Genomic DNA, 144,179 nt, shown 5'->3' with positions numbered 1-144,179 from the left:
CCAGGGGCACCCTGTTCGTGGCCACATTTTCCTAGGTTCTAGAACCAAAGATGAACAATGGCAGCCAAACAGGCTTTCCTTGGGAGTCCGTGACATACAACTGCTTCCCTCCTTTGCTGTTGTAAGAGAGCAGCTGGCATGTCCTGGTGAGGCTCTGACAGTGAACGATAGCCCAAGGACAAGGCACCAGCTGAAAGCCAGCTTGGCTGCAAATTAGAGTCTAATGGCAGAGTGGCTTCTGCTGTGAAGTGATTTGCATCAGAGCCCACCGACAATGCACGTTCTGTGGGGCAGGAATTGTAAGGGAAGGAGACCAGAAATACTGCATTTCTAATGAGTTAGAAGAGAAGCAGGGGAGAGAGGAGACTTCATGTTTTTAGGTCATGCTGCATAGAATAGTTCACACCTAAGAAATTTGACATTTAACCTTCTGTAGATTGGCATCAAATTCTCTTCCACATACTTGCTAGTTAGCCCTCTTTATGTCCTCCCAAGTACTTTGCTCATAACTGTTACAGAACTAGGTAAAGGCAGTGCTTAGACATATTTCATTAAGATATATTTATAATGTTTACGTATGTTTTCTCAGACATCAAGGCATCGTGGTTTTCTCGTCAACACTCCAGCCTTCTAAAAATCCTGAGCATATGTAAAATGAAACCTTTGAAACTGTGAGAAGTGTTCAAATGAAGAACTCTGATAATGTGAACCTTATGCAAGAACTCTGATCATGCGAAATCTCAGAGGAGAGATGCAATATAAGCTAAATTAAATTCTGCAATACTGGAGATAGGAAATGCTGAAGAAGGCAAACAGTTGGAAAGGGAAGAAGAGAGATTCATTGTAGGATTCGTCAAATAATTCCATCAACAGGGAGGAATATAACTTCAGAACGTGTGTCACAACTGTCAGTGAGATGCTACATTATGTTAGTTATAATGCAAGTATATCAAATAAACAATACCGTTTTGTTAACGTAAGCATGAAGATCTGCTGGAATGCTGCATAGACACATGGAAAATTCTGGTGCTGATACCACCTGTTTGTTTCTTCCATCGGCTGATGAGTTTCATGGGGGTAGAGACTACAACTGATTCCCTTTGTGACTCCAGTGTTTAACTTAACACTTGCCATTGAGAAGTTACTGGATCAGTGCTTGTAAAAGAGCAAAGAAAAGCATATCTGGTCTTACAATTCTTTGCAATCAGCCTGATCCGATCCATAGGTCTGTTTTCCACTTCTGCCTATGCCTGCCTCCTGCCCTACAAAGCATTGCTTCTGTTCTTTGCCTTCTGCGGACTGCTCTGTTCTCATCCATGCTTCAGCACTGCTTTAAAGCCACACACTGCAGGAGGTCTCATCTGCCTGCTATTGAGTCCTGATTTCCTTCTCTTCATTGTTAGAACTCGCAATGTTCATTTTTGATTATTGCACTTCAGTGAGATTCACTTCCCTGCCTAGACTGAAGGCTCTTTGGCAAGAGACACCATGCTCGAAGAAGATAAACTGCTGCGCACCCCGCATTGCTGAGTGCATGTTGGTCCCTTGATAGGTGGGTATGGTGCTGTGCAGCAGGGATCGTGGCTGGGAAGGAGAAGACATGTAGGGTCTGAGAGCATGACAGGAGGTGAGGATTTGGGGCAGTTTCACCACTTCTAGGGAGTCCATGTTCATGGAGAGTTGATAAAGCAAGCAATGGGGCATCTGAATCTTGTGACCTGGGTGGGGATCAGCCATTCATTTCCAGTTTCATTGGTTATAATATCAGGACCAAAATATTGAAATTAGGTGGATTTGTTTCATGTGGTTATAACCTTTAACTTTTCTTCCTCTGTAGGGCACTAGTTATTAGCAAGAAAGTAAAATAGTACTGCTATTTAAAGATTTAGTCAGTTTCCTATGGTTGCAAAAATTCATTTTCACTATCTTAGCACTTTCAACAGAGAATTTAAAATAAAATTTAAAAATCGTCCCATTTATTGAGTTGACAGAATTCTCAGTATGTGAATACACATGACAAAAATTTTGATCTGTGGATTGGACTCACTTTCTGGCCATTTTCTGTAGTTTTCCCAAAGAATTTAGATTACAAGTCTACAGATTAGTGTTCACGCAGAGGAATTATTCCTATCCTTGTTTGTAAAAATAAAAAATGGTACAAACACTTGCTGTCTGAATTCTAACTTTTCTGTCTAGTGAGCTCTGCTTTGGAAGATGGCAGAATATTTTTCAGTAGTTAAACCATGATAAAGCACTCTTCAGCCTCATTTTCCATAAAATCATCTAACAGTCTATCAGAAGAATAAAGAAAGGCAAGAATCAAGATCTATCCGTGTCTGATAAGATTGTCCTGTGTGGTAAGGGCTTACTAATAGCTTTATTATTAAGCCATGTAAGCAAAAGAAAGCACCACGGCACCGAGACCATTCGGATGGATCTGCTTTCTGCATGTAACTAAACCAGTGTGCAGAAACAAGTAATTAAAAGGACACAAAGCCTGTAATCAATTGCACACCGGTTATCTTTGATTGCTCTTGCAAAGGACAAATTACACACAAGCCTCTTGCAAGCCTGAAGAAAAAGAAGTTCTATTATCTTCTTTTTGAAATCATTTCTCGGCAAAGACAAGGGCATCCCTATTCCAGATCTCTTGGTTTAATTAAAAGGACACAAACATCAGATGATGTTGCAGCATATCGAATGTTTCCCCGTCAGTGCAATGAAGTGAAAGCAGAGCGGGGGTGGGGAGAGGGGGCACTACAGAGGGGGTTTCTTGGAGGAATTCCTTTTCCATAATGACTGGCCTTTTTCACTCTGACCACCTGTTTTCTCATGGTGAAAAGCCCCATTGCTGGTATCCTGGCATAGCTTTGCATGTCTTTGTGCTTGAGGGACATTCAATCTTGCATCTGATACACGCTGATCTGTGACACTTCCTAACAAATGAGGCTTTGTTCAAACAAAGAGACTCCCTGAAAGGAACTGTAAACTCGGAGCTTGATATCCTGTAGGAAAGGCGGGCTATGGCTGAGCTGGCACAGGGAATTCCCTCTGCAGTGCAGCAGCACGGAGGGAGGTCACACCCCGTGCACACACATGCTCTTCCCATCTTCCCAGACTGCCTCTCATCTCTGCTTCTCTTCACACAGCCCTGGAGCACAATCCAGCCCCTGCCTGGCCGCAAGGCTACCCATCTCCATCACCGGCTGCAGCCGACTCCTAAGAATCATGGCAGTCACTCGTGTTGTGTCTTCATTTCACAAAGTGCTCTCGCAGTCATCAAGCCATTTCATGCAATAATGCCCAGACCAAATGTGAGCCCATTCAACAGAACTATTGTGTGAACACTGGTGCCAACTCTGTTTTTTTCCTCATATCTTCCTTCTGTGTCTTCTGTCTCCATTTCTCTTTTCTTTTCTCCCTAACTAACAATCTTGAATTTTGTGTTCCCCAATCTAAATTCATCCATCTTTTCAGCACATTGTATCCCCTACTACTTATATTGTGGGGTGGCCCCTGGCTAGAGTTTTTGAAACTCTTGGAAGTATCAGGAAGTGTCATGGCATCAGGTGCTTGATGGGCTTGATGGGAATAGGAGTATTTGCTATGGTAATTTTATTATAATGATATTTTAATGACCTACAGGTCATTGCAGGGACATAGCCTGCAGTCATATTGGATAATTCTAGGTGATACTGGTTCTAAGTTGTAACATGATGGACATTGTGATTTCTGCCACACAGATGGGGGATGCATCGGTGGGGCATGGAAAGGGGGTTGAAGTGGTGCACAGAGAGTGGATCTGGGTGATGTGCAGAAGGAGAGGGTAATTTGAGCAGTGCTGCCTGGGCTGCTAGAGCAGCCAGCCAGAAGGCCAATCCTCAGCCCCTCCCTGATGTTGTTTACATCTTTTAGATGTAGGCTGTGGAGTAGAAAATGTGTAATGAGCTGCTGCATGTGGACTGTGATTTGGAAAAAGTGGCAGAGAAGGAACCGGCTCAGGAAGACACTACTTGCTCTTTCAAGGTGTGACTTAGAATCCTTTAAGAATGTAAGCATGCTTAGGAAGAAAATCGTTATTAAAAATATTTATTTTATTCATTTGAAACACAGAGTTACAGAAACAGAGGAAGAGACAGAAGAGAGTCAGGAGCCCGGAGCTTCATATGGGTCTCCCAAGCCCAAGCACTGCCACACACATGGGGGACCCGAATGGAATTCCAGGCTCCTGACTGCAGCCTGGACCCGGCCAGGCCATTGCAGCCATCTGGGGCAAGAACCAGCAGATGGAAGATTCTCTCTCTGTCTCTGTCTCTCTCTGTCACCTTGCCTTCCAAATAAAAAAAATGAATCTTTAAAAATTTGTTTCGGCTCAGCTGGGAGTGGTTTTGGTCACTGCCATCCTCTGCTTCCCTTGGGCAGAGATGATTGGTGCTTCCCTTTGGCTGCCGCACTATTCCACTTCAAAGCCAGCAGCAGTTTGTGGCACTTTGTAGGCTGGGCTGTTTGTTGATGTATCTCTCTCCCCTGCTAAGCTGTGAGCCACAGGACAAGGGTAGTGTATCTGCTATTGGTTGTTCTATATTTCTAGTGTTTCCTGGCTTGTACTAATTTCCCTGCAGCAGTATCTTGAGTAAATAAATGTTGTTGGCCAAACACTGACACAGTTGGGATGGAGAAAACAAGAAACTGAGGCATGGCAGGGAAAACTGACCTCCCTGAGGGCCATAACTTATTCCTTGGCTTCAAGCTGTCATTTAGCTTTCTGCCTCTCACTTGAACAGTGTTTGCTTCAGAAGTTATCTTGGATCCAGTGTCTCAGTTTTCTGGACTAGCATTTTTTTTTTTTTTTGACAGACAGAGTGGACAGTGAGAGAGAGAGACAGAGAGAAAGGTCTTCCTTTGCCGTTGGTTCACCCTCCAATGGCCGCAGTGGCCGGCGCACCGCGCTGATCTGATGGCAGGAGCCAGGTACTTCTCCTGGTCTCCCATGGGGTGCAGGGCCCAAGCACTTGGGCCATCCTCCACTGCACTCCCTGGCCACAGCAGGGAGCTAGCCTGGAAGAGGGGCAACCGGGACAGAATCCGGTGCCCTGACCGGCACTAGAACCTGGTGTGCCGGTGCCGCAAGGCGGATGATTAGCCTAGTGAGCCGCGGCGTCGGCGACTAGCATCTTTTTTACAAAGCCTGCTGAATTACAGGGAATGTACATAATCTTTAAAAAATTCTATCTTTGATTATCCAGTAGACCTATGAACCGATATACAGACTTTGGGACTCAACAGGGCCCTGAGATTACAGAAATGTAAATTTGTCCAGTGGAACATTTTAACTGGAAGGAGGTGAGTACTGCCCTGCAGAAAGCTGAGTGGCTGCCCAGACTTTCAATCTCACTTTTCAATTCACTTGCTCAGTCACTTAGATCATGACAACTTTTCTGAAGCTAGATTTCTCTAGTTATGAATCTGAATATTAACACTAGCATGCCTCAATGGGATTTTATGAGGATTAACTAAATGTGATTGTAAAACATTTGGGAACATGGAAGACTGGATAAAATAATTCATATTTATACTTTTGAGACTGAGTGGATTTCCAAGTGTAATGGTATGAGGAAGTTGCAAATAGGCTATATTTTAAAAGGGGAGGATTCAGACTTATGTTGTTTTACTTCTGACTCTTTTCCTTACAGCTGGTAAAATGTAACAGAAAACTGATAAATTGAAGTCTTGTAGCACACTGGTATTTATTTAAAGACAACCTCCAAGACAAACAGGGGTCGGCAGTCAAAGGGTAGAGTAGCTGTGCATGGGTTACCCTTATATCCAGTTTGACTTTTGCCACATAAAATGTAGGAAAGGGTCATAGAGGCAACAGGGACAAAACACCAATGGCTGTTGTCATCTCAGTTATTTAATCAAAGGTAACCAATAGTTGGATCTGCAAGTGATGATTACATAAGCCACTTTTGTCATTGCTGTTATCTAAAGCAAGTGTCAAAGGAATTGACTGTAGGAAGAGCAATGGGTGCAACCAATGGACACATGAATAACCTGTTGAATGCCAGAAACAACTTCAAAAGAGGTGTTTAAGGATTACACCAAGGAATCACAAAGTTGGCTTATCATCCCAGGGGAGTAGAAATCATAAATTTAATGTGAATCTACTAAGTATGATTGTGTTTGAAGTAATAGGTAAGATGCACATGGTGCTGCCTTTTCATTAGATGGGTTCTTTGTTCTGTGCTATTGCATTTGATGTTCCCAAAATCCCCCACTAAGGAGATAGGAGAGGTGGTAATTACAAATGTGCAGATGTGGAGAGTGAGGCACTGCCACATACGTGACCCAAGCAGGCAACCTTGTGGTTTGGCATCAATAGAGCCCTATGTTCTGATCAAGAATGTTAGATTTTCCAAGCTTGTTTATCGTGGGTGAAAGGGGGATTTTTCTTTTAATGAGCTGAGCAGTGGGAACAATTTCCCTGGCACTTTGAAGAAGAAATATTGATTTTTCCTTCATACTGTGTTTCAGTTTCCGTTCCTCTTTTCCATTCTTACTGTCAGCCTCTAAGGTCAAACCTCATTACTTAACTTACTAGGGCAGTAGTTCTCAATCTTGGTGTGCAATAAAATCTCTCCAGGAGCTTTGAAAAACACTGCCGTCTAGAATGGAACCTCAGGATTCTGCTGTAATTGGTCTGGGATGTGCCTGGATGTTGAGATATTGACAGTGCCCCTGGTGATTCCGAAGTGTGAGCGAGGAATAGAACAATGACATCCAGTTCACCTATCCCTGGTCCACGTTGTAGCACATTCATTGAGGTCTAACTTAATAACCATTATGTCATTGACTCCCCCTTCAGCTTCCTGAATGGACATCTGTCCTCCATTCTTTCTCTTATTTTCTATTCTTAGCATAGATTTCATCTTATCAAGTTTGGAAAAAGAAGTGAGATAGATGGGAAATGTAGCAAAAACCAAGTGCTAGATGAGTATTTCCCCTACAGTGCTCTAATCACTTTACTCACTCAAAGATTAAAAAAGTTTCTGTATTGTTAAATTCCAAAACTCTTTGACTTAGCACAGAATAGTCTTTTAAAATGTCATCTAACCTCTATAGATTTGCCTACTGTTTTGTGCTCTGTCCCTTACTCATTTGAACTGCTTGCTCTCCTCTGGGACATGATTCATGACTCACACTGCTCTCTCCCTCTGTGCCTTTGCTTTTACTTCTCTTTTTGAGAGCCAGAAACGAAGAGAGATGGAGAGAGAGAGAGAGAGAGAGAGAGATTCCACTCATTAGTTCACTGTCCAAATGCTGGCAGTAGCTGGAGCTGGGTCCAGGGCTCAGGCTGGAGCTGGGAGCCCAGAATTCAATACAGGTCTCCCATGTGGGTGGCAGGAACCTAACCACTTAAACCAACACCTTCTGCCTCCCTGGTCTGCATTGGCCAGAAGCTGGAGTCAGGAACCTGAGCCAGGACTCCAACTTAGATATTCCAGTGTGGGGTTGGGTGTCGCTCCCCCTCTTCGTGGAGGAACGACACAGGACCCTGCGCTGTTCTTTCGTCTGCTCGGCCCTCCCCGGGTTTGCTGCTGGTTCTTCCCGGGTTGGCTACTATCCCTTCCACCTCCGTGGAAGGGCGGTTCCCCCTGGCCGCTTTCCCCACTTCCGCAGGGGAGCGGCACACCGCCGGCCGGTTCTCTGGGGGGCTGCACAGGTGTTCCTCCAGCTAGATGTTCCCCTTAGATGTTCCCCATAGATGTTCCCGGTGCATGCCGTCTCTCTCCTCCTTTATAGTCCTCCTCCGCCAATCCTAACTCGGCTGCCCACACGCCGAGTACGCTGCTCTCCTCCAATCAGGAGCAAGTCCTACAGTTTATTAGCTGAACTGGAGGCAGCTGTGCGGAAGCTGTTTACTTCTCTCCCAGCGCCATATTGTGGGAGAGCAGATGCATAGAATAAGTCTTAATTCCAGTAACTCAGTCTAGTCCGGGCTGCTCCCCACAGTTGGGGTATGTTCACCACTAAGTCAATGCCTTATCCCCCTTGATTTAATTCTTCCCCTACTAAGAATGCCTTGAGCCATCTTCAACTACTTAAATATAAACCATTCCTAATATGCCAAACAATATGTCACTCTTTAATGAAGCGTTTCATTTTTGATGAAAATAGGTACAATTCTTCCTTTATTTCACACCCCTAACACTCTTGCCTCTATATTGCATGCCTTACTCTTCAACTACTTAAACATTTTATTGCACTCCCTTCCTTTCTCCCACTTTATTGAAAGCTCCTGAAGGACTAACAGAATTCTGATAAAGGCTGATTAGAGCTAGATACCCTTGGTTCAAGTCCTGGGTTCTATGGGTACACTTTGTGGCATAACATGTTAAGATGTGGCTTGGGATATCTTCATGCCATATTGAAGTGCTTCTGATTGAGTCTCACTTCTGCTTCCATTCCAGCTTCTTATACTTTGCCTAGGATGCAGCAGATGATAACTTGAGTTCCTACCATTTTTGTGAGAGACCTAGATTGATTTCTGGGTCCTTGGCTATTGTAGTCATTTTGGGAATGAACCAGTAGATGTTTCTCTCTCTCTGTCTGTGCATGTGTGTGTGTGTGCTTTTATGTTTCTAACTCTGTCTTTGTACCTTTCAAATAAATAAAAATAAATACATTTTAGAATTTTTTATTTTTATTTATTTTTTTATTTGACAGGTAGAGTTATAGACAGTGAGAGAGAGACAGAGAGAAAGGTCTTCCTTCTGTTGGTTCACTCCCCTAATGGTTGCTACGGCCAGTGCTGCACCGATCCGAAGCCCAGAGCTGGGTGCTTCCTCCTGGTCTCCCATGCAAGTGTACAGGGACCCAAGTACTTGGGCCATCCTCCACTGCCCTCCTGGACCACAGCAGAGAGCTGGACTGGAAGAGGAGCAACCTGGACTAGTACTCGGCACCCCAACAGTGACTAGAACCTGGGGTGCTGGTGCTGCAGGTGGAGGATTAGCCAAGTGAGCCATGGCGCCGGCCAATAAATACATTTTAAAAAATCCTTGTTCTGTATCTACTAGATGTGTGAAAATTTGTAAATTATTGTTCTGAGTTTTTTTCTTAACTTTGTTTTAAAAATATTTATTTATTTGAAAATCAGAGTTACAGAGAGAGAGAGAGATTCTATTCACTGGTTCACTCCCCAGATGGCCACAATGGCCAGGGCTAAGCCAGGCTGAAGCCAGGAGCCAGGAGCTTCATCAGGGTCTCCCACATGGGTGACAATAACTCAAACACTTGGGCCATCTTCTGCTGCTTTTCCCTGGGTCATTAGTAGGGAGCTGAATAGGAAGTAGAGAGCAAGGACACAAACTGGTGCCCATATGGAATGCCAGTGTCACAGGCGGCAGATTCACTGGCTATGTTACAAAGCCAGTCTCTGTTTTCTTATCTTTTAAAGGGGAAATAATACCACCTTGTTCAAAGTGCTGTAGGGAAATTGAATGAGTTATTATATAGACTGTACTCAGATGAGTACCATGCACACAATGAGTACCCTGCAAATGTTAGCTATTCTTATTACCCTGATGTATCTTACCAGAGACTAGGGTAATATCTGTATATTCTAAGTACGTAAAATATTTTCCAGATGTACTAAATTCTTTGGCACTTGGAAAGATCCCAAATACCTAAACTGCAAGTCTATAAATATTTGATAGCTTATAATCGCAAGTCTTTTTTTTTTTTAACAGCTACTTGAAGGAGCATGTGGGCCAAAGTGACCTGATATTTTCTTTGAAAAACAGAAAACATAATTTCTGACAGGTTGGTATCTTGAGTTGAAAATTGTTAGTCCCATAGTTAGTGCTAAAGATTCATCTCTGTGGAATGCCAAACCTGTCAGTCACAGTGATTTATTGCATGCTCAGTTCTATAGACATTTAAAAAAAATTGGCCAAATATCCAGAAGACATTGAAATTCTTTAACTTAAAACAGGTAAATGCAAATAAATGAAACATGGCAAATTACATATTCTGAAAGAAAACCATCTCAATGCAGATTTCATTTAATAATATACATTTTAAGGATCTCTGGCGATAAGACTATAAATATCACTGTGTGTTTTAACCAATAAATATTTTAACACCACCACATCTTAAACTCAATGCATTTATATCTTGGATGTTATGAAACTGAATGGACCTTTTGTTTATCAAGACTGAAGAAAAGGAATGAATAAAATGATCAAGTCTATAATGGTAGGTGTGACTGAATAGGCAGTTACTGGGGTTTCCCCTCCTACGTGGACTTTTCATGTGTTTGAAGTGACTTTTTTGGAATTAATAATTAATCTTTTCAAGGTGTTCTTTTTGCAGGTGGCGAGGGCAGTCAATGTTAAAGGGAAAAAGATAAGAATAGAGGACAAGCATTGCCTGACCAAGGCAGAGTGTTTACAAGGGAATAAAATACTCCATAGATTCCATTGCTTGCTTCTTGCTTGCCCCTAGAATGCAAAAAGGGTCTTTGTCTCAAGCCATCTTCCAGGAAACCTTGCCCAGGTGTTAGTTCTGGAGATGGTGTTGATACAAATGAGGTAGAATAGTGAATATCGAAGTATTGGTTCACAACTACAAAGAGAAAGAGAAAGAGAGAGAGAAAGAGAGAAAGAGAGAGAGAGAAAGAGAGAGAGAGAAAGAGAGAGAGAGAAGTTTGAAACAAAGGAGATTTTTCAGAATAGTGCGAAGATAGTTCTTCTAAGAGTCACATGTTAAAAATGGCACTTAGGATTTTGTTATATGTTTTGGGTTTTTATATTTTTTGCTTGCTACTGACTGCCCAAATTCCATTTGCTCAAGTTACTTGTGCATGGTATTATGCTCAGGTCCATGAATCCAGCATTTGTACAGCTGAATGAGGTATGTTTCTTTATCAAACCCTCTTATGGAGCTCAATCTGTGCTAGGTATAGTGCTCTAAGTTCTACATGTAATTCCATGCAGTCCTCAGAATAAGCCCACAAGACAGGTACTATTATTATTATTCCCATTTTGTGAATGAGGAATTGAGCCCCAGAAAGGTGAAATACCTAGCTGAAGGCCGCAGAGCAGGATCCTGATCTGAGTTCAGGCTTTCTGATTCCAGAGACCCGGCACACCACCAGGTTCTGCTACTTCTCAGGGAAAGGCACAGCGTCAGATGGCAATCAGAGCACGCTCTCTCTCCCTGCACTTCAGCATTCTGCCTTTGTTATGTAACTCTAAGCAATGGTCCCCTTCCCCTTTGGGGCTAGTAGGAGACAATGGTGGTAACCTGGCACAGGAGGAAAGGAATCAATCCACAAAGGGCAGCAAAGGAACACCAGGAATTTGAATTGACTGCAAAGTTAGGGCAAAGCCTCCAAGTGTTTTGGCCCTGGGCCTGCATTTATCTACTGGTGGAGTGAGGAGCTGGTGCCTTAGGGAAAGGCATCCGGTGTGTTCAGGTGCAAGTTGATGGAAAAATAGCAAAGGTACAACATGTAGAAGAGTGAGCATGAAAGGCCACTGAGTTACAACAGGGAATGGTTTTCTAACTGTTGAATACCTCTGTGTCTCCTACCCTTCTTCGAAACAGTAAGAATGGCTTCAAGTTATTCTGCAGAAGTCACCTGTTTGGCGGCTTCAATTCAACCCAATTCCATGACTCACTGACTTTATGAATTTGGTTCAAGGGTTAAATTTCTCTCAATTGCGGTTTTCCCACTGGTGAGATGGGGTTAACCCTGGTACCACTGCAGGTTATTGTGACAATTACATATGACAATCTATATGTACTCAATTTGGTTCCCAGCAAGTGAGCACTCAATAATATTTTTTGTCTTTTTCTCTCCCTCATAACATTTGATGAATCACAAATGTTTATTATTTCCCCTAGTAATGTGCTAGGATATACAAATATAAACAAAAATGGAATCCTTGCCTTTGGAGAACTTAAAAGATGGGCATGAACCAGACACAATAACCCACAAGTGCCACTATTTTGTGATAATATGTATTATGTTTGTAGAGATCAACAAGCAAACCATAAATATTACAACAGTTTCTAATCAGTTTCTCTAAGCAAAAGACATACTTTTAAAGAGACTTAATTAACATGATTAGATGTATTAATTAGGCATCTTCTATAGCTATAAATATTAATTAAGATGTGTTAATTAATGGAATGTTGTTGGTCAAAGAATAACCATTTTCAGTTGGAAGAAGAATATGTTCTGGAGACACAGTTTACAGTATGGTGACTATAGTTAATAATAGTAATGTATTGTATAGTTGAAATTTGCTGAGAACAGATGATAAACTTAGTCTTATCCCACACATGAAAAATGTAATAATGTGACATGATGTGTTTGTTAATTAGCTTGATTGTGGTTATCATCTCACAATGCACACCAAAATCAAAACATTACATTGTATGTATACCTTACATATATGCAATGTTTGTTTATTTATTTATGAGGCAGAGGGAGAGGGAGAGGGAGAGGGAGAGAGAGAGAGAGAAAGAAGAGAGGAAGCACACAAGAGAGCTCCAGTCTGCTAATTCACTCCCCAGATTCCTGCAAAGCCCAGAGCTGAGCTGTTGCTGGGCCATGGCCAAAGTGGAGGCCAGGTGCTGGGAATGTAATATAGGATGTAATATGTGGATGATAAGAACCTGTTTACTTGAGCCATCTCTGCTGCATCCCAGGGTATGAATTTGCAGGAAGCTGGAGTCAGCAGCAGAGCTGGATATCAGATCCAGGCATTCTAATATGGAACATGGACATCTTAAATGTTGGGAATAAATGCTTAGCATATATTTGCATTTATATATAATTTGCTATTATGCTTCAATAAAGCTGGGGAGAAACACATTAACTGTTTCCTGCCCTGTTTTTCTCTGATGTTTCTGGCAGCTTGATGATTGTTGTCAACAGGGGATTTTGCACCTGCCACCTGTGCGTTAGGTACTTGCATAGGATGAGCACAGATAGAGTTTTTTCAAGAGACCAGCAAAAACTTTCTTCTGGATTTTTCCCAGTAGGAATCAAACATCTGTTACAAAGGGAAGTAGGGTTTACACAGTTTCCTTATTAATGTAACAGGTCAATATTAAGGTTTGTAAGAACTAAATCATGATTCTTAAGGTAGCATGTCACAAAGTTGCTTTGGATTGTACACTTTTCAAAAAATCTTTAGTTTTTTTATACTCCTATATTACGTGCTTCATGAGAAGATGAGACAAATTAAATATTTAAAATTAATGCCAAAAATCCAGTATGGTCTATATTTTGTGGCTTCATGCCCATCGTTTGGCTAAACTCTAATTTTAGCTATAGGTACAGGGCACAGAATTGTGCAATCTTAGCTCTGGGTGGAGAGCATGCTGCATTAGGCTTCCTGTTGGATCCTACCGTTTTCTCCCAAAGGTCCTTTCCTGCGGCTCCTGCTCAGCTCATGGATAAGTGCAATCCAGGAACATATTAGGGGTCAGTAGTCCAGAGGAGCAGGAGGGTGTCCATCCTTCTGATGGACAATTATGGAACATATTCTTCATGTTTCTTGGAGGTGTGGTTGAATTGAGCTTTCAACATTCCTAGTGCATTTTCATATGGGTTTTCCTTTCCTTCTTTTTCGATCTGCTGCTCTTCCACTCCTGTTTTTGGAGTTGCCCCTAAGTAGATAACCTGCATTCAGTTTTTTTTTTTTTTTTTGTCTGAAGCTTTCCATTGAAAGAACCCATGCAAAGCATACAATCTCAACCCCTCAGTGACTGTATAGTCACGAATTAGTTACATAGACCAGTTAAAGGAAATGGACAAATTGAAAGATGAGTGTTTCACTCAGTACATGAGCCTGGAAGAGGAGGTCATCAATGGAACCTTCAGATAGACCGATTAGTATCACAGAGATACGCCTGGTGGCAAACCTCTGTCACACAGAGGCTCAGTGTAGAGCATTGCACCTTCTAGGGAAAAACTCTTCAAGAGAACCTGTTGTTTTTCAAGACATTCAGGGGCCACATCTTTGTTTAAGAACAGAAATACTGCTTTAAACCCATGAGAGGAAAAATTTAAACTTCTATGTTTCTTCCCAATAAACAGTCTTAAGTCATAACTGAAGTCATGTTGAAAGGATTTAAAGACAAATGGGGCACTTTCACTTAGTTCAAATCAATAAGACCGACATAATGGCCCCATTCTTCTTTGGCTGGTTTATGACAGCTGCTTGTGTTAGAATGTCAATGAAAGCCTGCGACAGCAATATAAAAGCTATTGTATTGATTGTGACATAAGCTTTGAACTGATTAGAAGAAAAGTACACAGTGCAAAGTATCATTCTTATTATTTTATAATCATTATAAAAAGGCCACAGTGATTATCACTAGCAAAGGTGTTTATACCATGGTGCACAAAGCTGGTGAGTATATAACCCAAACGGATGCAAATGACAGAAGTTAAAGGTACAGCAAATACACCTGCTGTGGATAAGAGAATAGTAAAATGTCAGGCTCTGTTCTGAAAAATGGTTTATATATTTTCACATTCCCTAATTTGAAGTTCTAAGTGAACATGCTTATATTTCAGTTCTATGTTAATGTTGGCGAGCTAAAAGTCTTCATTTTAGATACATTGGCTGACTTACCTGTTTCAGCAGCAGGGAAATGTCAGTCCTGAGGTGTATAATATTTTCTAGAATACCTGTGAATCTATGGAAGCCCCTTGCCAACTCTGAGAAGCAGCTGCCTTAGAGATGGAGATCAGTCCTTTTAGGATTCCAAGTTTGTGGGAATGTCATCAGAGCAAATTGAAGAGACCCTGGATTATTTGCTGTTGCAGAACTTTACTGGCATAGAAACAGAAATTGGTTTCAGTAAAATGAGGATGAGGCCCCTTGGAGTAAAGTAGCTGATGAGATCTTCCCCAAACGTTACAGGAAAATCTGGTCAGTGTCACGAAGCTATCATTCCTGTTAATAGTTGTTGGAGAACCACGCTTGTTCTCCATATTTGGTAGCTATTGGAGGATTTGTCTGAGTGTTGTTTATGAAATGGGGATGTCTGGGGGAGTGAAGTTGACAGAAAATTGCTATGTGACAAATGATCGGAGAACTGTTAATCGCTGCAGTTCTGTTCCTCTCAGATGTCTCTGCTGCAAACAGATGGCATTCCGTGCAGCATGCCTCTGAAATGGGCATGTCTTGTAGGATACGACAGGCATTGCACGTTAATATTTCCCATCCTCCAATCCTCTGGGCACTACAGAAGGATTGCACATCTTTGCCACGTTAAAGTTAGACAAACGTCACACACTCTGACCAAGAAAATGAGGGTGAAGTTATTGGTGTCAACCCGGAGCTACAGCCCTGAAGAACATTGTGAGACATCCTCTGGTCTCATCCCCATTTTGCTAACACCTGAAGGCTCTTGTGAGACCGTAGCTACACAGGATTGCAGAGCCCTTGTCCTTCGGAGTCCCTGGGTGACTCCTATCAGCTCAGCTTCCCTGTTGATGCATTTGGGACAAACATATGAGGAATCTACTTCTGATATGTTAAAAGGCTGAAAGATTGGTATATCCTGTTACTGCATATAAGCCAGCCTATCCTGACTTATACATAGAATTTGTTATTAAAAGCGCTATTTGTATGAATCAAGCACCTAGGATTGGAAATAGCTATGCTACATTGAGAATATATTTTTCGATTACTGTGTAATATTTAGCCAATGTGACTCAACCTTTCTTAAATCTAGCTTGTATGTAACTCCCATACGTATGGCAAAACAATATCCCAGGAAAGAATAAAACTAAATCTGTGTCTGTTTCAGTATTGGGGTAAAGTAAACACTCAGGAAATGTTTTGAACTGAGTTGCCTTATGAGAGGAAGCAAGTGAGGAAAGAGGTTTAGGGCCACACGATACCTTGTAACAGGGGGAAAGGACTTGACAGGGAAAGGCAGAACAGTGATGAGATAAAGCACAAGTGGGATGCAGGCATTCAACACAGGCAGAATGTGGGCAGGTCCAGGACAGACAAAGCTGGCATGAAGTGACTGAACCAGCCCAGAGCTTGAGGAAATATAAAGCAGACTGTGTAGGTGTCAAAAGGGTTTTAAGAACGAGGGCTGTGTTTCTACAATATCAAAAGTTTGAAGAAGTTTGACGATGAGTTTGATTTTTCTATCAAACCTTGTGTTGAGTGTTGCGTAGATAGAGTGATTTTGTGTTATTCTCTCAAAAGAGTTGTGTGTCATATCACACACAGGTTATCTCACATAAGTTAGTATGTTCAGTATTTAGTATTTTTTTATTTTTTGACAGGCAGAGTGGACAGTGAGAGAGAGAGACAGAGAGAAAGGTCTTCCTTTTGCCATTGGTTCACCTTCTAATGGCCGCCACGGCAGGTGCGCTGCGGCCGGCGCACCGCGCTGATCTGATGGCAGGAGCCAGGTGCTTCTCCTGGTCTCCCATGGGGTGCAGGGCCCAAGCACTTGGGCCATCCTCCACTGCACTCCCTGGCCACAGCAGAGAGCTGGCCTGGAAGAGGGGCAACCAGGACAGAATCCGGCGCCCCGACCGGAACTAGAACCTGGTATGCTGGCGCCGCAAGGCGGAGGATTAGCCTAGTGAGCCGCGGCACCGGCTAGTATTATTTTTATGGTTAGCAAAGCTTGTTTTATCAACATCATCGACTTTGATAGAATCCCTATTTTAGTAGTTTTGGAACTTTTGTATTTCTCTTTTGCTACTTACAGTTTTCTAATATTTGTATTCCTAGCAAGTTGATGCTCCCTGAAGGTAGGGATGGTTTTAATCTGTCCTGTGGAATTTCCAGTTCCTAACATAAGATCCAGTGCACGGCAGATCCTAACTATTTTTTGAATAATTTATGACTCTGTGCATGAAGTTTCTTAGCTCCCATCCGACGTGGCACTACGTCATCTGTCTGGCTTTGTTCCCATTAAGCTCCACCACACACCACACACACTTGAGCCATGCAAGTCTCCATATAAGCTTTATCCCATCTTTGTTCTTTGACTGAATCTCTTTCTTCCATGTGCCACATCTCTTTACCTAAGACTACTTGCTAGCATTCATCGCTGAGCACTTTATATATGGTATCCAATTTCCTAAAGCAAAGCAAAAATAAAGCCAGAGGTAGGTACTGCAATAATTATTAACACAATTTGCAGATGATGAAACCTTAGAATGCACAGAAATTTATGCTAGCCATCATCTTTCTCTTCTGAGCTCCACAGCTCCCCATCACACAGCTGCTAATGTCTGCCTCATTACAGAACCGTTGCTCTTAACCACCACTTCCAACCCCTTTTGTTCATCCTTGGAGCCTCAGCTTAAACACCACTTCCTCCATAAAGCTCCCTTTTATTACATTGCTCTCCACCAGTCTCTCCTTTGTTCAAACACCTGTTACACGTAAAGTCAGCACCACACTGCTCCCCCTTCGTTGTTCTGTGTGTAGCTCATGTGTTTCAATCCCTTCTGCATTATTAGATCTTAAAGTCTTGAATAGGAATTGAGCACTATTTATATTGTTTTATCCCATTAGACCTAACCCAGAAAAAGTGATCAAGGAAAACCTCCTAGGTAGTGAACTGATAAAGAATAAAGTATTGCCAGACTAGTATCATTTACCCCTGAATTCTCTTGTAGTGAACTTTCTTCCATGCTAGTCTCTGAGAAACAAAGATTTAGCAATTTCTTTTGCCACCCTTCATTAAAAATAATAATAGGAAGAAGAGTTTAGTTTAGTTTATGCCCTGTACTCAGAAACTTACAAAGTCCATCTTCAGGTTTGCAATTGTTAGATATGTTTGGGATAAAAAAAGATGAGGCTCAAACTGCTATTTCCAGTCATTAATAATGTTTACGGACAAAGGAATCATCTGACAACTTGTGACTGATGCAACCGAGAAGCCGGAGGTTGAGATGTTTATTTTTACACATTGGGAAGGAGAAAGCAAGTATCAGCCCCCACATTGGACACCTCTGATGACCTCCGTGGTCTTGCACTGTATCACATGCACATAATGCCCCTCTCAGGCCCCCATGGATTTCCGCAGAGGCGCAGAAGAAAGCCCCAGGCCAGAGTGACGAGCGTTAACTGCATCCAAGTCTTAATAACCGAGTTCAACCACATAAACAACTCTGAACAAGTGAAGAAGTGCCAAACTTGTCCTTGTGAGTTTCCTTGTAAATGAAAAAGAAGCCGGAACAATTATGCATTCAGATAGTGGAAAGCTAATGAAATTGAAACTGATTTAAGTAAATGATTCATGATTCCCGAACACCTAAAACTACTACAAAATTAAGTTCAGCTTGTGCAAACAAGAGAAACAACATAAATGAAGCCCTTCTTGAGGCTTGATAGTCCTTAAATGTATTATAAAATATTCCACAATGTCAACTTAAATCATGAATTTAAATTTAGATCAAGTCGGAAGCAAGCAACACTTTACCTGAAAGCTCTTTGGCAATCTATACAAAGCTAACTCACTATTTAAGTTCAGTTCCAATGTAAAAAATATGCACCATAACTGCTGATGCTTTTGGCTGATGCCCCAAATAATTTACAAATTGAGTGACAGGATAATCTTATGTATAGGCATGTTTTCAGTGGGAAACAGAAAGCATTCTTTATCCTAAATTGGCTTCAAAATAGAGACTTGAGGACCACAGGGTTTGTCTGGAGGACATAGAAAATGGAAATTGCTAAACCAGGCCAGATGCGTGGTCCAGTTTGGACAGGGTTAGCTTGCTGACAGCACTCTGAAGTTCATCCCATGGGACAACACCACAGGCTCTCTTTTTGGCAATTTCTGGTTATTCATTAACTTGCCTAGATTGTTTGGAGATCATTCAATTACCATCACTATCTCCAGAGTATAAATTGTATAGGTACAACATAGGAGGATCTCAAAAGTTTGAGGAAAAAAATGGAATGAGAATATAAACTTGTTTGGGTTCAAGAAATTTTTGAAATGCATGCGTAGTTTTTTCATAATATGCATTTTCCATGGGCTTTTTGAAGACCTCTTGTTCTTGTCATCTCTTATCATTTTTTTTTTTTTTCACTCACAAGATATCAGCATGGGATGCCTACTTACCATGAAGGATTCCTCTATGAGATCTGTCTCTAGTTTTGCCTTTACATTAACCCTTCTGTCCTTTGTTTTGTCTCTCTGACCCCCTGTTGATACTCAGATAATGTGCAGCCAAGGTTACTTGTGTATATTTATCTACACTCAATATAAATGTATAGCTCTCAGTCACATCAACTCTCAGGCTAAAAGTTCTTTTTTTTTTTTTTTTTTTGGACAGGCAGAGTTAGACAGTGAGAGAGAGAGAGACAGAGAGACAGAGAGAGACAGAGAGAAAGGTCTTCCTTTTTCCATTGGTTCACCCCCCAAGTGGCCGCTACAGCCGGCGTGCTGTGCAATCTGAAGCCAGGAGCCAGGTGCTTCCTCCTGGCTAAAAGTTCTTAATATCATCACCTTTTACCCATTGAATAATCTCCATGACGTTTGATTTTTCTAGTGTTCTTCTCAAATGCAGATTTCCTCAAGTTGTGTCTTAACACTGCAGTGCAGTTACGGTCCCCTGGGAAGCAAAAGTGCAGATAAGCTTAAAGTTCAAGACTGACTAGGGGGTGTGCTTATGAAGGATCAAAAGCAAGAGGGAGCAAAGAAGGCCAGGAGTACCTTAGATCATGATGTGGGTCTGACACTCATGGATGGAGAGAGGGAGGAGAGAGGACACCGTAGACACAGCTTCCTGTTGCAATGCAGCCAGGGAAAAGAAGCACTTAGCTTGGTTTATGAGCAAGGGGCACCCATTAAAGGAGCTGCCCTTAAGAGAAGCACGGCCCAGCTCTACCACTCCCACCTTTGCTTGGTGTCTGGCTGTCTGGTATCTAGGAAAGCACAGCCTTGGTGTGAATGCTGTCATGGATTCTAAATGTGCAGCAGCTGGAGGCTGAAACTGAACATGCTCCCAGAATGGCTTTCGCTATCCTCCCACTGTGTGCACAGAATCACTTCTCTATTCTTGGAGATCAACTTCCCAAAATTCTGTGGACTCCTCCTGAGGGTTAAGCTAGAAGAGGGAGGTTACTGGCGTGAACCATAGTTCTGTCACTGCATTCAGTCTTGGGTGGACAATTCCTATTCATTCTCTCCTAGTACTATTCATGTAAACACTCCTCACCCATAGCTGCTTTTAACAGTTTTTGTAGCTCTTTGGGGGTATGATCCAGATCTTCCTTCCTGAAGAATCAGACCTTTTCTGAGCCAGGTTTTTTGCATGTGTCTACTCACAAGGTATAAAGAAGCATCAAGAGATGCACAAATGGGTCACCTGAGTTCTCCATATGGCTCTTTGCTTCCATCATGTCAGAGCAACATCACATCCTGCTAATTATCAGGATCAATTACCCTCGTGTTGCATGGGGTTCCATGACTGCATCTGGCAGATGGACAGCACCTGGACAGTGGTGCTGGCTGAGGATCTGTGGGCAAGAAAACAAACCTACACCTGGAAAAGCATTTTTCTCTGTGGGAGTAGACTATCAATCCTCCTAGGATGAAAGAGACCCAAGTAGTCCAATTGCCCCCAAGTGACTGCTGGGTCCCCCGGGAGGGACAGTGCCTTCCTGAATACTGAATACTGATGGCAGGGTGGATGTTCAAAGATGGTATGAAGCCTGCATGGTCTCCAGTGCTGCCGCCTTCAAGGATTGGTTCATATGTTCATCATGCCATTTCTGGGTGGCTGGTGACTGAAGGTAGCCAGGGCCAACTGACTAAGTTATTTTGCCCACTTGGTGCATCTTCCACCATGGATGCTTTCTAGTAGGTGCAAATGTGTGATACAGAAACCTTTATACTTAATGCCTATTCCTGCATGTTCATGCACTTGACCCTACCAGAGACCTCCTTGCTTCACATCATCCAGTTTTTTTCTTCCAGTTCACTGAGCAGCTGAACAGGCAGGCCATTGGCAGCTCCCTAGAAATATATCAGTTCTGACATCGATACGGATATGTAATGTTCTTCTTTCAGGCCACTTCTCCTTCTGTACAAAGTGTATCTGAACGACTTGCAGCCTCATCGATTAAGAACATTTTGTTTGCTCCACTGTTTTTCAAGACCAACCCAAACATAGTAGCTGTCATTTTGAGATTGACACCCACATATCAAGCTGACCTATCCATAATCCAAGAATGGGCTTTTCCCTTGCTCTTCAGCTGTTGACCTAGCACCCTCATATGGCATATCAGTGAGAAGTGGAGGTGCTTTTGCAACTCTGGTATCTGGGAGAGGAGTCTTGGCTCCCTCCCTGTTCAAGCAGCTTGCTCATGCTCTTGCTCTCTGCTCCTGCTTATCTTTCTTGCCAGTAATCCATTGTTTCTTATGATGGGCCACTGCTGGGCTTGTTCAACTTTGCAACTTGGCAGTCTTACAGAGCATAGCTTCAATGGGCATTGCTGAATGCAGGGTCCCTCAGTGTCCCAAGGTCAGACCTGAACCAAAGCCTAGTACATGACAGAAGCTATTTCTCGGAAGATCTGTCATTCTCCACTGAATATCTCATGGACTTTCTCCAGAAAACCAGGGTGCTGCATTGTGATTCTCTTGCAGGGGTTTCCTATAAAATCCATTTTTATTTACTCCTTGCAGTTTCTGTACCATTGGGCCTGCTTGGATAATGTGGTCTGAGCACCAAGGTGGCTTGCCTTGCAGCCTGCACCTGCTGCAGAGTCTTTTCCTGCTTGGGGCCCCACTCAAGTCTGGCACTCTTCCAGATTATCCATTATGTGGGACAGAGAAGTATTGCTAAGTGAGGAATGTGTTCCCTCCAGAGCCAAAAGCGGATCATCAGGCTTTATGCTTCCTTATTTGTAGCTGAGGATGCCAAGTGCAGCAATTTGTATTTTACTTTAGAGTGGACATCTCTGCAACCCTAGTGACTGGATCCCTGGAAACATTGCCAAAGTGTCAGGTCCCTGAATTTGTAAAGGATTTATCTCCCACATCCTTGAGTCCCACTGTCTTACCAAAGCCCCCAGAACTCTACTGTCTTTTACTTATCCCGCCTTAAAAGCATGAAGTCATGGACGAATGTAACTTTCTGTGGGACATCCAGACAGCTCGTATCTGCTGTGTGATACTATGACAGAGGGTGGGAGAGTGAACATAGCCTGAAGGTAAAGCTGCACATGACCATTTTTGTTCATTTTGAGTAAATGCAACTGTGTGTGATTGTTTTTATGATGGAAAGAGGACTTACCTATCTCCTCCAGCAGTGAAACCATGTTTGGTCTGGCAGGTGTGATCACGGCTTCTGCTACCCTACAGCCCTTCCCCTGATCTATCTAATTTCTACAAGAGCCAAACTGATGAGTTGCACAAAGATATGATGGAGATTGTTCTATTAAAGCATTGAGATTTAGGGATGGTTGCAATCTCCACTATCTTGGCTGAGAAGTGTGAGTTTTCACTCACCCTTCCCGTCAAGTGCCTACCCTAGTTAGCCAAGGACTCTGATTTTGAATCCTGGCTGTACACTCAGGGAAATGACTACTTGGTGGGGTCCCAGTGATCCCATTGTAAGTTAGATCTTGTCAAAGATTTCATTTATAGTCTATACACCTCTTTAATAAGGATAGTACAGTGATTGTTTTGATCTCTTGGTATTGGTAAATTCAAGATGTTGTATCTCATAGTCCCCAAATATTGGCTGATAACTTTTTCTCCAGTGCACAGTCATCCAAAGAAATGGCTGTAGGTTCCTCTGCGGAATAACTAGGTGCAAAAGGAGTGATGACTTTTTTTTTTTATCAATCTTCTGCTCCTTCATTGTTGCTAGACATCAAGCGTACCCTCCAGCTGTGAGCCCATCTATTCCTTAGGATGGGAGAGGCATTAACCATCTTCACAAATTCCTGTAGTTTAACTTCCTCACTGGGCACTCTCATATCTATGGACCATGGCTTCTGGCAGGGAAATGCTGGCCTCTGTTGCCCCCTTGGCTATTCATTAGTGAGCCAGGCTCAGAGTGGCTGCCTCCACTGATGTCAGCCCTGGTTTGCAGAGGAGATCACAACTAACGGCTTAGTGAGTCTGGCACTGCTCTCACCAGTGCATTCCTGGCAGCCTTGTCAATGCTGGGTCTTCTGGGGCTCTGCCCTCAGCTGGATGTTCACTCGTGTCTTCCATGTCACTTCAGGCATTTGAGGACCTTTTAAATATAACATCTCCATGCAACTTTCATGCAACTCAGGCATTGTGTCTTCTTTCAACACGTGCCTCTGCTTTCTCGAAGCTTACAAGATTCCCACTCACAATGATTTTGCCCTATTTCTGCAGGTTCTTGCCCAAAGATTAAACACTTATCATAAGGAAATGCCTTCTAGGGAAGGATTGAGAGACTGCTACTATTTTTGTAGTATTAATTATGTGCAGGCTGTCCTGACCCAGCACCCTCAACATCCAGTCCCAGGAGGCATCTTTTGCTCCTGCTGACCCATGCTTTTCAGAGTATTGCCAAGCCTTTGGTGTGTGATGTCTTCTTGCATTGTTTGGCCCCACATATCCTGGGCTGGCTTATGCTTGGATTTCCTCCTCAGGTTCAGGCAGGCAGGAAGAGGGGGCAGTGAGGGCAGATCCCAAAGGCATGTTTGTCTCTTGAGGAGGGTGGACTCTGCAGTGTCTCTTCCAGAGGAGTAGTGCCATCTCTTAATGGGGACAATGAACACAGGTCACCTCTGCAAGCTCTGTGTTGAACTTAGGGCCATCTACCTAGCTCTTCCTACCCTTTATCTCAGTATTAAATTCTCTCAACTGAAGCTCTGATGTTGGCGTAACAGACATGCCCTGACTGAGCAAGCAGATGATTCTGGAGCTACAGACCCCTAACTCTTGGGCTACATGCTCATTCCTCTGCAATGTCTGCACAAGATGAGGGCCTCGCTTCCTCACTTGGCATTTAACTCTTGATTAACTGTCTTACGTTTTCATTATGCCTCTGCAGGTTGTTAGCACAACCTAGTGATAAGCAGTCAATTCTGCTGCCCCTTACATGAAGTTTTTTTTATTTTTCACGATTGATTTTCCTTGAATCATTGTGTAAGCAAAAAAAAAAAAAAAAAATCAACACTGGTCTTCTCCACCAAGCTGTTTTTTTCATGTAACCAGCAGTAATATTTGTAGTAATTGGGCTCCCTCCTTATACCAGAGACTTTCTGTCTCCTTCTAGCTAGGTAGTAAGGGATCTCCCTGCTCCACAAATCTCATTTTGCCACATTTTTTCAGATAACATGTGGTCTCAATAGTATTAGCTTGAGTCTTCTGAGAAGACACCTAAATGAACTTAGATGACTAAGATATTTATTGGTGGCAATATCCAGAAATGGAGACCCCCCCCCCCCCGACCCTGAGTGTAATGTTTGCCTGATACTTGTAAGGGGGAATAAGAAAGGAAGGGATGGGCTGGAAGAATCCAGAGATTGCAGAGTAGTTTTAAGATGGCTTAGGGCAGGTTATAGATAACACCAGAGAGAAGATGGTGCATTAAAGATGTCCTTCTCTGGAACCAATGGTATGCTCTGTCATTGACCATGAGCAGCCTGGTCTACCATCACCTCAGCACAGGTGCTGCAGTGGGTTCCCTGGAGCAATACAGGCGGCTGTCTGCAGAGGCACCCCTCACCACTGGACCTCTCTTCAAGGCAGAGTGCACAGCTCACTCTATAGCTGCTGCAGTTGTGTTTCTGGTGTGGATGCACCATCATTTTCTATAACAGGAAAATAATAATTACTCAATTTTTCCCTTCACATGCTAAAATTGCCCAATTGAAAATAATATTTGGTTGACTTTTAAAGCCATGGCAACCTAATGTAAACAGTTTCTGCCCATTGTAGGTTCTTTTTATCTTGGTCAGAATTGTGAGCTCAGAACTCTTTGTTTTGTTCTTATAGTTTGAATTATTTATTTCTAGATGCATTGCCTTCTTTTCACCCAATTTTGTTTTCTACTCATTGTTCTGGCTTACATGATCTTTTCACAGCATGTCCCTAAAGTTAGAGTTTGTATAATGGGGAACACATTTGTACTTGGTGAAAACTAAAAGTTTTGGCAAATGTGAGATGCCTTCAAATAGCTCATGGAAAATGTATATTTTGAACAAACTATGCCTGGACTTCAACTTTTTTCACCAAAATAAACCTTTTTTTAAAATTTATGTATTTGAAGAGTGTCACAGAAAGAAGGAGAGAGAATGGGAGAGAGGGAGGGAGGGAGGGAGAGAGAGAGAAAAAAGAGACATCTATTTGCCAACCACAGCCACGACTGGGCCAGACTGAAGTCAGGAGCTATGAACTTACTCAGAATCTCCCACATTAGTGACTGGGATCCAAATACTTCAGTATTCACCTGGTGCTCCCCAGTATATGCATTTGTAGGAAGCTGGAATTGGGAATAGAGCCAGGACTTGAACCCAGGTACTTGGATATGGGCATCTCAAGCACTGTCTTAACTGCTCGGCCAAACCCCCAGCCCAATGGTGGGGTTTTCCATGTACAAAGTCAATGGTTTTAGGAGCCAGTTTTAAAAGTGAACACTTGCTTGCTGTCTCTGACTTAGCTGTATTCAATGGAGATGAGTGAAAAGGCAGCAACACCTGATTACTTGTGAAGCAGTCCAACTGCCTTTGATGAGGTTTTGCTTGACATTTGTTGATGAACATTGAGAAAACTGATCAATGAAGTCCTGGTCATCATTATAAGCAAAGCAATACAAGTGTTCTTTTGCAGTATAATCTGCGGCACGAGGCAACTTCCCAACATACTCCAGATTGCTGTGGGTGCCGGAAATGTAATCAATAACTAGAGGTACCCTGTGCAAGCTCCTTTCCTTAATGATAGGAAATTTCATCAGCTTGATGAATTTTACTTGACCATGTAATATCTATTTGTATTCAAGCCATGACTATGACTTGGCTTCCCTATTACGTGTCTGCAATATATAAATGTTTGAAAAGATCTCTTTTCTATTCCCTCTACTACCTCTTAGGCAGGAAAGAGTTTTGTAAAAAGCAAGGAATTTGTTCTGGTTTCTATGTTTTGATCCTTAGATCATATTAGTTTCTGTTTGTCCACGTGTTCCATCATGCAGAGATTCACCCATCCATGTGTTCCCTCCATGGCAGCTGCTCATACAGAGTCTGAATTTCTCAGCTGCCCTATGGTACCCTGATGGAGCCTTGTGTCTGTTCCCTGCTAATGGAATGGCACAGAGATGCTGTGTGTCACCCTCCTTACTGCTTGCTGGATGTGAAAAGTGATAAAGCTCCTGAGGTGGCACATTCCCAACAGACTGGAACCTGGGTCTCTGACTTACATGTAGAGGAAAGCTTCCTGAACCTCAAGAATCACTGCTTTGGATGAGAGGGAAGTGAATCATTCATTAGACCTGAAAGCCCAGAGTTTATTTGTCATAGTGACTATTATTACCCTAATTAACAAGATTTTTTGGCAAGAAAAGACTCAAAGTGTAATTTTAGGAGATACCATTGCATTTTTCCTGGGCTTAGAAATATCTCTGAGTATGAGGAAGCAGAAGGGTTTATGATGCTCTAAGGAGGTAGCCCTGGTATCCCATATGGGCATCAATATAAGTCCTGGCTGTTCCACTTCCAATCCAGCTCTCTACTAATTGACTGGTTAAGCAATGAAAGACGGCCTAAGTATTTGGGTCCCTGTCACCCACATGGGAGACCTGTAAGAAGCTCCTGCCTCCTGACTTTGGCCTGGCCCAGCTCTGGCCATTGCAGCTGTCTTGGGGGTGAACCAGCAGATGGAAGATCTCTCTCTCTCTCTCTCTCTGTCTCTCCTTCTCTTTCCGTAACTCTGCCTTCCCAATAAATAAAATAATTTTTAAAAAAGGAAGAGATTTCACATTTTGAAAAAAAGATGAAATTTTATGTAAAAATATAAGATTAGAATCCTTTTGAGTAGAGGTAACTTTTTGTAATGAAATGTAAGACTATTGTAGATCATTGAACCAAAATAAAGATTTGGGTAAGCTGCAAAATTAAGTAAAGCTATAATTCCAGAAAGTTTACTAAATAGGACGTATATTGGTGGAATATAGCCTCAAGAGAAGGGAAGTGTTCTGAATAAGATCAATAAATTATATTGGAAAACAATGTTTAGGGACTGGTTTTGTGTCACAGGGTGTTAAGCTGCCATCTGCGATGCGGGTTTCAAATCCCTGCCATTCCACTTCTGATCCAGCGCCCTGTTAATGTGCCTAGAAAAGCAGTGGAGGATGGCCGAAGTACTCGAGCCCCTGCCACCCATGTAGGAGACCTGGCTGGAGTTCCAGGCTCTTGGCTTTGGCCTGGTACAGCCTAGCCATTCTGGTCATTTTGGGGGAGTGAACAGTGGATGGAAGATCTTTTTCTCTGTGTCACTCTGACAGTCAAATAAGTAAAGTAAATCCTTTAAAAAAAAAAAAGAATGGATGTTTAGGAGATTCATGATTGAGCAGGAACACATTCAGAAAGGAGCAGAGAGCCCTTAAATCTGCATCTTAAATATAGAAGGGTAGACGCGTAGTTGTGTCCACTTTCATTGCCTGTATTTGGTAGAGGTTTGCTAAAAACAAAGCTTCAGAAAGCCATAGGAGAGGTAAGCAATACTTTTCTCTTGGCACCTTAAATGCCATAAAACATGCTATAAAACACATTCACATACCTTATCTCAGGTATTTCTTCTGATGTCCCTGAGAGTTAGAAGTGTTGGATATTATTATCAAAATGATAGAGATGAAGAACTGAGGTTCAGAAAACATCAGCAAGTCTCTACCCAAAGGGCTTCCCAGCAACAGCGGCAATGATGGTGTCTGAACCCAAAGCTAGAGCCTCCCAAATCAATCCCTTCCTCCCCTTTTAAAAATTACCTTTCTAACTGATTTCATGATGAACATGCTGGTCTCACCCAAATATGAAGCATCACTTGAGAAAACTCATGGAGTGATGCAGAGGAGTTCTACTTTTTGCTTTGATGGTGCTGACGTATCTGTGGACTCTTTTTTCTATGTTCATGAACCTCAAGACACAATTAACACGAACTGTGACAAAGGTAGTACAGATGCACCAGAGAGATGTGTCAGAAGTTCTCTCTTACTGGATGGGCTGCAGGCGTCAGAGGTCTTCAGAATGGGTGGGCATTTGGCATGGCAGGTAGGCTGCTGGTAAGTACAATCACATACCATTTTGGAATACTGGGGTTTGATGCCTGACTCCAGCTTCCTGGTAGTGCAAACCCTGGGATACAGCAGTGATGGCCCACATGACTTGATTCCTGCCTTTCACAAGAGATTTAGATTCCTGGCTGCTTGCCCCGGCCCTGGCCATTGTAGGCATTTGGGGAGTGAACCAACTGATGGGAGCTCCTTCTGTCTCTCAAGTTAAAAAATATTAAAAGTCTTTAAAGGAAATTTATTTGGTAACTGTGTTCTCAACTTTATGCTTTAATACTTATTTGGAGTAATGTCTTTCTAGGAAATACTATAATAACTTTCCCATTAAAAATGATTTACAGATTTTAAAACATTTATTCTACATTTTCTCCTAACAACCTGAATGTCTACTTTGAGTCATACAGAGTTGTTAATGGAGCTGAGTGAGGATTCATTGAGAGGTCTGGATCAGTGAGTAGATGTGATGTGAACACGGAGTCAAGTGCTTGGACACACTTTATTTCAGAGAAGGACATACATTGACCTGAAGATCACAGCAAATACAGCAAAAACTCATGGAGAGCCAATCATAACTTCACAACCATGTCATCACCAAAACATTTGTGTGGATGATAGGAAAGTAGACAGAAGCTGCTGGAGTTCTGAATTTTCTACAATTCTCTGAGATCCTTCAGTTTTTCCTCTCTTCATGTCATTCTCTCTCTCTCTCTCTCTCTCTCTCTCTCTCTCTCTCTCTCTCTTTCTCACCCCCTCTATTCTGAAGCCTAACCTCATTTGAGGCATGCAGTTATAGTTTCAATATCATAATGTCACAATTAGACTGCTTGGGATCAAATCTGAGTACATACTACTTGTGTCACCATCTATCAATAATTTTTTTTGTCTTCATCTTGCCTAAAAATGGTATTCAACTTAAAATGTTGTAAGGATTTGGATGAATTTATCTACATTAAGTGCTCCGTGTCTGGCATGTGAAAATACTCTTCTTTGAAATAGGAGTTTTCTTTTAAGCTGCCACAAATGACCACTCACCTAGTGTTTGAAAGCAACACCCACTTAACCTCTCCCAGTTCCCTAGAGCAGGCAGAAATTAAGGTGTTGTCAGACTCAGCTCTTACTCCGAAGCTCTGGGGAGCATCTGATTCTAGTTGATTCAGGTGATCAGCAAAATTCAGTTCCTGTGGTTGTAGGACTGCAGTCCTTGCATTTTGAACACAGCTTGTTCAGTCTGTCTTGTGCTTTGACTTCTTCAGACTTTGTCCCATATCTCTGGCTGTTTGCCTTCTTTGCTTTTAAGGGCTCTTGTGGTTTTAAGGTCCACTGATTAGCAACAATAACCACAACTACAAAGTCTCCTTTTCCATGTAATGTAACATTCGCAGGCATAATGTTAAGGGACAAAGGTTATGAGAATCAAAATATTTGTTCATTATGATGATTCATATTATTATTATTTAAATGAGTGAGTGACTAGCATGGTTGGGAGATAGCATGTTCTTGACAATGGGTTTTCAATGAATTGGAAACTTTTCATTAAAGAGTCAAACTTGGATGATAAAGGAGTGAATGCCCTAATGAAAACTCAAATTCTGAAATCTCATCTGTGTGAGCATTACTCTGTTACCTCTAAATGTCAACATGAATCATCAATGTATTTTTTAAAATGTGTTTGCCTTACCATACACATAAATTAGATTCTGCTGTAGCTTGAAAACAGAGCTTCAAAGGATCTGAGGAAGGAAATAAAAATAAAATAAATTATAATGTTTAACTTCTTCTGCAATGAGCTAACTGTATTCCTTTAGGTTTGTGGACTTACAATCATCTTGTGAATTTAGATATTTGAATACACTGGGCAAGGTAAATCCTCCCTAGCGTCTTCCTATGGCCAAGTATCTCACTGTGCAGATAGTGAATTGTGCAAGTGCACTGGTGTAGGGGTTACCTACATTGTGTTCTGGAAGTGGAGTCTGTATACACACACATGTATGTATATGCACATGCACATGTATACCCACTCACAACTGATTTACATAATGAATTAATAATGATTTTTAACTTTTCCTCCAATATGAACTTTTTGTTTTAGTGTATAATCAGCATATTAGAGCCAGTGCAATGTCAGCTAACTTTAAACAGAGACATGGCAGGCGGAAAGAAATGGGCAGAGACAGGTGATGAGGATGTACTGACACTTGCGACGTTCTTTTTGTCTTGTTCTCTTGTCCTAGCCCTGTCGTTTTCCCATCTATTTTTAGGTCTAACTGACCAAAAATCTCTTTTTTAAAATTCATCTTTACTCATGCAGACACTGATCTTCTCCCCTTCCCTTTCATTAACCAGATTCCATCCCAATGCAGCCTTGGCTTAACATCCTGGAATAGGGTGTTTCCTGCTTCCTAAGGACAAGATGACATTTATATCTCTAAGGGTTCCCCTATGCAAATGCCAAATATCAGGAGCGACTATGAGTCACTGTGAAATTTCCTAAACCTCCTTTTAGCTATAGTTAATAATTTACAGATAGAAGGGTCCATGCTGGATTATGATCAAATCCTTCACAAGAGAAGATGAGGGGACTTGGCCTTTCATTATTTAGCATCCATTTTGGCATAGTTGTCATGCCCAAAATGTTTTTCACATCTGTGTGACTGTTCCTTTTTAAAGACAAGATCCAGTATTCATTAATCTCTCAAACCCCAGTTGGCCCTCAGAAGCAGCTGAATGCTTTCTTTGAGTAGTGCAGAAAATATAATCTCAAAATAAATCACAAGAAGTGTAAGGTAATGGTTTCTAGTTCTAGGAAATGCATGAGTTCCTGGTATGCTTAGGGAGTTAAATTTAATGCGGTGAAATATTTTATGTGGCTTTGCATTATCTCTCACCTAAATCTGTCATGCAAACAGCAGACAAAAGTTGAGGATCTCAGCAACAATGGGCAGGTTAGATTTAGGAAGGAATGAATTGCTGTCCATTTGTATGATGTATCGACCCAAAGCAGATTTTTAGATTCCCTGTTGTTTAGACATGCATAATCCATGGTGGTAAACATATTTAAAAAAAAAAGACTTCAAAATTGCTTTTGGAAAATGAGAATGACATTCACTTGACACAGAGGGTGGTTAATTTCTATAAGTGAACCACACTGAGAAAAATAAGTGCTTTCATTTGGGTCACATTTATTATCATATCTGCACCTTTGATTAGGTGGTCAAAATAAATGGATCACCTGTGTTGTAAGCAAAAAGATTATGCACACAGGTATGAAAAAAACAGCTGCTGACAGTTTTCAAGAAAAATGGAATATACTGAACTGAATCTAACCAGAATGCTAATACAGAAACAGAACACAGAAGTGGTTAAGTAAGAGAAATTTTATTTTGGGTTAAACCTAAATATGGTTGAAGCTGTGACGAATGACAGATGACACTACCATACTCCTTTTATAGATATTATTTATGTAGTGTATTTAGACTGCATAGCTTTTGATATCAATTTAAAAATATTTATTTATTTAGTTGTAAGTTGAGAGGAAAAATGAGGGGGGGAGAGAGAGAGAGATGGAGAAAGACAGAAAGAGCTCCCATTGGCTGGTCCACTCTCCCAAATGCCCACTATAGCCGGAACTGGGCTAGACCAGACCCAAGAGTTGGGAACTTAATCTAGGTCTCCCTGTGAGTGATGGGAGACCGAATGCTTGAGCTGTCACCACTAGTTGCCAAGGTATGTGTTGGTAGGACACTGGAATCAGGAGTGAGAGCCAGGAATTGAACACAAGCACTCTGATATGGGACATGGGTATCTCAACTGATGTCTTAACTGCTAGCCAATGTCCACCCCATGATATGTACATTATTAATTTAAATGGAAATGAAGGATTTAAATAAGCTATAGAATTCCAGATTGTATTATGGCAGCTATTAGTGAAAATAAACTCCAACTAGAAGCTCAGAAATGTATTTTAAATTTAACATGGATTTTCATGACAATAGGATTTCTTCCAACAACATTTAATTTGGAGAAAATATATTTAATTTTTTGTTGAAAACGTGCAATAAAACTTTATTAACTTCATAAAAATTCAAAGGCAATTTTTAAGGAAGATTTTTAGGAGGATAATACTGACTGACTTAAAAATTTTGATTTTGGCCAGCACTGCGGCTCATTTGGCCTGTGGCACCGGCACCCTGGGTTCTAGTCCCGGTTGGGGTGCTGGATCCTGTCCCAGTTGCTCCTCTTCCAGTCCAGCTCTCTGCTGTGGTCCAGGAAGGCAGTGGAAGATGGTCCAAGCGCTTGGGCGCCTGCACCCACATGGGAGACCAGGAGGAAGCACCTGGCTCCTGGCTTTGGATTGGCACAGCATGCTGGCCGTAGTGGCCATTTGGGGAGTGAACCAAGGGAAAAGGAAGACCTTTCTCTCTGTCTCTCTCTTTCTATCTAACTCTGCCTGTCAAAAAAATTTTTTTTGATTTTGAGCTGTTAATTTTTGAAAAAAATTGAGAGAATGCAAATCAAAATCTTTTATGTTTATACATAATTCAACATTTAGCTTTTTATTCCTTGAGAAAATATTTCTTATATTTGATAGACATTAATATTACATTTAATATAGCATGTTCAGAAACAGGTCATTCTAATTATGCTGAAGCAAAATTTTTGTGATCTTGTAGCAGAGGGATTTGGAATTAGTCTAAAAGTGATGAAGAAACTTAAGAAAGCATATAATGCCTCAAAGAAAGGGCTAAGAAGTATTATTTTCAAATGTGTAAGAAGTCTTTAGAAAGTTCATAGAAAATGTGTATTATGAAAAAATTATGTGTAGATTTCTATTTTTTACACCAAAATAAATGTATCTTTTAATTCCATTTCCATGAACTTTTTGAAGTACTCTCTTATTATCATACTCAAGGACGGGTAGAATTTATGAATAATTTATGAGTAATATTATGTAGTTACATAATAGGATGAAAAATTCCATGCTTATTGTCACACACTCTCATGATGCATTGTAAATAGCTCCTTTTATTTTTTTATTTTTTATTTTCTGACAGGCAGAGAGAGAGAGAGACAGAGAGGAAGGTCTTCCTTTTGCCGTTGGTTCACCCTCCAATGGCCGCCGCGGCCAGTGCGCCGCGGCCAGCGCGCTGCAGCCAGCGTGCTGCGGCCAGCGCACCGCGCTGATCCAATGGCAGGAGCCAGTTACTTATCCTGGTCTCCCATGGGGTGCAGGGCCCAAGCACTTGGGCCATCCTCCACTGCACTCCCTGGCCACAGCAGAGGGCTGGCCTGGAAGAGGGGCAACGGGGACAGAATCCGGCGCCCCTTCCAGGACTGGAACCCGGTGTGCTGGCGCCGCAAGGTGGAGGATTAGCCTAGTGAGTCGCAGCGCCTGCCAAATAGCTCCTTTTAAGTTCATGGTTACCTTGGATGCACATTTTTAGTCTCAAGAGCATGCTAATGATTCTATATCTATTTGAAAGAATAATAAGATAAAACAAATAAGATAAAATAATAAGATCAAAATGGAACTGACTTGAAAACAGTTAAAAATTTAAAGAGTGCCTTTGATTTTTAAAGAGAAGATCAGCACAGCAAAGATCCAAAATAATAGACCTCAGGAAGCCAAGTCTGATAGCTTGTATTCCTTGTTGGTATGGTTCAACTATTTTGCAAATGTTCCTTAATTCTTAGATTTTTGACTAAGCTGATGTGGACTTTCTGGGCTGAATGATGCTCTCTCATTTTTATCTCATGTCGGTCTTATTTCTCTCTCTCTCTCTCTTTCTTCATTTTATCAAAGGTGTAGGTATCTGTCCACAAGAAGTCAAAAAGTTTTACAAAGGTTATTGTACAAAATCTGCAGCTCCTTCCGAGTCTTCCCAGAGGAAATCACTTCTAGGAGATTATTTTGACACTTATTTGCCTGTGGCTAAATAATGCACTCATGAGGCTACTTACCACTTCTTCAGTGTCAAGCATCATCTCTTAACCTCCCATTTAAAAAATGTGCATTTCACTCCCCTCTTTGCCCCCTGCACCTTTAGCAAATAGGCTCTTCCTCCCCTCTGATCAACCCTTCCTCTGAAGTTTATGATGATTCTGATTAGATCAACATTCCATGTTTATGTACTCTTGCGATCATGTAAACCTTTGTCACATCTAACATTGTGTAATAAAGTGCATTACTTTCTCTGTCTGGCACAACTTTTAAACTTTCTCCAATGTGAGAAATTGTCTGGTTTTGTTTGGTTTCCTATGCACATACCACCTTTAACACAAATTCTTTTGCATTAAGTGTTCTGTCAGTTTAACATTCTGGGAGAAGTATTTTCTGCAACCCTCTGACCTGCTCTGACCGAGTCTGGGTGACTGAACTCCACTCCACTCAGCTTCATTCTGGGCTCTTTCTAAACCCAGCGCCCTGGGGATTCAAGTTTTGTTTTTTGTTTTTTGTTTTTTGTTTTTTTTTTTTCCTGTGCTCCTTCACCTCTCCTGTGCATTTAGTGGATCACATTCTTCACAAACCCATCGAGAAAGGATGGATGGGGACAAGACTTACTGGGCTTATCCTTGTGTGCAAATGTCTTTACCTTTATTCTATTATATTGATAGTTTGTCTTGATAAAGAACTCATTTCCATGAGAAATCTCAAGGCACTTTTCTATTGATTTTCAATGTTTCCAGTTCCCAAAGTTGCTCTGAGTAAAGTCTGAAGACTATCTGATTCTTGTACCTTTTTAAGTGAGCTTCTTGTTCTCTCTCTGGAATCTTGCTGAATCTCTTCAGTTCCAAAGTGTTGCCACGGTGTGCTTTCATACAGGCCCACATGGATCCATTATACTGGCATTTAATAGATCTTCCAATGTGGAAATTTATGCTCCCTCAATTTTAAAAAACTGTCTTTAAAATATTTTACTGACAGTTTTCTTTCCTCCTTTTTCAATTTTCCATTTATGGAAATTTTGGAATAGTGGAACACTATTATTTTTAACATTGATCTCCTGGATGGACCTTTCCTTTCTTTTCTTTTTTTTTTTTTCATTTAAGTCTATTGCTGTTATTCTTGTTGTTTTCTGTTTTATCATGTGAAATCAATGTTTTCTTGCCTCTGATGATTGACATCTACTAGGGTTTTTATTTCTGTAAATTGTCATGTTTCTAATTTAAAACAATTTCTTTAAATCTGTGTTTGTCAGCTGTCTAGTTCAAGTGCATTATGCCATTCCAATCAAACCACCTATAAGTCGTTGCTATCCTAATACCATTTTTTCAGTGGGAGAGATGTTTTAGCCTTCCATCATATTTTTAATATCTAAGAATCCTTCTGGTTCTTTGAATGTTCCTTTTAATCTAGCATTCTGGACTCCTTTTCCACTGCTGCAGTATTTTTTAATGCCCCAGTGGATATTAAGATACAGTTTTTAAAGTTGTCCCCCCTTTGCACAGTCTGTTTCCCCCATGTTTTTTTCCCTTCTCTTCCTGTTTCAAGCTTTCTCTGCTATCTGGTAATTCTGACGACTCCACAAATTGGTTGGGAGCTTTGTGTGACAGATGTGGATCTTGTGGTCTGTGAGCATCACAGTAGGATGATGCAGCTGAGCCTTTAGTTTGTTTGTTTGTTTGTTTGTTTGTTTTTTAAGATTTATTTATTTAACATTTGAAAGGCAGAGTTACAGAGAGGCAGAGGCAGAGAGAGAGGGCCTCTATCTGCTGGTTCACTCTCCAGATGGCCGCAACGGCCAGAGCTGCACAGATCCGAAGCCAAGAACTAGGAGCTTCCTCCAGGTCTCCCACGTGAGTACAGGGACACAAAGCACTTGGGCCATCTTCTACTGCTTTCCCAGGCCATAGTAGAGAGCTGGATCGAAATTGGAGCAGCCGGTTCTCAAACTGGCATGCATTTGGGATGCTGGCACCGCAGGCTAAGGCTTTACCCGCTATGCTTTACCCGCTATGCCCACTAGCACCAGCCCCTGAGCCTTTAGTTTTGTGACCCTCAGATATGGGGTCTTGAGGGGCTTCCAATAAGTGAGGTTTCTGTCCTCTGCCCAGAAGGTAAAGATCTAGCTGCTATTTTTTCTGGAAGACAATTAGAGAAAGTGAGTTAGACATCTCAGTTATCAGTGCATGCACTTAACACCCATCTTTTCACCAAGTTACCTCTGCCCTTGAGGCTACAAGGTGTCCCCCAGTGCAAAGTCCTCCCTGTTTCATTCCTTCATGAGAGCATACCTCTGGGGCTTGCAATAATGGGAGAAGAGCTGTCATTTGATTGCCTAAATCTGGGAAGGGAGTCTAGGGATTTGATTGCTTCTTAAAGTACTCCTTATTTTAGCTCTTTCCTTCCACTCACACTTATGATGGGATCTGATGCTACCATCTGGGTAGCCTTTTGGGGATTCTGTGTTATAAATCTAATGAGTTTTCTGCTTTCCTTATTGCTAGTAGAAGATTTGGTTTACTGGTGTCTGTGAAGTCCTTTGCCAGTTGACCATCTGCTTTCCAGCTTCTAATTTTACATTGCTGTTTCTTCTTTCATTCTCCCCATGTTTGTGGATTTCTGCCTTGGGTGGGAACTTAATTTACTTATTTAATTTAATCTTAGTGAAGTTTTGGGAGTGAACAAAATTAGACCTATGTGTGCAGTCTGCAGCTGATTGTATTTTCCAAGGATAATCACAATCATGTCTCTTATTTCATCATCTTTTTAATATGAATTTTTATTTACTTATTTTTATTTGAAAGGCAGAGAGAGAGATGTTCCATCTCTACTGGTTCACTCTCCAAATACTTGCTTACAAATGTTGGGGATGAGCCAAGCTGAAACCGGAAATTGGGAACTCAATCTGGGATTCTCATGTGGGTGTCAAGGACCCAAGCACCTGCTGCTGCCTCTCAGGGTGAGCATAGCAAGAAGATGAAAGTGGACCTTGATCCCACACCTGGGCACTTCAGTGGGATGTGGGCCTGCTAGGTAGCATCTCAACTGCTGCATCAAATGCCTTACCCATGTGCTATTCTTTCAGTGTGATGTTTACACTGTTGATGCAGTATCCTATCTTCCCTTCTCTTGAATCCTGATAGATTTTGAAGTGGTAACTTTTGGTTTCTGAGGCTGGACCATAAAAGGCTATAGAGTGGCCAGAGCCACGGCTCATTTGGCTAATCTTCCGCCTGCGGCACCAGCACATCATGTTCTAGTCCTGGTTGGGGTGCCAGATTCTGTCCCGGTTGCCCCTCTTCCAGGCCAGCTCTCTGCTGTGGCCAGGGAGTGCAGTGGAGGATGGCCCAAGTGCTTGGGCCCTGCACCCCATGGGAGAGCAGGATAAGTACCTGGCTGATGCCTTTGGATCAGCATGGTGCGCTGGCCGTAGCGGCCATTAGGGGGTGAACCAACAGAAAAGGAAAACCTTTCTCTCTGTCTCTCTCTCTCTCACTGTCCACTCTGTCAAAAAATAAATGTGCTTAATTTGTAAAAAAAAAAAAAATGGCTATAGAGCTTCTGTCAGTTTCCAAGGGACACTTACCCTAGAATCTGGCTGTTGTAATGTGGTAATAGTGAGCTGTGGTGGAAGAGAGAGATGGAGGATTGCTGTTTGTGGCGTGAGTCACTACGTCCCGTCCATTCCAGCCCTTGATGCACTGAATGCTGAGATGGTATGGGGGCTTGTTCCTGTTATAGCACGTTAACCATGGAACTACAGAACTGACTTGCACATATTCACTTAAAGGCCATTTCCGTAAGACACTCTGGTGTTTGCATCTTACTTTGATGGGAAAAACAAAGTACAAATACACATCAATATTGAACAGTATACTCAAGAATAATCAATTTGGAAGCAAGGCAAAGTCCTAAAATAAAATCCTAGGTTTGCTTCTAATATCTTTAGAACTTCTGAGATATCTTAATACCTGAAATATTTTTTCATATTTTTGGAGAGTCCTTGTTTATTGGCCTCTGGTAACCAACTTGTCTTGGCAGGAATTTTTATCCATATTCTCCCTATATGGCAGACTATTTATAACTTCTCCCCATGGAATTGCTGATTTTTCAATATAAATTATTCTGTAGGCTGGGGATCCTGAGGGAATGTGTGATTTCTTTTACATATGAAACAAATCTGAACATCCATATTCGCTTTGGATAAATAATCTTCAGTGCTTTGTAGAGGACATGCACCATGTCATTCTGGGTCTCATTGTCATTCCCAAACCACCCAAGTGCTCTCACAGATTGCCAGTCCCCAACATTAGCAATTAAAGCAAAAATTCCATACTGGCACCAGCCCCTGGCAGGAAACTCGACAATGACATGCTTCCTTCTCCACCCAGAAGGGCTCTGAGACTTTGGGTAAGTTATATAAGTCCTTGAGTTACTGTGAGATTCAAGTTTCAAAGTTCTATCTATCTTCTGTGCCGGGACTACTTTTCAGTGACTCACAAGTCTGGCACTGTTGTATTGGGTTAATAAAGCAGGTCAGGGATTGGTTCGACCTTTAGAATTATCATCAAGGTGAAAGACTTTTTGGGTCAACATTTAATTAAATTCAGAAACTTTAATAAAATACAAAGCATATATGAATTGAAGAGAGGCCTTGGCTAAAATAATCTTTCCATTAGTCTTTAGTGAAGATTTTTCTGTTATTCTAGGGAGAGTAACACTAGAATAGAGTTATTCTAGAATAGAGTTATTCTAGAGTGAGTATCACTCGCTTTGTGAGTGTCTGAGTCACCTGTAGAACTTGGTAAAACACAGATTATGGAAACCTAGCCCCAGATTTCCTGATTCAGTTCATCTGGGGAGAAGCCTAAGAATTTGCCCTTGTGATAGTTTCCCTGGGTGACACTGCTGCTTCTAGCATGGGGACCACACTTTGAGAACCAATCCATCAGGAAACCCTGACGGAGAGAAGCACTCATTGATAAATAAGCAGTAATAGCATTTCTTTTGAAGTTTTGGTGCTTGCAATAGCAGCAAAGTCTTCCTTATTTTGTTTATGATTTTTTCTGTTGTGTTTTTGGTTCCTGGAGTGCACAGCTGGGCTCGTAGTGTCATCTGCCATTGTGTGGTTGAACATACCCTCATCTTGCAAAAAGAAGAGGTGCAGTAATTCAGACAGTGACTTGTGTATGGTAATGCATCCTAATGATGCCTAAGTTGACTTTCCTGGAGTTATCAAACTGAATGCCTTATGTCATTGGGTATTAGATATGTTCTGGAGTAGTTGACATTTTTAAAGAGAAAAAACATGAACTAAATATGAATATTGGCCCATGAATCTGAGTGTATCATTTAAATACTCCTAGGTCTGTGTGTGAGTCCCCCATCTCTGGGGATGTCAGGAAATTCAATCTCAGTCATTTCTGAGTCCCGCCTACATTCAGACTGGCACTCATCTTCTTGGACACTGGTCATCATTCCCAACTTCTATGCCTAGTGCACAGCTACAGCTCCATTGCTCTGCTACCCACTTGGATTAGTAACTTTGTTAGTGAAACAAATATTTACTGAGTGCTTATTACATGTCAGACAAGGATTAGCTTTGAAAAATTGCATTTTGGGGGCATTGTGGTGCAGTGGTTAAAGCCATTGTTTGGGATTCCCTTACCCCTTATTGGAATGCCCAGCTCGAATCTTGACTCCCCTATTCCTAATCAAATTCCTGCTAATGCTCACCCTCAGAGGCAGCAGGTGATAGCTCGAGGACCCAGGCGGGAGACCTGGATTGAATTTTAGGTTTCTGATTTTGACCTGACCCAGTCACACTATTATAGATATTTGGGGAGTGAATCAGCAGATGGAAGATATTGTCTGTCTGTCTCTACATTTCAGCCTTCCAAATAAATAAATAAATAAAGTTTTTAATTGAAAAAATCTGCTTTTAGAAAAAATTGCATTTTATTATGTAATATTTGATAGATACAAAAGAGCATATAAAAGAGAGCTTCAGTTCATGATGATTTGGTATTCTGGAAAAACTATGCCTATATTTTTGCATCAAAATAAATATTTTAAATTCTATTTTCCCACAAACTTTTTGAATTACTCTCATATATGTACTATGAAGTGTAATAAAATGAATGTTTATGAATAGTTCCCTTGTTAAGAGTTGAGACTTAGTACTATTGAATCTGTGTGTCTCTTTTCATTAATCCACTTGCTTTCACCATTCACCCTGAATTTTTTGTCATTTCCTTGTTTTATAAAAACAGATTTATCACCTGTGTTGTTGTATGATGTGTTATTTATTTTTTGCATAGTTGTATAATTTCCCTGTGTGTGAATATATCAAAATGTATTTGTGGGGCCCGATGCTGTGGCATAGCGGGTAAAGCCACTGTCTGCAGTGCCAGCATCCCATATGGGTGCAGATTGGAGTCCCAGCTGCTCCACTTCTGATCCAGATCTCTGCAATGGCCTGGGAAAACAATGGAAGATGGCTCAAGTTCTATGTACCTTCTTTGGAAACCCACAATAAAATTACAGTAGCATTGTCTAAGAAGTTCTGTCAAAAGAAAATGTTTGATTTTACAGAACTCAGTGTTTCTCATCTTTTTTGACCACAGAATTCTTTCTGTTCATTTCATCCATTAATATCTCTTGGAGCTCATATGCTTTGGATAAATTTTGAAAACATTGCTATATTGTCTCAACACTATGTATGCTTATTTGTTGTGTTTTTTAAATATTTATTTTTTTTGAAAGTCAGAATAACAGAGAGACAGGGAGAGACAGAGAACGATCTTCGATTTGTTGATTCACACCCCAAAAGAATGCAATGTCCAGGGCTAGGCCAGGCCAAAGCCAGGAGCCAGGAGCTTCTTTCCAATATCCCACGTAGGTGCAGGAGGCCAATGACCGTGTTCTGCAGCCTTCCCAGGCCATTAGCAGGGAGATGGATTGGAGGTAGAGCAGCCAGGGCTTGAAGTGGTGCCCACATGGGATGCCGGCACTGCAGACAGCAGCTTGACCCACTAAGCCACAGCACCGGCCTATTTGTTGTGTCCTTAATACATAATCTACATCCAAGAATAGTGGAGATCTGCAGACAGCACTAGTAAATTGCAGAGGAAATAGAAATTCTTACTTAAAATCAGGAATCCTTTCTTGATATATGATAACTGTGGTTGGCTGCCATTCACTGCTTTTTCTGAGCTCCTGCTACACTATCTGTAGCAGGATGAGCATCTCTAATCTCACTGACATGAAGGAAAGCAGTGTAGGAATGATTTTTGTCTGATGCACTTGTTAGATTTAAAAGTAAAATTTGCTTGGTGGCCCCAGCTGGCCTGTGAGTCTACCATGTCAGAGGCTGGGGTGCATCCCTCACCCTTTTACACACACGCAAGTCTGTCTTCCTGGTTCCATGAAGACCTCAGGCATTCCAGAAAAATCGAAATTGTGCTGCTGTTACTGGCATAGAAAGTAAGTATTTTGTGATTTGCTATACTCCATTCAAATTTTTTTTCTTTTTTCTTTATTTTCTAAATAATGACAGAGAGAGAAAGAGGGGGAGAGAGGAAGAGAGGGAGAGAGGGAGAGAGAGAGAGAGAGAGAGAGAGAAAGAGAGAGAGAAGCTTCTGTCTAATGGTTCATTTCTCATAGCCAAAGCCAGAAACTGAGAACTGAATCCATGTCCCCCACATGGATGACAGGGGTCCAATTACTTGAATCATCATCACTACCGTCCAGGATCTGCAATGACAGAAGCTGGAGTCAAGAACAGTACCAGGTACCAAACCCAGACACTCACATATAGATGGTGGGCATCTTAACTGCTAGGTTAAACACTCAGCCTGGATAAGTGTGTTTCAAGAACACCATATGCCTTACAGGACTTGCTGCAAATCTCTTCTTTGAAGATGTTTGCCACATTGCACAGACAGACAGTTTTCAGGGCTCTGTCCAATGTGGGTGGACCATCACTGCCACCTTTTACTTTTTTATTTAACTCTCATGGATTTCCTTTCCCTTTTATGCTTAATTATTCATTATTCTACCCAAACACTCTATTCAACTTCCACCCTAACCATTCTAGTTGAATAATCCTGTCTCTTATTTTACCATGAACTCTAAGTGCAGTCATTCTCAACCTCTTGCTGCCTCCACATATGAATTTAAAGAAACATATCGCCAACATTCCCACCTACTCTTCGATAAGATGGATAGTTCTGCTCCATTCAAATCCAGGTCTTCCATTTGACTTCTCTGCCTCTGTCTTGTTAGGGACTTGTCCTCCTGGTCACTACCTCTGTCTACCGCATTATCTAACCTTTCAAGTCAAGGCTGGTCTTCATTCAAGTCGCTGTAGCAAAGTACCTTAAACTGGGCAATTTCAGAACAAGAATTCACTGCTTTTAGAGGGGGGGGGGAAACGCATTCCCACTGGTCCCTTTACTAAGACACTTTCATTTATGAGGGCAGAGTCTTCAGGACCTAATCACCCCAGAGGTCCCACCTACAAATACTGTAACATTAGGGATTAATTCTCAATGTATACATTTTGAGGGAACACAAACATTCGAACCATAGCAATGCTTGATAGCAACATCCTCAGAACAGTTGCCCCTTGTAACCCTAGAGGAACCCAGCTGGCAATTTCCTCCACATCATCCTGTTTCATTGCTGTTCATGGCACTTACAACAAGGTTTGTATTTATTAACTCTTTTTCGCTTCCTTGAGAGCAGTGATCTTGTGTATCTTAGTTACTGCCAAAGCCTGAAAGCCCAGATTGGTGCTTGGAACATAGTAAGAGCTCAATAACTATTGTTAAATAAAAGAATAAGTACCTCCTCCAATGCCTGCATTTTACTGACACTTTCCTTCCATTCTATAAATACGTGCATTACTTTCTCATCTTAAAAACAATGAAAGTAAATAAAAGAAGAAAAAACTTTGTATTAATTCTTACTGCAATTTTTGACTTGAGGATTAGCACATTATATTCATTAGCAGGTCACCTGTTTTTATAAATAAAGTTTTATTGGGATGACCCATGCAGAGTCATTGACATGTTGTCTATGGTTGCTTTTTACCCTGCAATGACACACTTGCATCATTTGGTCTTTTCAGCCAAATACCACATGACCTCACTCATATGTGAAATCCAAAAAATTAGAAATAAGAGAGTAAAATGGTGGTTACCAGGGGCTGGAGTGGTTGTGGGAGAGATCTGGGGACAGGCTGGTCACAGGTCATAAACATTGGAGGAATAAATTCAAGATACCTATTGTATAGCATGACATAGTTAATGATTCACGTTTTATCCTAAACAATGTTAAAAGAGGGTTGTTAAGTGTTACTGCCCCCAAAATAACACTGTGAGTTGATGGGTATGCTCATTAGCCAGATTTAAGTATTTCACAAGTTGTATATCATGTTGTACATAATGAATACACACAATCTGATAATTTAAAAAATAAATTAAAAAAATGCCTGTTGACTTCTGGAGCTATCCCCATTCTTTTTTTAAAAAAAACTTTTATTTAATGAATATAAATTTCCAAAGTACAGCTTATGGATTACAATGGCTTCCCCCGCCCCCACCCCCCATTCTTAACTTTCAGGATTCTCTGAAGTACTAGTGGACTGCAGTTTCTTGTGTTCCTTGCAATCTCATTTCTTCTTTATTTTCCTTTAGCCTAATTCAGTCTTCAGCACTACACACCACACTGCTTTTTCTAAGCTTAAAAGTGAGGCAATCATTGCCAAATTTGGGGCATGGATGCTTTTCAGTCTTCACAGTCTGGAGCTAGGATTTCCCGACTCTGTAGCCTCTCCTCCTGCTCATGGTCTCCACTCCTGCGACTTTTATGCAACTCATCCTTCTCTCTTCTCACTTCTCAGTGACTATATGCTTTTTTTGTTTTTCTTAAAGGATGCTTCTTCTTTGGCCTGGTCCTTAAGAATTTGTGTAGCACAGGGTATAAATCTGTGTAACTTCAGCCCAAAGTTCCCAAATGCACATTCTTTTAGCAAGTAAACTCCTTCCACTTGGAAGGTGTCAACCCCACTGCTCAGTTCAGGACCCAGCATTTCTCACCTGGACCCCTACAGCAGCCTCTTGACTGACTGGCAATTACACCTTCGCTCTTCCCCTGAAAGCTGCCTCTGCCCAGCTACCAGAACATTGGGTGGACAGTGATTGCCAACCTTTATCAGACACCAGACTCATGTGGAGGGAACGGTAAAATACAGACGTCCAGGCCTCCCTCCTGGAAGTCTCATGTGGGGCCTGAGAACATGCATTCCTGTCTTCCTGATGATGCTGTATTTCTCATTCTTTCCTTAAACCTGGGCACTGGTTTCTCATCACCTACATGATTAAATCTAAGCTTCCTATTATGGCATATAACACTGCCCACAAGCTTAACGCTCCTTAGCATTCTCTTTCCGATTCTCTGACTGCCCTTTGGTTTTCCTATAGATTCAAACTGCGCATCTCAGTGTGTGCCCCTCATTTGTTCCACATCTCTGTGCTCTTGCCCATGTTTATAATTTTTGTGGCCTCTCCACCCATCTTTCTCCTTGTCATCCTTATAAATGTGTATCTCACGTGCTATATTACAGTCCGAGCTTCCACATTGGTAGGGATACATTTATTTTCCTCTATAATTTCTCTGTCCACTCTATATTCACAACAGAGTTTCGTTGTTAGTTACAAGGGGTGTTTAAAAACTTCATGGAAAATGTGTTTTATGTAAAAGCTAAATATGAGTTTCAAATTTATTTTGCAACAAATTAATCTTTTAATTCTGTTTTCCCACAAACTTTGAAGTCATCTCATAATTCTTTTTATCTTGTCTCTCATAAACTGTGAACCCCTAGCCAGGTGCCTACAATCTATGGAGTTTTTTCTCAATCCATGCCTCCCTCTCCAATCACAAAATCATGGTTCATTTTAACTTACCAATTTAGAATTATATTTCCTATAGAGGATAAAAGCACCAGGAAATTACTGCTCCCATACTTTACTGTTCACACTTTTCATTGGCCTCATCCTTTCAGAAAGCAATTTGGCAGAATCTACAAAAACTAAGGGGGAAAAAAACCCTTCATATTCTTGGACTTAGTCATTCTACTTCTGGGAATGTAGTCTAAGAAAATAATTTAAAATATGCACAGGGATGCATGTGACACATTGCTTATAATAGCAAAACAATGGGAATCATTGAGAGTTCAAGAATGAGGAGTAATATATGATTTAATTGGTAAAATATGGCATATTTAAATGGTGGTTTTGAGGCTGATATGACAAGCTTAAAATTATTTCATGTTGTAATGTTAAGTGAAAATAAAAGCATCAAATGTTAATATGAATTATGATTCTAATTATATTACAACACTTGTTAAAAGGGATTTAGAGGAAAATACATTTGACTTCCAAATTAGGATGAGATGTTTATGATATGACTTTATAATGTGGTTGTGTTTGAGGATAAGGAAGCATGAAAATTTGTTTTAAGCATCTATGTTCTTTCATTGTATACATTTCTTTAGTTAAAAGGACATATTAGTGATGGTCATATAGGCAATGCTCAGTTGAGCCTTTAGTAAATAGTTTTTATTTTATTTGTCCCTCTAAATCACTGCAGGATACAGTTTTAGGAAACATCAAGAGCCTTGACATTGAATGATAGATGGACTGATGTAACTTAAGTTTCATGCTGCAATCAAGGGTAAGATAATTTTATGAGATGAGGGAGATGAATATGACACAAAGACACCAAGTTGCAAACAAAAGAAGTAGTTATCAATAAATTAGATGGATTAAGGCAAGCACAGCAAAGATTATGGATGGATGTGGAGTCTGTATGGCAGTTAGAGTTCTCACTTTAACACCACACACTGTGTTTGAATCTAACTTTGTCTCCAACCAAGTTAGTGACTTTGTGAACATTTTTAATTCCTTGGAGCCTGTTCATTATTTTTAAAACAAGGATAGGGTTACTTGTCGCTCCCCCTCTTCGTGGAGGAACGACACAGGACCCTGCGCTGTTCTTTTGTCTGCTCGGCCCTCCCCGGGTTTGCTGCTGGTTCTTCCCGGGTTGGCTACTATCCCTTCCACCTCCGTGGAAGGGCAGTTCCCCCTGGCCACATTCCCCACTTCCGCAGGGGAGCGGCACACCGCCGGCCGGCTTTCTCGGGGGCTGCACGGGTTCCCTTAGATGTTCCCCATAGATGTTCCTGGTGCTTGTCGTCTCTCTCCTCCTTTATAGTCCTCCTCCGCCAATCCTAACTCGGCTGCCCACACGCCGAGTACGCTGCTCTCCTCCAATCAATAGCAAGTCCTACAGTTTATTAGTTGAACTGGAGGCAGCTGTGCGGAAGCTGTTTACTTCTCTCCCAGCGCCATATTGTGGGAGAGCAGATGCATAGAATAAGTCTTAATTCGAGTAACTTAGTCTAGTCCGGATTGCTCCCCACATTACTTACTTCTGCTGATTGTTTATTCACAGCCATCCCAAGGTCCTCTCAACTTCCCTCCCTCCGTACTGTGTGTGCTTGGCTTCTACACACACACACACACACATGCACACACACACGCACACACACACACATACACACTTGCTGTCATAGTCTGTCTTAACTCAAGAGACCTCAATGGTCACATTCTTGCTTTTTTAGTCAGATCAGGGTCATACAATCCAGTTCTGGTCACATGGATCCAGAAAAATACCACCTTCTGGGAAAGGTTCTCTCCCCAATAAAATATATGCATATTAAAAATAGCAATTTTTTGGCATGGTCGCTTCCAAGTATGATGTCTGCAGTGGCTTTAGTCCTCCAACCACAGTGGGAAGGTGTTTCTGACCCACAGCATACAGCAGAGCAGGAAGAGGGACAGTCCGAGGTTCTGAAGATATCACCACCCTGAAACACATCTTTCTGTATGAGCTAATGCAAATGGGTATTGTTTGTCAATTTGAGTTTTCTAGTACTAGTGGTTGAGACCATGATAATGTTTTATGTTAAATGAGATAATGGATGGAGTGCTTATGAAGCAGGTGGCATGCAGTGATCAAGAGTAGAGGCATTTGAGCCACACTGAGGCTCAGCTCAGTGCTACTGCCAACTCCGTAGCCCTGCACAGAGTGCTCCAACTCTCAGTGCCTCATCCTCATCTGTGAAAGCAGAGGAACAGCACCTTCTTCTACAGCTCAACGATTAAGTGAATTTGATACACTGCCTGTGAAATGTCTGACACCTATAAAACTCCTATGTTAGGAATTAATATCAGTAATATAGTAAGAGCCCAATGAATGATAAACACAACTGTTATAGATTGATGGCTATGAAGCAACTTGCAAGATCATCTAGCCACTTTATGGTCAAGTTTCAGGTGATGCGATCAGGTCACCAGTCTTCTAATGCAGAACACTTTCTCTTGTACAATATTATCATTGTATTTTAGCTATCTTGCAGTAGCATTTGTTACTTTTATTATTATTTATTTATTTGTTTATTTGAATGTCAGAGTTACAGAGAGGTAGTGGCAGAGAGAGAGAGAGAGAGAAAGGTCTTCCATCTGTTGGTTTACTCCTCAATTGACTGCAATGGCCAGAGCTGCGCTGATCCAAAGCCAGGAGCCAGGAGCTTCTTCCAGGTCTCCCACATGGGTGCAGGGGTGCAAGGACTTGGACCATCTTCTACTGCTTTCCCAGGCCATAGCAGCTGGGAAGTGGAGCAGCAGGGACTCAAACTGGCACCCATATGGGATTCTGGCGCTGCAGACTGGGGCTTTAACCCACTGTGCCACAGTGCTGGCGCCTGTTACTTTTAAACTACCATATATATTATGTTTTAACATGAGATATAGAGATAGATTCAATATATACACATTATAAATGCCTCTGTATTTGTTTATTTCCTTTTTAAAGTTCCTTTAAGTCTTTTTTTAAAGATTTATTTATTTATTTGAAAGTCAGAGTTACGGAGACAGAGAGAGACAGGCAGACAGAGTGAGATCTTCCATCTGCTGGGTCATTCCTCAGATGGCAGCAGAGGCCAGGACACTCTGAAGCCAGGAGCCATGAGCTTTTTCTGTGCCTCACACATGGGTGGCATGCTCCTAAGCACTTGGGCCATCTGCTGTTGCCTTTTCCAGGCCATTAGCAGGGAGCTGGATCAGAAGCGGAGCAGCTGCGGCATGAACTGGTAACCATATGGGATGTTGGCATTGCAGGCAGTATCTTTTCCTGCTACCCTACCATACTGGCCCCTCACCTTTGCTTTAATTTGGATACTTCAGACCCATTCATTAGACACATTATGTTCCTGATCTACTTATTTTTTTCTTTTTTTGACAGGCAGATTGGACAGTGAGAGAGAGAGACAGAGAGAAAGGTCTTCCTTTGCCGTTGGTTCACCCTCCAATGACCGCCGCGGCCAGCGTGCTGCGGCCAGCGCACCGCACTGATCCGAAGGCAGGAGCCAGGTGCTTCTCCTGGTCTCCCATGGGGTGCAGGGCCCAAGCACTTGGGCCATCCTCCACTGCACTCCCTGGCCATAGCAGAGAGCTGGCCTGGAAGAGGGGCAACTGGGACAGAATCCGGCACCCCGACTGGGACTAGAACCCGGTGTGCCAGCGCCGCAAGGCGGAGGATTAGCCTAGTGAGCCGCGGCGCCGGCTCTGATCTACTTATACAATTATTATTTTTCAAAATAAGGAACCACTAAATGATATAAACTTTTTAGTGCCATAAAATGTTAAGAATGGATTCAGTGTGAACTTAAGCAAGCTGAGACACATGGTACATTTTTGGTGATAGTGGTGAAGTTTCTCTTGTTAGGCATTTCTCAATTCTTATCTCAAACCCCTCATACACAATAGATATCTACAGAATCTGAATTTTAAAAAAGGAAGAAAACCATCATTATATTTCACTTGGTGATTTCTAACATCTTTAAATATATATATATATATATATATATATATATATAGGTCAAGATGGATTGAGAAGACTGAAAGTGACTGTTAACTCATCTGACTACAGGAGAAAGAATCTGCTGCCTTGATGTTTGATAGCGCCATCACATCTGGTTTACTTGAGCTAGGTCTAAACTAGCCCACAGCCACTATTTTTGGAAGTCAACTATGTTTTAGCGTGTAGAAGAATGCATGATGAAGTTTCATATTGGATTGATGAATTCATGCATAAACCATTTATCTCTATCTTTGTTAAGCAACTTCATTTATTGAGAAGAGAGCAAAGTTCTTGGTCTCACAACTTGTTAGTTATGAGAGGCATGGTAAGTGCTAGGATGACGATAAAAGAAGCCGCTGTGTTAGGAGGGGTAGGTGTAGTATAGCTGGCAACTTCGGGTGAGGTACACAGGGAAACCTCTCTGATGAGGGGTTTGAGCCAATGTTTGACCGGTGAGAAGGTGCCAGTCTAGTTTTCTTTGAGATTGTACTAATCTGTGGAAACTATGTCCAAAAGCCTAAAAGCAAGTTAATTTGGCGTGATCATAGTAATTAACAAAAAACAGAAAGGTTGAGTTGCTGGAAGCATCACTGACAAAGAGAGAAATAACGGACAATGAATGTTGAAGTCGACAAAGACTAAGTCCCATAGATCCTGGTAGAATAGAGAAAGGACAATGGATTTTTCTCCAGGAACAATTCAAAAGCATTAGAGTCTTATTTGTGTAGCACATTTGTATATGCATATATAGAAAGTACAAATTGGGTTCTGTGAGGCCCTGCAAACTGTGCTTAGGATGACAACTCAGGCAGAAATGTGACCCTGGGCTCCAGCAGCTGTCCAGGTGATAGATGAGGGAATTCCTGATCAGCAGTTGTAGACATAACTTGGAGATGAATCCAACACATCAGGAGACCTGGAATGATTCGAGGTATCTGATTTGGGCAACTAAATGACAGATGCATATCATTAGTTTGAATGAGGGAGACAGGAGAGGTAGCACATTTGAAGGATCAGCTGACCTGTCTCTGCTGAGATCTCCAGGATGTCTTTTTATTTTATTTGCTTTTCTGTTTATTTATTGAAAACAAACATCTGTGCACTATGTACAGAGCCAGCTCCCAGGTGGGTGGGGACGTTAGAGGGCCAAGCTGGGGGAGCAGAGGGGCTGAGGAAGGGCCTGGGCCCCCACCTGTCCAGTGGGTTCAGCTTCTTCATGCCACCTGCTAGGGGAGGCAGCCCTGTCCCGCCCTACTCCCACACCCTCAACCCAGGGCAGCCACCTGCAGAGCAGGGCAAGGGGAGCCTCCTCTTAGAGCAGAATGAATAGGTGAGACCACCCAGCCTGGGGGAGGCCAGCCCCGCCCCTTCACAGCGGGCGGGTGAGAAGCTGGTGAAGGGTTAGGGAGCTCCTGATGCAGGACAGTGGGCAGAGCTGGGCTGGTGGGCAAGAGGCCAGGCCAGACCCCAAGGATGTAAGGCAAAGTGGGGTGGGGGTGTGCACAGCCTGGAGCCCAGCCAGCCTTTGGCACAAATGGGGAAAGGCCTCAGTGACCACAGGGCAGGGCCTAGGATGGTGCTGAGCTGGAGGCTGGGAGAAGCCCCTTGGTCCTACGCCTAGGCCTCCAGGTCCTGCCAGGTGGCCCTGGGAACTGCAAAAGCAGCAATATGTTTCTGAGTAGGTGCCTTTTGGGGAGACCAGGAACAGTGCCAGCTGTTCAGGTTAGTTTCAGGTAGGATCTTCCTTTTGCTTGTGAAAGCATTTGCTGTAACATATTGGAAAGGGGTGGTTACTTTTTCTGTCTGTGAAAACTCCCATCCTTTGTGAGAAATTAACTTGCTGCAAATACAGAATGACTTGACTGAAAACATTTCATTCACCTTAAGTACCAAAAGGTGATGCCTTTATTGTTATTTCAGGGAAAAGTCAAGGGAAGTTTAAGTAAATGTTTTCCCAAAGAGCTGTGTGGGAGACAATTTGTTGTATGTATACAACTTGGTTCAGTGAAAAATCTCAAAGAAGCAATTAGCAAAGGCACTGCTTGTTAAGAATGACATTTCCCTAGAAGGCTATTGTTACTATCAGTATGAAAGTTTTCCTACTGCTTGTCCCCTGCTTTCCTGCCTTAGAAATCAATTAACACTAATTCGCTGCTGATTTCCTTTTGCAAAGCTTTCTTTGTTAACACCCCCGACATCGTATAAGGCTCTCCGTTGGTATTGAAGAAATTTAATTTAGTATCTTCAGTTTGCCTTTGTTTTGACTTTGATTATTTGAATTTCAACTGCCTTTAGGGAGAAAAATACGGAAGTATATTACTCACCATTTCACATCTGTTGCAGTTTAGAAGGCTCGATTGCCAAGAATTTTATGAAGCATCACTTGGTAATGACTCAGGAAATGTTTAGTCAATGCATCTTCTGCTCCAAGGGACAGGCACCCTCTGTAGTCCATCTTGCTGTGCCATTTCCCCAAGATACAGAATCAAGCTGCAAATTTGCAAATTGATAAATCATACACACAAAAGAATCATTTGATATTCTGATCAGCGGATTTAAGAACCGGGATAGGGTAGCTCAAAAAAGTGAGTCCTGAAGGTGGTAATGAACAGGGAAACCGGCTTCATTCTCGTCCTCCCCCAAGAGATTTCTAAGTCGTGTCAAATATTGTCATGCTTTCTCCTCTGGGGAATGGGATGTTGGTTGCTGCACAGTGTAATCATGAAAATATTTTTGTTGGCTTTTGTTATTTAAATTTTACATTGAAAAAAGTTTAACTTTTTTGTATTTTACAATTTTTAGATGCCTTTATTAACATCATACAAAGGCCATGTATGTTAGTTTTTTGTTGTTATAGCAAAATACGCCAGGCAATGCCACTTTATAGGGAAAAAGAGTCTATTGTGGTTCTTAGTTGTGGAGGTAAATGGTCTGGGAACCTCACCCAGCAGTGGCCTTTTTGGCAGAGTCTCGGGGAACCATGAAGTGTCCCATGGCAAGAGACAGTGAGCGTGTGTTGTCTGTTTCTCCTCCTTAAAATGCCACCAGCATTCAGTCACGGGGACTCCACTTGGGTGACCTAAGAAAATGTCATCAAGTTCCAAAGGCCTCACCTCTAAGTACCAGAGTCCTATTAAGTTTTCCATCCTCTCAGTATCGCTAAATGATGACTTGGGGTTTATAACCACGTTCAAACCTTAGCACCATGGTACACATGATTAGCACCTGATCCCTTGTACGTTGAAGTCTTTGGCTGAGAACTGATAACTCAAGAATTTTACTTCTTTATGTTTTCTCCTTTTTTTTTTAAATTTTTCTTTTTATTTTTTGACAGGCAGAGTGGACAGTGAGAGAGAGATAGAGAGAAAGGTCTTCCTTTTGCCATTGGTTCATCCTCCAATGGCCGCCGCAGCTAGCACGCTGCGGCCAGTGCACCACGCTGATCTGATGGCAGGAGCCAGGTACTTATCCTGGTCTCCCATGGGGTGCAGGGCCCAAGCACTTGGGCCATCCTCCACTGCACTCCCTGGCCACAGCAGAGAGCTGGCCTGGAAGAGGGGCAACCAGGACAGAATCCGGCACCCCGACCAGGACTAGACCTGGTGTGCCGGCGCCGCAAGGCGGAGGATTAGCCTAGTGAGCCAAGGTGCTGGCTATGTTTTCGCCTTCTACAACTCCTATGATTTTACTCCCTCTCCTAAACATCTCACTCCCCTGAAATTTGTGATGGATCTTCTTTGTTATGTAACTGTGTCTGGATTTTTGATCATTTCCAGTGGTTTGCTCCTTAGACCTTTGCTATTTTCTTAACAGAACAACCCTCAAATGTTTATAAACCCTTGAGCGTCATATTTGCACAGGGTCACTATGCACATGAAAGTCAAACTCATTACCTTTATCTGAATTCTACCGCAGGTGTCCTTCTTTAGCCAAACTATCAAAACTGTTCTGGTTTTTCATTACAGGGAACAAAATATTTGCATTTCTCATTATTTTATTTATTTGAAAAGCAGAGTGGTTGAGAGGAAGAGACAGAAATATTCTTCATCTGTTGGTTCACTCACCAAATGGCCAAGATGCTTGGGGCTGAGCCAGGCAAAGCCAGGAGCCAGGAACTCCACTGGGGTCTCTCACATAGGTGACAAGCATCCAAGAACGTGGGCTGTCTTCTGTTGCCTTCCAAGGCACATTAGCAGGGAGCTGGATTGGAAGTGGAGCAGCTAGGATTTGAACTGTTGCTGGGATATGGGATGCCAATGTTGCCAGCAGTGGCTTAACCCACCATGCCACAATGTCAGCCCCTCAGAATGAATTTCTTAGTAGACAAAGCTCATGTATTTGTGTGTGTGTATGTGACTATATACAATATATGGATAGATACATGCACACAAATAAATACTATAAACATATGCATAACTTAACTACACATTAAGGATAAAATGTCCATGGACATACTGGTTCTTCCTGTACAACTTAGGAGTACAGACCCTACAAATTTTTTTGTAGTTATATCTGTATTTCTTCACTTAAACATTGAGAAACCCAGACCTCAAAGACACAGAGAATTATAGTAGAGTATCCCTAAATTTCTCACTTTCTTTTTCCCATATCTCATGCATAATTGTATCAGGAAAATAACTCTAATATTATTATCACTAATATTATTTGGAAAATCATTTGTATTTCATTTGTTCTCCCAATTCTTCCTACCTTTTAAAAACAATTGTCCTATATCTACATTGTCTTTTATCTGAATACAGCCTTAAATTCTACTATCTCTTCTTTGTAGCTCCTACCTAATATTAGTTCTACAAGTACTGTCGCTCCCCCTCTTCGTGGAGGAACGACACTGAACCCTGCCTAGGCTTCATATCCGAGTCACGGCACCATTATGTCGCTCCCCCTCTTCGTGGAGGAACGACACAGGACCCTGCGCTGTTCTTTCGTCTGCTCGGCCCTCCCCGGGTTTGCTGCTGGTTCTTCCCGGGTTGGCTACTATCCCTTCCACCTCCGTGGAAGGGCAGTTCCCCCTGGCCGCATTCCCCACTTCCGCAGGGGAGCGGCACACCGCCGGCCGGGTCTCTCGGGGGCTGCACGGGTGTTCCTTCAGCTAGATGTTCCCCATAGATGTTCCTGGTACATGCCGTTTCTCTCCTCCTTTATAGTCCTCCTCCGCCAATCCCAACTCGGCTGCCCACACGCCGAGTACGCTGCTCTCCAATCAGGAGCAAGTCCTACAGTTAATTGGTTGAACTGGAGGCAGCTGTGCGGAAGCTGTTTACTTCTCTCCCAGCGCCATATTGTGGGAGAGCAGATGCATAGAATAAGTCTTAATTCGAGTAACTTAGTCTAGTCCGGATTGCTCCCCACAAGTACCTAAGTATTTACGCTCACCACTGCTCACCCATGTTCCTATGTCAGTGGTTCTCTAGCCATTTTGGCCATGTGAAGATTGTTTCCTGCTAGACTTCTCAGGAAGGGTTTATGGGAACAATATTTCTAGAGTTATCACATACTGATAACTGCAACTTTGCCCTGTATGCTCTGAAATCTCTTTGCTAGCTATGGAATCTTTGCTTTATATTTTTACTCTTGATTATCTTAAATATATTAATCCATTTACTTCTGTCATAAAGCATTGCTGTAGGAAATCCAATGATAATCTAATTTTCCCCTTTTACTGACTCTCCCATGAATTAGATATGCAATATGCATTTACAATATGTAGTTTTGAATCTTGTTTTGTTTTACTTCAGAGAAGTTTTACTACTTTACAGATTTAGTACTTTTTTGTCCTCTTCCTTTGATTTTCTTATTCAGTGTCTTTTTCTGTGAATATAGTTACTCTTTGCTTGACTTCAATATTTATCACTTTCCTTGATTTGATTTTTAAATAGTTTTCTTCATTTCAGTTAAAATATTTTCATCTTTAGTTTCTCTTAAAGTTTTATTATATGCATCTTCTAGATGCTCTTTCTAATTAGTCTTCATTTCTGGATATTTAAAACATTTCTATTTTTCTGAATTCTCTTCCTCATTTTCAAGTTCTTTTATGATTGTGTATTTATTTAGTTCTTTCATATATTATTCAGTTTCTTAATGATTTTTGGATTCTTTGAAGTAATAGTTACAGTTTTGATATGTTTTGCAGATGTATCTTTCCGTTAGACATTCATTGCCTGCAGGGGTGTTATTCTGCTTGTCATAGGCTTTTTTCTTATAACTTTGAATAAAATTAGACATTGAAATGCTTCTCTTGCTTATTTTTATGTAAAATTATTTTTCTTCAACTTTTAGGAAAAGGTATGACTCAGGACACCTGTTCCAGTTTCTCAGATTTCTCCCTTTTCTTGTTTTCCTAAAAATCTTAAAAACAAGGTGCCCTGCTTTCTGAGAATCCTGGTCCTGTTTTCCCTATATTTATCTGGAATTTTTCTTCCTTTCTTTTTTCCCTCCCTCCCTCCCTCTCTTCCTTCCTTCCATCCTTTCTTCCTTTCTTCTTTTCTTCTTTCATGTTTATTTTCCCAAGCTTAAATTTGATCCTACTCCTCAATATTTTTCCTTAGGTTTTTCCCTGTATCGGTTAGGATTTGGCTGGTTAGCATCAGGAGTTTACATGGTATGGTCTGTTCCAGTCCCTTCGGACACTACCGGGAGATTCTTACACTCAATTGTTACTAGACTGGTCTACACTCTGACAGTTCTGGCAGTAATTTTTAAATTGGACAATTGTGTTTCCCAGTGGATAACAATTGGCTTTTGTATTAGTCAGGGTTATCCAGAGAAACAGAACCAGTAGAATGCAGTTATTTGTGCACACATACCCATTTACCCTCTCTTTCTCTATGTGCATGATAGAGTATATCTTAAAATTATTTCTCCATATCTATCTATCATCTATCAACAGACAGACAAATAGAACTCCCATCTGGTGGTTCATTCTCCAAATGCTACCAATAACTGGACAGATGCTGGCCAGAGTCAGGAACTGGAATACAATCGAGATCTTTCACATGGGTGACTGAAACCCAGATACTTGAGCCATCACCACAGCTCCCCAAGGCCTGCATTGACAGGAAGCTGGAGCCAGAGCTGGACCTGACAATCAAACCCAGGTACTCCAATATGGATTGTGGGCATTTTAACCACTGGGGTAAGTCCAAGCTCCTGGAAAGATTTACCTTAAGGAACTCATGATTGTAGGGCTGACACGTGTGAAATCTGCAGGGCATGTCAAGAAGCTAGAAACTGTAAGTCTGGAAACTCAAATTCTAGACTGCAGTCTGGCAGTAGAATTCTTTCCTCTTTGGGGAACTTCAGTCTTCTTTCTTAAAGTCTGGATGAGGCCCACTCACATTACAAAGGGTAATCTGCTTTACTCAAGTCTACTGATTTAAATGCAATCACATCTTTAAAAAATAGCTTCACAGAAATGTCTGGACTGATATTTGACCAACAAGTGTGAACTATAACCTAGTCAAATTACAGGTAAAATTAACCAACACAGCTACTGCAAAATGCTCCTGTCCCCAAGGCCACCAGACCTTTTGGTGTTTCCTTCTGGTTCCTCCAGAACAGATGGAATGCCTTGTGGTACTTGCGGGTGTTAGCTACTTTTTCTCAACTATTTACAGTCTGTATATTTATGGAAGATAACTTGTCAGCTAGTTGTATGATAAATTTTTTGTGAGTTTTTGTTTCTTCTTTATAGTTGATCTACAAGTTTTCACAAGGGTATTTGGGGATATTTTAAGTTACTTTGCTTTTGTCGTTTACCTAGAATCCCTTTGCTTCTTTGAGACCATTTTATTAAGGAAATTTATTTATTTGTGCAATTAAAGTCTTATGGGGAACTTGCCAGCTTAACAATCTCCCTAACTTTAAGAAAGAATACTTTTCAGATACAAATGTACTTATAGTGCAGATTTTGAAGTGGTCAACATATGAACATTATGAAGTGGTCAACATATGAACTTACAAATGAATTTATATTATTAAAAGATTTTGCAGTAGCAAAATAAAAAGAACAATTAAATGTTAAGTACAAATATTATAATTCTGAATCTAACATATTATGCATGACCTGATTAAGTCACCCTCTGTATCTGGCCTCACTCATAAATAAAAAAAAAATCAATGGTTTTCTTAGACTTTAAAAAATGTCCAATTTATGAACTGATTGATTTCAATCATACCATAAACTCTGGACTTGAGCCTTTGGGTTGTAAATTCATTTCTCAATACTTCACGCTGGTCTATTTATTTATCTCTTTAGGACTCAATTTCCTCATCTGGAAAACAGCATAGTAATACCTTCCTAATTAGGCCAATGGATGGAATGAGTAAGATTATTTATGTAAAGTACTTAATACATAGAAAAGGCTTGGCAAATATTAACTAATACTGACATGGCTATCCTTTTTTAAAAAAAGATGTGTTTATTATTTATTTACTTATTTGAAAGGCAGAGTGACAGAGAGAGAGGGAGACAGAGAGAGAGAAAGGAAAAGAAAGAGAGAGAGAGAAAGATCTTCTATCTGGTGGTTCATGTCTAAGCATCCAGGCCTGGAGCAGTCCAGAACCCAGAGCCAGGAGGTTCATCTAGGTCCTATCTGGGTGACAGGATTTTAAGTAATGGAGCCATTATCTGCTGCTCCCAGGCACATTAGTAAGAAGCTGGTTTGGAAGTGGCAGAGGTACCAGATCTCAGGCATCCCGAATGCAACCATCCAAAGCAGTAGCTTAAATTTTTGTACCACAGTTCCTTCCCCAAAATGATTATCCTATTGGTAAAGAAGGTGATTAAAATTTTAAAGACAAAGGGTTCAACATACATTGTTTCTATCCATTCTTTTTTTTTTTTTTTTTTAAGATTTATTTGTTTGAAAGGCAGAGCCACAGAAAGGCAGTAACAGAAACACAGAGAGGTCTTCCATCGGCTGGTCCATTCCCTAGATGGCCCCAACAGCCCAAGCTGCGCCAATCTGAAACCAGGAGCTTCTTCCAAGTTTCTTTCGGGTCTCCCATGTGGGAGCAGAGGCCTAAGCTTCCTTCACAGGCTATAGCAGAGAGCTGAATTGGAAGTGGAGCAGCCGGGACTTGAACCAGCGTCAGCACTGCAGGTGTCGGCTTTACCCGCTACTCCACAGTGGCGGCCCCTCTCCTTTCCTTTCCTCTCCCTTTCACTTGCTCTTTGGAGATTTCCATGGAACCTTCAAAATTTCCCCATGCACAGTTAGAAAAGCAATAAAAACCATGATTTTTTTTTTTGACAGGCAGAGTGGACAGTGAGAGAGAGAGACACAGAGAAAGGTCTTCCTTTTGCCGTTGGTTCACCCTCCAATGGCAGCTGCGGCCAGCGCGCTGCGACCAGCACACCGCACTGATCCGAAGGCAGGAGCCAGGTGCTTCTCCTGGTCTCCCATGGAGTGCAGGGCCCAAGCACTTGGGCCATCCTCCACTGCACTCCCTGGCCACAGCAGAGAGCTGGCCTGGAAGAGGGGCAACCAGGACAGAATCCGGCGCCCCAACTGGGACTAGAACCCGGTGTGCTGGCACCGCAAGGCGGAGGATTAGCCTAGTGAGCCGCGGTGCCGGCCCAAAAACTATGATTTTAAAGATTTCCTCTGTCATTGATGGTGTGGTTCTTTAAAAATATTGTAAGTTTAAAGAAAGTTTTAACAAAAAATCTTTAAACATTGAAACGATGACATAAATTTTTTAAAACGCATTCTAGCTTTTTTTCTTATGATTTGAATAGTCTCACTGCCAAAGCCTTGTCTTTCTCGTGAAAACCATTTGAATATTCTTTAGAATTGTAATGCTGACATAAATTTGCAGGCTGGAGGTCAGTTATCATAAGTAGGTATGGGAATGCACGCACTCACTCACACACATGTTCACACAAAAGAACTGAAGCCATTTTGACCAGTTATTTTATCTTGAGTACACCAATTCCCTTTTATTTTCTGTAGTTAATAAACCACATATACTTTATTTTCTATGCTTAGAAAGCCATATATACTTTTATTAAAGATGGCTAAAGGATTCCAAATGGAGAATATGTTTTCATTAGGAGATATTTTTCTCGTTAGATTGTGCATCAGTTTTTAATTTGAAGTTGCATATTATTCTTCCTCTATCATCTTCCTCATCATCTTTGCTTGAACAGCGAGGTTTAAAGAGGATGCAAGTAGAACAATGACAGACAGGCGTGAGTTACTATGTCAGATCTGCTGAATGCCCCAGCATCATACTGGTAACGGTTTGTCTTTGCATCAAATGGGGCATATCTGAGCAAATCCTGTTCTCAATTTCTACAAATGAGTCTCATTCCCTGGAGATAAATGTTGACTTAAATATTGATCATAATGACTTTTCCTAGTCTTTAGGTTTACTCCTTAATCTATTTGTTACTTAATGACTCTGTTTTTCCTTGATGAAGTACTAAACCGTCTTAATGACTACTTTAAGCATTTGTAAAGGAAACAGATAATGAGGAGGTATAATGTTAACATAAGTACAACCTGTTCACTTGTTAAGTCACTGATCAACATCAGTCAGTTCTTATATATGGCCCCAAATGGACATGCACAAATAAGCATCTGTGAGAACTGGATTTATACAGAAATATACATTCACCTTTTGTTGTATATTTTCAATTTCTGGAATTACTTTTTGCTTGTTTAGGTACAACTGAAAAGATCATGGTGTACTCACAGGGTACAATGCAGTAAATATTGTCCAAAATTTGACATTTTATTAGCTTTATAAATTTATTTGAGCTATAGAAAATCCATGCAAGTTGAAGGAGATCAACATTTTTGTTAAACGCTTATTAAGTAGCTTATTTTTTATTTCTTTGACAGGTAGAGTTACAGACAGTGAGAGAGAGACAGAGAGAAACGTCTTCCTTCTGTTGGTTCACCCCCAACATGGCCACTACTACTGGTGCTGCACTGATCCCAAGCCAGGAGCCAGGTGCCTTGCCTCCTCCTGGTCTCCCATGTGGGTGCTAGGGCCCAAGCACTTGGGCCATCCTGCACTGCCCTCCCGGGCCACAGCAGAGAGCTGAACTGGAAGAGGAGCAACCGGGACTAGGACCCGGTGCTCATATGGGATGCCGACGCCACAGGTGGAGGATTAACCAAGTGAGCCATGGTGCCGGCCCTATTAAGTAGATTTTGCTAATGCATTTATACCTGCAGCAACTGATGCTATGGTGCTACTTTGGAAATATACATTTCCTTTCAGCCATTCATTCTTCAGATTTATTTCCAAATTTTATGTTTTCCAAAGCATGGTTATATAGATACACAGTTTTATTCCAAGGGCTTTAAAATAAGAACGGGCTTTAGTTACTCTATTAGTCCACATTGTTATAATAAAATACCCGAAGCTGAGCAATGCAGAAAGAAGAGGCTTATTTAGTTCACAGTTTTGGAGATTCAAGGGCATGCTACCTATTTCAGCTTGGTTGCTGGACCTTGTGATACATGGCATCATAATGGCAGGAGCACAGGCAGGAGGGAGAGCTCACACAATGAGAAGGAAGCCGGAGAGTGGGGATGGGTCTGTGTTGTTCTTTCATAACAACTCCTTGGAAGAAAGAAAACTCACAAGAGACAGATGCCTTTTCATTAGACAGATTTTCTTATACTACATGCACATATTGCTGAGCCTTTATAACAAATCTTTTTGTCTGAATTTTAGCATTTTAACTTTCTTTGTTGGATGAAATGGTTTCTGTGTAGGAGGTTGATAATGGCAGGTGATTTTTTGAATAAAAAGAGAACACATTCATAGGCTGCACATTGCGTTTTTTTTAAAATTTATTTACTTATTTGAAAGGCAGAGTTACACAGAGAGAGTCTTCCATCCACTGATTCACCTCCCAAATGGCCACAATGTCCAGAGCCGAGCTGATCTGAATCCAGGAGCTAGGGGCTTCTTCCAAGGCCTCCCCACTAGCCAGGAGGTACAGGGGCCCAAGGACTTGGACCATCTTCTGATACATTCCTAGGCACATTAGCAAGGAGCTGGATTGGAAGTGGAGCAGCCGGGACATGAACTGGTGCCCATATGGGATGCTGGCACTGCCGGCAGCGGGTTTACCTGCCATGCCACAGTGCTGGCTCCTTCATGTTGACTTTTCACCTTTATTTCTTGACTTTGGACAGCTGCACCTTTTAGCCAAAAAATGTTCTAAATTCTTTTCTGTTTTCCTCCTTAGTACATGATAGCATTCAAAAATGCTAAATCCAATGTCTTCCTTTTCTTGTTTTTGAAAGCTAAATTTCTGCAGCTTTTTCTTCTGTTAGTTTTCTGTTCTCATTTCATCTTGACATGCAAAGTGTATCATTAGATCCACTCCACTGTTTATTTTATAACTCCAGAAACCCTTGCAGTTTTTTGTGCTATAATATTAAGCTCCACCATTATAGGTATTGTTAGAATATTTTGTGCAAGGGCAGCATTTTGGCACAGTGGGTTAAGCTGCCACCTGAGACACCAGCATTCTGTATGAGCACTGATTTGAGTCCTGGCAATTCTGCTTCCTATCCAGCTCCCTGCTAATATCCCTGGGAAGGCAGCAGAAGATGGCCCAATTGCTTGGGTCCTTGCCACCCACATGGGAGACAAAGCTGGAGCTCTAGGTTCCTAGGTTCTGCCTGGCCTAGCTCCAGTTGTTGAAACTATTGGGGAGTGAACCAGCAGATGGAAGATTCTCTCTCTCTCTCTCTCTCCCCCACCTCTTTAATTTGCCTTTCAAATAAATAAGCATTTTTTAAAAAGACTATTTTGTGCCTATCTTTCCAGTTGGGTGAGTGATGGGCCTCCAAGAGCACCTTACGTATATAAAATAATTATTAGCCTTGATGCTGGGTGTACTGCCAGAAAGCAGCTCTCAGCTGTCAACCCCTCCCAGGAGTTTTCTGAGATGAGAAGGGTCACTCAGCCAACAATCATGTCTCTTTCCTATGGCATCTGCTTCCAGTGGCTGACTGGCAGAGTGCAAGGTGCAGGCTCTTTTCCATATTGGAACAGCTGAAGGCATCCAACCATCTTCATTTAGGACTCTGTAAGTTTATGGGAAGCTTCTGTTGGAGGCATCCCACCTTGACTTTTCCCTTTTCCCAATGTATTGATCCCAAGCCTACACCCTAATCACCATCAGGCTCACTAATCTCCATTTCAGAGCCTACTTCCTTGGAATCTCTATCTGTGACACTTATCATCCCTTCTTTATGTTCCACTCATTCCTGATGCAATCTCACAACTCAGTGTACCCTATCTAACTGGTGGAACGAGAAGGCCATGCCAAGATGGATGCTGGTAACGGAGCCTGCCTGGCAACAGGCTGTGATTGGATGGCTTCAGAAACTGCCTGGCAACAGGCTGTGATTGGTTAGGGCATAAACTGCCCCTTGACTGGATTGGACGCCTCGGCTATATAAGCTGCTGTACCAACTGAAATAAATGAGTCTGCAGGCTGCTCGCCTCTGGCCTGCTTTTACCCGACTCCCCGGGTCTGTGTGGTGACTCCGCGCCTCTTGCTGCCACCACACTCCTCCTCTCAAAACGAATCCACAGCAACATCTAACATCAAATGATTGCCAGCTCTTCCACTTCATTTCACATTTATGAGTGGTACATCTTTACAAAGGTATCAGAACAAACTTGATGTGCTGTCAGATGTTCACAATCTTTCACCCCGTCACCATCCCTCCCAATCATCTTCTCAGTTTGTTCCACATTTCACTTAAAGGCCCACAATCTACTCACCTAGCTTAACCTGAACCCTTGGAATCATTTATCTTACCTGGATCACCTTTACCTCTTGCATCATATTCTTCCTAAATCACACATTTTGATTTAGAGAATGGATCTTAAATTTGTCTTTACTGTTGCTCACTTAGCTATATTTATTTCACTCATTTAGTCACAAATGTATGATGGAATATCTCAGATTCAGTATGAGGCACTCATTGCTTCTAACTGCATGGCTACTGTCATTGTGGTGGTTGGTTCTCCCTTTCTTCACTTCCCTCTCCACCTTGCCATTCTTCCTACCTGAAACACAGTTAAGATCATGAAAGAGTGATGTTTGCAAATCATAAGTGACTCCTCACTTTCTGTAGAACATCACCCTTACTCTTCAGGTTGCCTTTGGAGTTATTTAAATCTATCCATGAAGCCAGTTCTAAAACAATCTTCTTGGGGCTGATGCTGTGGCGCAATGGGTTAACGCCCTGGCCTGAAGCGCTGGCATCTCATACAGGTGCCAGTTTGAGACCTGGCTGCTCCTCTTCCAATGCAGCTCTCTGCTATGGCCTGAAAAAGCAGTAGAAGATGGGCCAAGTCCTTTGTCCCCTGCACCTGCATGGGAGACCTGGAAGAAGCTCCTGGCTCCTGGCTCCTGGCTCCTGGCTCCTGGCTTCGGATCGGAGCAGCTCCAGCCGTTGTGGCCAGTTGGGGAGTGAACCATCGGATGGAAGACCTCTCTCTCTCTCTGCCTCTCCTCTCTCTGTGTAACTCTGACTTTGAAATAAATACATAAATCTTTAAAAAAATAAAACAATCCTATCATCTCTCTAAACTCTTCTTTATGGGGACAGAGTGTTGCTTCCCAATAGTGCCACATGTTTTCAGATCTCCATGCCATGTATGTCCTGTGTGCTTTGCCTACAATGCTGTCTATGATTTTCTTTATTTTTTTCTTTTTTATGGAATGTATGAGATTCTGAACTCATTTGAAAGTCTCAGCCAAAATTTTGCTTCTCTGTGAAGGTATCTCAGAATATTCAGCCCAAAAAATTTAATCTGTTCTATATTCTATTGCCTGTTGCTCATGGAATTCTGAGCCCATCCATGTCAGGAGCCATATCTCCTTCATTATATTAGTGTCAATAGTTTAAAGGCTATGGTTTATAAAAGCAAATGAAGCTTATGTCAGTGAGCTAACCAAAAAATTTTTTTCAGTTGGTTGATTTGAATGAGAGTAATCTTATCATTTTGCACAGTGCCATGCAAGGAGTATTTTGTTACAAGGAATGAATTTCTAATATAGGAATAACTGCCCAATTTCTTCTTCCAACTCACCTGATAGAATATCGTTGCATAGTATAGGCACTAGTTAATGTTCTACACACAAACTTACAGGGGAAAGAATGTAATGATATATGAGTGTATGTAATATATATATTTATATACATAAAATACTTTTAATATATAAGTGAGACTTTATGCTTATGAAGTCAGATAGATATTTGTATGTCTAGCTATATCTCTAGAATCAAGTAAAATATTTCAAATTTAATGGGAAATAAGTGTGTATTGAACACAAAAACATTTCAAATATTATCCCAAGTATTAATTTTTTTCAATCCAATGCACAGTATTTACCCATATTTTATTATAAATTATAAATTTAACTTTGCTCAATTGTCGCTGGATAAATGCTCAAATAGTTATGCTTTTCTGGAGCATTGTGCCAGTATAAATGGCACATGGGGTTCAACTCATTTGTGTGTAATTTGGAACTTAAAGGTATCTTGAATATGAAGCAATACATAAACATCTGGTACCTCTGGCATTGAGTTCCTCATTACTACTTCTATGATATAGCAGTTTTCAAGTCATTTAAACTCTTCTGTGTCCTCAAATGTCTTAATTATATTCTATTGGTTAGCTTTGATCTAAAATAACACTGTCTTTAAACTTCAGAATATTTAAGTGGTATTCTCATAACTATATGACATAGAGTTATTTTATTCCCCTAATACTGTACCAATATGAAAAATATTGTCATTTCAATGCACACATATTTTCTTTTTTTGGGGGGGAGGGTTGTTCCACTGAGATCTACTTTGAGTGTTAGCCTTTATGATTATAAAAAAAAGAAGAAAAAAAAAAAGTAACAGGCCCAGGAACTGGGAACTCTGCTTTGCTGCCAAGAGTTTTTACCTGGGCTTCACAAAATGTGCCTGGCTGCACACCTGCATCTCGTCCTGAGATGACGCCAGACAGACCCCCACCAAAAGCCATTCTGAGGCCAAACAGACCTAGAGTCTACACACACTCAGATACCAGGAGACAGACCCCGGAATGTTCTGGAATAAACAAGCCACAAGAGTCACCACAGTTAAGTAACCATGTGCAATCTTGTCCTGGAAAACAATGCAGTAGAATCATAAAGGGAACAATTGATAAAGTCAGAGTGGAGGTTTCAGATTAGAAGTTAGCACAGAAAATTGTTAAATTTCCATAGATTTCATAACAGGACTGGGGCCATGGAAGCCAAGAGCCCTGCTTTTAGGAGACAACCCCTAACATGGTAAGAGGTGAGAGACACAAACAGCCCTCTCTCAGGGAGAGTGAGGAGGACAGAGAAGGCAAAGCTAGTCTGGGTGGCTGGCAAAGAGGGTCCAGACCATACCAGGGGACTGGGAAAAGCATCTTAGGAAAAATCTAAGCACAGATTTTAAGATATTTTGCTCAAAAACAAAACCAAAAAACTTTGGATACCAGTTTTTTGACACACTTTTTGACGTACTGCCATTGAGCTCCCTTGCACAATTATTTTTTTCCTAAAGAAATCTTTTATTTAATTAATAAAAATTTCATAAGTAGAACTTTAGGAATATAGTGATTCTTCCCACCACACCTGCCCTCCCACCCATACTCCCTCCAACCCCTCTTCCTCCACCCTCCCCATTCCCAGTCCCATTCTCCAGTAAGATTCATTTTCAATTAACTTTATACACAGAAGACAGACTCTATACTAAGTAAATATTTCAAAAATTTGTACATACATGCACACACACAGACACAAAAAAACTGTTGAGAACAAGTATTACAGTTAACTGTCATAATACAACTCATTGAGGACAGAGGTCCTGCATGGAAAGTTTTAGTGCACAGTGACTCCTGTTGTTAATTTAAGAATTAATACTCTTATTTATGACGTCAGTGACCACCTAAGGCTCCTGACATGAACTGTCTAGGTTATGGAAGCCTTTTGAATCCACAATCTCCGTCAGTATTTAGGCAAGGCCATAAGCAAAGTGGAAGTTTGCTCTTTCCCTTCAGAGAAAAGTACAACCTTCTATGATGGCCCCTTCTTTCCGCTGGGGTTTTACTTACAGAGATCTTTCATGTAGAACATTTTTGCCACAGTGTCTTGGCTTTCCATGCCTGAAGTGCTCTCATGGGCTTTTCAGCCAGACTAGGTTGCCTAAAGGGGTGATTCTGAGGTCAGAGTGCAACTTAAAGTGATTGTCATTCTATGAGTCTGCTGTGTGGACTACTCCCCATGTTGGAACATTCTCTCCTTCATAATTATATTATTATTATTACCAGGCACTTGATCTTATTTATATGATTACTTTAACACTTAATCCTATCTATATGTCCACTGTAACACTTAATATGATCACTTTAACACTTAAGACGGCATTTTTACCACCCCGCTTAATGGGATTTGGGGTCCTATGGCAAGTTTTTAGAAGTTACTTAGAAGTACGTCCATAGAAATGCATGCAGAACTACAGAGCTTTACAGCTACAAATGTCCTCCTTCCTCTCTTATTCCCACCTTATTTTTTACTGAAATGTATTTTCAATTGATTTTATGCACATATGATTAACTCCATGGTAAGTAAAGAGTTCAACAAATACTATGAAGGAAAAAATTGTTCATCAACAGTCAAGACAAGGACTGTCATTGCTTCTCAAAGTGTCAATTTCACTTCTACAGATTTCCTTTCAGGGGCTCTATTAGTTATCACAGATCAGGGAGAATATATAATAATATTTGCTACTTTGGGATTGGCTCATTTCACTAAGTATGATGTTTTCCAGATTCATCCATTTTGTTGCAAATGAATGGATTTCTTTTTTTTTTTTTACCTCTGTGTAGTATACCATAATTTACATATCCCATAATTTCTTTATCCAGTCTTCGGTTGATGGGCATTTAGGTTGATTTCATGTTTCAGATATTGTGAATTGAGCTGCAATATACATGGGGGTGCAGACAACTCCTTTATTTACTGATTTCATTTCTTTTGGGTATATTCCCAGGAATGGGATGGCTGGGTCATATGATAGGTCTATCTTCAGATTTTTGAGGTATCTCCATACTGTATTCCATAGTGGCTTTACCAGTTTACATTCCCATCAACAGTGGATTAGGGTACCTTTTCCCCCACATCCTCGCCAGCATCTGTTGTTAGTTGATTTCTGTATGAAATCCATTCTAACTGGGGTGAGGTGAAACCTCATTGTGGTTTTGATTTGCATTTCCCTGATGGCTGGTGATCCTGAGCATTTTTTCCTGTGTCTATTGACTATTTGGATTTCTTCTTTTGAAAAATGTCTGTTTAAGTCCTTGGCCCATTCCTTAACTGGGTTGTTTGTTTTGTTGTTGTGGAGTTTCTTGATCTTTTTGTAGATTCTGATTATTAATCCTTTATTAGTTGCATAGTTTGCAAATAATTTCTCCCCTTCTGTCAGTTGCCTCTTCATTTTCCTGAATGTTTCTTTTGCTGCATAGAAGCTTCTCAATGTGATGTACACCCATTTGTTAATTTTGGCTTTGATTGCCTGTGCCTTTGGGGTCATTTCCAAGAACTCTTTGCCTGTGCCAATGTCTTGAAGGGTATCCTCAAGGTTCTCTAAGAATTTGATGGTGTTGGGATGTAGAATTAGGTCTTTAGTCCATTTTGAGTAGATTTTTTTTTATAGGGTGTAAGGTAGGGGTCTTGCTTCATACTTCTGCATGTGGAAATCCTGTTTTCCCAGCACCATTTGTTAGACTGTCCTTGTTCCAGGGGTTGGTTTTAACTCCTTTGTAGATACTTGGATTGATTTCTGGTGTTTCTATTCTGTTCCATTGGTCTAACCATCTGTTTTTGTACCAGTATCAGGCTGCTTTGATTATAACTTTCTTGAAATCTGGTACTGTGATGCCTCTAGCTCTGTTTTTGTTGTATAAAATTGCTTTAGCTATTCAAGGTCTCCTGTGCCTTCATATGAATTTCAGCATTTTTTCCAGATCTGAGAAGAATGCCTTTGGTATTTTGATTGATATCGCATTGAATCTGTAAATTGCTTTTGGAAGAATGGACATTTGGATAATATTGATTCTTCCAATCTATGAACATGGAAGATTTTTCCATTTTTTGTTCTTTTCCTTTTTTTAATGTTTTCTAATTCTCATTGCAGAGATCTTTGACATCCTTGGCTATATTTATTCCAAGGTATTTGATTTTTTTATAGCTATTGTGAATGGGATTGATCTTAGAAGTTCTTTCTCAGCTGTGGCATTGTCTGTGTATACAAAGGCTGTTGATTTTTGTGTATTGGTTTTATATTCTGCTACTTTACCAAAGTCTTCTATGAGTGCCAGAAGTCTCTTGGTGGAGTCTTTTGTATCCCCTATAAATAGAATCATGTCATCTGCAAATAGGGATAATGAATTCTTCCTTTCCAAATTCCATTTGGTCTATAGTGTCAATTATCTCTGCTGTTTCCTTGCTGATTTTCTGTCTGGTTGACCTGTCCATTGCTGAATGTGGTGTATTGAAATCCCTCATTACTATTGTATTTGAGTCTATGTCTCTCTTTTGATCCCTTAATAACATTTCTTTTAAATAGCCAGGTACCCTGTAAATTAGGTGAATATATGTTTATAATAGTTACATCTTCGTGTTTAATTGATACCTTAATCATTACATAATGTCCTTTTTTGTCTCTTTTAACAGTTTTTGTGTTAAAGTCTATTTTCTCTGATATTAGGATGGCCACACCAGCTCTTTTTTGGTTTCTGTTAGTATGGAATATCTTTTTTCATCCTTTCACTTTCAGTCTGCTTGCATCTTCGTTGGTGAGATGTGCTTCTTGTAGGCAGCAAATAGATGGGTCTTGTTTTTTAATCCATTCAGCCAGTCTGTGTATTTTAACACAGACTGTCACCATTCAATGTGACTATTGGTAAGTAACAACTTTTCCTTGCCATTTTTCCATACATGTTCTTATTTTTTTTACTTTGGATTTCTTTTGTACTTTTACTGGTAGATTTTCTTCCTTTACCTTCTTTCATAGTGATAAAATGTTTCTGTGTTTCTGATTGCTGCTTGTCCTTAAGCATCTTTTGCATGATTGGACAGGTGGTGACAAATTCTTTCAAAATCTGTTATGGAAGGTCTTTATTTCACCTTAATTCACAAATGAGAGCTTTACAGGGCATATTATTTTGGGTTGATAATTATTTTCTCTTAAGGCTTGGAATATATCTTGCCATTCTCTCCCAACCTGTAGGGTTTCTGATGAGAAGTCTGCTGTGAGTCTAATTCGAGATCCTCTGAAAGTAATCTGGCATTTGTCTCATGCACATTTTAGAATCTTTTCTTTATGTTTTACTGTGGTGAGTTTGATTACAATGTGAAGTGGTGAGGATCTTTTCTGATCATGTCTATTAGGAGTTCTATGTGCTTCCTGTACTTGGATGTCCCTTTATTTCTCCAAATTAGAGAAGTTTTCTGTTATTATCTCATTAAAAAGGCCTTCTAATCCTTTCTCTCTTTCCATGCCTTCAGGAACTCTCAGCACCTGCTTGTTGTGTCAGTTGATAGTATCCTGTAGATTACCAACAGTGTTTTTTCGTTTTCTAATTTTTTTTCCTGTTTCTTTGTCTTACTGTATAATTTCCTGTGCTTTGTCTTCTAAGTCTGATATTCTTTGTTCTGCTTCATGGATTCTGTTGTTAAGACTTTCCACTGCATGTTTTATTTGTCCTATTGAATTCTTCATTTCCAAGATTTCATTTTGATTTTTCTTTAAGATCTCAATTTCATGGGAGCAATTTTCTTTCATGTCATGTAAGGATTTCAGTAGTTTGCATTTGCTTCTGATTACTTCTATGTAATCTTATGATAATTTTTTTGAATTCTATTTCTTTCATTTCTTCAATCTCATCATCTTCACAATCTAGTATTGAAGTGTTGTGTTCTTTTGGGGTTGTTATGTTGTCTTCCTTATTCTTATTTCTTGAATTGGTGCATTTGTTACTTGTGGAGATATTCATTGGTTTCTTAGTTTTTTCACTGTGGTGGCTTTTATCTTTGTACTATGCCTCTAAAGATTAGTGGAGAATCTGCTTTCAGTGCATACCTAGAGGCATGTGATGGGTGTGGCCAAGGAGCTCTGTTCAGTTCTCCAGGGTGAAGGGTGTGTCTAAGGTGACACACCTAGTTTTGGTGGGGTGACTCTCTCTCTTTTTTAATCAGAGGGGAAGTTTATTCCACTCAGCTGAGCTCTTCTCAAAGGAGACAAGTACCTGAGTGCTATCCCAAGTGTGTATAATATTCATCTGCTCTGCCTCAAGGACCACACAAAGGATTCATGCAGTCTGCAGTGTAAGCTCAGATTCCTCAGCAATGTCCCTCACCAGGTAACCAGGGATCTGTGAGCATGTGCATCCTTCTATGGTGACTACTCAAAGTCCCAATCACACCATGAGTCCACCCAAACAACCTCAGTTTTTTCACAGTCCCAGCACATGAGCCTCCCACAATCATGAGCACCCACGCCCCTGTCAGTGCTCCCTTCCAGACTCAGGAGTCTCCACTTAGCTTGTTGCTGGGCACAGCTGTTACATGCAAGGTGTCCGGCGCTTAACAACTCTTCCCAGGCAGACAAATCAATCAATTCACAGGGCTTTATTGGGATTCCGCTCCCGGGCGAGGTTCCCAGGTGCAAACAGAGTGGGGGCCGGGGAAGTCACACGTCAGAGGTTGGGAGGGCTCCTTTTATAGATTCAGGGCATGGGGGTTAAAGGCTGAGGCGGGTCTGATCCTCATTGGTTGACCTTTAGGCACCTGCGGGGACCTTGACAAGGACTTTTCTTCCCCTGAAGTACAGGTAGGGACTTCTACATTTCCAGAAGTATAGGCCTTCCCTCCTTGCGGATCCCAAAGCTACCATTACATATATCCAAAAATGGTGCCTGCCCTCTATTGACTGGCTACAGGATGCCATTGCAAGGTGATTGGGAGAGAGAAACATGCCCCTCCTTTATTTTTTCTCTTCTAGGTACACTATCCCCTGCATGGCTCCAAGCTGGATTCCCTCCAGTCTCTTCTTGCAGCTTTATTGCAAATGGCTTGGGCTGCTGCAGTCTGGTCTCACCTCACTCTTCAATGCTGGTGCAGAGGCTCTTGGCTGCTGGGTTCCTGAGTTGTGGACATCCACGCCCTCCACGTAGGTCCACTGTGTCCCTCTCACACACATATTCTTAATACAAATTTGTGAAAATACAATTAGGTTCTTCTGTCTCCCTCATATTTTATTGTCCTGTTCTATTGATTAATGTTTTCAGGTGTTGCTTTTCTCATTTGTAAAGTCATTGCACTGCATATTTGATCCTTCATGTAATGATTTTAAGAAAGCTTCTTAACTAAGGTTTAATGAAATGTAATTACTTTTCTACTTTGAAAAATATATTTATTTATTTGTAAGACAGAGTTACAGAGACAGATGGAGAAATCTTCCATCTGCTGGTTCACTTCTCAAATGCTCACAACAGCCAGGTCTGATCTGGGCTGAAGCCAGGAGTCAGGAACTCTATCTGAGTCTCCCATGTGGGTGGAAGGGACCAATATACTTGGGCCATCATCTGCTTCCTTCCTAGGCATTGGAAGCAGAGTGGCCAGGACTTGAATTGGCACCCTGATGTGGGATGATGGTATTGCAAGCAGTGGCTTACTCTCCTGTGCTACTATGCTAGCCCCAATTTTTCTATTTTTCTCATATCCAGTTTATGTCCTTCATAAAATGTGGTGTTTGTGTATGTGCACGTGTGTGTGTGTGTTTGAGAGAGAGAGAGAGGAGAGAGAGGAAGAGAGATTATCCAAATAAATTTTACTTACCTGTTCATTGATTTAAGGGAATATTTTAGCTTATTTTTAGGACTTTTCATTTGTGCAGTGATGGGTTTCAGGACATGAACCTCAAATAGAACAAGTACCTTGGCATTTGAGAAAACAGTAGAGACAGGAAGACCCTCTGCTTGGTCTTTTCCCCTGAAGAAGGTTACAAAAATAAGGGAGGATTTTATGGTTTTCCTCTGGAGCAGGTTGTAAGACCTTCATATGAGAGGAGTCCTCCATATACCCAAAGGAAAAGAACATCCTTGTCTTTGAAGATGAAGAGACAGAAGAATCTGAACAAATAGGCCATGCTGTGTTTCCTTCAGTTGTTTGAGATCACACTTTTTGAACAATCATATTTCTCCATGACTATCCACTTTCTCACTGAACCCAGCATAAAGAACTGCTTATTCTTACCCATTTCTATGGGCCTTCATTTCCTTATTAAGTCTTCTGTGTCACATGCAATTTATATTAAATAAGTCTGTATGCTTTTCTCTTGTTAATCCGTCTTTTGTTTTGTTGACCTTAGCTATGAACCTGAGAAACAGTAAAGGTATTTTTCCACCCTCACAGTAGATATGCTGAAATTTCATATCCATTTCACCTTTATTTCAACTCTTGTCTCCTGTATTAAGATAGAATATAGTTCACAAATATGCCAAATCAAATATGTGTGCATCATTTTTCTTCCATTTATAATAGGTAAAAGGCAACTACTCTAAGAGCCAATTCCCTTTCCCATGGACTGGAATCAGGAAATTAGTTGAAGCCTCTGCAGGTGGGATGTCCTGACTGTTTCTTCATTGGTGTTAACAAGAGAATCATAAGCACATCATTAGCAAGTCTCTTGTGTTCTGTGTGGATGCTTCTTGATATATTTATAGAGTTCTGCAAAGAAAAATTCAGTGCACAATTAAGATTTGTTTTCTCTTTTCTATCTTAGAAATCCATCTTTTCTTTTTTATCAATTGATAAGCATGGACTAGATACTTATGAATAATCAGAAACTAAGAAGATACTTGGAAAAAACAAATGGTGTGTCAACTTCCAAAGAGGTAGCACTAAGTTAATGCTGATGTGATTTGACACATGTTCCTCAAAAATCTATTGTGACAATGGTAAATATTTAGGTAGTCAGAGTTTTTGGTTTCCTTGGGAAAAGGGCATTGGACTTCATATTTGAGATTGAACTAATTTTTGCAAGTAAAATAATAACCAAAGTCCTTGGGGGCTGAGGCTCTGGTTTATAATTGTCATCATTCTTATGTCATAGTAGAGTCTCCACACTAAGACTACACAGTTTCAACACTGGATGGACTGATGGATGACAATTGGTAGAGAACTGGAGGTGCCAGGGAACTCTACTTGAAATCATTTTGCTTAGAAGGACTGGCATTTCCATTTAGATGGTAATGAGAATGATAGGGAATTATTTTCTGAGTCACTTGCTCACTGCTTTGTCACTAGTACTAGTTCTCAGTTAATGTATGTTGATTAAAATTCAGCTATTATCCAATGTTTTCTTAGGAATCCAACTCAAATGGCTTCATATATGACCCTATATTTCCTTCATTATACAATTTATCACACACACTGAAGCAGCCATGACTGCTCATTTCTTAGTTTTCCCTACACTGATGGTGAACTGGGTGAATCAGGGGCAGTATTTCTTCTTTTTTATTTTTTAAGATTTATTTATTTATTTGAAAGTCACAGTTACAGAGGCAGGGGGAGGGAGGAAGAAAGAGAGAGGAGAGAGGAGAGAAAGAGTGGGGAGAGAGAGAGAGAGAGAGAATCTCATCTGCTGGTCCACTCCACAAATGGTCGAAGTGGCCAGAGCTTGGCCAGGACACATCCAAGAGCCAGGTACTTCATTCAGATCTCCCATGTGGGTGGCAGGAATCCAAGCACTTGGGCCATCTTTTATTGCTTCCCAAGAGTATTAGCAGGGAGCTAGATTAGAAGTAGAGCTGCTGAGACTATACCAGCACTGATATTGGATGCAGGTGTCACAGGCTGTGATTTTACCCCCTGTGCCACAATGCCGGCCTGGCACATATAACACATGTCTGAGAATGTTGTTGAATGAAACAGTCACAAGATGATTGTCTTAGAGGTATCATCCAAGGCCATTACACCCAGAATGTATGCTAAAACTTTGCTAAAATTTCTTCAGATAAAAGACAAACAGCATGCAGCATTTTTTAGAACTAGAATTTCTCCCAGGTTTATTCACTTTTTAAAGCAGGATATGAAAGGAAGCTTTGAAGCTTATTGGTTACTAACAGTGTGCTTTCCCTAGCATGCTCGACGTTAAGCAAGGGAACTGACTACCTGAATCTTTTTGTTTCGTTTCTTTAAGTATTTGAAGAAGATTGAGATGGTCGTAGGGACCAATTTCTAGCTCTTAGGTTAGGCATACTTAAAACTCCATCATTTGAATAAATAAGTTCATTTTATTCCCTGGCCTAGTTGTGAGTTATTCACATATTGGGAGTAATGGTTTTGTTGCAATGAAATGAAATACAGAAATACCTAGACAATATTGTGTATGAACGAAATGATGACCTATCCAGAAAAAGCCTTCCAAAACTCCAGAACAGAACATTGACTTGACAACAACAATAACAGTCTGCTTTTTTGAAAGTTCATTTTGCATTAGCTCTTCCACAGAGTGTATGTTACTTAATCCTCAGGGCAGCAAAAGGAATTTGGATCAACACTTCTAAAGATGATGAAACTATAGCCTAGAGAGGATTAATAATGCTGTAAGGTGACATGATTTATAAATCATGAGAGTCAAACTAAAATCTGACTCTCAAGCTTATTTTTTAACCACCAGATCATTCCATACTTAATTCAAATAATCAAACATCAACTTTTTAAAAAAGGAGGAAATAAAATACAATAGGTGTTAATTTTTATGCAATGAAACTGTGAGTTAATACAGTTTTACACACACACACACACACACACACACACTATGGTGTCCTGGAAAATTCTAAAAATTTTATGAGGCAAATAGATGATAAACATAGCCATTTTTGCATAGCAAGAGTTATATAGTTTCTTATGGAAAATTAATTGCACACCTTTTTTCTTCCCTACAGCATTGAAAGCTTTTTTTTTTTTTTTAAACTCCATTTGCCAAGCACTGTTTTGGAATCTGGAATATTAAACTGTCATCTCACAACCAAAAAAGGACAAGAGCAAAATGAAAATGGATCGCATCCCAAATAACTAAAAGTTTTTTTGGCATTGTTTAATATTTGGAGGGAAATAAGTGAGCTGTAATAGAACAGAGCAGAAAGCTCCTCCCTGTCAGGATTTGACTACTGCTTTTAACCCCAGAATTAAACAAGACAGACAAAGCACATTTCCTCCAGCCCACAGGGAAGTAATATTCAGTCTCGCAGCACCATTTTTGGAGGCAAGTGCACTATCTTTCAATCTACTCCCTTTCGTTTCTAAATCCCTAAGCAGGAGATTTTGTACAGTTTATTCACGGCACAGCTCTTCGGCTGTTTAGAGAATATTTCCTTTGCATTGGTGCCCGTCTGTTAAAATCAGAGAGTGAAGATGTTCTTAAGGTCTGTTCTGCTTGGGAGAGTAACGTTTTAAAAGACAGAATGTAGAGTAGTGTTTCAACAGATGGATTTTAGAGAGCTGTAGACGAATATCATCATGGAACAAACTTAGCGACTTGCTGTTAAGAGACTTTTTTCCCTATCCCTTTGTAGCATTTAAAAAAAAAAAAAACCTGCTGCTCAATAGGGCATTCTCCTGCTTTTCATGCTGTGTTTTCTTAGTTTTTTTCTTCTTAGTTTGCATTTGAAGAAACATTTGCATGAAAACAAGCCCTCTTCATTTGAAGCTTTATCTGTTTTGCCTTCTGATGGATTGGCCTGCAGTTATAATTAGTGATGGGACAGCTTCAAAAGGCTGGGATTCTCCCTCCTTTGTCTTGGGTTCCTTTCCCTTGATCTAGTAAATCCCTTGCGCCTGTCTCAATAGCACTCCTTCCTTTCACCAAAACCTCAACCTCCTTTCCCCTTCTTTTGACCTTTGGTCAATAGGCTCATAATCCCTGCTGCAATTGTAAGCTTTTCACTTCTAAGTGTCAAGAAGCAGTCACTTTGTTCCCTGTTCCCAGTGTTTGCTGCCTCCAAACGCACCTTCCCATTAGACCACAAGCTCCCCACTGTGGTGGCAGTTCCATGTTTCCACTGCACCAGGGCACTTGCAAGCTACTATTTCTCCTTCAACTTGTCCTTCTTGGAAGCTTCCTTGACCCTCCTTATCAGGTCAAGCGTCCTTGCCCTATACTGCCCTAGCATCATGTTGTGGGAACCCCAAGTCTGTGTCTGAGCACCTGACACGAAACTTCAGTAGGTATCTATTTGGAAAGGCCTGAGCAAGGAGCAGAGCTGCTATGGTTGTGGGCGAGGTGGAGTCTAAATTCCTGTTCTAGGAGCTTGCCTTTTACCTAGAGAAGCACCCTAAATACAGACACAAATACAGTGCACAAAGTGATAAATTTTGCTTAAAAAGTGAGGAAAATTTACACACAAGGGCCTTGTTCAGGAATAGAGTGGGCCCGGATGGGAAAAGGATGGAGGAGGGAAGTATAGAGATGGTGCCTCAGCTCTCTGTCTTGTCCTCATCTGCAGGGCAGGGAGAGAGCCCCTCCCAGTTGCTGGCCTCTTATGAGGTTGGAAGGGGATTTGTTATGTGGTACCTCCCCCAAGTCCCAGAGAAGGGAGATTCATTCTGGGAAAGGTTTATTTGACTGACATGTGGATAGGATTACATAGGGCAGGGGAGATAGAGCGTCCAGCTTCTGGCCCTAATCTAGCTACCTGCTTTATCCCATATCACTCTCCCCTCAGAGATTTCTAACCCTTGATCTTAAGGGGGTGCTGAGGGATGCAGATCCATCATATTTTCTGTATCTACTTCCTGATGATCAGGAGTGTAGACTTTGCCATCCTGGGCTAGAAAATCTCTTTCCATCTCATCTAATGGATCTGTCTTATGAGCTACAGAATTTTCATCAGTCACTGTCAATGGCTGTGGCCCCCACATGGTCATCATTACTTTGAAAAGTTGTCAAATTCTGAAACATACAAGTTTATCAATCAGTATGAGTAAAATTGAAAAAAAGAAAAACAAGTTGCAAGTGGAGTGACTTTTAAGAAAGAAGGAATATATCTTGTTGCTTCCCAAATAGCAGGTGCTGATAGATTGTCCCCTTGCAAATTATAAAACCATCTAGCCTGAGCATAAAGATTTTTAATGTCTTTTTCCAGTGAATATACTACTGTTAAGTAGAGGAGACAGATTTCATTAATCACTGCACATGCTCCTCCTTGCTCTATCAGTACATCTTCAAAGGCTTGTCAGTTGTCCATGACTACCTTAGAGTATTCACAGACTTCAATACTTGTTGTATAAGCTGGCCTGAAGTATAGGCTAGGTTGCCCAAAGCAATGGCGAGGTTTTTAAAATTAGCTTCATGTTACATACCAAAATCTTCTACTATTATAATAGAATAATTCACTAAGTTTTCCTGCCCATAGCAGCTTTCTGAGAGAATCAAAAGAAGAGGTAGGTAAAACACATCTGTCTGAGAGTGCAACAGTCTTGATATGATAAAAGCAAATGTTTTACTTATCTTTTTGCCTTTTAAAGAGGTATTTGAGATCTTTTGTTCACAAGAGGTGGCAGACTTATCTTCCGTGTGCACCTGGGAAGATTCAAGAGGTAGAAATTTAATCCTTGACTAATGTACCCAGCTTGGGATGCCCTGTAATTTTACTGAGCTAGGAGTACTCAGCAGTAGCCTAGTAGGGTCCCTTCCATTTAAGCTGCAATTGGTCTGAGGGGGATCCCTCCTTCCAAGTTTTTGATGAAAATAAATATCCTGGGGAGATTGGCTGTTCATGACTTTTGGGATCTGGCACTGACAGAATTTTATTACCATACTCCATCAGAATCTTTTGTACTTGACCTAAATTAATAATTCACTTAATCTGATCTTGAGTCCCTGAATCAGAGGATGTCAGAGGGGAGGAAGGGTCTTTCATATAGCGTCTGAAATGAACTAAGCTTTAAATTGGCCTGAGGTGCTACTCTCATTCTGAGGAAAGCAACATGCAATAGTTTAAGCCATGTTTTTGAGACCTGTAGCTTAACTAGAATTTTCTTAAGACTATGATTAAGGTTTTCAACTTCACCCCATGACTGAAGCCTCCAAGAGGCATGGATAATAAGAGATCTCTAAATCTCTAGAGAAGGAGCTGCCTGTTATTTATGTCAGCATGTAGTCCCTTTTCTTTAAATACCCAAGAAACTATTTGCATTAAATCTTGTCTTCCCAGATGGGTAGAGTCATATATTGCCTTAATAATCTTCCACTGAGAGGCCATTAGGAGCATAACCTTATCATCTACTAGCATCTTTAGTATAACCTCATGGTTTTAGTCCATTCTGTCTCTGGCTCAGTATAGTGAAGATTTTTAGTTATCTCTACAGCCTGAGATATTAAAGCTGTTTCTAGAACCTCCTGTGCAGTAGCTCTTTAGTTCTTTGGAAAGCTCCCTGCTGTTCTGTTCAGTAAAGTGGATCTACTTCAGGACATTTTAAGCCTCGTGTAAAGTTTGGTTATCAGTCCAAATCCTGGAATCCATATTCCACAAAATCCTGCCATTCTCAGGAATGTTCTTAGCTGTTTCTTTGTCTGTGGTGGCCCTATATATGGCCCTTTCTCTTGAATGAAAGAGCACACTTCCCTGGGGCCAAAATGTATCTTAGGTAGTTTATCTCTTGTTTAGAAATCCAAAATTTTGTTGAGGGGCAATTGCATCCCTGTTCTCCTAGACTGTGGGTTGATGGGATCCAAATAAAGCATCCTTCAGCTAAGGGTTCAGTACAATAGGATCAATTGAAATGACTGCCTCATTAACAGTACTGAGATCCTGAACCATCCTGTACTGCTCATTTGGTTTCAAAGCAGGCAGGATAGGAGTATTACAAGGAGACTAATATGTAAACAAGATTCCATCTTTGTAAAACTTAACAAAGACTGAAGTCCCTCTATTGGCTTCTGGTTTTGTGGGATATTGACACTGATGAGTAAAAGCAGTCTTATCTCCTAAGAAAACTCTGATAGGCACAACATTTATATGTAGCCCATTCAGGTATTCCCTGCCTGAGAATGTACTCTGTCTTGCATTTCAGTAGGAAGATCTTCTAAACAGGAGTCTGCCTCAATGATTGCTAGCATCATAATAATTGACTTAGACTTAGGAGACATTAATTTTAGGTAGGAACCTAGGGATGATAGTGAATCTCTTTTAAGCAAAGGGAGTTGGACATTCAGACATAACTAAAACTAGTGAGAGATAATAATATCTCTATTTCACACAATAAAAGTAAAGTACATTTTTGAGAGTGAGATTTACTGTTAACTCTAAAATTCAACTCTTTGAAGACAGAGATCATACATGAGAAGTTAGTACACAGTGACTCCTGTTGTTAATTTAACTAATTAACACTCTTATGTATGATATCAGTGATTACCCAAGGCTCTTGATAAGAGATACCTAGGCTGTGGAAGCCTCTTGAATTCTCAAACTGATCATTCTTTAGACAAACCCATAAGCAAAGTGGATAGTCTCTCCTCCTTTCAGAGAAGAGGACATCCCTTTTTAATGAATACTTCTTTGCACTGGGGACATTGACCACAGAGGCCCATCATGGAGGCATGCTCTTTGTGCTGCTGTCCTGGCTTTCCACACTTTTAAGCCAGACCAGAGTGCCTTTTGTGCTGATTCTGAGTGCTAATGAGAACATTAGCCATTTTATCAGCATGCTTTGTGGACTGCCTCCCATGTCGGAGCATTCTCTCCTCTTTAACCCTCTCTATATTATTGCAAAAACACTTAAAATGCTGTTTTTACCATCCAGTTCATGCGGATTTGGAGTCCCATGGCAAGTTTTTGAAACTGTACCCTTAGAAGTCAGTCCCTAGGAATGCATGCAGAACTATGAACAGTCTCTTCGTGGGTCCTGAGAAGACAAAAATAGTTTCCCACAAGTCTAATAATGCTTGAGAATGTGACTTAAAGATGTAATTTGGTGCCTTACAATCTCTTTATGTACCCCAAAGTTGGGCTCCCTGTCTTAACCAGTCTACTGGGGGCTCCCTGTTTTAGGCACTCCACTAGAGTGCTCCATGTAATGACCTGGAAGATTACGCATTGCCCCTTATATAAGAAACCCACCCACCTGGGGTAAAATGTCCTCCAGGGGGCATACTGCCATTGTGAAAGTTCCAGTACACTTGGAGGCACATCCATGCAAGACTGGGCTTTTCCAGTGTGCTCCCAGTAGAGTCAGAGGCTGTTATTGCCATTGCTAGATACAGAGATCTAGGAGGCATCATCTTATGACAGGAAATTCCTGGTGACGAACTCAGCACATAGCTGAGACCAGCCAGTAGAATTTTAAGTGAATCCCTTGGCTTTTATACCCTGGAAATTCTCTTATACTGCCATGTCAAAGGCTTGTAACCTCAGGAGGCACCATCATCACTGAGGTCCTAGTGACCACAGCAGATACTTAATTGTTGCCTGGGAAATATATGTCTTAGTGCCTTCTGGGCATCCCAAATATTGAGAGCCCCTTTACTGCCACCAGGGAATTTTATCCCCAGGAATCATCAAAATTCCATATCTGGGGTGCATTTCAGAGTGGAAAAACCAGTATAAAAGTGAAAAGAAACATCATGGCACTGCTGACCAGTCACAAGGCACTTGACCTGTTATGAGCGCCACCATATTGGCAGCCATGTGTCCCACAGAGGCCTCCATCTTGGGAATGGTGTCTGTCGTCTACCTCCTGGTAAGGGCAGAAATCCCCCTGGTGGCTGCTATTTTAGAGATCATGTATTTCACTGGGAGCCTCCATCTTGGGGATGGAAGTCGTCATCCCTCCACCACAGGATCTGGAAACTCTGCCATATTGGAGGTGGATGTTCCACCTCCTGCCACATGGTGTGTTCACTTAGCAACAGAACCCATGCCAATAGCAAATGGAAAACCATGCACACTGTTCTTAACAAGGGAAATAATGTATTTGAAAAGCTTATGACAGAACCTTTTCTGCCATGTGTTGTCAGTCTGTGGAAGCTAAAGTCTTAAGTTCCGGTTAGCCCCATAATAAAAATTAACACTAAAAACGTGTTATGAACAACCTGAAAACACTTATAAATCAGCAAACATTAATGAACTGGATCCCTCTCTTCCTATTTCTCTGCCCAAATCCTATTAACTCTAGCAGTTTGTAATGGTCTTTCCTCACCTGCAACTATCAAAATTAGAAACACTGAAGACATCAGCATGTGCATTTTATCTGGCTTTCCTAAACCACAAACTCTGACAGAAAAGAGACTGGGGGACAGAGAGATTTTCAGGATTTAGAAACTTCATACTGCTGAGACTGAAATAGATTGAATTCCGCTTACCATCACTGAAGTGAATTTTCTCCTGTCTGGCTCGCCAATATGTTGTGGGCAAGAAAGGGTCTAAATTCCTATTCCAGATCTTTGATTTCTGTCTAGAGAAGCATCCTAAGCAGGCACAAATATGGTGCACAAAGTGATAAAGTTTATTAAAAAGGCAAGGAAAACACCCACATCTACACACACATACACACACATACACATACACATGTGGACATTATTCAGGAATAGAGTGAGCTAAGAAGGGAAAAGGGTGGGAGAAGGAAGTACAGAGAACATGCCTCATCATCCTGTCTCATCTGCAGTGGGAGAGAGAGAGAAAGAGAGAGAGACCCTCCCAGTTGCTGGCATCTGATGAAGTTGGATTGGGAATGATTACTTGATACCTCCCCCAGGCCCCAGGGAAGGAGATTCAGCCCAGAAAAAGGATTATTTGATTGAAAGGCAGGCAGATAGGATTACACAGGGCTGGAAAGGTGTGGCTTGCAGTTTGTGGCCCTAATCTCAATCCCTGCCTTACTCTGTATCACTATACTTAGTTTCCAAATTTCCTGGGGGTTAAGCATTAAGGTTGACTAATACAAATCTTGTCTCTTATCTCTGGTTGGTCCACAGTGTTCCTGTCTCTCTTTTGGTTGGTCATTGATATCATGTTCTTTTGGGAAGTTTGATGAATGCAAAATGAAACTTTCTCAGCCTGCTGGTATTTAGTTTTTGCTTAGGGTCTGAAGTTGCTAGAAAAATGCTAAAGAGAAGGCCACACATCAAGTTGTTATGTATAGATAAGATAAATGATTACTCAATCTATACAGTGAGTTAGTTTTAACAAGAAGTTGATTTGCAAAAGAATTATATAGTAGGAGAGGGAATCTGTAAGGTTGTGGACATGAGGGCTACAGGAGAGAGGTTCTGTTTCCATTCTGTGTTTCTACCATCATGACCCTCACCTCACTGTTGCAATCGCTTTTTCAGATATGTGTAAACGTCATAGAAATAAGGATAGCATTAAGTTTACTTATAGCCTCTATTTTCTAACAATGGACCTCACATTTAGTAAGTGCCCAATGAGCATGGGTATTGATCAACTACTGTGTGTGTGGCACTTTGTCAGGTTTTGTTAGAGGGAGGGATCCACAAATGGCAGAAATATAGATGCAACCTTTGTGGGGAGTCACTTGCATTTCTGGTGCTGTACAGCTCGTGATCACCATCTGCTCTGCAGACAGCAGAGGGGATGTGGAAGTGAAGAGATTGGGGTAGGTATCAGAATAATCATGAACAAAAGCACAGAGGTAGGAAAATGAGAAAGGGTGGATGCAAATGTCTTCAGTGACTTTCAGGCTATATCAGTCCTAGACAATCCCTACCTTCCCAGACAATCTAGGTATGTGGAAGTCTCCTTTGGGAGCCTCCAGATTCCATTCCATTTTCACTCACTTCAAATGTTTTTCATGTTCCCTAGGAAGCTATTTCTTTGAAGTCTTTTCAAAGGCTTGTCCTTTTCTTATGGAACTGACTTATTTTGAATTGTAGTCATTTGTGTGCATGCCATGATACTATTACAGGACAATTTAGGTTCTTGTGTCATGTCAAAGAAGAATTTCCATGCAGACAGAGACAGTGAGCATAAGCAAGATTTCTTGAAGTGAGAAATCTCCTACTGCAGAGGTTAGGGGTCGGGGCTCCAAGAGAGGAGTTACCTGGGGAAGCCTGTGGGTACGGGCTCCTTTTGTGCACAAAAGTGGCTACCTAGATTTAACCAGTCAGGGGAGGAGCTCAATAACATTTAACAACCAATCAGAAGGCTTGAATAATAGCCAATCAGTAGGCTGTCATGACCACAAATCAGAGAGCTGGGATAACAAACAGAGGCAGGGATAAAACCCATCAGAGGGTTAGAATTTGCAATCCTGTCTAACCTGCTCTCCTGATAAAACTAAGAACTCATCAGAAATCTGGAATTGAGAATCATGTCTTGCCAATTCTCATGCTAAAAGTAAATGTTGATAAAGGCAGCCTCTGGGAAGCAGCAAGCACTTTTGTCCACTCTTAGAGGGTCTTCTCCCCATTTCTCATTCCAACAGGGATCTGACCTAACTGCCTGTTAGCTCATCCAGCTCCTCATAGTATTGTACCTGCTCAATTCTAAGCTTAGGGAGAGGTCCGTCCCTTACTTATCCCTGCCTGACATGGAAACTGAGCTCATTGTAGGAACACAGCATCATCGTTACTCTTACTACAATTATTCTTTTACCTTCTTATTTTAGGGTAGATGTTTTCACCAATAACACATTGTGGCAATACATGCAGAAAGCCCATGTCTTGGAGTTTGGCTTGTTAAAAAACTTCCTGATCTGCTGCTAATTGGCTTTATGGACCAACATACATAGCCAATGGTGACTTAACACTGGGCTTCATGACTTGGGTGTGAAGTTTAGATGCTGCAAGGAGCTGAGTGATGACTTCCATTATTTTAAAATCAATAACAAAATAGCTAATGTATTCATATTTGACTTTTAAGCTAGCATAGAAAAGCACCACTTGATTTAGAAGATAAAACGTTTACTAGTTACATAGATTTGTGTTTCTTTTTGTTTGCAGTTTCCATCAACTGGACAGAGTCAGGGTGGCCATGAAGGAGAGGTGACACATCAGAAAGGAACAGTTTCCCATTGAAATGGTACATCTTGACTGCGCCTTTGCCTGTGTATTGGCAAAAATCCCCACTACTTCTACAAGATGGAATGGTGGAGAAACCAGGAAATGTCTTTTGCACAGCTCCAAGGTGATCTTGGGTAAGTCAGATAAGTCACACAAACCTTAGGGGAAAACATTGGCTCAGTAGAGACATGTATTTAAAGAAAGGGAGATGATAGCAAGAACAAGGCTGTGAGTTTTTAACTTTGAAAGGTTTGAATATATATGGATTACACTTCTACTTTGAAAACCAGTAGTTCAGTTTTTAAATATAATGTCACATTTTGGGGGACTTTAGAAGTTTTAGAAAATTTTGAATTAGAATCCTACTAAATGGATTAAAAAAAAAAACAAATTGAAAGGCAGAGTTACAAAGAGAGGATAGGCAGAGAGAGAAGTCTTTCATCCACTGATTCACTCCCCAGATGGTTGCAAGAGCTTGGGCTGGGCCAATAAGAAGCAAGGATCCTGGAGCCTCTTCTGGTCTCCTACATGGGTGAAAGGGCCCAAGCACCTGGGCCATCCTCTGCTGCTTTTCCCAGGCTACTAGCAGAGAGCTGGATTGGAAGTGTAGCAGCTGGGACTTGAACAGGTGCCCATTTGTTATGCTGGCATCACTGGTTGAGGTTTAACTTGCTACACCACAATGCCGGCCCCTAATTTAAAAAATATATTTAATTCCATTTGTAATTGTTAAAGCTGAAATAATGTTAGCATGCTTATTGTACTGTATATTAAATATTTTCTATTTTCTAATTTAAATTGATATTCACATTATTTTTATAGAACTATCTGAACTCATATAATTTCTTGATTTCTACCTGTTAAAGGAATAACAACAAAAACCTCATCCAGTTTATCTTATCTATTATTATGTTTTTCTCTATGTGTTCTAGCTTATAGAATACCAGCCTGAAACCATTCAGTTAATCATCAGTAAGATAGGAGTACGTAATTCGTCAAAGTTGAGTTTCATTTATTTAAACATAACCACCATCTTTGAAATTAGTTGAAGTACATCATTGGTTAAGTAATTTTGCTTCACTTCAACAGGGTCTTTTCCTACACAGTGCTGTGTTTTGTGCCAGTTAGAATAAATATGTAGAAGAAGCAAAAGAACAACCTTGGCACCAATCAGGGTTCTTGGTCTTGAGTTGAGTTAAGCTTCCTGAAGTTCATCTTGCATGATAACCACCTTGAGCGGTATCTGTCTCTGTAGGCACTTTGAGTTAAAGATCTGATTTTTCCTAACTCTTTGCCTGTGTATCCGGAAATGCCCCTACATCATACCCTCAGATAATCTCTCTCACTTTTGGGAAACCTTGGGGGGAAAGCAAATTTATAGTATTCCAACAAGAAGTTACACAAAAAGCTTAGTGAGATCAGGCAGGAAATTGTAGGTCATAACTTCAGATGCAGTGAAACATCCAAAGAATGTCTTCTTGAGCAGAAATTGTTTGGGGGCAGAAGACTTTAAGTATGAAAGGCAGGCTTCAAGTCATTTTCTGCTAAGTCAAAAAGGCTGATCACAGTTGGGAAAAGGCATTTTCATTTTCAACCACAAATCACTCTTCATCCTGCAAAACAACATGGAAAGTGTAACTGGAAGCATGCCAGGCACTTTCCTGGTTTTGCTTTGGGTGTGAATTTGCTCAAATAGCTCTGAGTTCAGCACATTATGTTATGTTCTGGAAATGTCATGGTGCATTGTTAGGGGACATGATGTCACTCTGAGGACCATCAATTTCACAAATGGATTTTAGTTGCTAAAATACAACCAAATGCTGTATGTGTGTGTCATAGACATTATATACGAAAGATCTTCAAAAATTTCATGGAAAATATTGTGTTATGAAAAAAATGTACAATTTCAAAAAATTTTGCACCAAAATAAATTCTACTTTTTATTCTATTTTTCCATGAACTTTTTGAAGTCTACTGGAATATACAGGTATCCTGGATTTTGGATCCTTGGGGTACATATTTTATGAAGTGAAGAGAAATATATCTGCTAGAGTTTGTCTATATCGAGGCCCATGTGTTAGAAGCTTGGTCTCCAAAATCTTATGCTAATGGTTAATGGGATAGGCTGGAGTCTTAATCCAATTGTGGTATCTGAAGTTGGAATCTTTGGGAAGTGATTAGATTGAATTAAGTGGGTGGGATGGAGCTCCCATGATGTCAGCTTTATAAAGGTAGACACAGAGTCATGGAGAACCAGTGCATGTCCTGTCTCTCCTTGCCTTGTGGCTCATCATATGATCCACCATGCACTGCTGTCATCAGATGACAGAGCAAGGGGACCACCTGATCTTGGACTGTGAAACTCCAAACTGTGTGCTACAGAAAGCCTTCTTCCATCTTACTGAAAAAAATCTGAATAATGCAATATAATTTCTTAAAACCACAGAAGTAGAATGCTAAATTCATTCATTTCTTAATTTAGAGGCAGAATTTCTCTAAATACACGTTTAACTGCTAGAGTAGAAGAGAGGAACGTAGACTGTTCTTGGTAATTTCTCCCTCTTATTTTGACTGTTTGGGTGGAATACCCTCATATTTACAACAAGTCTGAGTGTTGATCTCAGAGTGTGACATAAATGATGTTGTCAAAAATAACTGAAACATGAGGCAGTGTTCTTTTTAAAGTGCTTGCTGCATTTGTTCATGCTATATTAATGTCTCACAGAACTATAGAAAACAGATTCTCAGCAGCATATGTATCATGGGTGTCTGTGGGATAATCTGTCCCTTTTCTTGTTTGAGAGCATGAAGTGAGGGAGAGAGGAGCTGAGTCAGAGTAACGGAACAGGACACCCTGACTTGAAGTGAACAGACACCTTTGCAGAACTCTCATGCTGTCTCATGCCTATGGATTTGTACTTCTCAACTGAGTTGAACATTATTCCTGGATGGATAATTTTTAATGTGCTCAGGACGTCAGCACACAGCAAATATTGAAGTATATGCTTAACAACTCAGATTATTATTTCATCGTTGGGACAGTATATATAATATATGCCAATCATCTTGGAAGATTTGGCTGGCACCTGCTAAGAGTTCTGGGGACTATGACCTGTCTTTGGTTTGGAAGAAACAGTTATAGGCTATGGATCTGGGCTGCAAGGCTGGTGAAACTCACCTTGGGACCACCAACTCCAGAAATCAGCTGGCATCCTGGGTAGTGTCAAATGACAATTTGGTGACATGAATCCTCCAAAATTCAAAAAACTGCAAGGAAAGGAGTGTGTATTTGATGCAGGGGTCAAGATTCTGCTTGGGATGCCCAAAATCCAGATTGGAGTTCTTGTGGTTCCATCCCAGCTCCACCTCCTATCCCAGCTTCCTGCTAAGGCAGGAGGTAGAAAGGCAGCAGTTGAGAACTCAGGTACTTGAGTCCCTGCCACCTGCAAAGGAAGCCCAGAATGAGTTCTGACCTCCTGGCTTCTGCCTGGTCTGTCTCTGGCTGTTGTAGTTATTTGGGGGAGTGAACCAGCAGAGGAGGATCTCTCTCTCTCTCTCTCTCTCTCTCTCTCTCTCTCTCTCTTTCTCTCTCTCTCTCCCTTGTATTTTTTAAAATGCAAGAAAAATGGCATTTTCATTTTAAAATACACTTCTTAAAGACTTCCTGGTGAAGTCTTGGAGAAAGACAAATTTGTTCCCTTTTTAAGAGAAAGTGCATTCCTGGTTCACTTTGACAGTGGAGCACTTCTTAATCTTTGGGCGTTTTCTTGGGCATTTGCTTAGCGCAGTCTGTGTTCCATTCCCTCCCCTGTGAAGCAAGCTTTCAGAGACCTGGGCTAACAGAGATCACAAATGTGGGGTGGTCCTTTTCCTGGGCTACAAGCTGGGCAGTTAAGGAGAGAAAAGCATTTTCTCCATGGGACTGTGGAGAAGGTTTATGAAGATCGTATGTGACCCTGATGAAATATTTTCAGTGGATCTTAACAAGAATGTCTTCGGGAAGTATAAGGTCACTTCAAAAAAATTCATGGAAAAATGAAATTAAAGGCATGAATTTACTTTTGTGCAATGTGTTTTTATAGTGCATAAAAAATTGTTCCCAATGTATAGAAAATTCATATCATTAAAAAACTATACATGGGTTTCAAGGTTTTTTACACAAAAATTGAACTTATTTTTATTTCCATTGTTTTCATGAACATTTCAAAATATCCTTACACAACAAGAGACTGGATAGTCAACTGTTTTCTTAATGGAAATTCACTATCTATTCTGAGGTGATTCATAAACTTTGCCAAGTCACGAAATGCTTGTTGATGTGTGTTCTTTGTTTCCAGTGTCAACGGCATTTAGAATACATGTCACAGAATGCTGATGTTGTGTTTCTTAATTGTATACTTTGACAGTCTCTCTCTCTCTCTCTCTCTCTCTCTCTCTCTTTTCTTTTTGGATGGCAACCTAAGTCTTCCTGCAAGGCTTCACTCTGTTCAAAGCTAATTAAGGGAGATAATGAAGGTGTGAAGGTGTTTTTTTTTTTTTTTTTTTTTTTTTTTTTTTTTACCTCCCAATAAGGATACCTCCCCTGTTAGGTGCAATGTATTCATCAACCAAAAGAAGTACTTGTCTTCTGTGCATCTGTCACTGTTCTGCAAAGCTTTCCAATCTCTCTTTTGTTTGTAGGGAAATGAAAGGATTGCCATTTTTAAAAGTTACTGGGGCTACTGATTAGCTGATCCAGGGCAAATTCTTAATGCAAATCAGTTCAGCAGTAAATATTCCAAAAATTGGCCCCAATTTTAGATGAGATTCTATTTCTACTTTAGGACTACCATTGTATGGATGCTAAAGGAACTTTAAAAAATGTTCAGGCTCTCTTACTATTGGGCAACTCCCTGCAACTTTCTACATGGTGGTGGTTCTGAAGGTAATGGAAAGTGTTCCTGGGGAAATTTTGGCATGGTCATCTAATCAGTGTTTTTCCCTCTTTAGCACACATCAGAGTGATCATGTGTGGGGCCGGGGGGAGCTTTTCAGAGCACAGATGAATGGGCTTTGACCTTGGAGAAACTGATGCAGGGAATGAGGTTGAGAGAATCTGTATTTCTAACAAGTTCTCAGATGGTGCTGATGCTGTGAGTTGTGAACACTTGGTGAGAACCAAAATTATATTCTAACCCTTCTGGGATCCCCCGCCCCAGGGTAGACCCAAAAAAGTTTAAAGAAAGGAGTGATGGAGCTAACAGGATGGAGAGGAACAAAAGAACTCTGGAGTGATGGGCCACACACAGAAACGGAGGAAACAACAGAATCCAGAGAGTCCTGTCTGTGCTCCTGGGATCTATCTTGCTTAGCTCCATGAAATAAAGCAAAATTGACATTTATGTGGTGCCAACCTGAAAGGTATCCGCTGCCAGCATGAGCAGTTCTGATGCCCCCTGTTGCTTTTAAATATTTCAGACACCCTGGGAGTGAGTGCAAGCAACCAGATTCATGATTTAAACAGGATGAGGAAAAAGATTCCAGATACTACACTTCACACAAAGACATTCTCTTCTATTAAAGCATGTTAGAAGATACAGTGAAATGCAGCACCAATTGGTTCAGCAAGAAAAAAAAAATACGTCAAAGGCTTTTTTCATGAATATTCCCACACCTAGATAGCCTTACTACTGGTTATCAGTGCAGCTGACATATGGGATTATTTCATATAGGAGCATTTCTTATTCATCAAGGAAAGGTAAGAGACACTGTGTGCATTGTGTGGGTTTTATAAAAAGGTACCTTTGTCCGATGCCTGCAAACAGTTTGTGCCCACCCTGTGGACCTTCTGTAGCCAAGGATGATGGTCTCTGTCCTGAAGGCAAGGTGCACATATGAACATGGCTTCGTAAGTCCAAAAGAACTCTGATTTACAGTCAGCAGTTTCAACAAGTGACCCTTGGCAGAAAGGGTCTGCTTTTTCAGCTGGTGCTGTTGTTGAAGTTCAGAGGAATGGCTCATCTGTCTCTATTTCAGGCATCTGGCAGAAGCAGAACTGCTTCAGCGTTCTCCCTCCCACTAAACGCTTGCAGATGACTTCCATACTCTGGAGCATCTGCTGGTTATCTCATTTCGGGTTGTTTGCCCTGTTGTGTTTTGAAAAGATTCCCGCTCTAGCTTTTCTTTTATGAGCCCACTATTGTTGCTGTCGTCATGTTTGGGGAGATCAACAGATGTGTCTGGAGTTGCTTAGGAGATACTCCAAACCTGGGGATAGTTGAGGAAAAAAAAGAAATTCTGTGAAAAAGGAAACAAACAAAAAATTTCAGTTAAACGCACAGCTGAATCACAATTGTAAAATATACTCAGGAAATGATTCATGGGCCGAAAGTAAACAGTCATCAATAACTTTAGGATCTTTTCTTGAAAGTTCTTATAAACAATACAGGACTCAAAAAACTTCTATATGCTTAGTTGCTATGCGTGGTACACATACGAAGCATAAATGCTATTTATAATTTATTATTCTAAATGATTACATTCATTTTTTCCTTTACTGATGCTTGTCAGGTACTATGCTTTGCTTTTTTATACCTTGTAAAATATCAAAACAGCTGAATATCTGGGTTCTCCCTGAGGGACTTTCTCTTCATTTCCATAAAAGACAGACACATATAACTCATAATATATTTATTCCAGCTTCTTCATTTGCCTTTTAGAGCACATGAATAGTTTTCTGCATGTATTAAGGCTTTTCTTACTTCCAGTTAATCAGATATATGGGGCACTCACACATGCATTTGAATATTAATGTATTTATTTAAAAAGCAGGGTGACTAGTGCCATTAAAATTGTGATCTTGAATTGATTGATGCCCAATGAAGATTTCTTTGATGTAAACTGCTAATTGGACAAGGATGGGTGTTCTAATTGCAATCATTTCCTTCCAAAAGGGAAAACACAATGGGCATGTGATTAGCTAATAGTCTGGTTTTCTTCATTGTTTGAGATCTTACACTACAGAAAAGATGAAAGAACAGCATAAAAATCACCAATCTTAACACGTAATATTAAGAGCATACAAGTTAGACACATTTGCCACATCATTTTTAAAGGAAACAAAATAGTGCAGATTTAGTCACGGCCTCCTCTAACCACTCTCATTCATTCTATTACTTTTTCTCCCCAGAGAGAGCTTGCATCCTGAGGTTGATGTGTTTGGTTTCTAGTCCATTTCTTACACTTTTACATACATATACACATATTTATCCAAGGCATATTCTTAAGCAACATTTAAAAAAAACTTTAAAAAAGTGTGTGTACACAAACTCTCTTATATCTGCAGTTTCATAAAGAATCAGACATTTTCTTTTGCTGAAGCAATGGAACTCCAGCCTTTAAGAAGTCATAGCTTTTCTTATCTTTACGATCTTTAATAGAAGATGTGACTGATGGCCAGATGAACACAGACTTATCCAACTCTTTGTGACTGCCCATTGGATGCAAAGACTAATTAGAGGGGTTGGACTGTTGCCTGGACACAGACCAGAGGACAACGGATGAAGGCTGGCCACGTTCATGAGTGTTGTCAGGGAAACAAAACCATCTCATTCATTGTGAAAATTAGACAAAATAGATTTTTGCCCAGCTTAAGAAAACATTTTTGCCATCTGCACAAAGGGGCTGGGTTATCATATTGACATTCCCTCCTTCTCAGAGATATATTGATTTCTGTCCTTTGTCTCAGAAGATGCCCCTATTGATAGTGTTCTCTTTGTAGAAGAGTGAAATAGAAAGGACTAAAGTGAGGCCCAGCATCCTTGCCATGCTAAGGAGAACAGATTGTTTTCTTTCTTGTTTTAAAAATAAACCTATCTTTTCATCCCATTTCCCTACAAACTTTTTTTTTAAAGTTTTTTTTTTTTTTATTTATACGCTTGACAAGAAGAACATGGGGATGGTGATAGAGAGGAATCTTTGGGCCATCATCCACTGCCCTCCCAGGTTCATTAGCAGAGACCTGAACTGGAAGTGGAGCAGACGGGAGTGGAACCAGCTGCTCTGGTATGGGATGCCAGCATTGCAGACAGTGGCTTAACCCACTGTGCTACAGTGCTAAGCCATTTTCTTTCATTGCTGCCAGATGTTGCCTTACTGGTAGACTCTAAAGCTTACTGAGAGACTCTGCATTTCTGGTTGCTGTGTGTCTTACACATTCCCATGATTTCCAGAATATTCACAAGTAATTGCAAAGTATTAACCCTTTAGCTAAATCTGATTAACTATGTTTCAATTTACCTAGCAGAACTCTTCACACAAGGGCTTGAGTTACCTGAAAATTTCTATGATCATAACTACTTGGTCAATGGCTTTCCAGCCTCCTGGTGTCTCCAGGTAGTGATTCTGCCTAATCATTAAGTGTGGGTTGTATAAGTGATGCAAAAAAAAGTGGGTGAATGGAAGATCATAGGATGAGACAAAGAACAGAAAGCAAATACCTCATGTGAACCAACATCTATTACAAAAACAAGCTTCCGTATCCTATTATCTAACTCATTATTTTTAAGTGAAAAAGAAAAACAAAAAAGAGCACATCTTTATTGTCTCTTCTATGAACAAATCTTATGGTTAAAAAAGCTTTTTTTCCCTACTCATTTTTGTCAGCTGTGAATAACACTATCAAATTTTTATTTATTTCTTTAAGTTGCCTGATAAAATTGTGTGTATTTATCATGTACAGCATGATGTCTTGGAGCACACATACATTATGGAATGGTTAAATCTAGCTAATTAATATATGTGTTGCCTCATACAATTATTGCTTTTGTGGTGAGATCATGGAACATCCACTGTCACAGATTTTTCAAGAATACAGTATTTTCAATTATAGTCACCAGGCTGTGCAATAGATTTCCTGACCTTATTCTTCCTATATAACTGCGATTTACATCCTCTGAATAACATCTCCTCAACCTTCTCCCGGAACCACCCAGCCTCTTGTAACCAATAATCTATTCTTTCTGTGAGATCACATTTTAAGATTATACATACAGTAGAGAACTTGGAATACTTATGTTTCTGTACCTGGCTTCCTTCACTTAACGTAATGTCCTCCAGGTTTATCTATGTTTAGATGTCATGATTCCTTCCCCTTTTTATGGCTAAATACTCTTTCATTATCTATTCATTTCTTGACAGACATTTAGATTGATTCCATATCTTGGCTATTGTGAAGAGTGTTGCAATAAACATAGGAGTGCAGAGATATGTCTTTGACATCCTGATTTCATTTCCTTTGGATTCATGCCTAGTAGCAGGGTTGCTGGACCACAAGTTAGTTCTAGTTTTAGCTTTCTGAAGAACTTCACATTGTTCTCCGTAACACCTGCAATAAAGATGCATAAGCGTTCTTTCTTCTCAACATCCTTGACAATATTTGTTATCTTTTGTGTTTTTGATAATAGGCAATGTAATAGAAGTGAGGTGGTTATGGTTTTGATTTGTATTTCTCTGATGAATAATCATACTGAGTATTTTGTCATAAACATGTTGGTCATTTGTATATCTCTTTTGAGAAACTGCTATTCAAGTCTATTGCTCTTTTAAAAAAAATTGGAGTATTTGTTTTCTTGGTATTGATTTGTTTGATTTCCTTATATATTTTAAATATAATATATTTATATATTATGCATTTAATATCTATAAAACCATTATCAGATATATAATTTGCAAATCATTTTTCTATCCCATAGGTTGCCTTGACTGTTGATTGTTCTTGGACTATGCAGACACTTTTTAATTCAATGTAATCCCATGTGTTCAGTTTTTGCTTTTGTTACCTGTATTTTTGAGGTCTTTTTTTTTTAACTTTTATTTAATGAATATAAATTTCCAAAGTACGATTTATGGATTACAATGGCTTCCCCCACATACCGTCCCTCCCACCCACTACCCTCCCCTTTCCCACTCTTGAGGTCGTTTTTTAAAAGATCACTGTCCCAACCAATGTTAGAAAGCTTCACTCTTATGTTTTCTTATAGTAGTTTCATAGTTTTGAGTCTTACATTTAAGTCTTTGATTAATTTTGAGTTGACTTTTGTGTATTGTGTGAGATATTAGTCTAATATCATTCTTCTGCACACATGCATATCTGCATCAGAGGTGTTTTTCCAACACTATTTATTAAACAGATTATCCTTCCTCAGGGTGGGTTCTTGTCAGCTTTGTGAAAACCACTTGGCTATAAGTGATTGGGTTTAACTCTAAGCTCTTTATTCTGTCCCACTTGTCTATGTGTCTGCTTTTATGTCGCTTTCATCATGCTGTTTTTATAGCTTTTTATAGCTTTGTAAGAATACTATTTTAAATTTTATTTATACAGGATTATATAATGCTATACTGCCTTCCCAAAACCTAAACAGCAAGAAAACACCTTGCCAAGAGGTTATAGGCACAGACACTTGACATTTAAAAATGATATTATGGGTATTAGATGACAATGCTAGGTTAACAATTTATTGCCATATTCCAAAGATATATTTACATATACCAATCAGAAATACTCAAGCAGAACCACATTTCGTAGTGGAAGAAAATAAGTTTCAAAATGAATGGCAAAAGGAATGAATGTGACTGTCTGAATTCCCCTTTGAAGAAACTTGCCTCTGTTTTTTCTCCAACTCTGCTGAATCTCAACTTGTTAAGCATGCTTTAAAAATTGTATGGAGGTGTGATGTTACTGAAACAATATTACGCAAGACTGTGAATTTTGGTCTCAGGGTTTTTTGAGTAGTTCTTGGCTGAGAATTTCAACATATTGCTTTTTGGTCCTGAGGTCTTATTTATATTAAGTCCCCCTCTGCTTGGATCAATAAAGGATTGTCTTTTACCTCATTTGTATTCTCATCATAGTTGTGTGACATGGTAAATCTTATATTCACAAACAATTGGAAGTTTGATTTCATGGGAAACCCTTAAATGGAGAAATCCTTGTCTTTTTATTTTTATTTATTACTTTGGGAAATTAACCAGAACCTGAAATTTCAGAATTGCTGTTCCTGATGGAACCCCCTGTGCTACTGTAGACTTTTGCCTCCTGGCATTCCAACGGTTCAGAAGTTCTGGTTATGTCAGAGAAATCTCACCATTCTTGGGGATGACGGGAATTTCAGTTTTGTTTTTAAATGAAGCACCTTTGAAAATAACATCTTAGATTATTGCTCTTTTACTGAAAACGTAGCACATGGTACACTCTTTCCTTAGAAGCTATGATGAACTTGAAATTGGCACAATTCAAAGAATTTGGTGCCTGAGGATCCAGGGATAGATAATCCCTTACTTTGCCATTATACCTAGTCCTAGATTTGGACTCATGGATTAGGTAGCTATTATGTAAGCGCTTCTATATGCTTCTGAATTGTGTTAGCATATAGTTACCACATTGAATTCAATTTGTGCAGTAGCTATCCTAATTTAATTTTCTTGTCCCCCATAGATTTTCTCAGGAGCTCCATCAATTTCAACACGGTATTTTGCCTGTTTTTCATCAGTCTTCAAAGCAAAATAGTTAGAAGGTGTTGGGAAAACCTTAACTCTGGGTGCATACTGGAGTCAATGAAAGCTTTGAAAACACAAACACTCTAGTTTTCTGTTCTACTCCAATTTTAATCAATGAGGAGAGTGGTTTGTGAACTCTTGCCATAGCATTTTAGCTTCATTGTATTATTCATGCATATAGTGCAATTACTATTCTATCTTATGTATAATATGACCTGTAGTAATTCATATATCTCATTTTGCCACCAAAGAAAAATAACCTGAATGATATGGAGAAAAGCATACTATATTTTGTGTTTGCCCTAGTGTTTTTGTCTCAATAAATGTTTGAATGAGCAAAGGAATTATAATGCAAGTCCCATTAGACCATTTCTAAGAGGATATTCATCAGGTAACAATAAATGTTATTTGAATGGATGAATGTAAATAGGAAAAGAGCAGAGAGAAAGGGAGATATAGACACAAATAGATAGAGGGAGATCTTCCTTCCAGTTGTTCACTTTCCACATGCCCAGAACAGCTGGACCTGGGGAAGACTGGAACTCAATGCAGGTCTTTCACATGGGTGACAAGGATCCAAGTACCTGAGTCATCACCTGTTACCTCCTAGGGAATCCATCAACAGAAAGGCAGAATGTGAACTGGAGCTGGGCTTCAAACCTAGTCCCTCCAGTATTGAAACCTAGTCCCCTAAGTGGCATTTTAGCCACACTAAACTTCTGTACTCAGATCTTAACATTTAACAATACTTGGCACAAGTCATGGGCACTATCATTATTGAACAATAGGTAATACTTCTATTGTTTGCATATGAATCTAAAAGGGTACTTCAAAAGTTCATACAAAAATAGAATTAAAACACAAGTTTACTTCTGGTGCAAAAAATTTAAAAATCTATGCATAGTTTTTTTTTTTTTTTTTTTTTTTTGACAGGCAGAGTGGATAGTGAGAGAGAGAGACAGAGAGAAAGGTCTTCCTTTTGCCGTTGGTTCATCCTCCAATGCCGCCACGGCTGGCGTGCTGCGGCCAGCGCACCGCACTGATCTGAAGGCAGAAGCCAGGTGCTTCTCCTGGTCTCCCATGGGGTGCAGGGCCCAAGTACTTGGGCCATCCTCCACTGCACTCCCTGGCCACAGCAGAGAGCTGGCCTAGAAGAGGGGCAACCGGGAAAGAATCTGGCACCCCGACCGGGACTAGAACCCGGTGTGCTGGAGCCGCTAGGTGGAGGATTAGCCTATTGAGCCGCGGCACCGGCCCATAGTTTTTTGTAATATGAATTTTCTAGGTAATTTTTGAATATACAATATACATGGATTGCAATATATTTTCATCAAAATAAACTTAGCTTTTAGTTTCATTTTCCATGAACTTTTCAAGGTACCTTTGTATTTTCTCTCTCTCTCTCTTTTTTAAAGCCCATATTCCCAGAAGGCTTTTTTTATTTTTTATTTTTATTTTTATTTTATTTTTTGACAGATAGAGTTAGACAGTGAGAGAGAGAGACAGAGAGAAAGGTCTTCCTTCCATTGGTTCACCCCTCAAATGGCCACTATGGGCGGAGCTACACCGATCCGAAGCCAGGAGCCAGGTGTTTCCTCCTGGTCTCCCATGCAGGTACAGGGGCCCAAGCACCTGGGCCATCCTCCACTGCCTTCCTGGGCCGCAGCAGAGAGCTGGACTGGAAGAGGAACAACCGGGACTAGAACCTGGTGCACATTTGGGATGCCAGCGCTGCAGGCGGAGGATTACCAAGTGAGCCATGGCATCAGCTGTGTTTTTTCTCTATACTACCTAATCAATAATTTGAAATTTAAGTCTGTTAAAGGAAATAAATGACTGTCTCTGATTGTTTTGTTTTTTATTTTTTATAATTTTTCAAAATTTCTAGTATCAATGACTATTGAACATATGTTGTTGACTGATTAGAATTAATTAAAATGGAAAATTTAGCCATATTAAAGATATTTGACCTACATTACTTTTTACCTGTAATATTTTTTCACTCCAAGAATCTTAAAATATCAATGAGCAAATCCCTCCGTACTCCTGACCTGGATAAGAATCTTTTCCTGTACAATGCAGCGTCTGTGCAGCCACTGGAAGTCACTCAGATACAGTTATTTAGCACAGTTCTTGCTCAATAATTAAAACATTACCAATTCTAATTATCTACTAAAACTCCTTTATCTAGTTCATGAAGATAGTAAGACCTTTGGAAGGGAGCTGGATCTGCTCACTCTGGTTCATATCCCAAGTAACTGGAATTCAAATGGTTGCAGTGAAAATTGAATGTTGTGCCTTTTTCTTCCAAAGCTTCACTCTTTGAGAACTGCAAAGAGCTTTAAAACATGATTGTGTTAATCTTCACAATATCCCTTCTAGGAAGTAACATGACATTTTAATGTAAGAAAATCCAGGTGCAGTGTGGAAAATGCCAACTTGCCTTACTAGAGGAAAGCTTTTTTTAAGATCTGCAATCTCTTTTAAGATTTTTTGTTTATGTGTTTCAGGCGTTGGGCTTTTTAGTTCTACATTTGGTGCTTGGTAAGCTTGAAATGATCCAGATGGTATTTTCAATCCAAAGGACACTTGTTTTTCTTTTAACAGAGACTTGGCTACACATGTATTCTTTTTTATTTATTTCAAATTATTGTATGCAGATGGTTTAACTGTAGGTGTGACACAACTGACCTTTGGGATTTTGACTAATTAATTCCAGCTGCATTGACTAACATGTGGCTTCCCAAAGTGAAGAGCAATATAAGTAATAATGATGATAGATACCATCTTACTGGCTAGTTCTTTGCTCCCAAACCATTTCAATCATTTTATTTGTCTCATTGCATTTAGAGTAATCAGCCTTTAACACATTCTCAACACCACTGTGAAGGGGATTAAAAAATTCATGGAAAATGGAATGAAAAGATAAGCATTTTGTGCAAAATTTTTAGAATTTCTTGCAGTTTTTTTTTTTTAGTACACATCTTCCATGAAATTTTTGAAGATCCCCCCACATATATTTAAGTACTTTCAGGATGACCTTGCTTACAAGCCAGAGTCTCTTGATAAAGACCCTCACTGTGACCTGGCTTCAGGTGATTATCCTGCCACCCAGAAATCTATCCCCAAACACATCAGTTACTTCAGGTATACTAACCCTTATCTGAACACGCCACCATATTTAATTCTCCAACACATTCAAATGTTTCTCTCTCTCTGAAACGTGCAAATGTTTTCTTTGTCCAGCTAAATTTGACTTAGCTTTTAAGACTCAGATAAAAATCATTATACTATAATCAACTACATGGTTATTGTTGGGCTTCTTATTCCAATAGACACTGGCTTCGTGAGGAAAGTAATAGTATACTATCTATAGTTGAATGCCAATTTCTAGTATGGTAACTTCCATGAAATAAACCAGTGTTTATAAATGCCAGTGTAGCAGGCAGTGTTTAACCCACTGAGCCATAGGGCCAGCCCCACGCCCCATATTTTCATTTTGAAATAATTTTAGACTTACATAGAAGATTTTAAAGTAGTAGAGCATCTCCTCATTTTAGTATCTAAACTTCATTCAATCACAGCATTTGAATAAATTTGATATAATGATCACCTGATCCAGGAAACTGACAATGGCATAGTACTATTAATAACAGCCCTTAATTTGGATATCTGTAGTTTTAAAGACTATTTGTTTATTTATTTACGAAAGAATGATACATAGAGAGAGAAAGAAAAAAAGATCTATCTGCTGGTTCAGTTCCCAAATGGCTGCAATAGCTGGTTCTTGGCCAGGCTGAAGGCACGAGACAAGAACTCTGTCCATGTCTCCCACATGGATGTGGGAACTCAAGTACTTCAGCCATCATCCAGGAACCGCAGCAGGGAACTGGGTAAGAAGCAGAGTAGTTGAAAGTCAAAACAGCACTCTGATACCAGGTGTCAGAATCCCAAGAGGTGGCTTAATCTGTTGTGCCACAATAGTCACTCATCAGCAGGTTTTTTTTAAAAAGATTTATTTATTTATTTGAAAGGCAGAGTAAGAGAGAGAGGGAGAGAAAGAGATCTTCCATCTACTGGCTCACATCACCATGACAAAGGATGGACCAGGCCAAAGTCAGGAGCCCAGAACTCCATCCAGGCCTCCCATGTGGATGGCAGGAGCCCAGTACTTGGGCCATTATCCACTGCTTTCCCAGGTGCATTAACAGGGGGCTGGATTAGAAACAGAGCAGCTGAGGCTTGAATTGGTGCTCTGATATGGGATGCCAGCTTTGGAAGCAGCAGGTTAACTTGCTGGACCACAATGCCAGTATGTTTTGTTTCCCCTCTTTTTTAGTGTATCATATTACAAAATCTCATATTTATAGATTTGTGTAACAACCATCAGAATAAGGACACAGAACTGTTCTTTTAGCCTCCAAACACTCCCATGTGTTAGTCTATACAGTAACACTCTTAGTTTTAATCCTTGGCAAACACTATTCTCTTCTGTTTGTAGAGTTTTGTTATTATAAGACATTTATATAAATGGTACAGTAAAGTATATAACTGCTATGGTTTGGATGAGATTTGGGATTTGGTTCCCCAAATCACGTAGATATTTAATCCCCAGTCATAAATTAATGGTACCAAGAGGGTAGAGACTTAATCAAACTGTAAATTTTAAAAGGTGGGCCTAATGGGAGGCCCTTAGGTGACTGGAGGCATGCACTTGGCAGATAATTCTTGCAAGAGAGATGGTTATAAAAGCCTGATGCAGGTGTAGCTGCTTTCTATCTTCTTGGCTTGTCATGTGATTGTTCCTCGCACACGATAAGCCATTGTCATAGGCCATTGCTCAGCAGGCAACAAACCAATGGAGTCCATCTGAAATTGGACTGTAAACCTCTGAAGCCATGAATCAGGATAAACCACCTCATAAGTAGCTTGCCATGGGTGTTTCATCATAGTCACAAAAACTGTAACACAAGCATCTTTTGGGAATGGCTCTTTTCACTCGATGCAGTGTCCTTGAGATCCATCAAGTTGTTGTACCCATAGATACATTGCTGTTTTATTGCCAAGTGATATTCTACTGTGCAGAGATTCCACAGTTAGTTTATCTGTTCATTTGCTGAAGTACATTGGGATTATTTCTTATTTGGAGTTATTACAAATAAAGCAGCAGCTATGAACATTTGTGTACAGATTTTGTTACTAATGTAAAATTTCTATAAGGTAAGTATAGGCTGTATTCAATTTTGTCAGTTGACCCTATGGTATAGTTTTAGCATTTGAGCATTTCCCCCTCACATTTTGCCTTTTGAGCAATAGTTTTTAGTTCAGGAATTAGTAATTTTCCCCTGGCCCAAAGCCATCTCGTATAGAGTGATCTTACCTTCTCTTTAAATCTCAGGTGGTTGTTTCAACATTGGTTATATTGCTATCAACTATCAACTTCTTCTTGTACTTACACACTGAATATTGTTTGAACATGGGTTTTATTGCTATCATCTAGCAACTTCTTCTTCTTGTACTTATACACTGAATCTTCTTTTTGTTGACTCTCATTTCTATTTCATTTTGATTTACACCTTCTATCTTCTGAAGATTGCTCACAGTATAATTCCGCAACAAGGGTCCTTATTATAAAAGGTATATTTTACACGTCAGAAAATATCTTCATACTGTGTGTTCATATCTGTTTTATCTTTTGTTAAATTCTACTTAAAAACAATTATCCTTAGAAATTTTAAAGATACTATCCCAACTTTTTTTTCCCCGCATCTCTTTTCTTGTTATTTTAGGGCAGAACATGTTTGGGATGTTATTTTTCCCCTCAGATGATCCCTACAAAATAAACAAAATGGAAGATGATAATGATTGGATATTATTGGTGTCAAGTAACTGGAAAGTGGGAATTTCTTTTTATTTTAATTTTATTTAAGACATATAAATTTTATGTATTTTCAAATACAGATTCAGGAACATAGTGATACTTTCCGTCCTAACCTCCCTTTCACCCACACTCCCACTCTTCTTCCTCTTCCCTCTTCTATTCCCACTCTTATTTTTTTTACAAAGATATATTTTCAGTTAACTTTATGCTCTTAAAATTAACCCCACACTAAATGAAGAGTTCAACATGTAATATAGTCGAGACAAGGCCTTTTAAAAAGGTCATCGAATCACAAAATGTCAGTTTCATATCTATAGATTAGTTTTTGGTTGTTAATTTCTGTATGAGAGCCATTCTAATTGGGGTGAAGTGAAACCTCACTGTGGTTTTGATTTGCATTGTCCTGATGGCTAGTGATCCTGAGCATTTTTTTCATGTGTCTGTTGGCTATTTGAATTTCCTCTCTTGAAAAATGCTTATTCAAATCCTTTGGCCACTTCTTAACTGGATATTTGTTTTATTCTTGTTGAGTTTCTTGAGTTCTTAATAGATTCTGAATATTAATCCTTTGTCAGTTGCATAGTTTGCAAATATTTTCTCCCATTTTGTTGGCTGCCTCTTCACTTTGCGGAGTGTTTCTTTTGCAGTGCAGATGCTCAATTTCACTTAATCCTATTTGTCAATTTGGTTTTGATTGCCCATGCATCTGTGGTCTTTTCCAAGAAGTCTTTGCCTATGCCAATGTTTTGCAGAGTTTCCCCCATGTTCTCTGGTACTTTGATGGTATCAGGTCATAGCTTTAGGTCTTTAATCTATTTTGAGTGGACTTTGTAAGGTTTAAGGTATGGGTCTAGTTTCAAACTTCTGTATGTGGAACTCCATTTCCCCAGCACCACTGGTTAAAGAGATTATCCTTGCTCTAGGGACTGAATTTAGCTCCTTTGTCAAAGATAAGTTTGTTGTAGATGCATGTATTTATTTCTGGGGTTTCTATTCTGTTTCATTTGTCTAAAAATCTATTTTTATGCCAGTACCAGGCTGTTTTGATTATAAATGCTCTGTAGTATGTCTTGAAATCAGGTATTGTGATACCTTCAACTTTGTTTTAGTTGTATATGATTGCTTAGCTATTCAGGGTCTCTTGTGTTTCCATAAGAACTTTAGCATCATTTTTTCTAGATCTGCAAAGAATGTTGCGGGGTCTTAGTCTACCCGAATGAGGATGTCACATTGACTGGAAGAGAGTGCAGAGAAAGGTTGTGGTCCCCCATTCACAGGGAAGACTGCGCAAGTTGGGGCCTAGCAGGACTGGTCGTGGGGTTGGGTAGGTGTGCTGTTTACAAGATGGTGGCGGGCGATTCAAGGGAGACAAAAAGGGAGAATACCCATAAAGGGGTGGCCACATGGGTGGCACTAGGCCCTCTGTGATTGGAGGTGTGATTGGTTGAGGCAGTGCTGGGCCTTTAGGGGTTGCTGCCACACCTGACGGCTCCACCTTAGTTTTAACTACCTCTGAGGATTTATGAGCCTCCCTCAGGTAGCGCAGGCCACCCGATGATCAGCATTCATTCCTTCCCAAACAAGCATCTTAACAAACTGATCCCGAAGGTCCCCAGCCGACAACTTACGATGGAGACTGTGCTGGACCCTGGCTATGAAATCTGGCAATGACTGTGCCGGTTTTTGTTGCACCCCTGCAATGGGAGATTCAGTGGGCCCCTCATCCAGCTTGTACCAAGCATTAAGTCCTGCCTGCCTCACTTGTTCACAGTAAGGAGCGGGTAGCGTGGCTTGCTGGATCCCTGTAGAGAATCCCTCCCCCGTCCCAGCCAGCATAGCGTATGTAGTAGGAATAGCCGGCTGGGCTGCTCGGTTAGCTTCAGCCCTCACCCAGCACTCCTCCTTAAAGAAGGTGTACCACTTTATGAACTGGGGACTCGCGAGGACTGCCTTGGCCACGTCCAACCTCGGGGACACATGAGTGATAAGCTATGTCTTGCAGCATGGTTTGGGCTCAGGCAGAGTTTGGCCCGTCTTCCACCACTGCCTTGCGAAGCTCCTTTAAGTCCTTCACTTCCCAGAGATACCACTTCAGAGGTCTGTTGCTGCCTGGAGCTAAATTAACAGGGTAGGCCTGAGGCGGCGTGTTCCCAGGCCCAGAGTTCACTTCCCTACGCTGCTTTATGTGCACCAGATAAGCTTCCACAAAGGTCACCTCATTTCTCCTCTCCCCTCCCCGGCAATCGTAAAAGTCCAGATCACACAGCTCCCTCTGCAGCTATACATAAGGGGAGGCTACCTCTGCCCCTGGGAGGTATGGGGGGGGTCCTGGCCCTTCTGGGGCAGATGGGCTATGCAGGACAATTTTCACTTTCGTTTTTACCTCAACAGTTTGTGCCTCCACAGGGTCTCTGCATTCCTGATCAAACTTAGCCCATTCTCTCTCCCTGCCATCTTCCTCTGAGTCTTTAGGCTCTCCCAAGTCCTGTGCTTCCTCTTTCTCCCTCTCGCCCTTGGAAGGTGGGGGTATAGCGTCTGGGTGGAAGGATGCTTTAAGGGCAGTATCAAAGTGTCTCTTCCTCTCGAGGGTGAGTTTTTCCACCCATGACCAGGTGTTCCAAGAAAAGAGATTGGCCATCTGAATCCAAAGGGCTGAGGTTATGACAGCTTCCCAGATACTTTTTAAGATATAGCGTAAGGTCTTTAAGGCCAGGTCCTTTTGGGATGAAACTGCATCACCCATACTGAAGGTTTCACTTACCCTGAGAGACTGCTTAGCTTCAGCCGAAAAGTTACTGGTCATGCCCCACGTTGGGCACCAGATGCGGGGTCTTAGTCCACCCGAACGAGGATGGACTGGGTCCAAAGAGAGGTAAGTGCACTGCTCACCGGTTCCCCAGCATCCCGATCCTGGAGACAGTCAGATGCAGTGGGGAGTCAAGTCAAGCAAGCAAGAACTCGGTTTGTTGCACGTGTAGCAAAGCCTTTTAAAGCACAAGACCACAGGATTACTGGGGCAGGGCATAAGGACCAACCAATTGCTTAAAAGGCCATTTTACAGGGTGACTTTTTACAGGACCAGCCATATGTCTGCACACTCATCATCAGTTGTCACCTCCCCTGATGCTGTGCGGCCAATCAGCTTTGGTGGTAAATGACTTTGGGTACTGCCCACCTTACTTCCTTTGGGTGCCATCTTTGAATTGCCACGTGTGCCTAATTTCCCCACAGAATGTCATTGGTATTTTGATTTGGGATCACACTGAATCTATAAATTGCTTGTGGTAGTATGGACATTTTGATGATATTGATTCTTCCAACACATGAACGTGGAAGATTTTTCCATATTCTTTTTATCTTTCTTTAATGTTTTGTCATTTTCATCATAGAGATCTTTGACATGCTTAGGTAGATTTATTCCCAGTTATTTGATTTTTTTTTTGTAGCTTTTGTGAATGAGATTGATCTTAAAAGTTCTTTCTCAGCCATGGCATTGCCTGTGTATCTATTGATTTTTGTGTGTTGATTTTATATCCTGCTACTTTACCAAACTGTTCTGCAAGTTCCAATAGTCTCTTAGTGGAGTCTTTTGGTTCTCCTATATATGGCATCATGTCATCTGCAAATAGGGATAGTTTATTTCTACCTTTCCAATTTGTAGCCTTTTGATTTCTTTTTCTTGCTTAATGGCTCTGACTAAAACTTCCAGGGATATATTGAATAGCAATGGTGAGTGGGAATGCTTGTCTGGTTCCAGATCTCAATGGGAATGCTTCCAGGTTTTCCTCATTCCATAAAATTCTGACTAGGGGTTTGTCATAAATCGTCTTGTTTGTGTTGAGGAATGTTCCTTCTATACCCAATTTGCTTTAAGGTTTCATCACGAAAGGATGTTGTATTTTATCAAATGCTTTCTCTGCATCTATTGAGATAACTATATGGTCTTTATTCTTCAGTTTCTTAATGTGATATATCATATTTATTGATTTGCAAATGTTGAAACATCCATGCATACCAGGAATAAATACCACTTGGCCCAGGTGAATGATCTTTCTGATGTGTTGTTGAATTCAATTAGCTGGTATTTTGTTGAGCATTTTTGTATCTGTGTTCATCAGGGATATCAGTCAATAGTTCTGTTTCCCTTATGTGTCCTTTTCCGGATTAGGAATCAAGGTAACGCTGGTCTCATTGAAAGAGTTTGGGAGGATTCCCTCCCTTTCAATCATCTTGAATAGTTTGAGAACATTTGGAAATTAGTTATTCTTTATATTTCTTTTTTTTAATTTTTTTAACTTTTATTTAATGAATATAAATTTCCAAAGTACAGAATATTGATTACAATGGCTTCCCCCCCATAACGTCCCTCCAACCCGCAACCCTCCCCTTATCCACTCCCTCTCCCCTTCCATTCACATCAAGATTCATTTTCGATTCTCTTTATATACAGAAGATCAGTTTAGCATACATTAAGTAAAGATTTCAACAGTTTGCTCCCACACAGAAACATAAAGTGAAAAATACTGTTTGAGTACTAGTTATAGCATTAGATCTCAATGTACAGCACACTAAGGACAGAGATCCTACATGAGGAGTAAGTGCACAGTGACTCCTGTTGTTGACTTAACAAATTGACACTCTTGTTTATGGCTTCAGTAATCACCCTAGGCGCTTGTCATGAGCTGCCAAGGCTATGGAAGCCCCCTGAGTTCACCGACTCTGATCATTTTTAGAAAAGGCCATGGTCAAAGTGTAAGTTCTCTCCTCCCTTCAGAGAAAGGTACCTCCTTCTTTGATGACCCATTCTTTCCACTGGGATCTCACTCACGGAGATCTTTCATTTAGGTTTTTTTTTTCCCCCAGAGTGTCTTGGCTTTCCATGCCTGAAATACTCTCATGGGCATTTCAGCCGGATCCGCATGCCTTAAGGGCTGATTATGAGGCCAGAGTGCTGTTAGGACATTTGCCATTCTATGGATCTGCTGTGTATCTCACTTCCCATGTTGGATCATTCTCTCCCTTTTTATTCTATCAGCTAGTATTTGCAGACTTTATATTTCTGCTAGAATTCAGCAGTGAAGCCATCTGGTCCTCAGTTTTCTTTGTTGGGAGGGTTTTATTACTGATTCAATCTCTGTCTTCATTATTGTTCTGTTTACAATGTAAGTGTCTACATGCTTCAATTTTTTGAAAGTTTTTTTTATTTGTTAATTTGAGAGGTAGTGTTACAGTGAGAGGGAGAGATAGAGAGAAAGGTCTTCCATTTGCTGATTCACTTCCCAAATAGCCACAAAGGCCAGAGCTGAGCTGATCCAAATCCAGGAGCCAGGAGCTTCTTCTAGGTCTCTGATAAGGGTGCAGGGGCCCAACGACTTGAGCCATCCTTTACTGTTTTCCTAAGCCATAATGGAGACTTGAATCAGAAGAAAAGCAGCCAGGAATAGACCAGGTGCCCATACGGGATGCTGTTGCCACAGGCAGAGGATTAACCTGCTGTGCCACAGTGCTGGCTTCCATGCTTCAATTTTGGTGGGTTGTATGTGTCCTGGAATCCACCCATTTCTTCTAGGTTTCCCAATCTGTTGGAATATAGTTTTTTGTAATAATTTCTAATGATTCTTTTAATTTCTGTGGTATCTGTTTTTACAATTCCTTTTTCATCTCTGATTTTATTGATTTGGGTCTTTTTCCTCTTTTTTTTTGGTTATTTGGGCCAATAGTGTATCAATGTTGTTCATTTTTTCAAAACACAAGCTCTTTATTTCACTGATCTTTTGCATTTCTTTTGTTCAAATTTTATATATTTTATCTCCAATTTTAATTATTTCTTTCCTCTAACGAATTTTGGTTTTGGTTTCTTGTTGTTTTTCTGAGTCCTTGATATACATTGGTAGCTCATTTATTTGCTACCTTTCTGATTTCTTGATATAGGCACCAATTATTATAAAATTCCCTCTTATCACTGCTTTTGTTGTACCCCACAAGTTATTTCTTTTTTTTTTTTTTGACAGGCAGAGTTAGACAGTGAGAGAGAGAGAGACAGAAAGGTCTTCCTTTTTCCATTGGTTCACCCCCCAAATGGCCGCTATGGCTGGCGCGTTGCGGCCGGAGCACTGTGCCGGTTTGAAGCCAGGAATCAGGTGCTTCTTCCTGGTCTCCCATGTGGGTGTAGGGCCCAAGGACCTGGGCCATCCTCCACTGCCCTCCCAGACCACAGCAGAGAGCTGGACTGGAAGAGGAGCAACTGGGACAGAACCAGAGCCCCAACCAGGACTAGAACCTGGAGTACTGATGCCTCAGGTGGAGGATTAGCCTAGTGAGCCATGGCGCCAGACCCACAAGTTATTTCTTAAAAATATTTATTTATTTCAAAGGCAGGGGCAAAGAGAGAGAGTGAAATTGAGAGAAAGAGAGACGGGGGTTAGGGGGAAGACAGAGAGAGAGAAAGAGAGAGAAAGAGATGTTCCATATGCTGGTTCACTCCCCAAATGGGCACAATAATTGGAGCTGAGCCAATCTGAATCCAGGAGCCAGGAGCTTCTTCCAGGAACTTCTTCCCACATGGGTGTAAGGGCCCAAGAGCTTGGGCCATCTTCTACTGCTTTCCCAGGCCATAGCAGAGAGTTGGATTGGAAATGAAGCAGCTGGGTCTCCAACCAGCACCCATATGGAATGCTGGCATGGCAGGCAATGGTTTTACCCACTATGCCGTAGCACTGGTCCCTAGAGACTTCTTAAAATTCATTGTGTTGGCCAGCGCCACGGCTCAATAGGCTAATCCTCTGCCTGTGGCGCCGATACCCCAGGTTCTGGTCCCAGTAGGGGTGCCGGATTCTGTCCCCATTGCTCCTCTTCCAGGCCAGCTCTCTGCTGTGGCCCGGGAGGGCAGTGGAGGATGGCCCAGGTCCTTGGGCCCTGCACCCACCTGGGAGACCAGGAGAAGCACCTGGCTCCTGGCTTCGGATCAGCACAGTTCGCCAGATGCAGCAGCCATTGAGGGGGTGAACCAATGGAAAAAGGAAGACCTTTCTCTCTGCCTCTCTCTCTCACTGTCCACTCTGCCTGTCAAAAAAAAAAAAAAAAAAAAAAAGAAAGAAAGAAAGAAAGAAAGAAAGAAAGAAAGAAAGAAACTTTGAGCTCCCGAGCTGAATCCCAGCCCTTCCCAATTCCACCCACACACCCCCGCCAAAAAAAAAAATGACTTGTGCAAGTTGTGTCAGCAACTACTCATGCATGACCAAATGCATCCACCACACAAATGACCCAGCACGGCTATGGGGGCTGCCAAGAGACAAAAAAATTCATTGTGTTGATATTTAGTGAGCCCTTTCTTTCTGGAGTTAATGTTCTTATGTTTTGCGAAAGTTTTTCACATATTTACATTTTTCTTTGGAAAACAATTTCCCCTTTTGTCTTTGTTGTTTCTTCTTTCAGGATCTTATTGGTTGGGTATTGAGAATCCTAAAATGGCCTTTTAATTTTCTCATCTTTTATTTCTTTATTTCTATCAACTTGAGTTCTTGTTCTACTATCCTGATTGTTTCCTTAAATTTTAGATATCAATTTTACAATATTAGATATATTTTAAACTTTTCAGAAACTTTTTTGTTCTCAAATTTTTCTTCTGAGGAAAGTTAATGTTCATTTTTGGGAATATGATATAATCTCTTAGGATATTAGTGTAGGATTCTGAAATTTTATTGTTTCTTCATTGTCTCTTCTTGATTCTCTTCCTATTTTTGTTTCTTTTCTTATTCTGTTTTTTTATGTGTAGGTTTCTGCACATCTCCAGTAACTCATGCCTCCTTATATAGGATGAGGAGACGAGCAGCAAACCCTGAACATGTGAATGACACTTGTCAAAAGTAGGCATCTCTACAGTGAGAATCAGCTTTTCTTCAATGACAAGTGGTGTGTGGGTGTGTGTGTGTGTGTGTGTGAAATCTGGACCTGTTCAGTTTTCCCAGTGAGTAACACCTTGAGTCTCTGCCATCAGGGTGTTTCTAGCTTTTAATGTTCCATGGGTAAGAGTAGGAAAATGAGAGTCCCACTCTCAATTGATGACATTTGCCTTAATCATTCCTTTCCCATGGCTTTTAAGTTCCATTCTTCATTCCCACTGTCTGCTGGGCCTGGAGACTTTGGGGGAAGGATTGTGGTGAGGCCAAGCAGTCCTCTAGATAAGACATCTAACTATTTTTTTTTTGTAATGGTTTTAATGATTGCTTTCCTCCATGGCTCTTACCCCTCTTCGGTTGACTTAGTGACTCTAATTCCTGAACCTTCTGTGATTTAATTCAGTGTATTGTCAATGGTGTTTCTCTCTGAATCTTTCTGAACTTGCTATGAGATTCCTGACCTTTCTCTGCACTCCAAAAATTTGTCGAAATTTCTTGCTTAATATGTTTTCCATTGCTTTTTGTCCACTTTCTTCTTAAAATTTATTTATTGTCATTTTTAAAGTTGTTTAGGGTGAAAAAGATAAATGTCTGTAGTCAATCTGTCACGTTAAACTGGATAGATAGCTGTCTTGTTGGCACTGTGATACTTTAGATGGCGGTAATTATATTTACCTCTCGTGTCTTTTTCCAGCATGGTCAGAATAACACTTTCCATTCATCTCTAAATGCTTTGTTTGCATAATCACATATGATCCTCACAAGAACTAGCCAGCAAGAAAGATGAAGCCAGGCTCCTAAGTTTTAGTGTGCTGCCTTTCCTTGGTAACTGAAACCTATTTTTTAACCACATTTTCACTTTCCCATTGTTTCCTTTTCTATTTGTTTTCTCCTACAATATTCTATACTTTTTTTTAAATATCTCATATCTAATTTGGAAAAATGTAAATGGATGAATCATGAAAATAAATAAATGAACAAAGATAGCTGGATACATCTTTTTTACTGGGTGAAAGCAGTTTGAATTAAGACAAAGATTACTGAAGCTTTATATTTTATCTTGAATCAATTAATGGAAAATTTTTCCCTCTTCTCCTTACCCTTCCCTCATTTCTTCTGCTTCCTCCTCTTCTTCTTTTTCTTCTTCTTTCTCCTCCACTTTTCTCTTCCCTCCCCCTCCTCTCTTCTTTCTTTCAACAATTGACATTCTTCATTCTTATGAAGCACAGTGGGGTCTAATGTTGTTAGAACTGAAAAGACAGGTGTAGAACACATGGGTTTTACTTCTCTCAATTTCATTGCAATCTTGACTAAGTCTGTTTACCCAATGTAATCTAATTCTCTTATATGCAACATAGGCACTAATAACATATTAGTAACATTTTAGATTTTTGTCAAAATATTCTAGTTCTATGTGTGAATTAATATGTCTTTTTTTTCTTTTTGTGCACTTTTATTGTTCTAGCTTAGAAAAACACTAGAATAATGTTCAAAATTTTTACGTGCTAAAATATTTACTTTGCTTTCTTTTTTTTTTTAATCTTTTATTTAATGAATATAAATTTCCAAAGTACGAATCATGGGTTACAATGGCTTCCCCCCATACCGTCCCTCCCACCCACAACCCTCCCCCCTCCCACTCCCTCTCCCCTTCCATTCACATCAAGATTCATTTTCGATTATCTTAATATACAGAAGATCAGCTTAGTATACCTTAAGTAAGTATTTCAACAGTTTGCTCCCACACAGAAACATAAAGTGAAAAATAATAGATGATTTTTTTTAAATGATGATGAAATCAGATCAGACCTATTGTCATGTTTAATCCCAGTGAGAGTCAAGTTGGGAATTGATAATTTCTTTCTTTCTTTCTTTTTTTTTTTTTTTTTTTTACAGAAGATCAGTTTAGTGTACATTAAGTAAAGATTTCAGTCGTTTGCACCCCCATAGAAACACAAAGTGAAATATACTGTTTGAGTACTCGTTATAGCATTAAGCCTCAGTGTACAGCACGTTAAGGACAGAGATCCTACATGAGGAGTAAGTGCACAGTGACTCCTGTTGTTGACTTTACAAATTGACACTCCTGTTTATGGCATCAGTAATCTCCCTATGCACCAGTTATGAGTTTCCAAGGCTATGGAAGCCCCTTGAGTTCTCCGACTCTTATCTTGTTCAGACACGGTCATAGTCAAAGTGGAGGTTCTCTCCTCCCTTCAGAGAAAGGCACCTCCCTCTTTGAAGACCTGTTCTTTCCACTGGGATCTCACTCACAGAGATCTTTTTGCCAGAGTGTCTTGGCTTTCCATGCCTGAAATACTCTCATGGGCTTTTCAGCCAGATCCGAGTGCCTTTAGGGCTGATTCTGAGGCCAGAGTGCTATTTAGGACATCCGCCATTCTATGAGTCTGCTGAGTATCTCACTTCCCATGTTGGATCACTCTCCCCTTTATTTATTCTATCGGTTGGTGTTAGCAGATACTAGACTTGTTTATGTGCTCCCTTTGACTCTTAGTCCTTTCATTATGATCAATTGTGAACTGAAATTGATCACTTGCAGTAGTGAGATGGCATTGGCACATGCCACCTTGATGGGATTGAATTGGAATCCCCTGATATGCATGCTCGGGCTGACTTGCCCCAATTGGTAGAGTAATATGTCTTCTGTTAGGGGGAAAGTTGCCCCTTATCTTTGAAAGGTTTTGTTAATGTACCAGCTTTGGTAAGGCCGTGAGTGTCTAAAACTCAGCTGTTGTTTAAGAACCATCACTAAATATTCCTTCAAATTGGAAATATAAATCATTCTATACCATACTCTGCTTTAATCCCTCCAAGGATGCCTATGATTGTCTAGAATACAATGCAAACTTTATATAAAACCACAAACCTATCTAAAATTATAATGCTGTATGGGATCCTTCCATCTGTCTCTATTTCCTCTGAATAATGTGTTCCCACCAGTCTGTCCTTCCCTCCCATCAAATCATGCAAGTTTGTTTCTACCCAAGAACTATTGCACAGCTGCCCTTCCTATGGACCTCAGTTCACTTGATCTTCAGGTGGTTGTCTGAGTTGAATCATTAAGATCATAGCTTAAATCTCTCTTCCAGAAACTGTGTTCTCAGTCTTTGTAATCTTAAAAATAGACTCACTGTCCAAAGTCATTCTCCAATTTACCACCCAATTTTAACTCTTTGCAGTTATCATCAAATATTTTTATTTGCTTTGTTTTATTCCTTTATATTTTATGATTGGTCTCTTCAGCTATTAATAAACAATAAATTAAAGAAATGAAGACATTTTAAAACTGATTGTTTAGTCAATCAAAGTGTAATTATTGGAGAAATTGCTGAAAGTGGAACCACTGAAATATTATTAGAATTAACAGAGATTTGTGTCTTTAAGATGACAGATGAGAAAGACCAGAGATTTTTAAAGCATGAAATGAGATAAAAACTTTTTCTAATATGCTAAACACAGGAAATTGTGGCAACTTGCAAATTGTTAAGATTCCAGTTTCATGAGCAGGTGGAGTACAAAAATTTGAAGTGATTATAAATAGCTTCATGTATCTTCACGTATGATTTGGCATTTGCTTCTTAGATTCACACATCATTTAAAGATGATTCAACCATTATATATTAAAGTTAGGATGCCTTGAAGATAAAGTTGATTGTATCTGTTTCACTGAGTTTAGAAAGATTTTCTATTACCATTCTCAGAGTCCAGCAACATTGCACCGCATTTCACCAGTCATTAAGGAGATAACAAGTAAAGCCTTATTTCGCTAACATGTCATTGGAGAGATCCTTTAAATTTAAAATGCTTTAGTGCTTCAGATATCATCTGAACAGGATGATTTGTATGTTAGTTAGAACATGTGGTCATTTACTATTAGTGAAGACATTTCTAGGGAATATTAGTGCTTTTTGCAAGTGGACCTCAAGAAATTGAAAAGTGTACATTACCTTAGTTTCTTAGAACTTTACTTCATTATTTGGTTTACTTATTGCTTACAAAATAGGATGGGAATGGAGTCTCCAACAACCCAGAGCAACACACCTAAGTTTTATTGTGACTGCTGTTACTCAGCCATTCTCTCCTGTGAGAAAGACAGGTGTGGTAGGAAATACAGAAAGACTGCTGTGGTAAGAAATACAAAGAGGCTGTGAAAACTATTACCAAACACAAGTGGAAGTGCACGGTTAGACCCTGGCTGATAAAACAATGCCTGTGTTTCAGCAAGGGAAGATACTTCCTACTTTATTATCTGTTCTTACTCCTGCAAGGGGGATGATCCTACCACTCTACCAGTCTCTCACATCATCTTCACTCTTATATCTTCCCTCCCATTATGCCAATGATGAGTTCTCCATGTCCTGGGGGTGATATCAGTGAATCTGCCCTTGGGAGGACACATATCAGTGATTCTGGGTCACCCAATGATGAGACCTCCCTCCAGTCCCATAATGATATCCACTTGTCCAAGAATGACTTGAAGAGACTCAAAAGGGGAGAGAAAGTCTTCCTTAAATCACTTTTATATCCCTTGTTCTCCTTCACCAGGAGATCATGATACTGTGACTTCTATGTGTTTTCTAATAACATGACAAAGAAGTCTTGTTCCTCCTTCTTATCAAGGAGAGAGTAGTTTTTGAGGGAAGAAGAGACATTGAAAAAAGTGTTGTTTTCATATATATTGTGAAATGTGAATGTAAAATTTTCAGTTTTTTTAGTTAAAAAAAAGTAGGATAAGCAAGGAGTCATTTAGTTTTGGTTTTCCATGGCCTCTTCATTTAATCTTCCCAATATATATTTCACATGATGGTTCTAGAAAAGTCATAAAGGTAGAATTTTTAAGCACTTCTTGTTTTAAAATATTTCTATGAAGAAAGTTGGCTAACTGGTGGAACAAAAGTATAAGCCTTATTGAAATAAGTGGCTTTCAAATACCAGATCCTTCCATCATTCAGGATTTATTGCTTGCTCACTGACATAGTCTTTTGCAGTCTGATGTCTCTCCTCAAAGTGGCACTCAGAGGTCCAACCTCTACAGCCATCCTCTGGCTTCTTCAATGCTTGACCAACATGTTGCTTAGAATTAGAAAGAGAAGCCAGCGCCGTGGCTCACTAGGCTAATCCTCCGCCTTGCGGCGCCGGCACACCAGGTTCTAGTCCCGGTCGGGGCACCAGATTCTGTCCCGGTTGCCCCTCTTCCAGGCCAGCTCTTTGCTGTGGCCAGGGAGTGCAGTGGAGGATGGCCCAAGTGCTTGGACCCTGCACCCCATGGGAGACCAGGATAAGTACCTGGCTCCTGACATTGGATCAGCGCGGTGCGCCTGCCGCAGCGCGCTGGCCACGGTGGCCATTGGAGGGTGAACCAACGGCAAAGAAAGACCTTTCTCTCAGTCTCTCTCTCTCAATGTCCACTCTGCCTGTCAAAAAAAAAAAAAAAGAATTAGAAAGAGAGTGGAGGACTGGGTGTTAGAGATCTACAGGGCCAAGCATAGAAAAGGTGCTTATTCCATCATCCAGAATGGAGTCAACTTCAAGGAGGTAGGGAAATGTAGTGCTGAGGACTGGCAAGCAAAATCAATGGTTTTCAGTGAGAAAATAGAAGACTTCTAGCCCTACCCTTCAATCAAGTAAAAGTATTAATACCTACACTAAGATGACCATAGCAGTGGACCACTCAAATTGAGGACTTGAAGTGGGAGGCATAGTTGATTGACAGCCCAGTGATTATACCTTTGAATCAACAAATCAAGCTGCTGTGACTCAATTATTGATCTCAGTGAGAATATGTCTAACAGACCATGAATGCTTGATGTGACATTCCTCCAAGAGTAATTTGTGCTTGTGGTCTGCTCACTGGTTTTGCCAAGACATTCTCAGAACTGCACTGTATTTAGAGGCTGATCATCATTAACTTTTTCTTCCTCCTCCCTTTTCAAGGGTCAGCACTCTTGTCCATTCCTATATTCACTTGTCTTCTTACAGGTCCATCGCAAGAAATTTCTTGACTGTCTAATCCTGTCTCAATGTTGGCTCACTGGAGGACCTCAAGTGACATACATGATACTAGGATTGACTAATTCAGGAAGTCAGGTAGCATGATGAGTTTTTAGAAGGACTCAATCTCTACCTGACAAAGAAGACCTTGTCCTAAATGGAACCTGCAGCATAGACTATCCCTGACACAATATGTCTGCAAATGTGCCATTGGAAAATGTCCTAGCATACAGAAATGGCCTTGAAGGTGCGAAGACTCAGGAGTTTGAAAGATATGTGGAGAAAACCTCCTTCAAGTGTGATGACATTGTTTGGTGACTACTAGGTTGTACTGACACCCTTTAAAGGTATACTGGAAAACCAGGGTGATTAACAGACAGTTAAATATTTATTTTCATAGCTTATAAAAAACTTCTTCCCGTCCATAGAGAAAAAGCAGATAGGAGTAATGTATTAGTCAGCATAGCCTGTCATAACAGAATGCCACAAGCTGCAAGGCTTAAACAACAGAAATTTATTTCTCAAGTTCTGAATAGCAGAAGTTCTGGAATCAAGCTGCCAGCTGGACTGCTGTCTGGTGAGGGATCTCTGCTTGGGAGCAGATGATTACTTTCTCACTGTGTCCTCACATGGCTTTTCCTCTGAGTGTGCTTGGACTTAGACATCATGTTAAATTAGAGGTTGTTTGATTAAGGGGGGGCAGAATATAAAGCAGAATAATTACAAATTTATTTATTTGGTGGTATTGTCCTTGATAAGACTGTAGGGAATGGTGCCACCTCACTGCCAGGGTGACTAATAGATGTGTGGAAAATCAAAGATCCTTGCTGAGTCTAGTCAAAATCACACACAAAGTATGGATATATGGAAGAGAAAGGAATATGAAATGTGATGGATATATTGTAATATATATCCTGGGATGGATATATTGTAATAAAGTCCAGAAGATCCACTAGATGAGCATGTTCAACTCCAAGACCATGAGGAATGGTCTGGAGGTTTCTCAGGTAGATCTCTGTAGACCATGCTGGTAGCAGGACAGGGGCTCACAGATCTGGGATCTTTGAACACATGTGGATGAGGAGGCATTATGGGGGTTCTGTTTAAAGCCACACACCAGAAGGTCACAATTACTGTAACAACCGGAAATATTGAGGAAGTCAAGATTTAGCGACGATTAATAGAAGACAGTGTTTATAGGGGTAAAATAGATGGTCAGTCGACGAGAGCGTGACTTCATATCTGCAACCAGAAATGGCAAAAATAGAAAAATAGGAAGTTAAGAGCAGTCACTTCAGTAAACCATCATAAGTTCATACTCAATTTTCAGACATAAGCTGATTTTCAAATACAGCTACCACTGACAGAAGTGGTCATACTCCCCATGTGGAGAGACCTGCAGGAATGTACTGTAATGATCCCTCCATTCATCTCCCAGAGTTCTAGTAGTCACTTACTCAAATACTTGTACATTGAGGAAAGGAGTATAAAAAGACATTTTGAGAATTATTGCACATTGAATCTGAGCTGATATCTGCAGGAGACTCAAAGCATTTTATGGTCCTTCCCACCTCCCATCATAAGAGCATGGAGCACTAGGAGCTAAGTCATAAATGGGGTCCTTGCTAAGGACAACCTTAGCAGTGACTATTGGGTCCATGGGTAGAACCCTTGTTATTATTCCCTAGCCACTAGTAATGTAATAGGTAATGATGTTCTTAGCAGTGGGATGATGATACCCATCTGACTCCTTGGCCTGTGGGTGAGAGTTGTCATAGTGATGAAGGCCAAGGCTAAGTGTGAACCTCTGAAACTGCTGTTTCCTGCCTCCAGACCAAGACACTAAATTTTCAAAATTACACATCTTGAAGGCAATGATGGAGATTAATGTTCAATTATAGACCATAGGAGTGGTGGTCTTTACTATTTCACCATTTAATTGTCCAGGATTCAGATAGTTTCTGTAGGAGCTGGAAAGCCCAATTAAATACTGGGTAATACTCAATTCCACTCCCACAAGTTCAATACAATAATACTCTACAAACTGCTGTGTCGAATATGAGAGTATGACTGAGATATATTAATAAGACCTTAAGCAGATGAAAGTAGGCACTGATTTGGAGAATGCCTTCCTTTCTATTCAGTTAGACAATGGACTAGTTCTACAGTTCAAGTTCATGTAGGATGGGCAACAATATTCAGTTACGGTTTTGCCCCAGGGTTATGTTTGCACTATCCCCTCTGATGTAATATATTCCAAAAAGATCTTGATTCTCTGACATCCCACAGAATGTCTCATTGATCCATTATATTGACAACATCATGTTCACTGCACTGGTTAAACAGGAATGGTTAGTACCTTGGAGACCCCAGTAAAGATATGTGAACTCCAGAGGACAGGAGTAAAATCCTAAAGGATTCAGGGCAGAATAATTTGTCTTTTTCAGAGAGCATTCCTGTCTGTTTCTTCTAGGATGAATGTCAACTTAGCCAGGTATAGACAGTTGTCAAAGATCAGCAAACCTTTGTAAAGGGCAAGATAGGGAATATTTTCAGCTTTGTAAGCTTTATGGTTCTAGTGGCACATACTCTGCTTTTCTGTTGTAGGTGCAAACTCCCACAGACAATTTGCAAACAAATTCATATGGTTGTGTTCCAATAAACTTTTATCTACCAAAACAGGTGATGGCCAGATTAGGCTTATGGGGTGTGGTTTACTGGCCCACATACTATTGGATCACATCATCATTCATAACTTTTTGAATTTGTTTGTTCAGCAAATGTGTTTTGAGTATATAGCATGCACTGACTTTTCTAAATGCTCAGGACATAGGCTGAACAAAGAAAAAATGAGACTCTGCCCTAGTAAATAAACAAACACTAAATACAAATAATAATGAAGGAAGGAAGGAAGGGAATTCAGAAGGAAGGAAGATAAGTAGGGGTAAGCATGGCATGGGAAAATGAGGTGGTAGGACAGGCAACGTTTGATATTATGGTCAGTAAATACTTTTACAAGATGATTTCGAGAAAAGTTGTAACTATGAGAAGATATGGGGGAAAATTCCAATAATGAGGCAAAGCAAGTTCAAAGACCCTGTGGTATGACTGAGAACAGAGAGAAGTGCCATGTTATTGAAGAAATTGACTAAGGGAAGAGTGGTAAGATTGAAGTAAAGCAGGGATGTGTGATATGGGTAAAGCATTTAGACTTTATTCTGAAACCACTGCAGAATTTTAAGTAGAGAATTACATTATATGATTTAATTTTTTAAAAAGATCACTCTGGTCCTATTTGGAAAGTGTATTTTAGAGAGAAAAAGTATAGAAAGATAACTTAGAAGGCTGTTGATATAATTCAGAAAAGAATTGATGGGATTCAGATAAGTGAGATGACAGAGACTTTGAAGAGATGCTTATTGATAAAAGATATATTTGGAAATAGAACCAGTAGGCCTTACCGATGGACTGAATTAAATAAGTAAGAAAGAGGGCTGAATAAATGATGACTGCTTAGCCTTTAGCATGAGAAATTTGACAGTGCCTCCTCCTGAGATGGGAATGACTAAGGAAATGACTATTTTTTCGAGTAAGGGAATATATCAACATGTGACAATTTGATAGGCACAAGACATGAGTATGTGTAGAAGGCAGTAAAATACAGAAATCTGAAGTTTGGGATGAAGTCGAGGGTGGAGATAAAAATTTGGAGGTCATGAATTTGTATGAGGTAGTGAGAGTTAGGTGGGAAAGTCATGGAAGAGCAAGGAGAGCTCAGGAATGCGCACTGCCCTCCCCACATCTGTGGCAAAGAAAGTGATAGTTGTAATACCACAGATGGAGGAGGGAACGTGGAAGGAGAAGAACTGATGAGAAGGCACTTGGGTGAGGTGTGGGGAACAGAAAGAGAGCACAGTGTCATAGTAGTTAGGAAAAGAGAATTGCAAGATGATAAACAGAAAAGCAAAGAAAGTATCATTGTGTTTTCTTATGGATCATTCTGGAAGAAAGCAATTACAAGGTGATGAATACACATGGTTATATTGTTTCCTGGTTCATGATCAAAAGTGGAGTGAACAGTGAGGACTCTCTATAGCCAGTGAGATTGCATGGAACAAGGGGAGGGATCAGAAAGTGTCTCGTGAGACATGGGATATCAAAACCTGCACAGCAGGCCGGTGCTGCGGCTCACTAGGCTAATCCTCCACCTAGCAGCGCCGGCACACCGGGTTCTAGTCCCGGTCGGGGTGCCGGATTCTGTCCCGGTTGCCCCTCTTCCAGGCCAGCTCTCTGCTGTGGCCAGGGAGTGCAGTGGAGGATGGCCCAGGTGCTTGGGCCCTGCATCCCATGGGAGACCAGGAAAAGCACCTGGCTCCTGGCTCCTGCCATCGGATCAGCGCGGTGCGGCGGCCATTGGAGGGTGAACCAACGGCAAAAAGGAAGACCTTTCTCTCTGTCTCTCTCTCTCTCACTGTCCACTCTGCCTGTCAAAAAAAAAAAAAAAAAACCAACCTGCACAGCCAGCAGAGCTGAAACCAGTCAGAGCTGAAACTACATTCTGGGAAGTCAGAATGGGCTTCTGGTTACCAAAGGCAAGGTGCCAGAATCAGATATCAAAGCTGAGTTAGGCAGCCAGAAGTCAGAAAGTACAAAGACTAGAACAAGTATAAGCAAGTTGGGAGTAGACGGGAGGTATTTGGAACTTCTTCCCAGACCAGGGTTTCTTTTTCAGTGTAAGAGCCCAGGTGTGACAGTCATAGACCAGGCTCTGAGGAATATCAGACCCCAGCTCCATAATCTGCAGATGCTCTTCTCTAGTTGGAGTCAGCCACAGCTTCTTGTGGATTGTTGGGTAGAATGTCTTGGCATGTTCTGGTATTTCCTTGGTGAAAACTGGTGATTTGGGAAGTGGAACATGATTTCCCATAATCAGGCTGGCTTCTGATTATGGAGTTGCACAAGGCATCAGTGCTTAGAAGCATCCTAGGCTTGATTTAATGCTCTTCTGTCACCATCTTGAAATTCTCAACAGTTTTGAACCAGGACCCCACATGATTGGTTTGCAATTGACCCTGTAAACAAAGTAGCCTGGTCCTGTCCTTGCTTGCTTTTTTGGCTACATATTTCACATTTTTCTTTTCTTACAGTGGAATCAATTTGAGGGGATATTCTTTCTGCCACATGGTTGAGATAATGAACTCCATGTGGCCATAGGTTTGTATCTGAAGGTGAGACAATAGAATATAACAGTCAAAGAATTTGAATGCTGCTTTTCAGAGTGGCTTTAAATTAGGAGTCCTGGTCAGAGTTCAGGTGCCTAATAGCACACAGAAGTAGGAGAATTCATTGGTGGGCAGTGGAACAGTGGCTAAGACACAAGGGTCAGGATGCAGGGTGAGGTGCAGCATGTTGGTGAGTGGCCCACTGCCACCTGGGTGCCAGCAAGTCATGGAGGAGAGGAAAACCCTGGAAAAAGCAATTATGGTGACATCCAGGAAGCAAACAGTGACAGCAAGAGGCTTTGTTAGCCCTTACACTGTTAGAGCTGTCGTTCAGGATGATATTCTACGGATTTCATACTGAGAAGGTGGAGGAGTTCTGGGCAACCTCTTCTACTGTTTTTGTTTGTTGGTTTGCCTCTTGTAAAATGCAACTTTTGCATGGTAGATTATGCAATTCGACCTATGAATGATTTGAGGGTTGAAATATTTGAAAATGACTCCCATCTTACCCAGCAGGGCTTCAGTGTGTCTACCTCAGCCTCACTACTGCAGGCTGCAGAGATGAGATTAGACCATCATGAAACAGCACCTGGCTTTCATATCTCAAGGGCAGTCTAGAGAGCAGAAATTCCCATTTCCTCGTGAGGCAAGTGTCCATGAATATAATCAAGATCTGAGGACCCAGGCCCAGGTGTGCTCAGTGATGGGGAGGGAAGATGGCCTCTACTCTGAAGCTGGTTTAGAGATAAGTCAGAGGAGACGAAAATCAGGTTGAAGAAGACAGGGATGCCAAAGGCTCAAAAATTTTTTTGAGTCAATATAAAATAAATTCCTTTCTAATATGTGAATGACATAGGAAATTGAGCACTTGTGGTACTCACTTCAGACAAGCACAAGAATGACTGGACAGCCCAGATTGTTGGGGGTTTTGAAAATCAGAACTGCTTGTCTCTTGTTCACAAGTGTGTAGATCTCCAAAATAATCCTGTAAAGCAGGAATTTTATTTCCATGGTGCTTGGCCTGAGTGAGTGAGTGCCTCAGATGAGAGACTTGAAGCAATCAGAATCGATCCACCATGTTAAAACGTCATTTAAGTTTTAGATTTGGCCATGGACCAGGCCTTTAGAAAAGGTACCATCCAATTAAAGCTGCCTGGGAGTTGCCTGGAATAATATAAAAATTCAAATATGTGGGAAGCATCTGGAGAGATGTTTTCACTTGGTTTTGATGGCTGTGCAAGTCTGAACTGTTCTAAGCAGCAGAGTTGTTTCACGTAGCCCTAGGCTGCCCAGGTTCAGCTTCTGAGAACGACGTGGAGCATCCACCCTCTCTCACGGCTTTCACCCTGGGCTGTAGTTGTCTTGCACAGGCAAACCTCTCCAGCTTTTGAAGAACTGCAGAGATAGAGGGCCTGCAGACCCCTTCTATTTGTGTCTGCAGATGGAGAGCTATGTGCCCAGAGGGGTCTTTGAATTCTGGTCAAAAATAAAAAAATAAGAAGAAACCTTGCATCATCATCACTATCCTGTGATATCTGCCAATGCAGAGGGAGTTTATGAATACATGTCCCAGTAGGCAGCACACCTGCCAGGGGATGGATGGTCACAGAAGAAAAATCTACAGACGGAAGTGCTATTGGCAATGCTCAAAGAAGTGGAGTCTGTGGATTGCCCAGATGATAATGACGGCATCGGACTTTATAGCAAGGAGAAGTTGATGATGGAGGAAAATGAGGAAAAGCCTTAGAGGACAGACGTCATGACCTCCTGAATTCAGCTTCATGAGGGTCCCTGTGTGGGACAGGTGCTTCTGAAGGTAGAGGCCCAAGTTTGCTCTGGTTCATCATGGGAGGTGCTATTGTTGGAAGATGCTTTGGCCCTCGAACTCGAGCAGGACTTTAAATCCCAAAGTCATAAGTTCTTGGCACTAAGAGAGTGGAAATTCAACCAGTTACAATATTTATTTATTTATTTATTTATTTTTTTGACAGGCAGAGTGGACAGTGAGAGAGAGAGACAGAGAGAAAGGTCTTCCTTTGCCGTTGGTTCACCCTCCAATGGCCGCCACGGCCGGCGCGCTGCAGCCGGTGCACTGCGCTGATCCGATGGCAGGAGCCAGGTACTTCTCCTGGTCTCCCATGGGGTGCAGGGCCCAAGGACTTGGGCCATCCTCCACTGCACTCCCTGGCCACAGCAGAGAGCTGGCCTGGAAGAGGGGCAACCGGGACAGAATCCGGCGCCCCGACCGGGACTAGAACCCAGTGTGCTGGTGCTACAAGGCGGAGGATTAGCCTAGTGAGCTGCGGCACCGGCCACCAGTTACAATATTTAAATGCAAGGCTTTGGGGAGTGCTGAGAGTGTATTGTTAGGGTGGAATCCCCATAATTAAATATTGGTGGCTTTATAAGGATAGAGACAAAGACATGGACATATTTCTCCCATTTTCTTGCCATACAATGCCCTGTGCTACCTCGGAACTCTGCCAGCAAGAAAAACATCTCCAGAGGGCAAATGAATGGGACACACGAAGTCTTAGACCATGAACCCCTATAACCATATACCAAAATAGTCCTCTCTTCTGATAAAATAGTCGGCCTCAGGTGTTTCATTGTAGTAATGAAAAAATCAGTTGGGGTACTGGGGTCTTCTTATCTCTGAAGACCACAGATTATGAAGTGCTAAGGGATTCAGGACAAGAGCCTGCCAGATTCATGGTATACATTAAGCCACAGCAACACTCAGCTTGCATAGTGGTGTTCATGTGGGGCACCCACGCTTGAAGTGCCTTCCTTGCCGCATAATAGGTACAACAGCCCTGTTGTTGAGCCTTTCTAGTGTTAGCTAGAATAGGGCTCACAGAGGGAGGCAGTGCACAGCACACATCTCTGGTTTAGCTTCTAGACTTTTCACCCATTGAGCTCTGAGTCCTATCCTGAGCTGGGCATCCCAGCCAAGCCATTGAAATCCTGTGCCCTCTGCCCACCAACTTCACTCCCCACCTGCCTGCTGCATTCTCCCAGTGTGCTGTCATACAAGTCTATTAGTTCTGGGATTTTTTTTAGAAAGTCTGCTTGAAAAACTCTCCTGTTTTAGTAAGGAGTTCTGTCTGCCCTTTGTCTTCCATGCATAAGATCTCTAAATGCTATCATAAAATTCCTTTCTCTAAGTAAAAAAATTAAAGTCCCAGTGAGTAGACATATGTTTAAGCTTTGTCTCATAAATTAGTTCTGATTCTTTGAGATTATATGGAGTACTTTTGTGGGAGGTATACACACTTTGTAAAATCAGTACTTTTGCTTCTAAGTAATTTTCCTAATGTGACTTCTAAGAATGTTGTTTGAAATTTCATTTCATGGTCAATTTGGCACGTAATAAGAAGATTCAGGGAAGGTTTGGAGTGCATAGCCTGCATTATGGGAGACACCAATATGTTCTCTGCTCCCTAATTTGTACTTATTTGCAGAAATGGGTGAATAATCTTAATTCTCTTCAAGGATACAGCCTCTGTGTAACCTGTCAAACTGCATGGGTTGCCATACAGTGTGATTATGCCCTCAGGTTCTGCAGATCCTGAGAATGGTTGGTGCAAGGACCTGGCCACTTTCTGTCCCTTGGTGGAGGCTGTGAGCTGCAGCTGATGTTGATGTCCTTATTGCTTTCCTAGTCCCATGTTCACTGGAAGAAGGATCTGTCTCCCAGAGGGATTGGCTCCTTCATGTAGGCCTTTTCTGTCATGCACAAAATATACCTCTCCCTATATTTGGAGAACAGTTCTGTAAACACACTTATTAAAAAAGCTTTAAGTTCTACAATTCACATTGATATACTTCTAAAAATGCTGAAAGACTGATTACTATTTGTTTTCTAATCTAAAGTTGCTTCCAAAAGTTTGTGGAACATGTGTGTTATAAAAATGCAGATTGTAATTTTTTAACCATCATATACTTATCTTTTAATTCCATTTCCACCAACTTTTTGAAATATTCTCATATATTCATTTCCTCTTACTCCTTTAATGAATTACAGCAAGTTACTTATGAGCTTAGGATAACAGAAATGGATTCTCTCACTATTTCATATGTGTATATATATATAAGATATATATAACATACACAATTCATGTGTGTGTGTATATATATATATATAATTGGAATAGATAGATAGTGCACTTCCATCCACTGGCTCCAGATCTCCACTGTGGTGGCAGGAACCCAATTACTTGAGCTGTCACCATTGCCTCCCCGACTCTGCCTTGGTGGGAAGCTAGAATTAGGAGCTGGGACCCAAACTCAAGCCCACTGTGATGTGGGAAATAGATGTCTTAACCAGAAGCTTAACCACTAGGCTGAATAGCTGGTTCAATTTTTTTACCATTTCAGAGGCCAAAAATTCAAGATCAGTGATTAAAGTCAAGGGGTTAGCAGAACTGGGTCCTTCTAGAAGTTCTAAGGGAGAATTGATTAGGTATCTTTTCCAGGCTCCAGAGGCCATCTGCTTTCTTGGGCTCTTGGCTGTTTTCTCTATCTTCAAAGCTAGCACTGTGGCATCTTCAACTCTCTTTCTCTGTCCCCCTGCTCTCAGCTCACCATCTGGTTCACTCTGACAACTCCTAACCCTGTGGTCACACTGGGCCCATTCTCCTTGTCCAGAAGAGTCTTCCCATCTCTAGATCCTTGACTTAATCACATCTAAGGCAAACCTTCCTTCTCCAGTTTTAGGGATGAAGCTGCAACATCTTTGGCAAGCATAGGTTATTCAGCCCACGACAAAGAAGCACACATGTTGAAACATTAAGTTGGTGGCTTTGTTCATGGTATGTCTTCATGCAAGGCCTTTTTTACAAGTCATTCCAGAGAAGTCCTGAATTTTGGCAAAGATATTTGTAAAGCCATTTTCATATAAAACTGTCTTGTTTTGCCACTGCTAAGCTAACAAGCAGTTTACAGTATAATCACAGGCTGTTTTCAAACATGATTTTTAAACAACCAATTATTTTGGGTATATTTGGTATTTTGCTGTTCAGTATTAAAGCAATAAATTAAGTTGATATCCACCGAGTTGTCACATGCTGTTGCTCCCCCTCTTCGCAGAGGAATGACACAGGACCCTGCGTTGTTCTTTTGTCTGCTCGGCCCTCCCCGGGTTTGCTGCTGGTTCTTCCTGGGTTGGCTACTGACCCTTCCACCTCTGTGGAAGGGCGGCTCCCCCTGCCACTTTCCCCACTTCCGCGGGGGAGCGGCACACCGCCGGCCGGCTCTCTCGGGGGCTGCTCAGATGTTCCTCAGGTGTTCCTTCAGATAGATATTCCCCGTGCATGTTGTCTCTCTCCTCCTTTATAGTCCTCTTCCACCAATCCCAACTCTGCTACCCACACGCCGAGTACGCTGCTCTCCTCCAATCAGGAGCAGGTCCTGCTGTTTATTGGTTGAACTGGAGGCAGCTGTGTAGAAGCTGTTTCCTCCTCTCCCAGCGCCATATTGTGGGAGAGCAGATGCATAGAATAAGTCTTAATTCCAGTAACAGTCTAGTCCGAGTTGCTCCCCACAACATGCTATTTTTGTAAAGAGGTCTGTTTCAGCCCAACACTCACTAGAATTTCCTAATAAATACCATGATATGGTTCAAACCTCTTATGTTGTCAGGTTCTGATGTAGAAGTGACATACACCAAATCCGTGAAGCCAAGCTTGGGGGTTCTGAGCATGTCTGCCCTTTCTGTCTCTGTGTGAATCTGTCTCTGACTCTCTTTTTAGGTCCTGGAGTCTTCACTGAGGGAGGCCAGCTATGAAATTCTCCTCATATCTGTGTGAATTCGGGAAACTTCAGTGTAGTAACAACCATGTGTACTTAGCTGCTCTGTGGATGAATTACGTTTTTAGTCTCAGTCTGTCTGATTTCAGCACCTGACCACGAGGAAGTGGACAAGGCTCTTGCAACCGGAATCAGTTTTTCACGGGAGATGTTAAATCGAGCTGGATTGTACCATGTCTGTCGTCAGACCTTCCCGAAGCCTCTACACAGGTGCCTCCTGGCTACTTCCTGCATCAACAAAACCACAGAAGGTCAGTTTATTCAGAATAAAGATGGTCCATTTCTGGGGGTAGAGGTTTGTAGGGATGTTACTAGGAGGAGTGTAGCACAAGTCCCAGGTGAGCCTGAACTGAGTGCAGTTTAGGACCCTTGCACAGGGTGACCAAAGGCAGATTTTTTTTTTTTATACAAGCAAACCTCCCAGGGAAACAACCATGGAGAAGGAAAGCTGGCACATGGGTGAACCAACACTATCACAGGTATAGGTGAGAAAGAGCCGCTGTTATGTCTGTCACTCAGCATGTCGCTTAGCCTCAGAGGACACAAGACCAAACACAGGAGAAAATCAGGCATTACTTGGAAGAGAAGTATTTTCTCAGAGTCTGAAAAACGGAGAGCTCAGTATTCTTATAATGGAGCATGAGTGGGGATGTCCCCTACCTGTACAGAAAAGTGACAGCCCAGCACGGCTGTCTCCTGGAGGCATGCAGCACAGGGCGGCCTCCATAGCACCTGCAACCTTGGACCTCACAGAGGGCTTTAACCCAGCAAGACTCTCATATAGTGCACACTCAATCATCATTGTCAGGGCTTGTGCCAGAGCGACAAGGAAGGGACCTCCATGAGATCTGATAAGCCTGAAGCTTGAGTATCACACTTCAACACAAAAGACAGAAATAAAAATGGCAATAATTGTGTGGCATCTGGAAAAACTCTGTGCTTGAATCCATATGAGAGCCTTCCAGAAATAATTAGGGGAGACTTTGTGGGATCCTTAAGCATTCCAAATAGTGGGTGGGAGCAGAGCCCTAAAGAGGGAGCTTCTTACAATCAACACTGTGGTTGCCACATTGTGCAGGGCTCCCCAAACTCCTTGGCTCCTGAAATGCAGTCCTGCTGTAGAACCCACATTTCAGGCCAGAGTGGACCCACATCACTAGAAGAATGCTACATGGGTGTTACTTGACTTCAGAAGTGGTGGTGCAGGACTTAGCATTTCTGAAGCCCAGACAAGAAAAGCGTTTCAGCTTCAACCTTGGTTTCTTGGACTGTTCTGCCTGGTAGCGCCAGCTTGCGTGTCTTGCTCCAGCAGCCTTGTGGAAAGGGCCAGAAGAAGGGAGTTGAGATCTCTCACTCAAAGCCAGCACGTGCCATCCACGTGAGGCAGCCATTTTGGAAGTAGATTTTCCAGCCACAACCAACTTTTCAGATGTCCACACCTGACTGTAACCTCACAAGACACTGAGCCAGGGCTGCTTGGACACCTGATTGCAAATTCCTACCCACAGAGACAAAGAGAAATACCAGTGATTGTGATCAAATTTTTGCTTCAAATTATCCATTTATGGAATAACATGCTATGCAGCAAAAGATAGCAAGTCCAACATAACTCCTAGGCTAGAAAGTGCCTCAGGAGGAAGTTTGGGTGAGACTTGGATTACTGTTAAGTACAGGGTAGGATTTGCATAGGTGCTGAGGCAGTGGGGAAGCTTTCTTGAAAGAGGAATACCATTAACAAAGACAGAGAGGTCAACACATCTGTATTTCAGTGGACAAATTGTCCACAGTGCTGAGTGCTGAGGAGTTAGGTGGGATGGGTAGATTGGCTGGGTTAGTGAGGTCTTTCTTACCAATTATAGGCCCTTAGATATGACCCAGAAGACTCTGGAAATATGAGGTGGAAGAACATGTAGGAATGTTTAAAAGTTCATGGAAAAATTAAATGTCATTTTATTTTGATGCAAAAATCTTAAAATCCATGCATAATTTTGTCATAATATATAATTTCCATGAATATTTTGAAAATCCCTCATATACATGGATTTCAACAAATTTTTTGTGCCAAAATAGACTTATATCTCAATTCCATTTTCTATGAGCTTTTTGAAGTACAATTCTTATGGAATAAACATAGTTTTTCTAGAATGCTTCTTCATCTGAATTAGAGGCAAGAAGACATTGGAGAAGAGGATCTGGGACTTGAACCAGGCACTCTGATAATCAGATGTGGACATTCCAAGGAGCAGCTTAGCCTGCTGCTGCGCAACGCTGGCTCTATTAATTTCTGCTTGGAGAATGCAAGCAGACATTGTCTGCAGAGGGATTTCACTTCTCTCCATAAGGATAGGCAGGGAATTAAATGAAAGGCCTGGCCAGGTGATCCCATTCGCTGGCACTGGGGAGGGAGAGATTAGTTATTGCTTTTAACTTTGTTCAGCTACATCTCATAATCTCTGTTCTTATCTCTGCCTCTTACCTCACTGTTTATCTCAATAACTCTCTGTGGGAAAACAAATTTCAGTATATGTGTCTGTACCTAAAAGTTGCCTGGGTCTACAGCTCTGAATTGAAACCAGTATATCCCACACCTGAAATGTGGAGTACATTATCACTTTTACAGGCAAAGCGTTCATTACCATAACTGCAAATCTTGAGGTTTCACTGAAGTGTGAGGTGATGATATTTGGAAATTTCTGGAGAAAATGACATACTTAAGGACAGCCCAGTTTGAATAATTGTCACTTCAATGCTTATGGCATTAAGAAAATCCAAAGGCTATGGCCCATTAATGGTTGTGAAAACAATTTTGTGTTGTGATGAGCATTCTTTTTAATGCATTTGAAAGAGTTGCAGAGACAGGAGAGCAGAGAGTCTATCTTTCATCCTCCAGTTCACTCCCCACATGGCAGCAATGGCTAGGCCAGGCCGAAGTCAGGAGCCAGGAGCTTCTTGCAAATCTCTCACTTGCTTTCCCAAGCACATTTTAACAGGAAGCTGGGTTGGAAGTGGAGCAGCCAGGACTCAAACCAGCATTTATATGGGATGATGCAAGTGGCTAATTAACCTTCCGTGTCACAGCACTGGTTCCATATAAGCATTTTTTAAAAGATTCATTCATTTATTTATTTGAAAGGCAGAATGAGGGAGAGAGAGAAAGAGAGGAGAGAGAGAGAGATCCCCCATCCGCTGGTTTGTTCCTCAAATGGTTGAAATAGCCAAGGTTGGAATTCCATCTGGATCTTCCAAACACTTGGGCCATCTTCTGCTGCCTTCCCAGGCACATTAGCAAGAAGCTGGACTGGAATTGGAGCAGCCGTGACACCACGAGCTGGCGCCCATATAGGGTGCTGGTGTTGCAGGCAGCAGTTTAACCCGCTGCTATGCCACGATGCTGGCCCCTCGAAGAACACTTTGAAAGCATAAAATAGAGCAATGTTTCATAGACAATATCAAAACTTGTTCCACAGAATAAAGGTGAGCACTGTTTTATAAAACTTTTGTTTCAGTTTTGCATGTTTGTATGTGTCTGCGCCGCAGTGGAGAACAACTTCCTTTATTTTTTTTTTAAAGATTTATCTATTTATCTGAAAGGCAGAGTTACAGAGAAGTTAGAGAGGAGGGGGAGAAAGAGAGAGAGGGAGAGAGAGAGATCTTCCATCTGTTGATTCACTGCCCAAATGACAGCAACAGTCTGGGCTGGGCCTGGCCAAAGCAAGGAGCCAGGAGCTTCTTCTGGGTCTCCCATGTGGGTGCAGGATTCCAGGCACTTTGGTTATCTTCTGCTGCTTTCCCAGGTACATTAGCAGGGAGCTAGGTCAGAAGTGGAGTGGCTGAGACTTGAATCAGTACCCATATTGGATACCTGCAGGTGGTGGCTTAACCTGCTCTTCCACATTGTTGGAGCAATGGCAATAGCAAAACTTTCTGTACAGTTCTTTCATCTAAAAATAATAACGTAGTGCACATCTTTTTGGAAGATCATTTTGGGTGTGGCAGAAAATGACTACAATGACTTTGCAGCTGTCACATATATAAATATGCAAGCAGTAGATTTCAATAAAGTTCCTGAGAAAGTCCCCTGCATTCCACAAGTGTGTTTCTCTGCTGAAAGTCACCACTCAGCTTTCCAATGTGGTTCAAAGCCAGCTATATGTTATCAGAAACGAAGCCACTGGAAGCTATGATCCGGGACAATGACTATGAAATGAAAGGGCTAATGAGGGAGAGAACATTATCCATGTTTGTTAGAGTGATATTTCTATGATTCCAGAATTATAAAGTCCCCCACACCGACCTGTTATATTTGCATGAATTTTGCATCTTTAACCTTGGATGTCCATACCTGGCTACTTAGCAGCTCCATGCTGAGGACTCTGCCCTGATAACTGCAGATTCCTACTCATCCCACCTGCTGGCATAAGAGAAACAGGTGACAATATTGTCACTCTAAAATTATGGTACAACAGAAATCTAGAATCAGCAAATTAGCTCAAATTGAGATCCACTTTGATGTCATGGTGATCAAGAAAAACACCTGGAGTTTGAGAGGTGGCTTGCTAACTCATTCTCAGGTAATATTTTTCTTACACACTTACAACCTAGGTTTCAACTAGTTATTTCAATCCAATCTAGCAAATATTTATTGATTTGGACTTAATGGCAAGCACTGCTATTTTAATATTATAGTTTCTGCCCTCAAGGTGTTTATAATCAAGTAAAAGAAATACATGAACGTTTAATTCAGATACCAGGGGAGAATGTGTCAGGTGCCTTGGCGGAGGTTAGCCACAAAGTGCTGTGGAAGTGATCATTCAAGCAAAAGAAGATAGCAGCCTGATGATAGTCATATATATATATCTAAGAGGGTTATTTGGAGAATTAGATATGATAATACAGCGACCAACTGGGCAGAGTGTCTTAATAAGTATTAGCTATTATTGTTTTCATCATCATAGCTGTGTTTTACTTTGCAGCATCACTTATTTGAGGATAATCACATCTGTGCTTTTCTCTGCATTTCCTTTTTTGATTTCCTAGAACTGACTGGCTCAAAGAACTTATCAAATCACATGTATTGATTTCTAATCAGTGCTGAAGTATGACATTTGTTTTTTATTTATAAATATTTATTTATTTAAAGTATTATTCATTTATTTATGAGATAGAGAAAGAGACAGACAGACTGATGGAGAGCTCCCACCTGCAGGATCACTCCCCATATGCTTGCAATATCCAAGACTGGGCCAAAAGTGGGAATTCAATCCAGCTTTCTCTCATGGATGGCAGAAATCTAATCCATTGATCCACCACCACTGCCTCCCAGGGCTTGCATTAGCAGGAGGCTGGAGTCAGGAACTGAACTCGGGTATTCTGGTGTTGGATGCTAGGCTAGTCACTCGCCCCAGTAAGACAGATTTTAACACCTTCAGTGAACTAGTGGTAGCTGGTTGTTGCTATCAACATCCTTCCCTGCAATCCATAGGGAACTCCACCTTCAGGTTAACTGAGCCTTCCAAGGAAAAGAACACAGTTGGGAATGAAAATCTCTTGGTTCCCATACAGATTTCCTTGTGGTCATTCCTTTTCCTCTCTTTCCAAGTTGAGGAATTTCCTGGTAAGTTTTCCTAGCAGGTGAACCCAGTGATCCCCAAGCCTTGGGGAAGAGTACGTTGCTGAACCACAACAGAGTCACACCAGAGCTCATAGATCAGTCTCTGAAACCCAGCCTGTTGGGGTCTCAAGACAGTTCTTTGATATTTATAATCACATAGTAATGGTTGAATTTATTTTTTAAAGAAATATACTTATTTCTTTAAGTGGGGAAGGAGTGAGGTTATCAATTATTTATACATTGACATTTTTAATTCTGTTGCCATTACACATTTAAGATATGACAATTCGAAAAATATTCTTCCATCTGTAGAATGTGATGGATGTCCTTATGTGCTTCACAGGGAATAAGCAACTAGATTTCTCTTCACCAGGCTGTTAGATCTTTGAAGATGCAAAGTATTTCTTTATCTCTGTGCCACACGAAGTCTAGCCAAGCTGATTCTCATCATGGTTTCTGAATGATTCAATAAAGCCAACATATTATTTTTCTTTTTCCTCTCCTGTCTTTGCATTCTGTGCAAGTTCTGTGCAAGCTAGTAAATTTGCTTAATAAATCCTTGCACTGATAATTTGGGGAAAATCTCAAAGACTTTCTCTCTGTACATTATTTATTCTGATAATGCCAAAGGTCATTAGCATCTTTCCATCAATAACCTCCTTAGTAGATATTCAGATTATTCTATGTATGTCTTACATAAATATTCATATTTTCATTTGAAGGCAAAAAGGACATGTTCTGCATGAAAATGAGCAGATAAAATAAGGTTCAAATAGTTGATTTTAACTATTTCATTGGATTGCTCTGAAGGGAGGCAGTTTAGTGTGACTGAGAGAGGAGATTCCTGGAACTCAAGACTGAGGCTACTTCTACATTTGCCACCCCTGCCTGGCATGGCTTTAGATAACTCTCTCAATTAATGTCTTATAACTTCAGTGTTCTCATCTGAGAAGTATAGAGCTGCAGCCAATGAACCCTGAAGCTACCTGTGAGCTCTGTAATTCCACAAATCTAACCTGCTAGTGTAGACAGATAAAATTCACTGGAGGGTTGAGTTTGATAAAATATCCAGCACATACTAAGGGAAAAAACAAGATGGAAAAGTTAACTTATTAACTTCTGCAATATATATTAAGCATTTACTATGCTCATGGCACATGTGCATGCGTGAAGGTATATATGTATTTGTGTGTGTGTGTGTGTGTGTGTGTGTTCTGGATGTGGTAGGAGTCCTAACCTAATCTTAAGGGGCTTAGAGTGTAGTGGGAGGAATTAGATATATGCATGAGTTTTTCTGACATGGACTTCCCATTTTTTAGGAAATTAGCTAGGTGATTTAGCCACAATTTATTTTATATTGATATTCTGTGATAAATATCTCAATCTAAAATTACTTCAGAGTGAAAATCATTTCACTGCCTGTGAAAGCATCACAATTTGTAGGCAGAATGCTTACCACATCTGTAGAAGGTATGGGTGTACCTGTTAAAAAAATTGGTCATTAGACCAGAAAACTACTCTCTCTGGGTCTGCCTCTCCTGAAGACAGGGAAACTAACCCCAATCCCTGACTGATAATGATAATTTATAAGACAGGTGGTAGGGCCGAACAGATTAGAGAAAGGTGTTAATCAATTTCACACTGGCATGCTTTTATAAGAAAGAAGCAACGTAATAGATGGTTGGTATCTGAAACTGTTAGGTAATTTTTAATCTTGGATTAATGATGCTACCAGATGACATTTTCTAATCCCTTATAACATATTAGAAATTCATCTGTTCACACAGGCTCCTGCCATGCAGATTGTAAGCTGTTCACAGTACCTTCATTCCTTAGACAACCAGGCATATAAATCAGTATTCTCAGTTCTGGTTCTGATGGTTGTTAAATTTTCAGTAACTGCTAAGGAGAAGCTTATGAATCAACTATCCTTGATTTAACGTAGCAGCCCTAAGCTACTGTGTCACAGAAACAAAGAGAAAATGCATTTTGAAAATACTTGTAAATGGGTATTTCTTGTACGGGCCACACACTGGGGTGGAGGAAGGCTTGGGAAGAACAGGAGTATGATGTGGTCTGTATATGTGGAGCATTGAAGGCTCTTCCCAGGTTGGGGATACATGATTATATTCCTATTTTAGAAAAGCATCTGGAAAGAGGAAAAAGAATGGGAAAGTAGTTTTGAAATATGGCAACTTCTATGATCCAAGTGAATCAGGATTTGTGCCAGGACAATGAAAGTGGGAATCGAGTAGCCATCAGGATCAGGTGACTAGCTGATTATGAGTGAGGAGTGAGCCCATCCCAAATGCCAGTCTGGGAGCTGGGAATAGGGAAGTGCAGGTGAGCAATTGGAGAAAATTAAAGCAGAACCTGATTTTGAGCCAGTGGTTCTTAGAGGAGAAAGGAAAGAAAAATAGTAGTGCTTTCCTATCTTTTTATTTTAAATACTGCAACCCTGCAAAAGTTGTAAGAATAGTACATAATTAACTCACATGGTTCCCTTGGTAAGTTTATGAATTATTGCCATTTTGTTTCAATGCTTGCCCTCTTCCCCTGCCACAGATCATTTACCCCTAGATATTTTGTCATCTATCTCCTAATAGCCAGATTATTCTCTTACATATTCAAACATAATTATCACTTTCAGAAATCTTTAAAGTTATTACAGTGTTTTCTGATATATAATCTATTCATATGTTCCCAACATTCTCAATCCTGTCCTTTCTAGCTTTTGTTTTGCTGGAAGAACCTCCACAGTGGGATTCTGATTTGGAGCTGCTTTGTTACTACTCCTGTATCCTGGAAAATCACTCATTCGCATAGGAGTGACACTGTGAAGTCAACTGTACAGGGGAGATAACTTCCCATAGATTGAGGAAGAGAGACCCATCAAGGACAGAACATTAGCATTCATTAGTATTAGTGCATTAGTACTCATTCTTTTCATTTTCTTTTTTTTTTTATCTTTTATTTAATGAATATAAATTTCCAAAGTACGACTCATGGGTTACAATGCCCCCCCCCCCCATACCGTCCCTCCCACCCACAACCCTCCCCCCTCCCACTCCCTCTCCCCTTCCATTCACATCAAGATTCATTTTCGATTATCTTAATATACAGAAGATCAGCTTAGTATACCTTAAGTAAGGATTTCAACAGTTTGCTCTCACACAGAAACATAAAGTGAAAAATAATAAATGATTTTTTTTTTAAACGATGATGAAATCAGATCAGACCTATTGTCATGTTTAATCCCAGTGAGAGTCAAGTTGGGAATTGATAATTTCTTTCTTTTTTTTTTTTTTTTTTTACAGAAGATCAGTTTAGTGTACATTAAGTAAAGATTTCAATCGTTTGCACCCCCATAGAAACACAAAGTGAAATATACTGTTTGAGTACTCGTTATAGCATTAAGCCTCAGTGTACAGCACATTAAGGACAGAGATCCTACATGAGGAGTAAGTGCACAGTGACTCCTGTTGTTGACTTTACAAATTGACACTCCTGTTTATGGCATCAGTAATCTCCCTATGCACCAGTCATGAGTTTCCAAGGCTATGGAAGCCCCTTGAGTTCTCCGACTCTTATCTTGTTCAGACACGGTCATAGTCAAAGTGGAGGTTCTTTCCTCCCTTCAGAGAAAGGCACCTCCCTCTTTGAAGACCTGTTCTTTCCACTGGGATCTCACTCACTGAGATCTTTTTGCCAGAGTGTCTTGGCTTTCCATGCCTGAAATACTCTCATGGGCTTTTCAGCCAGATCCGAGTGCCTTTAGGGCTGATTCTGAGGCCAGAGTGCTATTTAGGACATCCGCCATTCTATGAGTCTGCTGAGTATCTCACTTCCCATGTTGGATCACTCTCCCCTTTATTTATTCTATCGGTTAGTGTTAGCAGGTACTAGACTTGTTTATGTGCTCCCTTTGACTCTTAGTCCTTTCATTATGATCAATTGTGAACTGAAATTGATCACTTGGAATAGTGAGATGGCATTGGCACATGCCACCTTGATGGGAATGAACTGGAATCCCCTGGTATGTTTCCAACTCTACCAATTGGGGCAAGTCAGCCCAAGCATGCCCCAAATTATACATCTCTTCCCTCTCTTATTCCCACTCTTATGTTTAACAGGGATCACATTTCAGTTAATTTTCAACACTTAAGAATAACTGTGTGATAATTACAGAATTAAACCAGTCATATTAAGTAGAACAGACAAAAAAAATACTAAGAGGGATAATGTATTAAGTTGTCCATTAGCAGTCAGGGCTATGCTGATCAAGTCACCATTTCTCATAGTGTCCATTTCACTTCAGGAGGTTTCCTTTTTGGTGTTCAGTCAGTTGTCACCGATCAGGGAGAACATATGGTATTTGTCCCTCTGGGACTGGCTTACTTCACTCAGCATGATGTGTTCCAGATTCCTCCATTTTGTTGCAAATGACTGGATTTCGTTGTTTCTTACTGCGGTATAGTATTCTAAAGAATACATATCCCATAATTTCTTTATCCAGTCTACCATTGATGGGCATTTAGGTTGGTTCCAGGTCTTGGCTATTGTGAATTGTGCTACAATAAACATTAGGGTGCAAACCGCTTTTTTGTTTATCAATTTAAACTCCTTTGGGTAAATTCCAAGGAGTGGGATGGCTGGGTCGAACGGTAGGGTTATCTTCAGGTTTCTGAGGAATCTCCAGACTGATTTCCATAGTGGCTTGACCAGTTTGCATTCCCACCAACAGTGGGTTAGTGTCCCTTTTTCCCCACATCCTCGCCAGCATCTGTTGTTGGTAGATTTCTGTATGTGAGCCATTCTAACCGGGGTGAGGTGAAACCTCATTGTGGTTTTGATTTGCATTTCCCTGATTGCTAGTGACCTTGAACATTTTTTCATGTGCCTGTTGGCCATTTGGATTTCCTCTTTTGAAAAATATCTATTGAGGTCCTTGGCCCATCTCTTAAGTGGGTTGTTGGTTTTGTTTTTGTGGAGTTTCTTGATCTCTTTGTAGATTCTGGTTATTAACCCTTTATCTGTTGCATAGTTTGCAAATATTTTTTCCCATTCTGTCGGTTGTCTCTTCACTCTCCTGACTGTTTCTTTTGCAGTACAGAAACTTCTCAATTTGATGCAATCCCAATAGTTGATTTTGGCTTTGACTGTCTGTGCCTCCCGGGTCTTTTCCAGAAATTCTTTGCCTGTGCCAATATCTTGAAGGGTTTCTCCAATGTTCTCTAATAACTTAATGGTGTCAGGACGTAGATTTAGGTCTTTAATCCACGTTGAGTGGATTTTTGTGTAAGGTGTAAGGTAGGGGTCTTGCTTCATGCTTCTGCACGTGGAAATCCAGTTTTCCCAGCACCATTTATTGAATAGACTGTCCTTGCTCCAGGAATTAGTTTTAGATCCTTGATCAAATATAAGTTGGCTGTAGATGTTTGGGTTGATTTCTGGTGTTTCAATTCTGTTCCATTGGTCTATCCATCTGTTTCTGTACCAGTACCATGCTGTTTTGATTACAACTGCCCTGTAGTATGTCCTGAAGTCTGGTATTGTGATGCCTCTGGCTTTGTTTTTGTTGTACAAGATTGCTTTAGCTATTCGAGGTCTCTTGTGCCTCCATATGAATTTCAGCATCATTTTTTCTAGATCTGCGAAGAATGTCTTTGGTATCTTGATTGGGATTGCATTGAATCTATAAATTGCTTTTGGGAGAATGGACATTTTGATGATGTTGATTCTTCCAATCCATGAGCATGGAAGATTTTTCCATTTCTTGGTATCCTCTTTTATTTCTTTCTTTAAGGTTTTGTAATTTTCATCGTAGAGATCTTTAACATCCTTGGTTAAGTTTATTCCAAGGTATTTGATTGTTTTTGTAGCTATTGTGAATGGGATTGATCTTAGCAGTTCTTTCTCAGTCATGGCATTGCTTGTGTATACAAAGGCTGTTGATTTTTGTGCATTGATTTTATATCCTGCCACTTTGCCAAACTGCTCTATGAGTTCCAATAGTCTCTTAGTAGAGTTCTTTGGATCCTCTAAGTACAGAATCATATCGTCTGCAAAGAGGGATAGTTTGACTTCTTCCTTCTTGATTTGTATTCCTTTGATTTCTTTTTCTTGTCTGATGGCTCTGGCTAAAACTTCCAGAACTATGTTAAATAGCAGTGGTGAGAGTGGGCATCCCTGCCTGGTGCCAGATTTCAGTGGAAATGCTTCCAACTTTTCCCCATTCAATAGGATGCTGGCTGTGGGTTTTTCATAGATTGCTTTGATTATATTGAGGAATGTTCCTTCTATACCCAATTTGCTTAGAGTTTTCATCATGAAAGGGTGTTGAATTTTATCAAATGCTTTCTCTGCATCAATTGAGATAACCATATGGTTTTTCTTCTGCAGTCTGTTAATGTGGTGAATCACATTGATTGATTTGCGAATGTTGAACCATCCCTGCATACCAGGGATGAATCCCACTTGGTCTGGGTGGATGATTTTCCTGATGTGTTGTTGTATTCTATTGGCCAGAATTTTATTGAGGATTTTTGCGTCTATGTTCATCAGGGATATTGGTCTGTAATTTTCTTTCAGTGCTGCATCTTTCTCTGGCTTAGGGATTAAGGTGATGCTGGCTTCATAGAAAGAATTTGGGAGGATTCCCTCTTTTTCGATTGTTCTGAATAGTTTGAGAAGAAATGGGATTAGTTCTTCTTTAAATGTCTGGTAGAATTCAGCAGTGAATCCATCTGGTCCTGGGCTTTTCTTTGTTGGGAGGGCCTTTATTACTGTTTCAATTTCTGTTTCAGTTATGGGTCTATTTAGGTTTTCGATGTCTTCATGGTTCAATTTTGGTAGATTGCATGTGTCCAGGAATCTATCCATTTCTGATAGGTTTTCCTGTTTGCTGGCATACAGGTCCTTGTAGTAATTTCTGATGATTCTTTTTATTTCTGTGGTGTCTGTTGTTACGTTTCCTTTTTCATCTCTGATTTTATTGATTTGGGTCTTTTCTCTTCTTTTTTTAGTTAGTTGGGCCAATGGGGTGTCAATTTTGTTTATTTTTTCAAAAAACCAGCTTCTCGCTTGGCTGATTTTTTGTAATTTTTTTTGGATTCAATCCTGTTAATTTCTTCTCTGGTTTTAATTATTTCTCTTCTCCTACTAGATTTGGGTTTGGTTTGCTGCAGTTTTTCTAGGTCCTTGAGGTGCGCTGAAAGCTCATTTATTTGGTACCTTTCCAATTTCTTGATATAGGCACCTATTGCTATAAATTTGCCTCTCAATACTGCTTTTGCTGTATCCCATAAGTTTTGATATGTTGTGTTGTTGTCTTCATTTACTTCCAGAAAGTTTTTGATTTCTCTTTTGATTTCTTGAATGACCCAGTGTTCATTCAGGAGCATGTTGTTCAGTCTCCATGTGTTTGCATACTTTCTGGGGTTTCCTGAGTTGCTAATTTCCAGCTTCATCCCGCTGTGGTCTGAGAAGCTGCGTGGTATGATTCTAATTCTTTTAAATTTGCTGAGACTTGCTTTATGGCGTAGTATGTGATCAATCCTAGAGAAGGTTCCATGCACTGCTGAGAAGAATGTGAAGTCTGTAGATGTAGGGTTGAAAGTTCTGTAGATATCTGTTAGATCCATTTGGGCAATAGTGTCGATTAAATCTGCTGTTTCCTTGTTGATCTTCTGTCCGGATGATCTGTCTATTTCTGAGAGTGGAGTATTGAAGTCCCCCAGTACTATTGTATTGGAATCTAAATCTCCCTTTAAGTCCCTTAACATATCCTTTAAATAGACCGGTGCCCTGTAATTAGGTGCATATACATTTATAATAGTTACATCTTCCTGTTGAATTGAACCCTTAATCATTATATAGTGTCCCTCTTTGTCTCTCTTAACAGTTTTTGTATTAAAGTTTATTTTGTCTGATATTAATATGGCTACACCTGCTTTTTTTTGGTTTCTGTTGGCATGGAATATCTTTTTCCAACCTTTCACTTTCAGTCTGCATGCCTCTTTGTTAGAGAGATGTGTTTCTTGTAGGCAACAAATAGTTGGGTTGTGTTCTGTGAGCCAGTCAGCCAAATGGTGTCTTTTAACTGAAGAATTCAGACCATTAATGTTCAATGTGACTATTGATACGTAGTGACTTTGCCCTGCCATTTTCCCAGAAATATTTTCTAGTATATGCTTTGAGCTTCCCATGCTCTTTTACTGATAGGTGTTCTTCCTTTCCCTTCTTTCATATTGATGGCCGTGTTTCTGTGTTTCTGAGTGTAGCACATCTTTAAGTATCTTTTGCAGGGCCGGACGAGTGGCCACAAAGTCTTTCAATTTCTGTTTGCTATGAAAGGTCTTTATTTCACCTTCATTCACAAATGAGAGCTTGGCAGGATATAATATTCTGGGCTGGCAATTTTTCTCTCTTAGCACCTGTGCTATGTCTCGCCATTCCCTCCTAGCTTGTAGGGTTTCTGATGAGAAGTCAGCTGTGAGTCTGATTGGAGATCCTCTGAGAGTAATCTGACGTTTCTCTCTTGCACATTTTAGGATCTTTTCTTTATGTTTCACTGTGGTAAGTTTAATTACCACGTGTCGTGGTGAGGATCTCTTTTGGTCATGCTTATTGGGGGTTCTATGAGCTTCCTGTACTAGGATATCTCTGTCCTTCTCCAAACCTGGAAAGTTCTCTGCTAGTATCTCACTAAAAAGGCCTTCCAATCCTTTCTCTCTCTCCATGCCTTCAGGAACTCCTAGAACTCGAATGTTGGTTTTTTTAATAGTATCCTGTAGATTCCCAACAATATTTTTTAGGTTTCTAATTTCCTCTTCTTTTCTTTGGTTTGACTGTATGTTTTCCTGTGCTCTATCTTCTAAGTCCGATATTCTCTCTTCTGCTTCACCCATTCTGTTTTTAAGGCTTTCTAATGTGTTTGTCATTTGATCTATTGAGCTCTTCATTTCATTTTAATTTCTCTTCACTATAACACTTTCCTGTTCTACTAGTTTCTGAGTTTCATTTTGACTCTTTCTTAAAATTTCATTTTCACAAGAGAGATTTTCAATCTTGTCCATTAAGGATTTCTGTAGTTCAGGGATTTGCTTTTGAAAACTTCTAAATGTTCTTATCATAAATTTTTTGAAATCCGTATCTTGCATTTCTTCTATCTCATCATCTTCATACTCTTGGCTTGGGGTGTTTTGCTTATTTGGAGGCATCATAGTGTCATCGTTGATCTTGCTCCCTCTATTTCTGTGTTTGTTACTCGGCATAGTTAATTCTTCTTGGGTCACTGTGCGTTGTTTTTTTTTTTTTCGTTTGTTTGTTTGTTTTTTTTTTTATACTGTGTCCGTGTTAAGTGGACTGCCTGCTGTTGGAGGAGCCTTGGAGGCTTGAGATGGGTGCGGCCTAAGAGCTCTGCCTGGTTCTTCCTGGTTAAGGGTGTGCAAAGGTGACACCCTCAGGTTATGCGTGGTAAATCTCTCTCTTTTTATTTATTTATTTATTTTATTTATTCAGGGGTTAAGTAACACTGCAGGGCACGGCTGTGCAGAATTGATGGTATTTAGCTTCCAGTCTTTGGCTCCTCTGGACTCCCACTGGGTTGCCTAGGCTACTGAATTGTAGTGACTCAGTTCCTTAGCTCTCCCCCATTGATATGTAAATCCAGAGAGGAGGCCTGCTCTTTGTCTCTTGGGAATTCTTTAAGCCTTGCAGCCTTGTAACCTTTGCAAGGTTAGGGGGAAGAGAAACCCCGAAGCTTTTTTTTCCTTCTTTCCGGTAGTGAGTTTGCTGCACTTTCCGGCCCCCCTCTAGATTCTGACCCCCGTTTCCCCACCAATGTCTCGGGTTATTGAGCTCACCTCCCCTTCCAGCGCCGATGTGTGGACTCGGAGCCCTGAGTGTCCCAAGTCTCCCCACTGTTGTCTGTGTGGCATGCACTCCCCTTGGAGCACTGGCGCGCAGACCCTGGGGCTTCTGCGGCTCGGTCCCGCGACTTGGCTTCCGCGCAGTGGGTGACCTTGTTCTCCCAGTAGGTCCTCCGATTTACAGCCGCTCCATCCAGAAGGGTATCCCCTGCAATATTTTCCTGGTTCTTTTTTCTGTGGCTACCGTAACTCCCCTTTTATTAAACTAAATTTTCCCGGACTATCGGTGCGCGCCCTCACTATTCCGCCATCTTGGCTCCGCCCCCCCATTCTTTTCATTTTCAAAAGTATTATGTAGAACAGTATTTTCTGTATGTTGGTCAGAGATGATTCCATTACAAGACTTGGTGAAGGCAGGATACGAGGGTATTAAAGGGAGCTGAGGCTTGGTTTTCCAACTCCTAAGCCCACGGACCTCAGTAAAAACAGCAGGTGAGTGCTTGGCGTCAGTTCTGCAGCACACTGGTGTGTCTGATTGGACTTCCCAAAGATGGCTATAATAATACTTCCCACCACACATATCCTTCTGCCATGTGATTTGCTCCATCATCAGGGCCGTGTCATGGAGATATGGATGGAATTTTCCCCTTTTTCCTGGAGATGTATGGTAAATTCAACAAGATCTGATAAATATTAATTTTCAGCGTCACATCACTCCAACAAAGATTTAAGGCAGCCATAGATATTTTATGCCCTTCTGCTGCCAATCCTCAGGGTGTGCACTTAGATCACTGGGCACATTTTCCTGTTCAAGGGTATGACTTTCTTTCCACATAATCTTTTTTACTGTTCCAGCTGCTCCCTTTCGGAAATCCCTACTCTCAAGAGTTATTACACCTGCCATTTGGAGAAAATGTGTCTAGCACAATTAGTCTCATGGGTTGATTCAAATGCTCATATCAAACCATGTGTATAATAATGTTGCTAGGTAGTCTAACAGGGGGCTTAATTAAGAAGGTGATATAGTATATTTTCAAAACAGAAAATACAATATAAGCAGAATTTCTTTTTTTCTTTTTGACTTGAAATCTCTGAGGTGCTGTGAGTGGACCTGGGGAAGAGTTTCTGGTCAGTGGAGGAGGGTGAAAGAGACCCCTTTCTGTAACTCATTCATTAGTATTAGGTTTCATGATTGATTGATTACTTGATGTCAGGCACTGAGCTCTGAGACAGAATGCGCAGTTCGAATCAAATTGTAACCTCTAATATCATCTTTACTTTTTGTTTTGTTGGTTGATGACTATTGGTGTTCAAACACTCCTGCTAAGACTGAAGAATCTCAAGAATGTCAATAATGGAATTTCACAAGATTATGATCATCTAGCCCTTTACTTCCATTTTTCTCTTTTACTATCTGTATCTAGTAAGAAATTAAAACATTGCTAGAGAAATACAACAAAATGCATGCCCAATTCTTATCACTAGTCATTTAGTTTCTTCTCTAATGTCAACTGACTTTTGCATTCTTGTGTCTATATATTCTAATATATTCTTGTCTCTCCAAGCATCGTATATGTAATTACCTATACCATATTTTACAGACTTAGTAGCAGATGATTCTCACTTTTGTGCACTTTGTTTTTCCTATTTACTTCTTAAAAAAACTATGTGTATGAAATTCACCCTCATGCATTTCCTGTGACCGTTGTGTAGCAGTCCGTTAAGCGCCTGCATCACAATTTGTTTAACTGGTTTCCTACTGATGGACACTGGAGTACATAGCAACTGGTAAACAGGAACAAGCTGTTTAAAGTTGTGAAAATGCAACAGAACTTTAAAAGGTTGTAGATAACTTATGCAAAGCACCACAAGGTGGGGCTACCAAGTCATAAAGTCCGTCTGCGTGGTTGTGAGTCTGTTTCACCTTGCTTTGCGGCTTTTGTCTTTTCCGATGTATCTCAGTCACTTTTGTTTCTTTTTTTCTTTTTTTT

The 144,179-nt window shown here is 40.8% G+C and overlaps 1 long non-coding RNA gene across 3 annotated transcripts; it reads left to right on the top strand.

The window, feature by feature from the left end:
* Positions 1 to 70,916: 70,916 nt before the first annotated feature.
* On the top strand, positions 70,917 to 126,946 carry LOC149122255 (uncharacterized). Of its 3 annotated transcripts, none has more exons than XR_016220225.1 (4): positions 70,917 to 71,152; positions 71,324 to 71,491; positions 84,287 to 84,480; positions 126,795 to 126,946. It is a non-coding gene; the product is annotated as an uncharacterized LOC149122255 (long non-coding RNA). The 3 variants fall into 3 exon arrangements; XR_016220224.1 differs by lacking the exon at positions 126,795 to 126,946 and adding an exon at positions 94,078 to 94,142 and having other exon boundaries at positions 70,919 to 71,152; XR_016220223.1 differs by lacking the exons at positions 84,287 to 84,480; positions 126,795 to 126,946 and adding an exon at positions 72,366 to 72,654 and having other exon boundaries at positions 70,941 to 71,152.
* Positions 126,947 to 144,179: the final 17,233 nt, after the last annotated feature.

The sequence above is a fragment of the Oryctolagus cuniculus genome, chromosome 14 (assembly GCF_051225735.1).
Source record: "Oryctolagus cuniculus isolate XC-2025 breed Fujian yellow rabbit chromosome 14, ASM5122573v1, whole genome shotgun sequence".
Classification (NCBI taxonomy): domain Eukaryota; kingdom Metazoa; phylum Chordata; class Mammalia; order Lagomorpha; family Leporidae; genus Oryctolagus; species Oryctolagus cuniculus.
The sequence above is the reverse complement of the archived record's forward strand: the minus strand, read 5'-3'. Positions and strand labels throughout refer to the sequence as shown.